The sequence below is a fragment of the Gasterosteus aculeatus genome, chromosome 14 (assembly GCF_964276395.1).
Source record: "Gasterosteus aculeatus chromosome 14, fGasAcu3.hap1.1, whole genome shotgun sequence".
NCBI lineage: Eukaryota > Metazoa > Chordata > Actinopteri > Perciformes > Gasterosteidae > Gasterosteus > Gasterosteus aculeatus.
Genome location: NC_135702.1, coordinates 11,554,389 through 11,696,246, shown reverse-complemented (window position 1 = coordinate 11,696,246; position 141,858 = coordinate 11,554,389). Strand labels below are relative to the sequence as shown.

Sequence of the window (141,858 nt, the reverse complement as noted above, 5' to 3'; positions counted from 1 at the left end):
GTGTGTGTGTGTGTGTGTGTGTGTGTGTGTGTGTGTGTGCGTGTTAACACAACCAGCAGGTGTACAGGATTTGTATACACAGTAAACTAGGGAGAGGAATCTCATTGAGTCAATTAAAAGTACCCGTTAAAGGTAATTGGGTTGGACTGATATCACGATACGGGACCTTGATTAAATATGAGACATCTCTGAAAAAGATAATGATATTAATATATTAGTTTCAGAGCTGCAGATAAAATAGGATTAGCATAACGGAGTTTAGATCAGTGAAGGTGGAGGATTAAACACAATAGATTAAGGGACACTGGTGACGAATACTGATTGCAAGTCAATATAAGGTATACATTCTCATTTTAATGGTAAACAATAGCTTAGCATTTTCCAACAGTGCAGCAGGTTTGTCTTTAAATTTAAATAAGTAAAAGACAGGAATAAAGTAGCGCATTAAAAGGATTATCACATAGCAACAAATACCAAAATATGCTGTTGTTTTGTATGTTTACTGAAGTAAACACATTTCTTTGTTCCGCCCACATCCTCCAACACCACCCAGCTGGAGTCCTGTTCACAGATAATTGTACTCATAACCTTTCCAAGACCCCCACCTTTAGTATACCAGATTAAAGGTGTACCACTACTAAAGTGTGTCAAGTGCTTTTCTTGCTACTCTGACCGACATTACGCTGCGAAGCAAACACGTGACCAAGAGGTCAGAAGTCAAGGTGCAACGTTAAGAGATTGTGATGTCTGAAGTGGATCCGTACTGCATGCGACCGTACTCCTACTTTCCAAAGACAGCTGCAAAAGGTTTTAGAAGCAAAAGACAGGCCGCCATCGGGGAATGTAGGTCCAACATTTTCCTTTTTTTTTAGTCTCCAACTTCTGAGGAAAATATCTTTCTTTTTCGTTTCCAAATGCTCCACTTCACACAGCTAGTATCTAACCGTGTCTGCCAGGCAGCAGGTTTTCGGTAGCTCCTGTCCAGGCTTTTCTTGGCTTAAGTCAAAATAACCAATAAGCTGAAGCTCAGTGAAACTCTGCAAAGCCGAGAAGAGAATCTGGAGATAATTCTCAGCAGGCAATGAGCGACCTCTTTGACATTGTCACTTTTTATTCACATTAGAATTTGGACTATTGTTACTGTCATTGATTAAAACTAGACTGTAAGCTCTGCTCTCTTTTTTCTTCTCCCAGAAGATATTGATTGAGTATCGGTATCGACCTTGATTTTAACGACGGCCTTTGGGACTTCATCAGAACGATGTGTTAGACAGCATGAAAAATGTCCTCTGGTCTGCTGGCGAGACCAAATGGCGCCCAGATGATCCAATATGTCATTTTATCTGACTGCAGCCACGGCAACCACCATGGCATCAATCCACATATTTTGCCTGTCAATATAAATGCAAATCACACAATGTGGAAGGCGGTGTGGATTATGACTTAGCAGTAGACTGCCTGTGTAAAATGATGCTCTGAAAGGTCAATGGCTCTTTAAATTCGGGCAATTGCCAGAACCGGAACAGAGAGCACGAGGCGATGAGCTGACTCGTCTGCACAATGAGCGGCGCTACAGCCGGGCCTTTTCCAGATGTTCAGAGCTGGGAGCGCTGCATCGGGGAGCAGCTGCATGATCTAATCGTTTACACAGAGGCAGACCTGCACACAGAAGTGTGGCCTTTTTTCATTGGATTCAATGTTCCTATAGCCTGGAATGGAAATGTAGTTTATTCTCCATATTGTTTTATCTTTAGCTTAACTTTCATAAAAGGCTCTTTATTTTATTCCTGCCATTAACATATGATGCTTCCTTACTTTGCGAAGTCAAGAGGAAGTCAGGAAGGGGAATAGTTTTTACGGGGCGGAAATGTACAGCAAAAAGCACATGACTTGAATGACCAATGACGGAAATAACCGCTGCATGTTTGCCAGAGGCCAGATTACATATCGCAAATGAATATTTCATAACACAACTGGCGTTTGGATGCAATCACACACACACACACACACACACACACACACACACACACAAATGTGCACAAATTACTTGATGGTTCTGATGTCTTGAGTTGTCTTTCACTTTCCATCAATCTTTATTTTCTTGATGTGGCTTTGGAAATTATTCATTTATACCGCAAACATCGAAAGAAACCACGGATCCAGCACTCACTCTGTCGCTTGCACCAGTGAACGGCAGCGTTCTCACTAAATAAAGGGATCGTAAGAAGGACCTTTATGTGCAAGAAGAGAATGTTGGCATTGGAGGATTTTGGAAATTCAAAGAAAACAACTAAAGCCTTGATTGACTGTGAAAACACTTTGCATTTGACGGTCTGTTAAGTATAGTCTCCTTATTCACATGTTTGTGTGCATATGAGTCACCTTCAGTAAATCATAATCACATTCTGAATTCTCAACAGATGAATGGAAGATATTAAGAGACATTTCTGATGTTTCACAACATTTCATCTGTAGGATGATATTGGTTTTACTTTTTTACTATTTACAAGACACTGTGCCACACACACACACACACACACACACAGACGTGTACACATGGAAACAGTCGCCTACATTTGGGACTTAATCTATTGGTTGGTGATCTCCAGACTCAAACAAACAGACCATTTAAATTTCAGCCCTTTCTCCACTTGAGTGATAATTACCCCCATTATTATATCGATGAAGTGGCCCCTGAAAAATCCCTTTAATGTTTTACCCTCTTTGAATGTTCCAACCACAACACCATTTTTTTGTTTTTGCTGCCTGAAGCTAAAAGCTCTTTTTATAGGTTGTAATGTGGCTGCTCATTTAACCCCCAAACGAACCAAAATGTCCCCGGGTCAAACTGCGCTGCAGGAACACTAAACTCCACCAGCTGCTTCTCTCTGCTTGTAAAATATTAATGTAACAGAGTCCCTGTCATCATGCCCCAGAAGCCCGAAAAGTTATTCCTCATATATTAGAGAAGTATGGATCTTGTTATTCATTCATGCAAGCTCTTCCTTTACTTCCCTTCCTTCCCCACAGAGGTTTCGGTGGCACGGCAGCCGCCCTCATTTGTTTTGCAAACGGATTCAGGGCCATCAGCAGCCAGGCCGATTAATTAGGCAATCATTCAGGAGCAGAGGGAGCTCGTCACAGCGAGGTCACTGCAAGAGGAGCCCATTATTCCCTTCTCCCACTGATGTCTATTTAGACCTCACTGCTACCCACATATTGTTAACAATGTACTGGGCCTTCAACGATTTTAGCGCAGGCCGTCTTCAAAAATGTTGAATTTCTTTCTTAATTATTTGGTAATCTCGGTTGCAGTTCAGCCACATTAAAGATTGTACCAGATTGCTACTTTTCGTAAAGTGCCTCAGTCAAAATTGACTGTCCGAACAGTAACACACGTTCTATGCGTTAACTGGTAACCGGTAACTTCAGCTCTATAAAATTCATGAAAAGAAACTGCCGGAGAATATGAATTTTTTAAAAGCCATCCAGTAATAGTTTGATATACTTTTCCTCCATGATGCTGGCAGACCTTTGCTATAGACTTGTACATTCAGACATTTCTCTATTTCACCCAAAAGCGATAAGGAATTTCCTTTGTCACGGCATCTCTGATCTTCCATCATACATGAACATGCTGCTCTCTTCTGGCTCACAATGGGAACTACAGTTCATAACAACAACAAAAACTATTAACAACAAACGTTTAATCTAAAAACAAAAATCTAAAACTGGCAAGAAACTGATGTAGACTTTTTACAATTTCCTGATGTTTTTCAAACTAAACAATTTATTCAAAATAATTCTTAGAGGCGGTCCATGTGATTTTGATTCAAGTTCTCTGGAATTAGCAGACATCGACAGGGCGTCCGCATTGCATGTTGCGCCTTGTCACTGACCACGGCCTCTTGTTTATTGCAGAGCACGACTCATATGTTATATTCTCTCTTGTGGTATTCACCAAGGCTCCATCTTCAGCCCACTGGTGTTCCATCAATGTTGGGCAGATTGGTTAAATGATGTCATTGTAATCAGTAACCCATCAAAAATGATTAATTGAAGAAACAATTACAGTTACTTGCTAAATATCTGTATTTAAAACTATCAAATTAAATAAGTAAATATATTCCTTCAAATGTTTTTTTTATTTTATTTCAAATGTAATTTAAATTCCTATTCAGGAAGGCCCCAACTTCAATCATGTGAAATATATCACTCAAAACTATATTCAAATAAATAAAGTTATGCCTCATCCGTCATTTGTTAACTTTAAAGTGGTAACGTGTCTTTTTTTTTCTCCTTATATCCTTTACTCGGGTCTCGGCAGCAGTTTAAGTCTCTCAACATGAACATGTCATTGACTATTCTGTCCGTTGAACGCATGAGCGTAACTCACAATTAATTCATTTCTTGCCACCCACCAAGCATGTAAAACATGTAAAAAAAAAAATCTACATCCCATTAATCTTCAAGTCAATCTCTGCACAAGCGGCTGTCTTTGAGCTAATGAAGCCTGGAACTCCCTCAATCACCTTGACTTTGACCCCCGGGTGCGGTATTTAGTTCAGTTTCGTTTTTTTACCCAATTAAAATGTATTCATTATTCATTAACCTTGAGGTGGTAACTCGCCTTTTTTTTATTTTTGACCTCCCCTCACGTAGACGGTTCCATCCTCCCTTTTCTCACGTCTCAGGAAACCAATTGTCAAATTTGTATCCGTGTATCAATCAAGTATCAAAAGACTTTAAGGAATTACATGATGTGATCCTCCCTGCAGACCTCTAAGTCTCCATGAATACAACCCTGCATCCTATCTATGATTATGCTTCCTGTCCAGAATATAGAGACAAGGCCATTAAAACCAGGGTCTCTGGATTGTAGAATGACCTTCCTAAGCAACAGAAATAATGAACTTGTATTGATTGACAGATGAGTAAGACTGAACAATATCATTATCAAGTGTAGGTGACTTTGAGGACATTGTAAGACCTAGTTTTGGGAGCACTGACATTCTCTCTGCACACTCTGAAAGGAATAGAGAGAGATGAAAAGACATGGTTTTGCTCATATGGAGGGACAATTATTGGAAATACCGTACAATGAAGATTTCTCTTGAATCACAATATTGTGTGTTTGTCAATAAAATATGTTCTGGGTAAAAGGTAAAGACAACTTCAGGGATCCTTTGTGTGTCTTTGTCAGGGGTGAAGGCCAAATCGCACCCATTTCACATTCTCAGCACATTTTTACAAGTTCTGTCTGACATTCCATCTGGACGTGACATGATCAGTTCACTTCCGTTGTGTTGGCCTCTTAATCAGTCAGCCACAGTTACAAACAACCCAACACGCTACTGCTATCAACAGGAAGCACACAACACAGGAAAGCATGCAGCACAAGAAGGCTACAGTTTGGGGTTGTACAGAGTGATGAGGACCGCAAACCTGCAAGCATGTAAGTAAACTCTGCCATGCAGTGTATATATATATTATTCAAAGACACTTTGTAATTTCGTATATATATATATATATATATATATATATATATATATATATATATATATATATATATATATATATATATATATATATATATATAGTATATACACATCAATTGCAGACTGTTAGGAAAAAAAAAATAATTTTACTGTACTTTACGCACACGGAACTAGGAAGCTATTCTTTCCAACATATTTCCTTATAGATTAGATGGTGTGTAATTGAAATATTAGAATATATACTTAAATGCAGATACAGATTTATTTTGGAGATATTACACTGATGGGTGAGGAAAGGAATGAATATTGATTAATTAATTAATATTAATACGTAAATCCTGCACACACTTTGCAGTGAATTACATTATAATCATGTAAAGGAATATTAGTGAATAAACGATTTTGAATACTATTAAGCGCAATAAGCTCATCAGTACTTTCAGTGGCTTTCTGATCCAACCAAAAGCCACTATTAGTTCTCAGAAACCTTTTGTAAAAAGACGGATGTGCAAAGGGGAATGCAGTCTGCAGTCTCCCCACTAGATGCCACTAAAGCCCACAAACAGACCGCCTCTTTTTTCTTTCTTTCTGTGTGTGACTCAGTCGTCACGTAGCCTCGCCTCCAGGCTCTTGTAATAAGTCACCTCCTGTCACTGGCAGCCACCCACTCCAGATCCACGCTCAGAGTGCACAGAGCTGCAGCTACGCAGGTGTCAGTAAAAAGAGACACGATGAGGGGCGGCCTGCAGGTTGTCATATCATGTAAGTAAACATATCTGATGCTTGATTCAGTGACTAGAACTAAACATCTGATTCCTCTTTCTATTTTTATGTACTAGACTTGGTTTGGTTTTGAGCAAGTCAGAATATGTGGAAGATCACTTCTGAAGTATTGAGATTATTTATTATTTAAGCAAAATTTGCTGCGAGAGGAGGAGGGAATGCAGACGTACCACTGCATTGTAAAAATGTCCCTCTTACTATTTGGTGCTTTGTAAACAGTTCTAAATCATTAAAAAGTCCCTCCGAATTTGATTTTTGTCATTGGTTTGAAAAAGACATTTAATACAACGCAGTTAAAATCACAAGCTGGCTCTCTATGTGAAGATATGAAACCTAGAGGGAGTCATGGAGCTCTTAGACCACAGGATGATGTTTCGAGTTGAATCAATTTCAGTCAGGAAATAATGCGGTTATTTATTTAGCAGTTTGTTGTGCCGTTCTCTCTAATCTTTCTTAAAGAAAGTGACAACTAGAGCATTAAGAAGACAGGGACACCTTGAATGCATGATACATGATCTTTGCCCAACTTACTTTTCATTGAAACACTTTGCCTCTCCTGCGAAGGAAGGACGTGGTTCTCTGATTCTCATGATTCTGCCATGACTTTTAACTGGCTTATTTGAGTTGAAAGTTGGTAAACTGTGGGTTAAAGTCCTAACTGGTGAAATACCCTAACAGGCTGTGAAGTGCTTAAGTGTAACGCATCACAAGAGACAGGAGTGAAACCCAAGCGCAGAGCGCAGCTTTATTGTGGAAGTACAGACAAGGGTTAGGCGTGGTCGAGTCCAGTAGGCGGGCAGAGGGTCGAAAGCCAGGAGAGCGGGGATAAACAGAGGCACCGTCAGGGGGTCAGGCGTGGTCGTATCCGGAGTACAGGCGGGTGGTCGAAAGCCGGGATTACGTGGAGTTAGACAGAAGTACCGTTGAGGATCAGGCAGGCAGGAACGAGGTCTGGGACAAACGAGAGGTCAATAACAGGCAAGAACAGGAGATCGAGAAAACGCTCGGAATGTGATGGAACATGCACAAGACTTCGCAAGGAGCTTTGGGGAGTCACAGGCTTAAGTACAGGGCTGGCTCTGATTAGTGACGAGCCCCAGGTGAGTCGGTGGGCTGATCCCAGATGGCACAAACCATTATGGCTCAAAACAGAGGGGTGACTGAGGTCCCGATCTTCGCACCTCAATATTCCGGGGACGGGGAGCGTCTGCCTGTGACATTAAGGCTGCCATTATTCAATATTATTCTAAATGGAAACAAATCCCTGAAAAAGACCAAAATCAACAATGTACGAGTCCATCATACAACACGTCATATTATAAGTACTTTCCTGACTTTTATCAATCAGCAAAAAAAAGGAGGAATAGTGCATTTGTTGTTCAGCAGTGGATTTATTAATAATTTAGTGGCCAAGTGAATGTTTACGTTTTTTGACAGTATGTTCAATTTGTGATAAGTGTTTTGTTATTATACTTTATTTAGTGCAGTTCATGGACAAACCTTTGTGGACATTGGAACATTGCACGTCTTTCTGATTAAAAGGGCTCTTTACGTGACCCAGGAATTCCCCTCCATGACGTCATCATGACATCTTCCATGACATAACATCATAGCGTTCTTTTTTATTCATCCAGTAAACCGACCGTAATGTGTAAATTATACAAAGTGGTGACTGTGATACCTACAATAATATCTGTCCTATGCATCTGCAGGTCTACTGTTCTGTGGTGCAGTGGCAGAGGTAACAGGATCACTACCAACAACGCCATTGAGGCCTACTACAACCTTAAGTTCATCAACTACACATCCGACAGTGTCAAACTCCCCCAGCACAACTCTGCCCCTCATGAATACAACTTCCATCCAAACTACCACCAGCACTCAGCCAACAAACGCCACAAATCCGACAATTTCATCAGTGACACAAACCACAGCCTTTTCATTGTCTTCCTCATCAATCACAACTGACATCCAGGACACCAGCAGCAGTCCCACCACCATCATCAGTACCAGTAGTAGTCCCACCACCAACATCAGTACCAGCAGCAGTCCCACCACCAACATCAGTACCAGCAGCAGTCCCACCACCATCATCAGTACCAGTAGTAGTCCCACCACCAACATCAGTACCAGCAGTAGTCCCATCACCAACATCAGTACCAGCAGCAGTCCCACCACCAACATCAGTACCAGCAGCAGTCCCACCACCAACATCAGTACCAGCAGCAGTCCCACCACCAACATCAGTACCAGCAGCAGTCCCACCACCAACATCAGTACCAGCAGCAGTTCCACCACCAACATCAGTCCCACCACCAATATCAGCACCAGTCTCCCCAGCACAGCACAAACTACCGGCTCCATCACCAACCAAGACAGTGGAACAACCAGCAGCAGCACCACCACTATCAGCACCAACGCTACCACCACCCCACTGGGACAAGGAGAACATAAGCCGGCTCTGAGTTCAGGTATGAAGCAACAAAAATGCTAATATTTGATATTCGAACACAAAGTAGGTAAGTCCCACCTACCGTGTTTTTACCATGTCGGATCGCTGTTACTGCCGTCTGTGGGCCCCACCCATGTCCGTTCCGATTTTCACAGGAATCAATCTGGTAGCTGTTTAGATATTTTAATTACAGCAGTATTTCATCTGGTAGCACAAGGGGAACATTTTTCATCAGGTAGATAAACAACATCATAAATATATTTTACCGAGAACTTTGACCATAATTCAACCTTTAGGGATCTTGAATAGATGTAGAATAATTCATGGCAATCCATTCAATGGTTACTGATGTTTCTGAGCACAAAAACCCCAGATGTGCTTTTCTGTGGCTCATTCTATGATTTCCAGGCTCTATACAAATGCTCTTTAACTTCTTGAACGTTGGCTGTTGTCAAAGAAATTACAAATATTTTTAACGTAAAACTTCATTATTAAAAGTGGAACTTGTGTTGCTGCACAGTAAAAGTATGCAGTAATTATGGAGCATCATAATTCAATAATTTTTGTATCTGAACATCTGATTATATTTATAACTGCTTGGAGCCTTTTTAGTTGGGCTCAAATGCCCAGGGTGCCTATCCATTTTTTATAATAGCATAGTCAAAACATATTGCCAGTAAACTCACTCATGTCATCTCACGCAAACACTTGTTCCTGATGTAAGAGGAACATAAAAGAGGCTGGTGCTTAAAGGGTTAGAACTGTGGGGAAAAAAAACAAAGAACAAACAAAGCAACGTGCCGCTGTAAACCAACAGAGGCCTTGAATCTGATCAACCTTCAAGCAATGTGCCGATTCGTCGTTAATATTTTAGCACCACACTTTACTCCCAGACTTCCTTGTTTAGTTTGGAGTGGAGTCTTCACTAGTTGAATGAGCTGAACAAAGGAAAAGGTCGCAAAACGTCATTTAATGTCATTCCGTCATTGCAGAGACACGTCTCAGGATGTCTTCATTCTTAATACTGTTATGGGTGTATGCTATTTTAACACAGTTTAATCAGTAACTCTTGAATCTGTTAATGCTGATCGGACTTTTATAGTGTGCCTGCAGGGAAGTGTTTTTGAGCTGTTTTTTTGCTAGGTGTCCAATTAAAAGTGTGAGGTCATCCGTGTCGCCCAGTGGCCAGAGATACTTAATATACTAAATGTGGAATTTGCAGTTACGTGTTTTAGCAAAACCAGAGGTCCCAAATTGAAAGTTTCCTTTTTATTTCCTATTACTGAGACAAGTTAGACAGTTGTCATGGTTTAGTGCCCACCCCCAGAGCACAGACCTGTCAGGGACTAGGAACTCCATTAAGAACGTTGTTCCTCCAACTAAATTGAAGGAAAAGTGCCAACGTTTTCTGTAAGAGTTACAGGACTTTGATATCCTGACTTTTTTTCTCCGGTGCCACAGTGAGGTTAACGTTTTTTCTTTTTTTTAAACAAAATTTCTCAACAACTATTGATGGTTTCCATTAAGTCTGGTGCAGATATCCGTGTTCCCTTCAGTATCAGATGGAATCAAATGATACCCGTAACTTGTTTTAATAAGAAAACTTCCCCGTCTACTACTTTTTTCATTACATTGGCACAATGCCAAATACCTGCCAAATTTTCCGAAATTCCCATCAGCCTCTGTTGTACTTTGTTTTGAGTGCTAATTGGCTAATGTTACCGTAGTTACACAACAAACATAAAGGTTCTACAATGTTAGAAAACAAGAAACTGAGCAGCTGGTTTCTACATGTGTAACTTATGGTTTCTCTAATCATTCTTTCTGTGCATTTTATTTTTTAATAGGAAATTGAGGGAGATGAGCTACTACGGTCTCTTGCCTGAACCATGGCAATCTCTGAACCAGAGATTTTGACAGTCAAAATCTCTGAACCAGAGATTTTGACAGCCATCGGAATTTATTTTCTGGGCGTCAGTGCCCGCAGCAATATGCTCGGCTAAGTTTACCGTCAGCGAGATTACTAATTGGTATTTTGGCTCAAAGGTCAGCGTGGTCCGCTCATAAATAACTTATCTCAAGGTCATGATATATTGTGTCAGGTGCAGGGTAGTCACACGTTGGACAGCCCGTACTGCATGAGTTAGACCAGTCGGGTAACGGTGAGGTGTGTTTGGATGATTTTTAAAGTCAGACCTTGTAAAAGTAAAGTAAAGTGTAAAGTTAGAAGCAACGTGTGAAGGTCCTTCAAACTGTTTTTACAGGACCAAAACATTTTTTTACAATCAATGGCTCTTATGATCCTTACTGTCTTTGTCTTTTTCTCTCCAGGAATCATCGCAGTGATTGTTTTTCTGTCCATAGCAACTGTTGTACCAGTTTCGGTTGGGATTTACTGCCACAAGAGCCGGTGAGTCCAGAGCCAAAACAAATCTGCTACTATTCCACTGACACATTTTTGTTAATGACATTTTGTGGGAATGTAAAAATGTCCCTACTTCCTCTCCATTCTAGACATAGATCCTACGGCCAACTTCTGGACAACAACGAGCGAAACATTTTGGACAACTTCCCCAACCCGGCGTATGACCATCGAACCGCGACTCCTTAAGTGACTGCTGAACGCGGACAGCCGTCATACAGCCATTACTGTGACCTGCAACCTGCTGCTTCGTGGTGCAGAAGCAAATCCAATGTTGCTATTGATCTTTGTTAAAGTGCCCTCATTTGTATTATTGCTGTAAGTCGAGTAAACATAGAAAGACAGGCATTTTGAAACAAAGGCTCTACACGGACTAAAAGGTTAAATCACAGTGGATACAAGCTTGTTCATCAGTCTGAGAAAGAGAAGATGGACATTTTTTTTTTCATACCATGGATTGTTCCTTAAGGGCAATTAAGAAACATCTTCCTTAATTAAACCGGGAAATGGTTTCTGTCTGAAAAACTTTCAGATATTAACCGGAATGTAGCCGACCAGAGTTCAAAGGTCAGACTGTACGCGTCAATAAATGTCCTGGTTAAACATATTCTCTTAGATTTAAGGACACGAAGAGTTACACATTTGCTTTAGGAGGCGCTAAAAAGGATGATGATGCCTGGCTATCATAGTTTGTATTGAGGATAGAGATAGGAATAATATATATATATATATATATATATATATATATATATATATATATATATATATATATATATATATATATATATATATTTATTAGGGGTGTAACGATTCATTTTTAACAACGATTCGATTCGAATCACGATTCATGGTTGCCGATTCGATTGAAATTTGAAATTTGAAAATTGGGATGATTGTGTCAAAGAGAAGCTCACATGTACATGATGACGATGAGAGGGATGTACACGTCGGTCTCCTGGTCTACCTTTGTGGTGGAGACTCAAACGTCTCAAAAACAAAGATATGGGATCATACCATTATGTTTTGTGCAGACATGCATGCATGGTGAGCGGAGGATTTCCTCCAGGGCGAAAATTGGATTGACATGTGTGGCTTTGAGGTAAATGTTTAATATTTTAAATATTTTTTATTGATTCTTTAGACTGGATCGTTTGCATTTTCAATTTACTTTTCTAAATCTTCTTCATCTAGAACCATTAGAACATTATAATGTATTAATGTTAATGCCCTATTTCCAGCAACTTGAGCTGTTCTTTGTGTTGAGTGCTAACTGCGTAACATTAGCATCCTAAATGCTAAATTAAGATGGATTGTCATGGTTAAAATTAGGTTAAAGCTGGTAACAGTTAGTTCATTTCAGCCTGTTAGCGTTGCAGCACATCCATGGGCTGAAGTTGAATTCTGTTTAGGCCCCACATGCCCCACTTTGTTTGTAGGGGAAATGAGATTTTTCTAAAAACATTTTTTATTTTTAAATATTCACGTCTATATAATTGTATTGTATTAACGTAATAATATGACGTACACATCGAAAGAAAACAAATAGGCTCTATGTTGAGTAATATAAAGAATTAAAAACTGATATTGTTTGCTTTGGACAAAATCAATGCTGAAACATGTCGACAAATGTCGAAAGTAAAAAGGGTGACAATCCAATCTCAAACCACTTTTTTAAGAAACAATGTACAAAACGTTCATGTTTCACATGTGAATGCCTGCTGTCAGCAATAGGAATTAAAGTACATACTTTGCAGCAGCAGTCAAACTGGTGGATGGACTAAGAACATTCTTCATACCAAAAACTGATTATTTACAAGAACATCTGCAGGTGGCAATTTCTTTATGCCTACATTTGTCCAATTGTATCTTGTGTACTTCAACCAAACACAAAGCAGAAGGGACTACACATTAAGTTAATACCCCAAAACACATGATAGCTTTTAAATGAGACAGACGCAGTGGTAGATAGCGTGATGTGACAACACAGCGTGTGCGACTGTCATTGATACTAAAGCTTCCTCTGAGGTCCTCAACGGGCCGTAGAACAATTATTAGTGGAAGCGGTAATAACAGGGCTGCCGTCACAGCCTTCCCACCAACTTGACAACTTCTATTCTTCCTCTTTCTCAAACGGTTTCCTATGACGTCCTCCCCTCCGGCCCACGCTGCTCTTCTCTTCTCCCGCTTCAAACCACAGAAGCTTTCACCTTCGGTTTTGTGAAACCCCCGTTTTTTTTTCTCCAACTCCGTTGATTCTAAAACAGTTCTTCCTAAACTCTTGCTCTGTCATTTAGTTGACCTATTAAAATAAGTTATGCAGGATGTCATTTGGCCTGCTAGAACTGCACTGCGCTGTGACTGGACATCCATTGACTGATTAACCTCGGCAGAGGAGGGGAACCACCAGTTAGGTTCTTTTATTTGCTAACTTGCGTTACAGTTTAACACTCCCTTAATGTTTCAATATCAGGTTAAAAATTCTGTGATCAGATACTTTGCTTTAAATTACAAGTACAAACACAATCGTGTCAAAATAAGTCTTTCGCATTCAGTCACACTCATTTACCTGAAGTATTACTGCATATTTTAAAACAGTTGTTTTAGGCCTTTTGTCCACTGAAGGTGTGTGTGTGTGTGTGTGTTTTTAAAATGATTTTTGGGCCATTACAAAAAGTAAAACAATATAAACCACAATGACTGCCCAGTTCTTTAACAGGGCGTCAGTATGTTCTGTTTCTGTTGCTGACAGGTTTTATTAGACACAGAGTCAAATTCTGTCATATACTGTGTATTGTATCTTCTTCCTGATTGATAACAAGAGAAGCAGGACAAGAGGAATAAGAACAAGGCACAAGCTGGCTGTGACACTCAATGAAAATACTGACGAGGACGTTGGAAGTGGAGTCAATAATCAGATGTTTCATTCTTCGGTTAATTCACTGCCCTCGTTACACAAAGGAAGAAGCGATACAGGAAGCAGCCTCTTCCTCTGTCGCTCCTCACCTGACCTGCATCGTAGTAAAATAGAGGCGCCTCACACAACATATGTGTGTGCCGTCAGGCAGCTCTGACGCAGTGGGGCTTTGAGCTTAAGAGATGATGTGACACGCTAACATGCTAACAATGACAATGCAAGCATGCTGCCTTTTAGCAGGCAGGATGTTTACCGTGTTTTACCATGTCGGTGAGGTGTGGTGGTATTGTAAAATAGGCAAATTGTCGAGCAATAAAATGTACAGCTGAGGCTTTTGCCAATAGAGGATTGAGGATATTTGGTCATAAGGCAACACCTGAATAATACACTTGAATTAGAAATCGTGTTATGTACAAAAAGGTTCTAGAAACTTGTACCAATTTTATTTGGAACCACACAGGAAGCATTTGTGAAAGGCAATATATTTTATCTCTGGTTGGATCCCTTTTAAAACACGTATACACACACACACACAAACACACACACACACACACACACACACACAGTATTTCTGCACACACGGGAAACGTCTACAAGAACAGAAACTTTTGTGGTTTCATTTACACGGAAGAACCGTTCATTTTTCTTTTTTTTTTACAATTTCACATGTCATTAGGTAAGATTTTAAGGTCGGATAAAAATAACACTGCCTGTCTGATAAGCTCCAAACCGAAGGAAGTATATAAGATACATGAGATGATTTTTAAGATGCAGTGAGAACATTTATATATATATATATATATATATATATATATATATAATGTCGATGGTGTTTGTGAACGTGCTGCTGCGCGGCTTCGGCCACCAGGTGGCGCCTTTGATCGGGTCTGAGGGGAAGAGCGGTCAGTCAAACACTAATCAGACGTAAAAAAAACAATTCCAGTAAGCCAACGTTAAAATTGGAATTGTGGCTTTTTAAAATACTCACTTAACCTCAGTTTTAAGGTGTGTAGCCGTTACTGAGTAAATTATTCTGTCATTGTTACATGAGAGGTCCAGGTTCCTCCCTTGATTTACATTTAAAGTATTTAACCAAGAACAGAATCTTTCCCTCAAGTCTTTTTTTTGCCTTTACGAGACCTGGACCACGCCCCGAGGCAGATTAGAAGAGATAAATAGTGAGACATTTAGTACGAGACTGCTTTCTGCTGTCTGCTAATCAATAATCTCTTTCCATTTACAAGGTTGTGTGCAAAATTAGAAAAAGCTCTTGAAGATTTCTCCTCTTATTTAGCACATCCTTTGACTTGTTTGTCTACAACAGCGATTCCCAAAGTGTGGGCCGCGAAGGTACTGCAGGTGGGCCGCGAGATGTCATTTACAATAAATAAAAAAAAAAGTTTTTAATTTTCAATTTTGAAAAGTTTGAAATTAATATAAAAATATTCATGCTGCGGCACATTAGTTATGTGAAACATTAATTGATGAAGTACATTCAATTTAAACGAACAGATTAATAAAACAATAAGGCTCTCGCTTGAAACGGCTGCTCTTGTCCGCCGGTCGTTGTCAAACGGGGCGCCCTCTTGTAGTATTAAAGTAAATATACCGCATTTTCCGCACTCCAAGGCGCACTTAAAAGCCTTTAATTTCCTCGAAGATTTTAAGCGTGGATGGCATCGATCGGACCCTGAAAGCACCGTCTCCACGCAATGTGCCGGTAATGATGGTAAATGATGGTTGTAGCTGGTTGTCATCTACGGTCCACTACGATTACCGAAGGGGGGCGTTTGTTTTTTGACAACGTTTTATCTCATAATTTCGACTTTCTATCCCCTTTCTTCAGTGCGGAAATGGGCTTCTATAGTTGTGTGAATGCATCACTCCAGCCAATCCAAAGACGGGGTTTGTAACCAATCAGGTGTAGAGACCATGGGGACTGGCTCCGCCCCCTTACTGTCAGAAAGAACAACAGCGAGCGCGTAGAAAACTCCTTCGAGCGCGAGCAGAGATTGACCTCGTGAACTTCGTAGCTTCGAAGCGAGCAAATATCTCGCACGAGACGGACTTTTGCTCATCGATTTGCGCTCTCGAATTTTGACAGTGAGCCAAAGACTGCAGTATCTTATGCGCCTTATTGTGCGGAAAACATTACGTGGTTGCTGACAATCAGCCACGGTATAATTCATTTTAACTTTAGTTAATCTAATGAAAGCAAGAACAAGATGTCTTCAAATAACAGGCAGCATTTGTGAAAACAGAATCTCAAAATGGGAGAGTGTGCGAGGGGGAGACATTTACTGTAAACTACAGTAAAACTACAACCTCACCTCAATTCTATAATTGTCAAGGTTTTCAGGGCCTCTTTTCCAAAAGCTATTGAGCCCGAGCAGAACTTTTCTGTGTTGGCCGTCCGACTTCCAGGAGATGTTCATACCGACGAGCACTGACCCGTGCTTATCCTGACTAGAGGCTTTGGTTGGATGACAGTAATAATTGAGCAGGTTTTCCCCTTGAATGACGCTTGATGAAGATTAATCAATGTGGTTAGAACGTCAGAGCGGTTTCCCGAGTGAGTACAAGATGTGTCTTGTGCTGCTGGTAAAAAACACAGTCATCTTTTGTCTCTCTTTGTATTTTTTAAGCCCAAAGTGTCGACCTCGTCTTGGCCCAATATGTAAAACGTATTGGGATTCACCCGCTGGGGGAAGCAGATGTCACTTCAAAATGTCGTAGCAATCCAACAAAACTGGCATCTCTAAAGCGATGCCGATAACTTGGCTTAAAAATAAATCCTAAATTCCCAGAAGCCTTGGGTTATTTAGTTTTGTCTGAACAACAGTCCAAAACCTCGGGTGAACGAGTCATTTGTGAGCGTTAAATGACTCACCCTGAGGTGCTCTCACGAGGAGACGAGAGGGGAATACGGAGATGGGCGGAGGTTTCAGAGTGATGAGATAACAAGGTGGTGCTGAACACACACATACACACACATCCACACACACAGGCAGGTCTGATCAAAGTGTGGCCACACTGTGACTCCACTGAAACATTCCACTGACTGCGCAACCTTCCATCAGCCGTTGGATCGTGTCTCCATCATCTCAATCAGACTTCTGTTTCCATTCGGCATTTCTCAGTTACAACAGAAATAATGAGGAAGCCGAACCCGACGTCGATGAAGACGAGACAATATCCCATGTGTGTGAACATTGTGGCACCTCGTTATGATATTACCTTTGAAGAAAGGCAGGAAAAGGGGGAGGTTGGATGAAGTCCTACCGGGTCTTTAGGTTGCTTAACTGTCATTAAACATTCAGGGAAGACTGTTTAAAGCAGGAATATAGTGTTGGATTAGGGATAGACATTATTTTGTACACACCTCAAAAGAGTCATAAAACATGACAAATAAAAATTCCGCTGATTCATGCATTCATTATGCAAGCACTCCATTCCAGCTTGCTGCCCAGTGTTGCTTAACCCCCCCCCGTCTGCCACAACCCGACCAAGCGCCGCCCTGGCAGCATATATATGAGCAGCTGCCAGTCTCACATGGAGGTCAGACATCGATCCACTCTGAGACAAGACAGCGATCACAGGTGCCGGTTTTATCTACGATTTTACAGAAGTAAGAAGGAAGCAGCTTTACGAGCCACTGGTGAGTTTATTTAGCTCTTTCCAATTCAAATTGAATTTGTATTTTCATTGTATTTCAATTTTGTTTCAATTTGCCTTTGCTTTATGAATTTGTGAGCAACTTCTCACGAACTATGTGAGTTTTTGCCTTTTGAGAAAATATGTTCTCAATGGATAGATTATTGGTTTATTATTACTTATTATGGGATAAATATGGGATTTATTATTATTCAACAGTGTGAATCTGGTTATGAAGCCTGTGACAGTGCCTTGCTCCTGGTTGTGTGTAAGTTAATGTGTTTTTGTTTGTGGCTTTCCTCCTATCGCTGACAGGAACCGGATTAGAGATGAAGGTTTTGACAACCGCCCTCCTCTTTGTTCTTTTGTCTACAATTGCATCCACTAAGCCGGTGAGCTAACCAGAAAGTTGAATCTCCCCTCCTCCTCCTCCTCCTCCTCCTCCTCCTCCTCCCTCACCGCTCTCTTTCTCATACTGACTGACTCGGATTCCTCACTGTGTTTTGCTGCAGTCAAACTGTAGTATTTTATCAAGATGAATATTCACAGACTGGTCTCTTTATATTGCAGTTAAGTGTTACATACTGAGACAATTCCCCTGCGTATGCTAGAGGACAAACAACATTCACATCCGGCCTTGCTTATACCATAAAGAACACGTGACCTCTGCAGAGCCATCACATATACATCCGTTTTCTACTGTTTTTATGCGTGGGCCTCAGAGTGTAATATCTCATTCATTGGACATTTACTCCACAGATTGGGCGGCGTCGACATCATGGTACCAACATTGCTGGCAAAGACTCGACATGGGGACGGCCGAGCCGGCATTGGTCATCGGAGTCTAATCAGTCCTCGGACTCTTCCTCGGAATCCAGCGAATCCTCAGAGAGTCGGTCTTCAGAGGAGTCTGCCGAGGTCACTACACCAGATGGGAGCACGTTCACTTCTGAACCAGACACAACGATTTCAGACGAGCCAACTGTGGATGCGTCAACGCCCCCGGCAGCAACACGGGCCACGGCCGTTCCCGGGACGTCACCAGGATGCGTGACTCTGGATTTTACCGAGGGCTTTACCACAAATGTTCCCGTCACAGAAAACCGAGGAGACAACTAACCAACCACGTCCCCGCTGCAGACGCATCGCTGCATCCCATCAACAAGTTGTTGCGTTTGCAGGGTGGCGACACAAGCGGGAGAAAATCCCACCTGCAACTATCGCTTATCACCATAGATGTTTCCTCATGAAAGGTCAACATAAGAGGCAGCGAGGCTAGTGTGAAAAAAGAGGGCTCGCTACTATAAGTCAAAATAGCTGCCTGATTCTGAAAAAGAATTGCTCAATTTAAGAAAAGTGTAGCGGTAACTTTACATTAACAAATCTGTGGCTCGGGCATGTTTACCGTAGAAAGGAGGTATGATACTTTGGGGCATTTACTTTTGGTGACCTTGTTACAACAAGCACATTTACATATTCAACAACAACAAAAACAGTTTCCCTTCTGCATGAAGCAGCCTGTATCTTTGTTGGCCTGGATCTACAGGATCTGCAAGAGTGTGTGTTTTATATAACAGTCATGTTTGTTTCTTCTTAAGGAAAATAAAGGAATCTAAATTACGTTATAAAATAAGTGTCATATTTTGTCAAATCATTAACTTTCCATCAGCAGATTTTATGTTTAGGTTATAATTTATGGTACTACGATTAAACATTCGCGAGGAGCTCGGAGTAGAGCCGCTGCTCCTTTGAGTCGAAAGGAGCCAGTTGAGGTGGTTTGGGCATCTGGTGAGGATGCCACCCGGGCGCTTCCCTAGGGAGGTGTTCCAGGCACGGCCAGCTGGGAAGAGGCCCCGGGGAAGACCCAGGACCAGGTGGAGAGATTATATCTCTGCACTGGCCTGCATGGGAACGCCTTGAGATCTCCCAGTCAGAGCTGGTAGATGTGGCCCGGGAAAGGGAAGCTTGGGGTCCCCTGCTGGAGCTGTTGCCCGCGCAACCCGACCCCGGATAAGCGGTTGAAGATGGATGGACGATTAAACATTGTTGATCTTAAAGTAGTGTAGACAGCTCAAGTTACTGCACTGATGGAAAGGATTCAGCTGATTGCAAGCTGCCACCAAATCCTCCACGCGGTCCCTTAAAGGCCACAACACAAGCAGTGACTGAAATAATCATGTGAAAGACAAATATGTCACCAGGGGGACATTGTGGTTTCTGTAAATTATTGGTTTGTTATACTTCAGCGTGGTTTGGTTTTGCATTTGCACATGCAGAAGGAGAAGCCACAGGAGAGCAGAAGCCACAGTGAAATCAAGCGAGAGGACGGCAAGACAGCGGACGAGCAGACGGGGTGCAAACGAAGAGAGGAACGAGACGGACTGGACACCTCACTCAGGAAAGGAACGGAACCAGAAACTAGAAGAAAGGGCAGGACGGATCAGCAGCAGTGGCTGGTCGAATTCTTAATCTTTTTTTAGCACTTTGTTCCAGCTGGACTTTTAATACAATTGTAGTTATTTATGGGTTTTTAGTTAATAATAAAATCCTCCTTTTAAACCACGCTTTTAAGTCTTGTGATCCATGCTGGTCTTCCTCTGGCGAAAAGGAACCTGTTTTTATGGAGACCTAGACTCCGCAACTAGACTCCGTACCTTTTTTTAAAAATGTATCTTATTTTTTATTAGATTTTAAGTCCCCCGCCTCACAGGGCTGACAAATACACCAGCAAGTCACTGCTCCAACCAACCTCAAATCATACTGCATACTTTTCACATGTCACATACTGTGTTAGCAAGTAACATTGACCATTGAGTCCTTAAGTTATTTCTAATTGCTCGAATGACTAAAACCTGCTCGGATCATTACATAACATCCTGTATGTTCCCTTAAGTCAAATATAGAAAGTAATAATACATCCATAACCCAAAAGCCAGCAGGGTGAGCAAAAGGCTCCTGGTAATGTCTTTTGAATGAAACAGCCTCATCTTGTGGGACAAGTGATTCATTACAGGCAACAGCCGACCTTGCAGACAGAATATAAAGCCCCTAAGAGACTCACTGTTTTCCACATTGTTCAGTCATTGGCAATATACCAGAGAACATATTAAATTAGGGATGTTTTACCCCGTATTGCAGCACTACACAAGCTAATTATAATATGCATTACTTTGAAAATACCCACTGAAAAAGACATCACAGAGTCAAATATGGAGAAAAAAAAACATCAAACACGTAATAAGAAGCAGTTGTTGTTGCTCCTCTCTCAACATCCTGACGTAATTAACTTTAAACAACATAATTACAATGATGTAAAAAAAAAATCTAAACCGTATTCTAAACCTGGGAACACATCAACTAACTAAATAACCCTTGAGAATCACTATTCCACATGCTGTGCTGAGCAGCATCGTTCCTCCTTCTTCACGTTCCAGATCTTATGAGGACCCTCAGAAACCAGTTGTGTTTGTTGGTCGTACACCGATCAACTTCACGGAGAGGTGAAAAGTCTTAAATGAAAAAAAACTCCTCTTTGTATTTAGTTATGGATCACAACATTTTAAAATGTGTTTCAAATCTAGTTCAGTGGCAGTGGACGTGCATGGTTTCGAGTTTGTGGAAGTCACTGACGGTGAGAGTGATGGGGTGGTTACACGACACACTGTGAAGCAACTCAATTTAGAAAAGTAATTATAATTCAAAATATATTTTCTATGAAACATGTAATTGACTGACACAGACGGCAGGAAGAGAAGTACAAACTGTATTTTCTGATACAGTTTGTAATTTTTCTTCCCGTAAAGTGTAACTTGTCAGTCCAGTAATGTGTAACGCATCCTCCACTTAACAGTTCAGACTTGTGACAGGAACATCAGTTTTTTACCTGTCTGATATTTGTCTGCAGTTTGAGGGCACAGACTGTACAAAGCCTGTAATCAGTCCCTCTGTGTCTACGTGTCTATACAGGGAGGACATCAACAAGTGAGAAGATACATGTTGTTTCTGCATAAATCCCTCTTGTGTGGCTGCTTGTTCTGAACATTCCTGCCTGTGGAGGACACTCGCACGTCAGGCCCATTGAGAAAATGTTTCACATGGGCAGATTTTTACATCAACTGTTACTCCATTTATATTGTGGGTTAAATATAAAAGGAACAGCTTTTTCGTGGTTTTAGAAGATGCTTATTGGTTTGTTGACTCATTATAGGCTGAGCTTTGTTGCTGAGGATGGTGTGTGTGTGTATTGTTGTCTGGGAGTGAGATGAGAAGGTTTATATCATTCTCCTGGAAGTTCGGACATGGGGTCAGGAGTAATTAGCATACGGATCGTAAACAAGGGGAAACAGATGTCATGGCTGCCTCCAGAAGGACAACTTGTTGTTTCAAAGGGAGGATGATGTTATTGTTCCCACGGCAACCAGCACAGACACACAGCACTGAGTCCCTCTACAACCTCATCTGTTAGTTTCACATTCCTGTTGATGTAAATGTTGAACTTTCTTGTATACAAAGGTTTGTGTGATACGTTGCAGGTTATTTCTCAATATTTTTGTAGATGGTGTTTTGGGTTAATAATATATCTTTTGTTGGGTAGAATAAGTATGTTTTCTCTTTATGAAGGAGGTTCAGTAACATTGTTAAGTTACTTATCAGAATCAAGGATGAAATAAATTGTCATTTTGCTTTAGTACTTTTATAGTTGATGAGTACAAACTGTTAGTTAGAACCGCCTGACAATGAGAGCTTTTACATATATTTTTTGGGACAGAGTAGCCCATCTCATTCAAGTCGTATCATGGTATCAACTATTAATTAATATTCATTAATGTGTCTTCTTCTTCTCCATGAGTAACACAGACATATGACACATATGACACAAAATCTTCCTCATCGGATCGTGTTGAAGCCAATCAGGTCTCTTTTGGTCGCCGGTCCCCTCTCTCTGAGTGTGATGAGGTATAGGGCAGAATCACGTTTTGGTGGATCCTGAAGGGGCCCCTTCCCGGACGTCCTCGGAGTCCCGACGGAGCTTCAAACGATCCCACTTCTGACACCAAAGTGGTGGAAGAATTTGCACAGACAATCATTTAGTAAGAAACAAAGGCTCTGAGTCAAGTATGTCTTTTCTTCGTTTATTTCCTTGCAAGGGAAAAAGGGTCACAACAGCTACGTGGTCAGTAGACTGTCAAGAACCTCCTTCTGCCCCCAACACATCGAGGCAGTTCTTATACCTAAGTTTAGATATCGGTGGCGTCAACAGAAACCTTTGACCATCTTGTTGAGTATCTACAGCCAGGGTACTGGGAACATCTTATCCATGTAAGACACGTCAGTTCTTTGACCGTGTCCTTGCTCTCCCAACATGCTAAAACAAAGGTGGTCATAGACATAACAAACACTTTGTTCAATCTCTACAGCTATGACGCTGGAAACATCTAATCCAAGTGGGAGACGTCAGTTCTTATGTCAGGGCCTTTGTGATCTAAGCACTTGCAACTAATAAACTGGTTATACAAACGAAGCATTTAAAAGGGTTACATATCATTTTCCCATTACACAATGACATTGATTGCCCTTACATAATCAAAATGATTACCTTTAGTCAACTTCAATTAGTTGTCTTGTATTGTGTTTTTTATGAGTATACATTGCTTTGTTGTCAGACTCCCGGTCTTTACATAAGACAAATGTTAACAGCCAGCATCTCTTTTTATGAAAAAGAACTTTATTCATATTTTAGAAACGGTACAATATGACACATTATAACAAACAACATGTAGTGTAGGAAGGTAGCTGTGCAAATGAACCGGATGTGTGTTTGTGTTTATACCCGACTGCACCCAGTGATGGAGTGTTTCTCTCCGTTTATCAATACCAACAGAATACTATAGCAAGCAGCGAAGCTAAGCCACACAGGCAGCAACTGTATGACACGGTTAAATGATATATGTGTATGCTTGAAATGTTTACAAGTATTTAAATAGGTGGAACATTCGGCTCTGGTCCTGTTAGGACAGAAACAATGTAGGTTTGCATGTTGCAGTTATTAGGTAATGGATTAATGCAGTGGCGTGCTAGTGTAGATATCAGGACTAGACTTTTTGTTCTTCTTTGTTGTTTTCCAGTATTGACGTTTAACCCTACAGTACCAGAGGGGAGAGGGGAAGGGACAAAGGTCACGAGGTCGGTCAACCCTCCAGGTTGCAGTCGTCAGTTTCAACATCCAACCACTTTCCCTTGCAGGGTCAAACATAGGATTCACCAGAGCAACCAGACCACAGGATGGAGTTATTGGTTTATTTAAATACAGCCCAGAAGGAAAAAGGTTTTCCTTTCCCAGAAAGATGCACAAATAATGAAAGAAATGTTGTGTGAACACATATATCAATAATCATTACGTTTGGCGGTCCCTGTCTGCCCCCCCCCTCACCCCTGCCCACCCTGTTGGAAGTGGCTCGAATGGAGAGATTTACACCTGGATGCAGCTTGTGCTCGTGATCAGACCACAGCCCACTCCAACTTCAGGCAAATATGATCTATTTGGCTGTGAGGACCGCTGGCGGGTCAGTGGCGGTGTCAAGTCCCGCCCCCTCCTCATCTGAATCACTCCCAGCGCTCTCATCTGATTCGCTGTCAGCGGTCTCCTCGTTGCTCTGGCTGCTCTCGGCCTCTGACTCTTGGCTGGTGCTTGCGCTGACGGCGCTTTCATTCTCCTCCTCCTCCGTAGCGCTGGAACTCTCGCTCGTGGCGGCGTCTCCGGTGGTCGTCTCCTCCTCCGGGAGGGACGCCTGACGGGGGCTGATGTCCAGGTCCTGAGAGGCGTCGAGGCCCTGGCTCTCCACCTCAGGGGTGCTGGTGTCCTCCTCCAGGAGGTCGTTGTGGACCTGAAGAGCCTGGAGGTGAGGCAGAGGAGGGATGGGAGGATTTGTTTTATCCAGAGGTGGAGGTTTACGCAATGCATTTTATAGTTGCATCTTGGTATATTCATGTATTTTTAAGCAGCAGCTCTGGTGACAATGTAAAAGTAGCACTGACTATAAGACAGTTAAGGACAACATTCTATAGCAGCTAAAGGTCAAATCGGATTTAATTTGGACTCCGAAGCTGTACCTTGTACACCTTCACCGACTTGTCCAGCTCATTGCCCTCCGTCATGTCGTAGGCCATCTTCTTTCCTGCGCCCATGTACTCGTAGGACTTGTAGGGAGAAGGGACCTTGTGGTAGGATTTGTCCTCCACGTAAACGATGGACTTGTGGTCGCTGGGGTAGGCGCCCAAGCTGTCCCCGCGGGCGGTGTCGGTGACGATGGTGGGCAGGATGGGCTCGTCAGTGAATTGGTCGCCTGCGACGGTCACGGGTTCCACCGTGGCGGGAGCCGGTGTGGAGGACTCGCCCGACTCTGAGCTTTCACTGGTGTCGTCCTCCTCGGTTTCCTGGAGACACGGAGGTGGGAGGTGAGCTGTCGGGGAGTTTTATATTGAATATGTGGTTGGGGGCTTTGAGCATCGAGGTCAGGCAGCGGCGTCAGAAATGATCCCCATGAAATTTCCTGTGGAAATTGCTGACATTGTCTTTTTTCAAAATATTCTCATAGATTACGTTTGCAACAAAAAGTCCGGAAATACCACAAGATTGTTTGCGATTGCTTAAGCAGTAACTGCTGCTGTTCCTGTCCATTGACAAAATTGGAAATATTACAGTGACAATTAAGACATTGCTATTCTGAAATAATTAGTAGTAAATATTTAAAGGCTATAGAAAGCATACAACAGTTTTGAGAAAAGTCTATTTTGTAAGTGTAATACAGTGTTATCTGTGTGTATTTCACTCACGCTCTCCTCTGTATCATCATCATCATCGCTATCTTCACTGTCCTGGTTGTCAGAGTCTGAATCTGGGGATGAAGTCGGGTCCGTGACTTCTTCTGCAGCTTCAGTTGCCGCCTGGTTAACGATTCGTGAAAAAACAGTCATAAACTACACCAGGGATGTAGTCCGCAAAAGACCCGGGATCTGATTATTTAACCATAAATAAAATGAAAATAAAATGGATTATTCATCTTCAAAACATCCTCCTGCTCTTTTTGTATGTGTGTTCAACAGTTCTCAAAAAAAATAGTTCCTACATTTCCCAAATGCAACTCAGGAGTCCAACACCTGCAGTATTTAACACGTCTTACTTTTAAAAATGTCCTCCAATCAGAGATAACTGATGACATCAGTAACCAGTAGAACAAAGCTATGAACGATAGATTGTTTTACCTGTGCAGGTTCTTGACGATACTGAGGAACCTCTGCCGCCTTTTGACTGAGGGGTTGATCTGCTGGTGGTTGATCCTGTGGACAAGACCAACATCATTCAGAGCGGTAGTCTCTCTCTCTCTCGTCTGTCTCTTTCTCTCTTTAGCTACTCACCACTTCTTCAGAGCTCTCTGAACTGCTGACAGAAACCTTTGTCGCCTAAAAAATAAAAATGATTTACAAAGTCCATTAAAAATACGCACAACAAACCAAAATCTTTGTCAAAATGTTTTTATGCTCCGGTCAAAATGTAATCCTTGAAGTTTTAACTGTGACACAACGTCAAAGGAGACAAACTCACCGGCCGGCAGAGGACTGTGGCGAAGAGCAGAACGAAAACCACGGCCACTTTCATCGTGTCACAGTTTGGTTTCTGGATGAGGAGACAAGCAGAGAGATTCAAGTCACACGATGAAACGATGAAGCACGATGATGCCGAGACATTAAAACGACATTGAAATACTCGTCCAGAGGCCATTTCACAGGGAACCCAATGGCACGTCAAACAGAAGAAAGGAGCTGCCAGCTTCCTCACTGAAGACTGCGTGGTCACGTGACCGTTAACAATCAGTGGCCCTTCCGGAGGCCTCGGTAGTTCACAGGAAATCATCAAGTTGTTAATTATAGACCTAAACGAGTGGTTGTGTGTCCCTGAAACTCTATTTCGACACAGTAAAACATTTTCTCTGTTATCAGAGCGGAAAAAAAAATCATGTAATTTTGGTGATTCGACTCTGAGACGGGATGTTTCTGGTCAGGGAGAAAATAACGGGTATGATCTAGAACGAGTGGTGTTTGGTTTGAGCGGATTTAAGAGCGTCAGGTCTAGAGTTAGAACAACCCGAGTCCATCTTACATTTCTATCAATAACTCTGAGGAAGGACTTGACTTCTGCACAGTAAAATGATCTTTTTTTAGGACTATTTTCAGCGGAGGGTTATTACACATTTGGTACGTTTGTGAGTACTTGCAGCACCAGGACGGTGCATGTGGGATTGATATACAGCCCATCCTGACCTTGCACATTAACGGAGCTCAGGCTTTACGTATGTCCAGCTTTAGGTGCAGAACACAATACTTGTTAGTGGGACCAGTTGATGGATTTGTTGGATTTGTCACCATAGAGTACTTTTTACCAAAGGGAAATAACGGCTAACTTTTTTTTGCATCCCTCTTTTTACTACGGGCATTGCATCATATTTATAGCAGCTTTAAAAAACAAATTTATTTTTCTGTGATCCCCTCCCTTACTGTGAGCTCTTCTCTTTCATATTTGCTGAGGGAGGAGCAGTCTGCATATATCTTTAATGGTAGCCTCTTCCTATACTGTGTAATTCGTCAGGGTATAACTGGGAAGCCACAGAGCAGCAGAAACATGACACATGGCCACGAGACTGTATGCGTGCGTGTATTTCTGTACATCTGGTTTTGAGACGGCCAATTCAAGTTTCAGACCTGGAGATTATGGGAACTCTGTCCGTGGCCAGTGGCCGCGCTGCACGGAGGGGAACTGGGTTCAGGGTACAGGTAAGAATCGGGTTTAGGTCAAGGGTGAGGGTGGTGGTTCAAGGAACCATCAAGTTCCTCATTTAAGGGAAACCTGCCTATTCCCTTTATTTCCAAGAGTTGTATGAGAATATTAATACCAGTGTTGCATCTGTATGCTACATTTACACACCCGTGTTCTGTGTGGTAAAACTACTTTTTGTGAATGGAGTTTGACCATTTTAAAGAAAGAGAACTATACTAGCTTCGGTTCCTCGTTGGAAAGGGCTTCGTACACTTTGAGACCCGATCACATGACCACCAGGATGCCACCAACCGTCACAAATCCTATTTTTAAAAGTAGACTGGCGGCTCTGATAAGAGGATGTCTACCACCCCTTTCTTCAGATCAAAACACTGTTGACTGTGCTGGTATTTAATCAGCACGTGTGCTCGTTGTCAGTGTATTTAGTCACGGTGGTTAGTCTGGGATGGACGTGGTCATGTGACACGACAATCCAGAGCTCAGTATCCCGCCGCCCACGGTTTCCCCTTCCTGCTTTGATCATCAGCTAATCGTTACCTCTGAGCAATCACAGGCGGACTCACACAGCTGTAAAGTCTAACTCATCATTAAATGTAATAAAGTGCAGTACTTTCATGGGGAACAACCAATATTCTTCTACAAGAATGATGTCAGTTTGGTTAGTAACCCTATTACAGAAAAAAACTCAAAATAAAGTTTCAGTTTGTTAGAAAACTCTTGTGCCTTGAACCTTTAGGACAATGTATTATTTTTATATTATTTATTTTGCTGTGTGCCGTTTTTAAAATAAGCTTTTTGGTTGAGTCTATTCACAGTGCTGGAAGAAGAGATGCATAGATGGTAAATGTGGAATATTAATCTTCAATCTTGCTTTCTGCAAAATGTTGCAACCTGGCTGCAGGGATTTACTCAAAAGTATACAACACTGATTCTGGGGGACCAGGTCTGCCTCAAAGACGGCGTCCCAGTTTGTTCCCAATGTGTTGGATTGAGTCAAGGTCGGTATCTATGGAGGTCACTCAGGTTCCTTCATCTATCTTCATCTATCGGGACATTATGTCTTCATCGAGCCGAACGTGGGTAAAGGGCCTGATCCAAACCAATGTTGCGGGGATTTGAGTGTCTAGTGCACACTATGATAAAAAAAATATTCTAAAATGCCAAAGACAAACTGCAAGTTTACTGAATGTTCAACTGAATAAACTCAAACTTCAAACCCAAATTCGCACTTAGCAAATACAATTTCGTGTGTATTTATTCTTACCTTGATGGCAGTGGGAGGAAGCCGACAGACGAGGTTGCTCTTCACTTTATCTCCTGGGTTTCCCTGGATGTTGCTTGCTGCTGTGTGTTGCTGATGCTGAAAGCGAGACTCCTGGTTGGCTTATAAACCCTCCAGCCTCAGGCTGCAGCCAATCAGCTCGCAGCTCGTGATGTCATGAGGTTAACCGCTCCGTGGTCCAACTCTACTCTCGCTCTCCCACTCTTCCTGTGGTGGTGTGGGGGCAAAGACACACACAGACACACACACAGACACACACGCAATACAAATACATGGATGAAGACGTGCAGACAGCACAGCCCAGACAGAAGTATGTGAATCTACTTTTTTATGCCTCCCTCCTTCACTCCCCTCTCTATTTGTGTGTGAAGTTAATTTAAGGACATGTAGTGACACGCTGCGGGAAAATAAAAGCAGCAAATAGTGTCGGTTGGTATGATAATGAATCAGCTTCCTCGCAGACAGAAACTCATCCGACTGAGGTCTCTCTGGATAATTGAGAATTTGCTTTGCGACATCAGTTTGTGTCTACATTATGTTTCACGTATTTGACCATGTGACCTTTTATATTTTTGTCTTTGTATATAAGCATAGGTGTGCAAATTATTAAAATACTTAGCTCACTCTTCCATTGACTTCTAATGTAACCCAAATGATTGATATCTTCAAGAGGCGGAGATGCATTCCCAGAATTCTCTTGTAAATTTGGATTTTATGGCTGCAGCGTTTTTAAGGATTTACAATGAGATTTGATGGGCTCATAAAAAGTGTCTGAGTCTGTCTGATGATATACACCGTGTACATTCACATTCATGCACTCACATACACACACAAACAGATGCAGAGGTGTTTGTAACGTAAATTCAGTAAAGGCAAATTCCTACATATTTTGAGATTCATGTCTTAGAAATAAAAACGGATGGACAAAAGAGACATGATGGGAGACTCTTTCTTTCCGGGGGTTCTGTCGCAAGTCCACCGTCTCCGTTCTCAACATGCAATGTGAACACATCTGTCTTATTCCGCCTCAACAAAACACAAAAAGCCCAAAATAATAAAATAAAAAAAACTTACTTTGAAAGCAGCTTTAAATCACTTTATGTTTAGAATCAGGAAATAACCATTAGCGCACTTTTTGAATCTGTACTCAGTGACTGGTGCTGCGCAGGTAACTTGGTTTCTCACACAGGCATTCGTAAGAAACCGTTGTTGGAAACTGCTAGAAGGAAGGCAATTTAAAGAAGTACTTGAATTGGACTAACAATTTGCCACGTTGGATTTTCTTATTGATATCGTGAAAATCCAGGTGGTGGTGCAGCAGTACCGACAAAAAGAAGACAAAATGCATTGTCGTAAAATGGGACAAATAAGTGTGTTTGAAGTTTGTCCTGCGCACCTACTTAAACAACACATGCTCTTAATATGAAAAGCGTCTCCCTTTTTGTGACAAAGTAAGACATGCACAAATGTGGGGTTGAGGACATACACGCAAACACATTTACACAACACACAGTGGACCCACTGTCGGCACCCTTAGGTCACCGGTTAACACACACTGACAGTCAGAATACAGTAGCACGGCGTGTCATCGCGCCGATGGGACAGACGGGTTGTCTCTGACAGCTTGATGTCTTCTGAGGCCTCACTGTCACAAACGTGCAATTACTCGACCGCTCAAATCAAAGCTTCCTTCTTCTACCGAGCTGCTGAGGTGTGTCACACATGAAACGTAGCCTTGAGCGTCCTGCACAATCTTGTTCAAACCCGGAGAACCGTCTCCGTCTGGGAATTGAAGGTTATAGATCATCTTAAAAATGTCTGTTGAAGAGTTGATGAGTATTTGTCCTCCCGATTACCTTGGGTCGTTGTATTAGGGCAACTGTCTGACTTCTCGCTGCTTTTGGGGAGATTTTTGACGGCAGTGTGCCGCTTAGCAGGTGAGTAGAGGGAACTGTGATGTGTCACTTTGTTATCATAAAATGAAAAATGAAGTAGAATATAGATGAAACCATTGACACCAAAACAGCCTTTGGAGAAAGAAAGAAGAAGAGTTTGCAACAGATTGGTTATACAAACAACAGATCTGTTTGTTGTCTCCGTAGGTGGACGCATGCAGTGTGTGTGTGTGTGTGTGTGTGTGTGTGTGTGTGTGTGTGTGTGAGTCATGTATCTGTCTCATTTGTGTATTTTTCTCAACACATTAGATGTAGTGTGAATTTGAACTGATGGGTCGTGGGCCTCTTGCTTGGTTTTTGTGCTGCGCCGAGGGGGTTAAGTGGGAGAGTAGGAATCTTGCATGTATGGATTCTTTGTTTGTTCACCTCAGTGTGCTCGTAACAGCTCAATTTGATTAGGAGGATAAAGCTGTAACAACCACACCTGCTCATCACCAACCCCTTTGGATTGAACCTCACATTTAGGCTTCTCAATGCCTCAAATAGAATCACTTTTAACTTGACAAAATGAAGTGAGTGCTGACCTCGTTGGTCATTTTCTGCTTGACGCTTCTCGTTAAAAGCACGCGAGGGGCCTCAGCGTCTCTGGTCGCCTCAGTGTGGAAACATTCCTCTTAACGGCGACCTCAGCAATCTGTTTGTTCAAGTAAATCTGTTATTGTGAAAATGAACGTATAGGAGAGTGTTAGTGGGTGCGGGGAGCGATCAGATGTGGTCTGAGGGCTGTAGGAGATGTAACAACTTGCTGTGGAGTTTAACAGATACACACACACACACACACTCAAAGACACAAATGACTAAAATGCATGCCGACACACGCAGAAGAACAAACACTCACACACACACACTCTCCAGGCTATAAATGTAGCGGCGTACTGTCTGGCAGTGACAGTGGAACAAGAAATTAACAAGAATAATGTGAACAACGCTTTAATAAGAACTTTCCATCTGTGTGTGTGTGTGTGTGTGTGTGTGTGTGTGTGTGTGTGTGTGTGTGTGTGTGTGTGTGTGTGTGTGTGTGTGTGTGTGTGTGTTTGCTTCTATGAGGACAATGCTAGAAAGAAAAGGCTTCAATGCTGACGTTTCAAAAAAAGCTTTTTTTTAATTCATAATAATTGTGGATGATGAAAATGCTTTTTGGACCATGATGAGATGTTGTCAGTTATTTAGAATAAAGAATAACAAATCTCATCATTCTCATTCTCATTCTTCTCTTCAAATCTCTCATTCTGCTCATAACCCAGCGACGTATGATATACTTTATGTAGTTATTTATTTTCAGTGTCTGCCACTAAAATGAACTAAAATTAAATAGAATTCCATCCTAACAGGAAACACTCAGTTAGACAACAGGAAGATTGTTGTTTGGTTTTGAATATTGTGGCGGTGGCATCACTAAAGTACACAAAGTTACGCGACAAAAACATAGTTGACTTGTTTCACGTTGGGAACAAACTGCAGTGAATGCTGGATTCAACCAGCCCTGGATGGAGGGAATATAACAGCAAAAAAACAGACGCAGAACAAAATTAGTTGATTCAACAAAAATGATTCACAACGCACGCGCATGTGATGTATCAGCTCTTCCAGCTTTCACAAAACAAATCGGAAAAAAACAACCTGTGAGCTATAACAATGGTGCAACCGGCCGTAGTTTGGATCTTTTCTGCCTGAATGCGGCATCTTCCATAAACATGAAACTGGAAAAGCCGCGGCTGTTGAGACAGGAAACAAATAGTTTGTGAAACAGGCTTCATGCGGCTGAGGTCGCCTATCTGCTGCTTACATCGTGCCGACCGTCTCACCTCTGCAACACTAACATTGAGCCCAGTGAGAATAACACACTTCATCTTGTTAAAAGCTCCTGAATAAAGAACCGTGTGCTCTCTGGAGGACCAAACCTGACACGCCAAGCCAAGATTTCTTTTGTGTTCCAAATGACATAAAAAACAAATCAATCAAGACAAGAATGTGGGAAATGAGGACAAGCAGTCAAACATGTTTTTGAAAAACAGAGAAATTAAATTGTTTTTTTCAGAGCTTTTTATCGCTTCCTGATGGGATTCTTTTACTGACCACAGGTTCATAAATCACAGACACCAAACGCATACACACACACACACGTACACACACAGGGCTGTCATATTTTTAGCTTCCACCCCCAGTTTCCACCATGACTTGGTGGACGTTGACTTCCTGTATCTGGTTTAGCAAGTGTCTCACTTCCTGGAACCAGCAGCAAGTTTCCATAGAATGACATGGCCTTCAATGTGTGTGTTTGTGTCTGTGTGTGTAGGTGTAGGTGTGTTTTATGGGCATGTGCATACACACACAAATAGTTTTTTTTAGGATGATGTGTGACACATGTCTTCACTAAGTCATTTGAAAATTTGTCATGAATCCTCGATGAACCCGATGTTTATTGTTCATTTTGTGTTGCTCTTATGGGTTTGAGGAGGATTGAAGTTGACATCTAAAAGCCAGGAAGGAATGTCTCCTCCCTGGAACATTTAGACTGATGCTAAAATCCAACACATGTTACACACTGCCAAAAAGAATAAATAAAAAGAATAAATAGATATAAATTGCAGAAAAACAGTTCTATTAAGCTTCCATTTTAATCTGTTTGCAAACCATGGATCAATTGTAGATGTGCACTGTGAACGTTAACAGACGACACATGAATACAATGACAGAAAAGACATTGCTTCAGAAAATATCAGCTAGTGCCGGTTAGAAGCTTTGCCGCAATGGCCGAGGTAGTGGAGGTTGTGGTTTGGTGAAGGATGGCGTACTGTTCTTTGGTTTGCCAGGCTGATTGTCATGTGGTGAAAACATGACTGCTGTTTAACGTGTTTTTGATCAGAGGTAAATTACAGGATTTACACAGGCAGATGGTTTGATCCCTGGGTCTCACTTGTACCCTGTAAACCTGGAGAGCAGAAATAAGAGTGACACTTCACAGTCGTACATGCATTCATTCACTGCTTCATCCGATGCATTTGTTTCTACTTTTGTCTTACCTTCTTTCTTCTTCGAAAACATGAAGCAAAACTGAAGTGAGGGTGCAATTTATACTCAAGGTTATTGTGTAAACCAAATGTAAAAGTTGGAAAGCCATTAAGGGAAATCTCCTTCTAGTATTACAGTTAGGATCCATTTTTTCTTTTTTTGTAATTCAGTTGTGTAACAGTTTTTAGTTTCATAATTCCGCTCCTGCTACTAAAACTAAACAATCTGAAAAGTTGTGCGTTCCAAAGTGGGGTGCATCTTCACATTGCAGCCACTTGTATAATTACAGACGGTCCTCTTTCTGCCACAGAGTGTCCTGCCAGTTTGGCCAACTGTGCAGCCTGTATATAGAGCTGTGCTGCTGTGTGTATGCTGCATGGAGAGACTCACTTTTCACAGGCTGAAATTGCGCCCGTTTGCGCCGGATCTGAGTGAGAGTAGAACAATAATACCACTCGTGTTTCACAACTCTGTCGGGCAGGAAAACCTCATTGTGGCGACGGTTATCGGAAGTCCAACAGCAAACGATGACTGAACAGGTCATTGGAGAGAGTCTCTTGAACAATTAAGAGGGGAAGTATAACGTTATAAATAAATACATATTGCCATGGAAACTTAAGTTAATCACATTATGAAAATAATTTTTGTATTGCAAGCAAAAGTTTATGTCTAAATATGCCGATGAGGCATTTTCTGCAAATTTGCTGTGTTTCCGGTAAAGAATCTGAATATTGGATTAAGTAAAACAAACATTGTTGAAATAATATGTTTTAACAACAACCATGAAATTGATAAATCAGGTAATGAGTGATTAAACCCCTCTGGAAGATTTGGTGCGTATAAGTTCTAAGTAAGTAAGAGAAAATTAATTCCTTAAAATTAGTTAGCACAAAAATACACAGTAATAAAATAATAAGTATTATATCAAACACAAATTTAAGACAAATAATTTAGTTGAGGAGTAAAATATTCATTTCTACAGCTCCAGTGGATAAAATGGTTGAAGGAATGTAGAAGGCAGAGGTTATTAGGTATACGTTGTCTGTGATTTTACACCAGGATCTGCGTCAGCTTTCATTCACAGAGACGAGGAACGGACGAGGATTATGGGTCTGAAATATACGTCCAGCTTCCTGTCTGTATGGAGCTACGGGTGGATCCCCGAAAACCTTTCTCAGACATTCCTCTTCTAATTATGCCTGAGGCAAAAGTGTGTTTCTGCATGTGTGTGTGGGTGGATGGGTGGAGGGTACTTGAACAAATAGCTTTCTAGGACTAATTTGAGTTTCTGAACCTTTACGATATGTTATATCGACCCAACATTTGGGTTTGTCATCACTTCGGGACAAACCGTGAAACTTTTCTAGGTTCGAGATGTTGCCGTTTCAGCTCTACTTTGTAAAACAACTCTGTTGTGTGTTAAAATTGCCAAACGGGCACAACTGGGGCTCTGTGTGGCCCAGGCTCTCTCTGGGGTAAATAATTTGTTTATATGTTGGAAATCCCTTCTTTTGGACTGAAGCTTTGAATGTTAGCGCTTTGAATGTCTGTCTTATTACGTAAAGTGTATATGTGCCCTTTATTTTAGTCTGCTATGTTCCTGTCCCGATCTATGGAGATACCTGGTCCTGTAAATCATTTTTGTTTGGGACAGAGATTTTTTATGTCATCCCTCTGCAGTCAATGTCTATCTGTGTTTGGGTCCTTAACTCAATGTCGTTTTACACGACGTAAAACTTCTCAAAAACTTCTCTGTACGATGTTAGCGCTGTTAGCATGTTAACGACACACAACTTTGTCAAACTTGTCACTCCAGATTCAAAGAATATACCTTTTTTTCAGAGTACAGCACATAAGTAACTTATCTCACAATGTTAATCATTAAAATGTTACGAGACTGGACAATTTAAGGTGGGTAGTGTGAATGCCATATGACATGCACAACATTAAGACATTATGTTGTCCATGAAAGAGCGAGGTGAGGCTTTAAACAGCTAACAGACAGTGGTTAAGAATATGGAACGAATATTGAGAACGCCTAAGTGGTCACATAATTCATTTTACACCCCACAAGTTAAGAGATTTAAAATAATTAAAAGAAAAGAAAAAGTTAAAATAAACAATTTCTATACATATATATATTAGGGCTGTCAAGATTAATGCATTAATCTATGCGATTAATGTGGCCTAATTTAATGCAACAAAATATTATAACGTAGTTAACGTTTGTTTGTTTACTTCCGGTTTACCTCCGGAAGTTGACCGCGGAAACGAAACGGCCACTAGCTGCAGTCAGTTACATCAAGATGGAGAGATCTTTTTGCATTGGAAGTAAAATAAACAGTGGTGCGACATACAGAACTATGCAGAGGAATTACTCCACGTGTCAAACAGAAGGGGGTGAGTAGCAAACGGACCACTTAAAACACTGCCATAGTAAGCTAGCTGCTAGGCTAAGCTAGCTGCTACGCTACTCAACATCTAACGTTACCCTGGGCGGCACACACTCTGCAGAGGACAACCACTGTGTCCCTAAAAGACCGTGGTTAGAAAACGTTCTGGCTAAATGTGGGGAGATTGTAGGCACTTCAAACACAGCCGTTAAATGATGCCTCCAAGATGATCAAATGTGTGGGGTTTTGTGTTTTAAAATAACATCAACAATTAAACAACAGTGTCTAAAATACACACTTTCTAAAGATCCAAGGAAATTACTCTTTTTTAAAAAAAAGATTTAGCCTTTAGAAGAAAAAAACATTAATTATGAGCAACATTGTAACTATATATAGATATATATAACAGCCTTATCGGTGCCTTGTATTTAGACCTAATTGTCATTTTTGCATGCAATGCCACGTTGCAATTGAACAGCATTAGCATTGATATCTGTACTGCAAACCTTGATATCTTGATTTTGGGGCTGCTCATTGCACACACCACCTCCCAATTCTTACTAAAGCTTGTGCAGCCTCAAGGTTTTGATGCAAATTGGCCAGGTTCAGCCATTATCGACAGGGCGGTGTGTGTTTGTGCCCACTTTTTGCATGAGAGCATGCTCGGGGGTTGTTGGGTTGAAAACATGGGTTTGGTTGAGAAAGACTCGTACTGCTCTGTGGAGACTAATGTGCTGGACAGCACTGATGCCAGAAAGTTCTTTGGCTGGTTATACTGCCAAAAAAACCCTGTTGCAGGAGAGTCCATGTGCCGGCTCATGTTCCCTGGTCATGTTGGCCGCTGTCTTGTTTTGGTGTGTTTTGGGGGTTTCTGCTCTCCAACAGTATTTAACAATCAGCTTGATAACATCAGTCATAAAATGTAAGAACCGGTGATTTTCTGAAGCCCCAAAACAATAGACAAACATTATTTTGTTAAAGCAGGTTATTGGCCCTCCTTAACTCGACAACCGTACCGCTTTGGTCAAATTACATTTTTTAATAACAAAATAATCGGTGAAACTTCATTCTAATACTTTAGTTCTAAATAACTAGACGCTTGATCAATTTACGTCTCTGAGACGATGTAGCGCTGCATAATAGCGCCATATATTTTTGGTTTAAAAGCAGCCTAGTTTCCCACAAGTGCATGTGTAGTCTGCACAATATCTGTGAGGGTGTGGATGCAGAAGCCTTGAATGGGGTATTTTTATCCTTGAAGATGGACCGCTGAGGTCTTGTTGTGGTCAGACTCTCCGATCGGACGAGACAGTGGCACACTGTAAAAAGCAGAGAGGAAAAGTTAAGTCTGTGGAGGAAAGCAGAAGAATGAAGGCTGTGACAGTGTTTAAATGGTTTTATCAAGTTTGTTTTTTCTTTGTGGTCATTAGCATTACATCATACCACATTAAACACCTAAAAAACTGAACCTCTGAAACAGCCAAAAACCCTTGGAAACAATGCTGAACACGAAGCCACAATTTAAATAATAAAGTACACGCAACTGTACTTTAAAACTGTACTTGCATGTCCACCAGTAAATGTGTTGAACGTGCATCTCAGTGACCTCGCTGCACCGAGGCCACGTAGCAAACAAAGCGTTATCAGCGCCACGGCCAACCCGCATGGTGTGATACTTCAGCCTTCGTTGTATTTATGAAACCTGCAGTTCATCGGGTAATCAGCGCCTTCCTCCGCCCACTATGCTGCACATTGCGAGCATTTAAACGCGCAATTGAAGTCTGCGCTTCCATCTCAGTGCGGCATGTTTGTACATACCTCACCATGCTTCTTTTTTTTTTTTGCACCATGCAAAACAAATAGTGGGCGCAAAAGTACATGAGGCCCTGAGTCTGCAGTTTGTTTCCTTTAGTTTAGACCAAGCAGGCCTCATGACATATACAGCCTCACTGCGGTGTCTCATACACTATCATTGTGGCAAACTTTACGTTGGCCACAGGTTCCTATCTATTGTTCTCCAAACCTAAAATATAGATTGTGGTGGCTACTGTTGGAAAAACCCTTCTTTGTGTTTTGGAAAATAATGCAATAAATTGAATAGACCTGAAACATGTTGAGTGTACAAGAGATTAAAGTACAATTACTCTCAGATGAATGAGGATTTACAAATAACTCATGTTCCTCTAAAAGATCTAAAACCGTTAGCATTCTCTCACCAAGCTAGACAGGACGAGGGCTACAAAGTGATTAACGTGTACGTGAACGTTTCCAAATGGTCGTTAGAATTAGATAAACTAACTCAGATTGTTGGTTGTATTTATCGCCCGAAGTTGGCTGAGACCCTGCGACCCTGTGTGCAGGATAAGCGGTTTGACAATGGATGGATGGATGGATGTTGGTCGTATCAAATAATACACCTGTGCCGAATCAAATAATATTCCGCCAATGGGCTTAGTGTTATAAAAGTTAGAATGGACATTGCATCACCCATTTCCATTGAAAATGGCAATTCTTGTATCATTTTAAGAAGTCGAGTGAGGAGTCATTTTTAACAGTTATTGTTGAATCGTTGTCGTTATTTGCAACCTCCATGTATATGTGTGCCTCGGTAAGTTTGCGTGAATATGAAGATATTTTAAACAGCAGCTCGGATTCAGTGGTTAAAAGTTCACCGCTTGTGGTAATACAAAATTACTTTTAAGTTTGTGTGCCAGTCTGTGTTTGTGTAGCCGTGTGGTCGGTGACAGATTCAGACAACAGACTCATCCGCTTTCGTGAGTCTCAGACCGAACAAATGCAAAAACACCCTAAATGTCTCATTTGTTTTTGTGGGCCTTGAGATATTTTTCTTTGTTGTGTGCGCACACAACAAAGAAAAATATCTCCAGGCAAGCTTTAAGTGCGTGTGCACGTGTTTATGTATGCGCATGTAGGTATGTGTGTTCTGAATATCCCATGCGTGTATTTAGGTCTGCTGTCACTAGTGCCATGAGACGTGACACAGTCTGCGTGGGTAGAATCTTCATATTTGTGTGTAAAAAAATAACGTGTAAACTGAGAAAGTGAATCTATTTTGAATTTAAAAATGAATTTTTAAAAAGTTAATTCCCAAACAATTATGAATATACATACATACATATCAAAACAATTGTAAACGTAACAAAATTCTTGCCCTAAAGAAGACATTTATTGCATTTTTTTTTTTTTTTTTAGGAACAAGTTTGTTTAGGTTAAAATGGTCCCAGTCAACAGATTGGTGTAATATTAAGATGGCTCCTGTGGTATTCGGCACTTAATACTTTGTAGAGTATACCATTTAACACCGTGGTCCCCAACCACCGGGCCGCAGACCGGTACCGGTCCGTGGGCCATTTGGTACCAGGCCGCACCGCAGAAAGAATATATTTTAGCGACTCTCGCTAATGAAGCTACAGACAATGGAGTCTTTTATGGCTTTTATTAATTGAACAGGCTACTGTGGGCCGTAGCCTATGCCGAACAACACCAGCACCTCAGACTCCACTCACGCTTCCGCGTTACCTCCTCCACCCGCCCCTAAACATCCCAACAACACGTCCCCATAGGTGGCACTAGGATGATTGGCGTAACCTTTACTGAACCTCTAAACATAGTAAATTGGGTCTTCGCTCACTGAACATGCCAGTCCATTACAATATATATTTTTTTCTTCTGAAAAATACTTTATTTTGAAAATTGACTGGATTCTCTCCTAATTATGTGCGCTCGTTCCTTTTGACATATTTTCCAAGCGTCATCAACCGTTTTTCTTCGCGTTTACAATTACCGTCTTAACGTGCACGCCAGTTTGGCTCATCAGCGAACAGAGAGCGACTCGCCTCGGTCCGCAAAATATTATCTGACATGAAAACGGTCCGTGAGGTAAATAAGGTTGAGGACCACTGATTTAAGATAAGTGTTGTTTTGTACAAACCTGACCCTCGACAACAACCGGTTCATGTGCCCATTTTAGTAAATCGTTACTTCTACAGCTGTATGGTATTGTTCATCTCCACTATGTGAACAGCACCACAGAACTAACCTATTGGTTTGTGGACTACGGGTTTGCAGCCTCAAGTTGGGAATTTTGTCTCTCAGCAGCCATTGATCTAGACATTTTTAGAAGTAAGGTAACTTATAAACATCTATACTATCAGGCATCTTTGCACTGTGCACTGACAGGAAACCCATGCATCTCATGGAGGCGCAGAAACCCACTGTGGGTCCTGCGTAGTTCATTGTGGCCTCGAGAATTTGTGTTGTGACCGCAGACGGCCTCCCTACAATTGTATGTGCATGCATCATCCTAAAATAATGCAGAAAGTGAAGGGGCCGTTGCCTTTGGACCTGTAAGTGACCTCACATAAACCTCATGTTTCCAGTTAGTTATGAGACCGCTCCAGCCAACTTCCTGTCCTGCTGAACGCCTTTCAGGTTGGTGAAAATATGTACGAATAACCGCGACACACCGAACAAACCAGCGGAAATATGACAGACTGTTACCTCAAGAAGAGGACAAGCCTCTGTGGGATTCAGTTTAGCACACTTTCCAATATATATATATACATAAATATATATATTCCAATATATATCAAATTGCACTTGCAATCTTCTATGGGGGTCCGCGGAGGTACTGCAGGGGGTCGCAAACTGAAGACTGAAAATAGTGTTCAATCATTACTGTTTTACCCATATAGGGTTGTGCAGAGGTTAGAGGAGCCACTATTTGTAAAGTACCTGAAGCGATTATCTAATTTAACATGCCTTATCAGCTAACTTGAAAATGATACGTGTATATTCACTAAGAACGAAAGTGTTTCATGCAGGTCAGAGTAGATGAAACCAACCCTCCGACTTACAGTAATGACCCACCTCTACTGTAAAGCCGGCTGTATTCGGAGAAAGCACCGTAAACCCCCTGACACCGCTGACTCCGCTGTAACCCCATCTACCCCGGACTGGTCTCTGTACTGTCCCCTGGTTTGGGAGGTTTATACATTTTCAGACCCGCTTCAAATGCATCATTGAGGTTGCTGCTTTGTCATTTACCACTAACCACCACAGTGCTGAACTGTGCCTGCGACGACGACCAGTAAGCACATTTCCACCAATGTGATAAGTGTGACGCCCACCAATGAGTTTTCACATATCTGTTAATGTATTGTGTATGCATGTGCAACCAGTGTGCAACCACAGTGAGCACACTTTCCCGTTATAGAAATGGCATTCACTATGTAGGTAGCCTGTAGCCGGCATTAAGCAGGGTGGAGCTTTACTTTGCTTACGACTCAAGTCTAATTTATAGCCTTGGCTTTATATTCCTAAAACTATGACGCACTAAAACCTAGTTTAAACATTGGCAGTAAACAAGGTTTTATTTTCCAGTTACTACACAACCCATACAAATACATTGTTGGTTTCTTTGAAGGTATTTTTCAGATGAGGTACAATATAACCATATATAACAATGTTTTTTTCATATGATGAATACATCTGGATTGCTGAGGTTCTGGGCGAGGTTAAACAATGAGGGGTGATGTTTCAAAAATTATTTTTCAACTGCAGCCCCTCTTTTTATTTTTCATAACATAATATTTACATGAAATACAATTTGTCTATATAATCTTTGCTCGATTAATAAGCTGCTTAATGAGCTGCTTCAATCATCAGGATCCATGGTGGAATCGAGCCTGGCATGACATCATTATTTTACTGACATAAAATATTGCTCTATTTCACTTTATTGTAAAGTCAGCGCTGTTGTACCTGCTATGATCCTATTAGAACAACGATGAGTTTTATCCTGTGATCAGATTGGACCCACATTGGTTTCCATGGTGATTCAACCTGCTTTCAAAGTGAGCCAGCTTTGTGATACAGTAAAACCCCCGTAAATACACTCCCTACAATATGTGCACACGTATTTAACATGGTCTTTTTGTGCATGTGTGAAGATGTTATTACATGTTTGCACACACACATGCGTCTCAGCTATAATTTCAGAAGTGTTTCAAGACACTTCCTCTACGTCTGAAACTAACACTAATGTGGCCCTCTGAGACTGCGGCCCTCATTGGACCAACTTGCAGTAATTACAGACCACCAGCCAGAGGACGTTGGCACTCCCAGTCGGAGGGACCAGCCAGGAGGCCCCGCTTGTGGGGGGAGGAAGTGACCTTACATGGGCAGTCTTCTGGATCTGTGGCCGGTGTCTCTCCCTGGTGCTTCCCTGGAGCTGCTGACCTACAATAACCTTCCTCTGTGGCTACGTGAACTGAAGGCTGAGGCAAAGGTGGGACTCTGTGGAAAAAGCTGTATTTATAAAACTGTGTATGAGGATACAACTGCCTTGGCTCTGCAAAAAATATGCACATATATGTCAGTCGATCTGTTTCATTATACAATGACTCCCTCCAGTGTTATCAAAATCTCTTAAGACAATCACAGATGACAAATGCTTTATACAACACCTATTAGTCATCAGACTCACAGTCTCAGAAGTAAGCCGAGGAGTATTCTCTGCATCTTTGGTGCACTGCAATGTCCACCAGAACAACTGACTTTGTTCATACGTTACTTTTAACCACGTATGTGTATACTGCAGAAATAACTGTGTCTGCCTTGAGTTGGACATGAAACAACAGGAAACTGTTGAGTTTGGGTCTATCGGTTACTGCTCTCGGACTGAGGTTGGGTTTAAAAAGGAAAATGCACTGCAATGTAGCGAGCTTTCGCATTTGTACTTGGCTGTAGAGTTTCACACTCTGGTTTTATGCGGATAATTAACTCCAGGTTTGATCGTGATGCAATAATCCATTCATGATGTAACATGTAAAGTCTCACTTGTATGACCACAGGAAGAAAATACACTCTGTCCATCACCCTGAGCTAAAGTTGGATTGTTTTTGAAGCCGGCCAAAACAGCTTGGCATCAGTGAACAAATTCACATTTTCCACTCCGATCTGAAACGGAGGGAATCCACAGTATGAGAAGGAGGGAGAATGAAGAGGGGGGGGGGGGTTCGATAGAAACAAGCAACGAACTAACGGAAAACAGAAAAACATGGAGAGAAGACTGTGCCGCCCACTCTATTTCCACGTCAGTTGTCAATGTTTCGGCTTGTTATCCATTAACTGGAAGTCCTGACACTTGTTTATGTGAGTGGGCCGTCAGCAGAGGTTTAGGTCAGACTCTGGGGGAAGAGTCTCCTCCCAAAAGTACTTCACTATAAAAACATGTTTTTAAAGATGTCACTTAATGTTTTACCCTGTTATTTTTTTTTACAAAATCAAAGGTAATTACAAATTTTTGAACGGAACCATTATGTGAGTAACTCTATTAGAGACTGCTGCTGAAATAACTTTCCCAGAAAACTCCATTTTACCTCGTTTGGTGGATGTGTGAATGTTTGCATGCAGGATAAAAACTGTTATGTTTGCATTAGTTTGCCAAGAGTTTATACAGTAATGTTACATTAATGTTACATTTATTAACAGAATAGATGATTAACATTACCTGCTAGCGTGGTAATATACATAACTTTGTCTTCCGACGATTATTCTGAAATCCCCAATGTTAGGGAAATGTCCCTTGGCACCCTGTAGGCTAATGTTGCACTCATGGATTGGGTGGGCTACGGTTTGGAACCGATGAGCCAGAGAGAATTTGTTGCCCTGAGAGTGTGTATTTTAAGAGCAATGGGCCTTTGTGACGTTTGTCCACCTACTGGAGTTACTAAATAATGTGCCATTGGAAAAGTTCATTTGTCGCACATAAAAATGTGCTAATCACTGCTCCGGATAGACGTGATGGAGATGCCGTTTCATCATAGAAGCATACAGAAAACTGGAAACGTTCGAACGTGATCAACCAAAACACACAAAAAAATGTAAAAGTACAATTTGCCTTCTAGTAAAATATATGAAATGAATTGTGTCACAGTTAAGGAAAAGATTATTTGGACAACTGAGTCAAATCATGGGCATTGTATATTTTGCATACTTATATATTATTCCACCAATAAGATTATCTGTTGAAGTAGTTTACATTGTATGTTTAAATGTTATGTCAGTTAGTTACATATCAGTACACTTCAAATTGTTATTTTCAATGTGTGTCTTGTACCAATATTGCATTCCTAATCCACGCACCAGCACCTCATGTAGGTGTCCAGCTTCTCCATGCAGAGGTCCCTTGGTGCAACCTGCAGGGGGGGGGCATGAGAGTTCTCCACAGACAGGGAGCTAAATATACACTGTGTGATGGCGGGTCTGAGTCTGGATCCGTGTGCGGTTTGGGTGGAGGCCACGCACATCTGCCACCTACTACTACTCTGTGTGCGGCATTCTGGTTATGCAACGAAGATGAAACGTCGCACTTTGCGCAGGTTGAGCGGAAGTTCATCCAGCGAATGTTTTGAAAGAGAAATAGCTTCTTTTCAAATTAACAAAAAAAAAGACTCAGCGTGTAAAATGTTCATTAGTGGAAACACTGTCTTTAGTTGGTGGCGTTTATGGGGTTACAGGGTTTTCCTTTTTATTTGAAGCTATACTGGCTCTTCGAAGCAACCAATTACTGATGGCTTTCCTGTTAGGCTTTGTTCCATTTCCTTAGTTTTATTAAGGCTTGTAAAGTCTGTTTTAAAGACAGACAGAGGTGTAACAAAAAAGCTTACTAACTTTGTGTGTTTCTTGGGTTACACAGAGTATACACACTAACTGTAAATGTAGCCATTTTCCAAGTGAATCATTTGAAGGAGCAGCATGTTATGAAGTTGTATGAAAGTATAAAATATATGTATATTTTACCACCAGATGGGGCTGTACTTGTTCTACTTTGACATCTGTATTTTCCGTTCAGCTTTTGTTCTTTTGGCCTTTTACCCAATTTGCCACCAGAGGGGAGCATCCTCCTCTCCACAGCTCCCATAGAGCTCCGTAAGCTGGTCAAACAAACAAGGAACGTTGTTACTCAGGATGGATTGTGTAAAAGAACGAGTTGGGATCCACCAGAAGGAACTAACTTCTCTTACTGTTCATGTTGGCGAAGTTAACATGACTTTCTTCAAGTGTAAAGTTCATGTGGTGCGAGCGTAATTCTTTTTACATATTGTAGATGGGGGGGTTCATGTCAGCCTAATGATGATAAGTGCTGTAGAAAGTGAAAGATTTCAGACCTTAGCGTGATCGATAGAAATCCTGTCCACCACTTTGATTTAGTTTATTTAGTCCTTTTTACCTCCTTACTGACCAATAACCATGTTGCTACTATTCTAAACCGTTCAAATTCATTTTAGAATAACAACAAGACTTCTTTACCAATGTTTAATGAGGCAAGAATCAACATTTGGATTTAAATTCCTGCCATTGTTATATTATTAACATATGTGACACACTGACAATCTTTGCTTAGTAGTAGAAAACTCAAGTAGCATTTAAGTTATTTAACATGTGTGTATTTATTACACTTTAAAAAACTCCAAAAAAGGGCTTAGGTCCTAAAGTGAAAAAGAATCCATTAGGCTGTGAGACTGCAAACACCTAAATGCACAGCCTGAATAAGAAATGATGCACACATCGCTGAGGGGGCCTAAATTTCAAAATGGTGAATTTTGCCCAAGGGGGTTAAGCGTGCAAAACACGTTTGGAAAGAGCGGTTTTAACATTTGACTTTGCAACTGACCAACAAAATGAATTCTGCCTGACTTGTGCTGAGGAAAGCCAGTGCATCTGTTCCTGACCTCGCACCTGTAGCCATGAATGACCAAAAGCGCCAAGTCACAAAATGGGTTTCCTCCGGAGGGTGGCTGGCGTCTCCCTTTCAGCTCATTCGTCACCTCCTGGCCCGGGAACGCCTCGGGATCCCCCAGTCATACGTGGTAGACGTGGCCCGGGTATAAGGGAAGGTTGGGGTCCCCTGCTGGAACCGTTGATCCCACGACCCGACCCCGGAAAAGGGGGTTAAAGATGAGATGCGATGAGGCCATGTCGCCTCCACGCTGGACGGCCCAGAGGGAGGAAGGAAGGAGGGAGGGAGGGAGGGATGGATGTTAAGTTGGCATCAGAAGCCTCACATGCAGAGAGTGACGACATCAGGGGCCTTTACTTACAGTAAAGCAGACAAACAGACAGACGGAATGGGTGAAGAGAGGCACCGAGGCAGAGGAGGGTGGTTAGGGGGGGGGGGGGGTGTTGGGGGACTTTCACAGAAACAGAAAGTGGCAGAAGCAGAAAAGACCGAGGGAAAGAGAGCTGGAAAAGCGAAGCACCCGCCAAACAACAGAGAGGAAGAGATGAGTCACAGAGTCAAGAGACGGAGCCGGCGAGTGAGAGTCGGCCGAGTTCACTAGTGCGGTTCGACGTGTTTCCTGTCAGCGGTAATAATAGCGCCGTGTGTTCCTCTCTGCGAGAAGCGTGGGAGGAGGGGCGACGGTGTGACGGCGTGGGACGGCCGCTTGTTGCTGTCACTGCAGGGGAAATGGCAACATCCCCTTATCAAACGCAGGGACACGCTGGCTGGCTGGCTGCTGCTGACACGCACGCCTTTATTTTTTACAGGCAGCTTCTTCGGAATCCCAGAATGCGCCGTTTGTTTTCTCCGAAACGCATCGCAAGTCAATTTAAAGGAGCAGTTCACCACATTGGTTGGGGTCAGTTATTGTAGCTGTCAGTAGTGGCATCAGAAGTTTAAAGGACTTGTGGGTTTATAATGTGTCTCCTTCGTTGTGAAGGCTGAAGAGGAGCTTCGCAATATGTAACAATAAAATAACCTTTCACAGTCGTTTCGTAGTTGGATGGAGGGACGGACCGATAAAGACATCATCGGTTCGGATGTGACACAGAAGACGTTTTTGCATATTCAACAGTTCTGTGGTTGTTTCGGTGCGGTGCGTCTCCTGTTGTGGAAACGCTCACATTCAACCACACAAAAATGCATAATTCAACTTGTTCTGCCACCTCCCACAGAAACGACCTTCAGACAAGTGTTGGCGCTAAATATACCTTTTTGAAATTTATAAATAAACACGTCTTAAACTGATGTAGGCGTCATCACTTGCAGCTGTGTGGAAATATAACTTTATTCATGCATCTCTGACTGCAGCAAAATGATGTGTACTGAAATAAGTTCTCTTTTTATTTTTCCAACTTAATTTAGTTTCACAGAATTACAGTTGTTTTAGCATGTTGAACGAGCAACAGGCAACATCTTGTGAATGACATTAGAGTGATTGACGTCTGACAAGCTCAGCATCATTATATACTTAATGATGTGCCGTGGAGGCACAGTGTATTTACTCACAGCGTTTGTTGTTGTGTTTTCTCTGGTGTGCGTACAGTAAATTGAGGTTCAGCAAATTGTGTTGACAGCTCGTCAAACTGATTCCGGCCCTTCAAGCAAACAGAGCTAAGGAGGATTTATCGTCAACAGGACTCTTTGGATTTAATGCAAATATTCAGGTACAAGTCATATTTGTTAGTCTATTCTTTAGTGTAATACCTCCTATTCACCTTACTTTCTTTATCAAATTGCTGCTACAACAAACACGTTTCTAAACCCCAGCAGTATGCTGGCATCGCACTTTTCTACAAACGCCAAATACTTCAAATGTAAAAGTGTTTTAACTGCTTGTGGAATTTTTGCTTTTTCACAAATTTATCATTCAATGAATTATTATGTTTTGGGTTGAAATTGTTCGGGCTGAAAACGATTGGCTGTTGCTGCAGTTTGCAGAGTGCGCTGAATGATAATCCAGCTCAGATCATCGTGCACTGCAAACGACATGGGAGGTCGTGGTTGAGGAGTTTCTGAACCCATCGGTTCTCATACCTGCAGTACCTCTACACACCACCCACATATAATACACCCACCCCCCCCTTTCTGTCCCCCAGAGCCCCGTCTTCACAAGAAAACTGCAACATGCAAATCAGGGATTGTATGATGACTCCCACACGGAAAAAGACGCATTATTTTATTATTGTTTTGTCGCATCGTAGAAGGCGTACTTTGACCACCAGCCATGCCTCCGATGGCAGGTGTGTGGTTGACATTGACCTCAATCCCTTGACAATCAATTTCAAAGCTCACAGTGGGAAAGTACCAAAGTTACTTCTTGCAACAGAGACAATGGCAGATTGTTTCTCTTTGTGTGTGTTATGTTAATCCAAACACAAAAAAAACAACACAAAAAATGCAAAAGTAACTTCTCTTTCTATTTACACTGTGAAAGCTTCACATTATTTTGGTTAACAAAGTGACATTGCCAGAAACATATGCACAGATTATACACACCATCAGACAATATAGTCACCTATAAATATAAGAGTGGGGCTTGATTTGTTTGGTGTTTATAGTGTTTGGATACGCGTGAATACAAAAGTAAGGCCACGTGTGCACTCGTGTCTCGCCTTCCCACAAGGAGGAGGAAACTAAATAAAACTGGGAGGCTTGTGGGCTGCAACAGTGAGCTTCATATGGTGGAGCAGACTGGCAGACGTCACTGCGGAGCCAAAAGGATTTTAATGAGCGGTGCGGTGCCACGTTCTATGTCGACTGTTTTCGGACGGGTTTGGTGAATTCTTTTTCTGAAGCCTTTTTTTTTTTCAAATCGACCAAACAAAAAAATAAAAACAGTTCCTTTTACACAGTCTGTCGGTCACGCTGGTACAAAGCCAACAAGATAAGCACAACCAGAACACATTTTGGACAGGGGACATTCTTGCTTCTAACACTTCTGCCCTGTGTTTGAAACAGCTGTGCTCAGCGTGCCGTATGGGTGTGTCCATGGTTTTCTCTAAAAGTCTCTGGCTTTCTGCTAAATCAAGCAGCCACATGAGCCGGCAGCTTGATCCGAGCACGTTTGCGTTCCCGCATGTTTGCTCATCCAAGCAAAGGTATTTAAATCTCTCGTTTTAGCTCTTTTTAGGATTTTGAGTGTGAGCGTGTGTGTGTGTGAGAGGGATGATGGAGGTGAATATGGCTCAACTTAATATTTTACGGGTTTATTTGGCGTCTGCGGAACGCCAGCTCGTCTCGTTGTTTGAAGCTTGTTTTTTTTTTTTTAGAAGATGGACGTTTATCTGATCTAATTTCTCCAAACCAGCACAAAGGCCGGACTGCACAGGCGCCGCGGTGGGCGTGAGTTCGGCTTCGTTCCCTGTACACTCTCGCACAGAGTGTGTGATTACGCCCCCCCTCTCTGACAAAGAAGTAAATATACTCTTCCTGTCAAATGACTTTCTGCAGTGACAAAGCGGAGCCTCTAAATACAACCGAAGGATGTGCGGTCTGAGTTTCACACAAACAGGCTGTTAACAATACAGGCGAGATCATTTGACCCACGGTTAAACTACAGGTTAACTATTGTGTGTGTGACATAACTGCTGATCAGACGTGAGAGCTACTGGTCCTTCTGCACTGGAAGGGGAAGTTGGCCATGATATTAGTGAAACATGATCCACGGACACACAACATGTTTTCACCGCTAAGTAGCGAAACGGGGAAAAGCTGGACCAGCGTAACACAATAAAGCGGTCGGTGCATCTGAGCAGTGCTGTTCAGCCATGTTTTTTTTATTATTATTCTGCTCAATGGGTTGGGTTTTTTTCTGTCTGCAGAGCGCTGCAGTCGGGTTATCTTGTGGTTGAAGGGAGGGTGTCACTACACTTCATACAGTGGCTCTGAAGCGCCAGGAAGTGAAGCGGGCAGAAGCCTGAAGCGGCGTTCTGCAGGGCTCAAACCACTGATGACACCGACGTACGAGGAACACAGCTGACGCAGCACTCCATGGGTGAGTTTAATTACACATTTTAACAAGCCTTTTTATTCTCAGTTTGAAAGGGTAGCGGCGTGGCTCTACAAGTTCTCTAGAGGACGTGCGAAGATGCTCTCTGCAAATATATACGTAATACGCTTTTCAGTCTGCAGTTCAGTTTCTTTTTGGTTTAATTCATGAATGCGTGGAGTAGAAATAGCGAATCGTTGAGGCTCGGTGGGTCAATCATTAACGTGGCTTAACCTCCCAGAACGGATGCCGTTAGCTAATGAGGCGGATCACAGCCTGGGATGTAGGGCTGGCAGAACACATTGTTTACTTTTTTGCGTTTCAGTAAGATAAGACAACCACTGCCTCCTCAATATGCCAAAATATGGCTGCTAGCCACTACTTAATGAGGTTTAGCTTTGACTTTGTAGCAATTTTGCCGGGTTCTGCTGGAGTTTCACTTGAAGCAGCTGCTCTGTTGCCATGCTGATCTAAGCTGGTAGGATGGTTTTAAAGTTCTGGTTTATATGGAGCCAAGCAGTGATGCGTGTTTTAGTGGGGCTCATTGTGTCGCTCTTATTTTCTTTCCTGTAGGCTACTTTTTATAATACAATTCAAAAAAGAGGGTGAAAATTACTTTTTTTACATTTGGGAACAGCTTATACTAAAATAAGTTTTGTCAAATTCTAACTACTTGTGCACTGTGTTGGGATGAGAATCATTAACGTCTCTTTTCAAAGACGTTGGATGTGGTTTTCACCTGGACAGTGCTCCACTCCACAATCTCTGTGGGGGGCGTTTAAGGCGGTAGGGAACATCGTCCCATCATTATGAACGGCCAAAAGATGTGAAGCATCTGGAAACACCAACTGCTTATGACCGAAAACCCACCTGCAGCTCGACACCCTCACGATGGTCAAATGCAATTAATGTCTGATTAGTTTTGTCTCTTTTATTGAGTTGGAGACCTTCAACAACGAGGGGAAAAAGAGAGAAGGTGGTAGAAGGAACTGAAAAAATTTAAAAAAAAGAGTAGCAGGGGAGGTGCAACAGAGAAGGAGGATTAAAAGGAAGACGAGAAAAAAGAAAAAAAAAGCGGAAACTGTGTCCAGTTCAGTGCCTGATGTACTTTTGCTCAAGGTTTTAAATAGAAAAAGGGTGTTGGGGCTTTTTGATCTGAACGATGATCGCTCTTGTTTACTCGAGATTAAAAAAAAGCTGTCCGATCACTTTTTTCAATTCAAGTATTAGACACTTCATCATAAATGCCACACACTGGGTGAAGCCTCTAAGGCACCTTAATCAATTTCCACCATCATTGCCCTCTTAAACACCATGACGCTTCAAAAGATTGACGTGACACTTTTTTTTTTCTTCTATTTTGTGTAGTTGGATCACACTAAAAAGTTGCATAACACTCTCTGTGCGTTCATGTTCCACCTTCAGTGCAGCGATTGTCATTCTATCGTTTTACTGAAACGCACAAACAACCTTGTAGAATCTGTAGAAAGTTGCTGAAAACAGAGGACTGCGTTTTAGCCTCTGTTGCAAGATGACCTGCTCTTTATTTGGCTTCAAAGTCTAACGTCTAACTTTAGCTGGGAGAGTGGTTAGACGCCTTGCAGTGAAAAGAAGACTTTGCGGCGCTGAGGCCCTCTCACATTGTGCAACGGTAAAATAAAGAGTTGTTATTACAGTTTGAGGAGAAAGAAAAGGTGCAAATTCCATCTCACGGACACACACAGTCAACACAAGACAAAACTGGGTCAATTATACATTTCAATTCAATTAAACAGCAAACTGGGCTACTGCTTTCTTCCCACTAGTCTTCCACCCCCTCTACTGCATTCCTAGATTCTGGGATGTTATTAAAAAAGGATGAGTGTGTACATAAGATGGTTGGATGCCTATAAGGCGAGGTAAATACGAGTGCATAGCACCTGTCATTTAAAGTGCTTTACATTAGACAGGCAACAAGAAAATATATACAAAAACACGAGACATTGTAAAAATATATTAACAAGGATAAAAATATCAAATATAAGGCTGGAGTCAACTAGCCTTGACCTGGAAGAAGTGATTGGACGTGATATTTACCTGTCCACCTACCTACCTGTGTCCGAGTAACCACAGCTCGTCACTACAGTCCCCAGCTGTTAACAGCTGCGTTCCCTGTTTTCACGCTTGATGGTTTGCGGGGGCGTTTTTACTGGTTTCATGACTTTGTGGCCTTTCAAAACAAACTTCCAAGTTAATAGAAAGTTTCAGTACTCGTTTCAGATTTCAGAAGTCTTTTCCTGCAGATGCGATATTTGTAACCATGTCAAAATAAGTGCGTATGTGTGTGTGGGTGCAACTGTGCAGGACTATCTGTATGATTCCAGTCTGAAGCAATGGAAAGTCCCCCCAGTCTCTTTCTCGGGTCCTCGGGTCCTGACTGGGCGTGTGTGACTGTGTGTGTAATAGTGTGGGTTGTCTCCGGCAGCTAATCACACAGTAGCTATGAGGAAACCGGAAAAAAAAGCTGCAGCCTGTCGACCAATCAGAAGTCCGGCCTCAAGGAGGAGGCAGCTTCAGGAAACCACTGGCACAGTATCAGGAGTTGAGACCTCCAACAGACTTCCTTCAGACATCCGACCAACTTCCGTCCAAGTTCCTGTCCCTCCACTAACTCCGTTCATGTTCACTTTCTTGCATTTAGCCGAATTCTTCATTAGTTGTTCCAAATCTCGCCGGTCGAATCCTCCTCAACTTGGATCTGCAACTCAATCCACTCTGTCCGCCGTTGCTCGCTTAAAAAGTATGGTGGCGAATTGCGTTGTGCTGCCGCCTTCATGTCCACCGACATGTCCGCTCCATCCTTGAGGAAGAACAAGTCATTTGTGCGGAACTCCAAGGGCAATGTCGGGATGTGTGTTCGAGAACAGCGGGATGTCGTGTAAGTTCAATTCCCTCTCACTTCTTGTCTCTGATGTACACGTGTTGTCACTTTGTGTTTGGCTTTGTTCTTAACTGCTAGTTTGGTGTCTTTCTGCATCTCAGATTCAGATTTACGGTATCAGGCCATTTTTTAAATGAATATAGGTATATGGAGGGCTTTGCTGGAGGTGTGCTTCATCTGTAGTGGTTTCATTTGTTAAAGTTTCTTCCCCTTTAGATAAGGTCAATACTGTCATTACCTGTTGATTGCAGTGTGAGTGAGATTTTCCTCAGTCAAGTTATCTTCTAATATTTTCACAGCTATTTTATACAATCCTAGTTCTATACTATACTATTTAATTATTTTGTGTTGTTGCCTTAAATTGTTCCCTTGATGGCAGCTTTTTCGCCATCGTAACACCTCTCGGCCTCCAGTGTTGAGAACCAGAGAAAGCTTTTAGGTGGTTTGCAATAGCGGCACGCTTTCACCGGATGTGAAACTTTGCTCAAAACCGTACTGAGCAATGTCCAACTCGAGCAGGCAGCAGAAACACCACATACAATATGTCATACTCGCAGTGTGAAGCCGGTGTGCAGACACACATACGCAGCGCATTCAAAAACTGAAATAAACGGTCGTGGATGAGAAAAGTACATTTTTTTGGTTCCAAAACCAACCCTCAAATGAAGGAGGGAGCCCGCTATATTATTATACACTGATACAGAATCCACTGCAGCAGAGCGGAGAGGCAAAAACACAAAAAGGGGAAGGTAAGCCAGCATTGAACCTGTGTACCTTGAGGTCATTATTCTGAATGACGCCCGATTACAACTGGCCACGCAGCTGCTCATATCCTCCTTTTGGACACGCCCGATATTAGTGAGCATGTTTTTGAATTGTCCAAATGTCATTCTGCCGCGTTAATTCCAAAAGGACCCGTTATTTGTAAGAGACCCGTTCAGATTCTTTCAAGTGGGGACAGGGGATCTTCACGTATACAATCCTCTGAAAGCTGAAAACCTGAGCACACATTTCAGATGAAGCTCAGTGGTTTGTTTATTATAGATCAGAACAGATCAGGAGGACGAAAAAGAAGAAATAGGACAAACAATGTGTTTTGGAAAATTCAGTAAAACGCCAGAACACAAGCATGAACCTGATTGAGCGCATGATATCTAGTTCAAAACCTCCAGGAAGAGAATTCAGGCCTGAATTGTGAGCGGCAGGTTAATTAAGAGAAAAGGATCCATCTATCCGCCTGTGAGGAGTTCAATGCTTTACTTCCTACAACAAAGGAAAAGATTTGGGCAAACTGTTGCCATCTGTTTGAGTCTCCCCCTAACCCTAACCCTAACCCACCCAGGTAAGTGCTCAACGTGCTGATGCTTCGATGGAGTTTGTCCATGCAGCACAGTTAGGTGACAACCAGTTTCTATCGATTTATGGTCCAAACCGGAATATCTAAACAAAGCCGTCGGGCCGCCGTCAGACACTAATCTCATCTCTCTGGTGTCTTTTTTCAGCTCAGGGACGCATACATTTAATTTCCCAGTGCAGATAAGACCGCAGGAAGGTTCTCCAATTATGCCAGTTTTTGTTTCGGCGAATCCTCGCCACAGTTTGTTTACAGGAAACGTGTTGTCATTCTCGGCCCTCGTGTCCGGGGAGAGAGCGGGTTTGCAGTCAGGGTCGAAATCTCAACGCTCTCTTCCTGCCGCTGATTCTCTCTTCTCTTTCTAATTTACTTTCTGAGTATTTTTTGTTATCTTTGTGGTTTTTAATTCATACAGGTGTTTTTATGTTTGTAGAGTCTGTGTGTCTGTGTGTCTGTGTGTCTGTGTGTGTGTGTGTGTGTGTGTGTGTGTGTGTGTGTGTGTGTGTGTGTGTGTGTGTGTGCGCGCGCACTGTGGCCATCATGGAAGTGTGCCAGTTACTGTCGAGTACAATTGCCATATTTGGACACAGGTAGTGATGCTACGTGGGGGGAGCCTCATCCATTCAGTCAAACGGCACCGGCAGCATACAAACTAGGTATTTGCAAATGAAGTCCAACAAGTCACAATTTCGGGGCATAACAAGAAAGAACCTATGGAGTCGCTTTGATTCTTCCAATATGTAGCCGGCAATGACAGGCATGAAACGTGTGCCCCTTTCATAATGTTACGAGAGTGTTGATCAACCTACATCGCCCACATCTTGTTTGATCAACTGTCTGACTCATACTTTACCTCCGACGACAACCGTCAATGTCCATCGTTTCAAATCTATAGATAATACCTTCTCAAACCAGGTATTCTGGATTTCTGGATTTGCTCACACGCTCCGTCACGGCCTCGTTAATCATCCGCCTGGATGAGAATTCAAAGGGAAAGCAAACACTTCAGAGTTCAGATGAACCCCCTTTTAAAGCTTCTAACTCCTTGGTTTTTATTTGTGTGCTCTACATGTGAGGCTGAACCAGCAGCGGAGGAACCGTTGTGGTCGGCCGTTGAGGGGGGGAGGCTTTGGGGGGGTTTGAACAGGAAGAAAATGCACACTCTGTACGGCGGTTTCTGTTTCCTGGACGGGAGTTTTTGGTGCATGCGCTGCAGCTCGGACAGCGGTTTCCTTGCGACCTTTTAGATCAGCTGGCGGTTGTGTGTTGTGCGTGCGTGCGTTGAGTCACAGAGGCAACATGGTGGCCCGATGAGCAGCTGTGGGCCTTGAGCACACACACTGAATCTGAATCTAATCACCTGAAACCGCAGGAATTGTCAGCCTTTGAAGCATCGTACACGCCTCCTGTAGTTGTCATATTTCTACAGTTTTTATGATGGACAATTTGCGGCGAAATGATGATGATGATTGAAATGAATGTTTTTGTTTTTTTATTTGAACAAAATGGGATTTTATTTTGTACTTGCGCCGTGCATTGTGTTAGTACAACATTGTTGAAGTGGAGAAAATGTCAGCGACAGATGCAGAAATACTGCGGTATGTTGGCTTACCAGTGAAGTGAAACATTTAACATGTTACTGCTATTTTGAAAGAAAAGGGATTTATATGGCGCAATGGGGTTCTCTGTGTTTGGCCCACTTTTCAGCCGATACAGATGTACACCCCTAAATTAAACCTGAACCTCCTAGACATCGTTTGATTTTAAATCTAATGTGTATATCCTGCAGTGTATATTCTGCAACTCAAACAGCGCACTGTATCTTTGTATCTAAATCTGCCATTTAACAGTAATACTGTACAGTGATGTCGATAATCGGGGGCTTTCCATCACACCGCTGTCCAAGCTTCTATTTCAGTTTTTGTGGTGAGTCAATCTATTCTAATGAATCCAAGAGAGCCTTTCTCATTCTCAGAAAGTGATTCCAGACATAGAAGTTGATTACACATGCTGGTCAAACACATCACTGACCCATTACATCTTTCCTAAGCTTCTTCTCGTCTCGTTATTACAATTAACCCGTAGTTGTCCTGGACGTCAGCTCCACAGCCCCACCACAGCGTTGAAAGCTCAAAACAACCCAGACGTTGTTCTCGGTTGTGTCCGTATCTGTGTGTCCAGGAAGGAAATGGGTTTGAATGGGTCTGGTATGTTCTTCCTGACAAACAGCTGCTCCCTGATTAGCATCTCCGGCTCAGGATGAAGCACAAAGCCATATTTGGTATTTTCTGGAATAAAGAAAAACATTTTTTAACTCTGTACATGGTAACAATATATTTATCCATCGTCAAACCGCTTATCCTGCACACAGGGTGAAAATAATAATATAATATAAGTTCATAACAACATTACAACAACACTGTTTAGTTTTTTTTATTGGGGGCTGGGGTTTAAAACAAAGACAAAATATGAGATATTTTATGAGATAAAAATCATAGTTTGGTATAATAGAAATAGTTTTACGAAAACGTTTACTTTTACAACAATGTCATTGTAAAATAATAATAGTATGCTGGACATTTTGCAACTACATTCTAAATTGAATGTTTTTTTTTTCCCTTTTCAATCGGAGACTCTGAGAACTATAGGCTGCAATTAAAATCCCCAAATGCGTCGGTGTCAATTTGAAGCACTGAAATGGATCAAAGCTTAAAATACAAAATCTGTAATTGCAATGTAAAGGACAAGAATGCCCACCAGTTGGTCCATTGAGGACAATGGGGTGTGTCCCCACCTTGAGCAGAAAAAAATATACTTTGTTTACATTTTACAAATAGTCAATATATGTGTATTTATGTTTTTTACACATGGATTATATACCTGGTAATATTTGTAAATTAAGATATCTTAATTTGCTTTTCCTGCACGTCCTCCTCTCCACTTGTACAGTACAGGTCATTTAGCAGACGCTTTTATCCAAAGCAACTTACATTACATTTTTAACCCATGGCTTTTTTACATTTTGCCCAGGGAGCAATTAGAGGTTATGTGTCTTGCTCAGGGACACTTTGACATGGAACATGGGGCAGTCAGGACTCTAACCACCAACCTTGTGCTTCCCAGCACACCCTCTCTACCTCCTGCGCCACGACGACCCCACTTGTCTGCATGTCTCAGCTGTCTCAGCTCAGGCCGGTCCCAAAGGCGGAGGGTCTAAGAAGCAGTTAGCCAATCACTGATGAAGTTAACGAATGACATTATCGTTTCAATGCCCTAAAATACATCGAGATTTGGGGCCAACCCTCCGCCGCCCTACGCTGCGCTCCCGTCAGGCCATTTAGCGACATGACGATGGCGAGCAGAATCCCTTTGACACGACCGAACCCTGACTACCCTAACTCGGTACATTCTCTGCTCAAAGAGGCGTTTGACAGAAGAACTTTCACGGAGAAACTAGAGGTGAAACAGCCGGACCTCACGATGAGACCACAGGCGTGTAACGGAAGCTCTACACCGGCATGTTTAGCTAGCTACATGCTAACATCGCTACCCAGTTGCGACGCACACAGGACTACTTTGGGGACAGACAACCAGGACGTGCATGAAAACGTGCACATTTTATCCAAAATAGTTCATTGTGTGAAGTTTCGTGGGGCTTTTGAGTTGGTTTTTCCTCAACACACTGATCGGGTGTTTCCCCAACAAACTAGGTGCTCCATATACACAAATATGTTCTAATAGATTTCATATAAATATATTTATATTCTAATATATTTATCCTTTAATATAATTGTTATATGATATTTATAATAGTAGTAGTAGAAGTAGTTATCATATTCTGTACTGAATTGTTTGAATAAAATGCCCTTATTATGTTAAACTGTTAAACTGCAAAGTAATACTGCATGTTTGATACCCTGTTTTGCATTGAATCATACTGGGAACTGATTGGCTGGCCCTACTAAAAAAAACCCCACCAGCCACCACTGATGAAACCGCTGCGAGCGGTTGACCTGTCAGCTGAACTGTAAACAGCGAGAGACACTGACAGCACAGTTGGAAAGTAACAGATAGCGTGTGGGCTGTAAGCGGTTGAAGTGCCAGTTGTCATGACGGCAGTGACAGCAGTTGAGATGTCATGAATGTGACCGGGACTTCTTCAGATATCGCTCCTTTGTTTTTCCGAGCAGATCTCTCTCCTCTGTTCATGGAAAGGTTGCCGAGACGTAGACTTTCAGGCCACTTCCTTTGGAAAGCATGAAGTTCCCAGAGTGCGGTCACGTTGCTTCAGTACGGGGAATCCTTTTATCATCGATAGGTTGCTGGGGGACTTCGACCTCCTCTGAACCAGGTGTATTCATGACTCTCGGCCTGCAGCAAAATCATCGCTGCACATCGCACAACAGGACTAAATTGTATACCTGCAACTTTAAAGTGTGTGGATGTGTGTGTGTGGGGGGAGGGGGGGTGTATTATCCGGGAGCAACCAACACGTAGCCTCTGTATATCTTCTTGAAGCCCTTGCACGCACGCACGCACGCACGCACACACACACACACACACACGTACACACAGCAGCTCTACCCGATTGACTTATGGTGTCTTTCTGTTCCTGTTCCCTCTCCCTGAACGCACTCCCATGGTTCGTATTTCTTTGAATTTCCAAAAGCTGACACAACATTGCTTGTTTTTTTGTGTTTGGTGTGCAAGACCGGTGACATCGCTTGTTTACTGGCCAGAGGAATATAAGCGATAAAGGATTTACTGAGAAACGCAGTTTGAAATGCTGACGTCTCCAGGTTGTTGTGCTTTTCCACACCAGGGGGAATTGCAAATTGTTGAAAGAGAGATTTCTCAGAATTCGAAACAGAAAGAGGATAATCTGTTCGTCGTCGTCAGTATGATGTCATCACCGTTACGACAGCTGACTTTGACATGAGAAATCCCTGGAGTGTGATCATCTCAGCGTGCACCTCAGCGAGTCAGCCTGCATGTCAAAGTGCTCCTCATACATGAAGGCAGACGTGTTCCAGCACACTGAGTAGCCAAACGACCTTCCCTGCAGGGTTTTATCTCCACAAAAGGGAGTGGAATTTGGCGAGAAATCCAGGCGAATGTGGAGTTCTTCATTCCGGGGTTTCACACACAAACACACACACACATGCACACGCACGCACACCACTCCCTCTCTTTTCCTCTGGGGTCAGTAGATGCCGTTGATAGACTGGAAGTAACTCATAAACACTTTCAAATTTACTTAAGATGTTTATTTTGACTGCTGCTCTTCCCCACAAACACACAAACAAACCGAAAGCTTTGAACACGTTTCCTGTCTGAGCTGAATGTGTGTGTGTGTGTGTGTGTGTGTGTGTGTGTGTGTGTGTGTGTGTGTGTAAATCTGTGTGACTATGTCAGTGCATTATGTCAGTTTGAGTGTGTTTATGTGCAAGGGTGGGTGAGACCGGCCGTGATGGAGAAAGCATCAGAGAGTGAAATGAAAAAGACAGCGTGAGCTGAGGAGGAAGGAAACCAGAACCCTGTCACTCCCTATTTTTGGATGTGGCAGAACAGCGAAGCCGGTGAGGGCAGAAAGAAAAAGGAGTGGGATTTGTCTTGTGTTGGACCCGCTCGGCGTTGGTGTCCACAGTCTGCTTGTTGAGGGCGAGCGCTGCCGTTCAGAGCAGGAGGCGCAACAGGAGGTAGGCAACGCCGGAGCAGGTCACTCCTGCACGTGACGCCGTGAGCGGCGACTTTCTGAAAAAGTGGCATTACTCCATGTAGGGAGTATTCCACTTTTTACATAATTTAAAGAATACTTTTATGTATTTTTTCCGACATGTATATAACTGTTCATAGCAACAGCTATTATTTTTACGGTATTATTGAAAAGCTTCTGCTGCAATTGAATGCACTCATCTTACATTTGATCAAATGATGTGAGGAAAACATATTAGTTAAGATGTTTGTGTTGTGCTGTGGGAGAGACGATGAGGGATCGGTCGCAGCAGCTGTGTCATTGAGAGAAGTTGCACAGATGTGTTGGTCTCGCCCGTCATTGGATCTGATCTCAGGTCCAGGACTTTTAGAACTGGATTTTTCTTTCCACTTCAACTTCAACTTCTTCAACTTTCTTTGCTGTCGTGCACGTCTTATCTATTCATATTGTACTGACGTCTGGACAACATCAAACGTGGCCAATTCCATCTGACGCGACAAAAGAATAAAATGCCCAATTGTTGTTTACTGGTGAACCAGCCGATTACCTCCACAAACACGTAGCCTGCTCCGACATCTTCCGATGACAGTAATATGAGAGTACTGTTGAAAGATAGGGAATCAATTGAGGTTTTCACTTCTTCTAATGAAGAGATTCATTGTTGTTTTAGGATTCAGCAGTAATAACGAGGGCCGCTCTCTTTTCCTCTCCGGCAGAACCATGTCGTCCCCAGAGATATCCTGGCCTGTGCCGATGCCGGCCATCGGGGCTCAGAACCTCCTCACCATGCCGGGAGGAGTTTCCACTTCGGGATACCTCCACAAGAAGGGAGGCAGCCAGTTCAGCCTCTTGAAATGTGAGTTCACAAACAACAACCAGGTCAGGCGTGGGCGCATAGCGGAATGCCCCGGAATCTTTCTCAACCCCAGATTATTAGAATGCACGTTTCCTGTCTTCCAGGGCCCCTGAGGTACATCATCATCCACAAGGGCTGCATGTACTACTTCAAGAGCAGTACCTCGCCTGCACCCCAGGGGGCGTTCTCGCTCAACGGCTACAACAGGTCAGTACCACCTGTGCAATATCTGTATACACGTCTCCAGTACATAATTACCCAAAATGTAATGAGCTTGGCTTAGGATGGAGCGCAATAACTTGCACGGAGAGTATCATGCGTTAGATTATGGGTCTATTTGCATTTTAAATGCAAAGAATTTGTACTTTTATTCAAAGCACTTTTACAAATGTGTCTTGAGCAAAACACATTTATCCTCCTGCACAGAGTGATGAGAGCAGCAGAGGAGACGACGTCCAGCAACGTGTTTCCCTTCAAGATCGTCCACTTCAGTAAAAAACACAGGACGTGGCTTTTCTCTGCAGCCAGCGAGGACGAGAGGAGGGTGAGAAAAACCGTGCCCGTGCTCATATACGTAATGACAGCTTGGGGGAATAGTTTTAAGCTATCTTAACTAATATCAACTTTTATCACTTGAATTATTTCAGTTTTTTGTGTGCTGACAAAAGTCACTCTCTGTCGTTTCATATGTTTGAACTCCTCACAATATGTATTGTGATTCTATTTACAGAAATGGATGCGATACCTGCGGAGGGAGATAGATCACTATAATGAGAGAAAAGAGTCCCACTTTCCAAGGTAATGGCACACTGCAGGCTCTGTGTCTCACACATTTTTGCATCATTTATTAGCCGTTCATTATAGTACGTCTCTGCTGAGGAAGCCTAATCTGGCAGGGATTTCTCAATATTTATCTTCCCTTATATTTTATAGCTAAAGCTATATAGCTTTAGTCTTTTTCTGTGACATGTGAACATGTGGCTAACTCCTAAACCAGCATTGTGAATAACACAATAAACATAAATCAAAGAGCTTCAATACAAACACAATTACTTTTGCGGGTGAAGTTGTGGTGGCAGTAATCATAATGTTGTGCGGTCAGCTAACTTGGTACCTTTGGTTTGTTGCCTCAGTGACTCCGATTCAGATGCAGAAAAGTTCTATGGAACGATTGAGACGCTCATGGATATAAAACACCACGTCGATAACGCAGAAGATGGTAAGACCGTCTAAATGGACTAAATGTAGTGGCACACGCGCATGTGTTTCATTACACTGACGTATTGGCTCTTTCCGTGTGTAGAATATGGAAACGATGACGAGGATGACGATGAGGATGACTATCTGGAGCCGGACAGCGACTCACCCACATCCACAGGTGATGCCAACAATTACACACACGCACGCACGCACACGCAACCACACACACACACACACACACACACCAACACACCACTTTAGCTTACTGGTATGTGTAGTGCCTGTTACAATAGAGGAAACGGCACAATGAACTTCAACTGAGGTCAACGGTCAGACCGGGACGCCCAGATCCCACCCGGTTTCTGTTGCTTATTATACAATTTGAATTTGAAGTTGAGGTAAAAGTCTGTTGTGCAGGTCCGTGTGCTCTCGGTATGCAGTGTCAACCATGTTACACAATAAACATCTAGAAAGACGAATCACAAACTGGAGAACCAGGCTGATTCATTTTATTTTTTATATCTTTAGGTCGACCCACGGCCCCGCCCCCGTCCTATCCCCCACCCCCAGTGCCGGTGTCATTTCACCAACGTCAAGACTCCAGTCCTGCTTACCAGAAAGGCGCTCCTCCTCCCGTCCCGCCACTACACAGAATCCCAACCAGCCCGCTCCCCAAAAAACCCCCGCCCGCTCACCCCCCTCCATCCTTTTTGAAGGAGCCATACAAAGGCGCGCCCCCTCCACCTCCCTTGGTCTCCCTCCCGCACAGGTCTGTGTCTCCCACCCCCCCGCCTCCTCCTCCCCCCAACGCCAAAAGATCCCCCCCGTGCAGGGTGACATCCGTCGGGGGACCCGGGAGTAACAAGAGAGACTGGAGGCCCCTGCCGGCCGTGTCGCTCCAAACCCCCGCCACTCTGCCCATCTGTGAGAAATTAGTGAACAGGATGGCGGTAAATGGTCCCACCCACTGCCCCCTCAGTCCTGGTGGGAGCCAATCAGTGGGCAACAACCACCACGGGGTCATGGGCAATCACCGCAGCAAGCCGAGCCCACCTCCTCATCCGTGTAACATTGGAGGGTCCTGCCTCAGACCTGCGGCGTCCGACTTCCTGTCCCCCAGCAAGACGCCCTCCAGTCACCCACCGCTGCACGGCCCCCCCGCGCTCTCTCCTCTGCTGAAACCTCACAAGAAGTCTGGGATACCCAAACCTCCTCCACCAACACTCAAACCCCCCCTGCCGGCAGACACGTGCAATCCGCCGGGAACCCCAATGAAGTGAGTTGGACTCGGAGGGGCTTAAACATTTACCGCTGAAATCAGCGCATTGATGTCAAAAGGTTGAAGCTGTCACACTAAGATGCTTTCACCCCCACCCAGAAGAGCATCTCCAGATGGCCAGAGCTTCCGTTCCCTGGGAGACGAGACGCCCACAGAGTCCAGGTGGAAGCAAGGCTCGAACAAGCGCGGCGGAGGGGAGGAGTCCGACGACGACGACTACGAGGACGTAAGAACGACCGAAGTGATGTCACAAGTGATATTGACCCGCAGACCGCTTCGCTCACTGCCATCGTAGATGTTGCACTTCTCTGACTCTCTGAATCCCAGATTGTCATTGAGATGAGGGAGCACAAAAACACTACTACTGATTTTCACCTTTAGAGAAATGCAAGACCAGATTAAGTCCCCGTGATTTTAGGCCTACAACAGAATAATGTGTATACCTACAACTCAAAAGTGTGTGTGTTTTCTGAGCAAATCTCAAGCTGATGTCGTGGGTCCGTTATATTCTGGGCTTTTTAATTCAACCCCATCAAACAATCTTATGTTAAAAAAACTCAACAGATGTTTACTTCTCCCCCAATATATAAACAGCCCTGCTTTTCCTGGTGGTTCCCACCGTGGTCCGCTTCCTCTTTAGGAGATCCTGTCCCAGCGGGTACGATGTAAAGAAACTGTTGCATTTGACGTTGTGTCCCCTGTGTCCCTGAGACACCCTAGATTTTTCTCCTCCATCCGGTTTCCCAGTGTAGACTTGTAACTTGAAAGGTAAACAGGACCAAACGATTTCCACAAATGTATTTGCCCAATTCACCCAAACACCATGTACATGTATGCAATATGAATGTAGTGGGGGGGGGGTTACTGTGTGCTGTCCATGAAAATGCGTTTTTTGCAGGAAATGAGCCATTACGTTTTAAAAATATATGAAACATATTATTTTCGTTTAGATGCCACAGGCACCGTAGAAGGGTTACGCCAACGCCAACGCTCCAATAAAGACATTGTGTTTAACCAGGTTTTTCCATCTGCAGGTGCTGCTGCCAGACTCTGTGTTCATTGATACCACTGACACCTGCTTTATAGAAAAGTAAGTCGGTTACACTTTACTTTTGTAATTTAGAAGTTAATGCTGAAACATTCCCTGCTAAAGTGCAGTATGGATGCTACATGGTTCAATCCTTCTAATCAGAGTTCATACCGATAATTCAAATATGAGACACAATACAGCCTATATATATATATATATATATATATATATATATTGTCTATATGACCTGTAACCTGAGCTGTTTGTACCCGCAGCATGTTCAGAGAGAGCGCTGTGCCTCCGCAGGACGGACTCTACTGCATCCGCAACTCCGTAACCAAAACAGCAAAGGTAAAAACCAATAATAAAAAGCAGCTGGGGCTTCATGAAAAAATACATAATGGGATAAGTTCCCAGCTATGGATTGGACTTGTAATTTGGAGAGTAGCACATGTAGCCACATGTGCATCTTATGTCATGTATTTAGAAAAGTCGAATGAAGGGAAAGGCAGCTGTGAGACTAAATGAGCGTTAAGATATTTGTGATGAGTCTGCAGGAGTCGGACCTTTTCAGTCCAACGTCTTATAGTCTACAAAAGGTCATTATATGTTGGCAGCAATGGGACGCTGTGATATATTATGTTTTAATAACTGTAGTCTGTGTTACTAATCCATTTCCAGTTCATTTAACTCAAAACATCCGGACTAATAAAACCCTTCTGGTGTGTTTCCCAGGTGCTGGTGGTGTGGGACGTCAGTATCGGCAAAGCCAGGAACTACCGGCTGTTTGAAGAGGTGAGCCCTGCTGCTACACTCGTACAACTCTAACCGTCTGTGTTCAGACGTCAGGCAGAACGTACCGTCCGCAGCATTAAAGGCTTCTGTGTCTTTGCCAGGAGGATCGTATATTTCTGGACAACGACATCCCCTTCACCTCTCTCTCAGCCGTGATGGAACACTACCACAAGCATCCCCTCCCGCACCACGGCTCGCTGCGGCTCCAGAAGCCCTACCAAAACATTCCGGGCCGCTGATCAGCGCTGTCGAGAGAGAGAGCGGAGAGCCTATCAGAACGGATCGCGCCTGTTCCCCGTTGCACAGCGCATAAAAGCGTCGATGTCAAACGGAAACCATGGTGACCTTTGGGTTGGTCCCGTTGAGCCCGCACGTAAGTGCCCAGGTCAAGTCCCTGCTTGTGTGACATGTATGAACCACCCAAAGCGAGAACCATCCCGGCACTCACGACAAAAATGTGGTTTTATTTACTTTTTTAAACAAAGGATAAACAGGTGGAATCAACCAAACAGCATAACTGTTACATTCAGATGACTGTGGTAGACGAGCATATATATCCATAAAAAAACGTATCAATGAACATACTGTATAAAAAGCTATACAAAACATTGATTGAATTGAAATTGGATTAATACCACCAAACAAACAAAGTTGCGTCAACAGAAATGCAGATGTTTGTAAAAGAAGGAAGCCTTGAACTTTAACTGTGGAACTCAATCAAGTCACAACCTTTCATTTTCCAAAGGACATTGGTCCTCGGGGGTTTGTCACGCGTGTGATCAAAGTGCATCTCGGAGTGGAGGGCTGATGTTGTAGTGAGCTGTTGAAGTATAAAGCCACTGGGTCCGTTGCCGCGCGTGTTAATGTGTCGTGCTCTGAAACACAGCTCTGCAGACAGCGTGGCGTTTTCATACGAGAGTCGACCACAGGGACGTTTGCTCATTGGATGTGTTACAAATACTGATACACCTGTTATTGAAGGATTTTAATAAATTTATCGCATTTCAAATTGAATTGAATTAAAGTTACATATTGCGGAGGATGCTTCCATTTTGTGAACTATTCCTACAGACAAGAATAATGCTCTGAACTGAATCCGACATCTTGTAAAGACCTAAAACTGACAAGTGCTTATGCCAACAACTGGACCTGTGTGGGACTGTTATGAGGGGACAGGAATGTCTTTATGTATTTCACAAAGCTAAAATAAGCCTGTTGTTACTGTTTAATTATTAGGCAACACATATTTATTTAGTGTACAGATCTCACGACCAACTGCAGGAATTGTAATTGCTATTTAAGCATCCCGGGGGATTGTAATGCTTTGATTTGTTGCACTTTTGTTGTGAAGTCCTTGGATAGTAGAACACTTTTCACCTACTAACAAGAAATGAAACCAAACTGTAAGTGGTGCTAATTGACGAATTGATCATGAAGAAATTCATTCTCAACTGCTAAAACTTTGACATTCTGAAAATTAGTACTGTACTGAAAAAGTACTGACTTTAATGCTATAAATTGCTATGTATTAATGTATGAATGCTGTAAGTACTGTATAAAATGTGTAAAAATGTAAATATGTTTTTCTACAGAAATATATGTTGAGAGTATAAAAGATTGCTCACAGCCTCCTGTTTTGTCTTTTTTTGGAAAAGACATTTGGGTAAGACATGGTTATACAACATATTCAGGAACTGTAGAATGCGAATATATGCGTTCTCCATGTAACTAAGTGTAACTTACTGAAATGCTAACTTAATATTAGAGGAAACCAACTTTAAATATTCATCAAAATGTCATACCGATGGTCGCTACGTGGCGTTAAGGCCACGCGGAGGGCACGGTCGGAAATGTCTGTTTGTCCACGGAATCTAAACCTTTGACATCACCTGTTGGCTGACTGTAGTCGGGTTATTGAATAATTTAAAGACAGTGAAGTGTAGTCCTACTGAATAGAATTATACGCGAGCCAGAGCTCGTGCTAGCTAGTGATCTGGTAAGAGTTCATCTTGGCAGTTATTAAGAAAGGAGAGAGAGAGAGAGAGATGGTATTTATACATGTAAAGAAAGACATCAGTTAATCCTGAGGTGTTTTAAAATCCTGTTAAGTGATGAATCCGAAGTTCAATGTACCGCAGTACGAAGTAGTAGGTCATAATGTGCTGGATGCTTCATCTGACAAGACACACTTTGTAAGGACGGCTGCTTGCATGCGGTCAACTGCTGTTTCTCGCCTCCCGGAGCAGATGCTAAATATCCAGATGTGCTCTGTGTCGCTGTCTGTGGTGCTGAAGAGGACATATGAGACCACAGAGAGAGCGCAGCACGTTTCCAAACTGATCACGACTGAAATGCATGACGGGATTAGCAGGCTAAATATAGTCCACCCGTGCACTAATTAGACCTTGTGTTTATATAAGCAACCGTGTATTTTTCACTTTTATTCCACCGATACTTTTCCGTTTTTATCCACTCATAATTAAATTAAACTATATATTTTAGTGTTGTAGTTCCAATTATTGTAATCATGATGTACAAGCCTAGGGCTCATTTTGGACACGATAAATAGGTCTGGTGTTGTATTAAGTCTCGGCAGAAGCTTCCTTCCCTTCTCTGCCACCGCCTCAAAGGGCTAAGCAGAGAAAACGAAAAACGTCTTCAGAAACCAGGGCCTAATCTAGGCGTGATTAAATATGTGCTTGCAGCCAGAGGTGAAAGCACCGCGCAGCTTCCCAGTGAGCAGAGGAGGAAGCTGTTTGGTCTGAAGAAGTATTGATATCTGTGGACTGTGTGCAGTTCTCTGCCATAAAAGTGGCGCTTCACTTCAAAATGAGAACAAAACTAAGCTGTTGGACCTTGTTTTAGTTTGTTTTTTTCCATTGTTTTATATTAAATTACTCTCTATTTCTTTACCAAATCAACCATGGAGCTGTAGTTAACAAGAAGGCTCAGTAGCGGTTGAACTCAGGAGCTGCTGGTCCTGTTCTACTCCGCCATCATCCAGTCTATTCTCCAATCTTCCATCACTGTGTGGTTTGGATCAGCCACTAACCAGGACAGGAGCAGGTCTGCAGAGAGAATCATTGGCTCTAGTCTTCCCTCCACCCTGGACCCCTACAGCACCAGGGTCAGGAAAGGGCAGCAAAGGTCACTGCAGACCTTCACACCCTGGACACGACCCATTCAGACTCCTCCGCTCCGGTAAGCGCTACAGAGCACTGTACGGCAAAACCACCACACAATAAAAGCTGTTTCTCCCCTCAGGCCTCCTTATCAACATTTAATCACTCATACTGCACCTCCATTTGTACTAAATATCAATTTCATTGTTGGATTGGTCGTATATGTTTAAGTTATGTTCTTATCTGGTTATATATATGAGTATTAGATTTGGTTTAAGCGTGCAGCATATGGGAGTTGCATCTCTGGAAACGGTGCAATAGAAAGACGTATTATGTGATTCTGTAAAGCAGGAACATTTTGTATCGTTGGCCTTTTGCTGTGGAATAAAAATACCTCTGAACATCAGCAGCAGGGAAACCAAACTCCTTTCCGTTGGCCTCCCTTGTGTTTGCAGCCAGAGGGACCAATCCGGAGGTAAGCAGAGTCTGGCTCAGGAAGTGACAGGGCTTCACCACACTCACTGGGAAGACACACACAGACACACACAAGCTCGAATACATGTCACCGTGAAATGTGATGCGACCCCAGCAATAGAAGGCCGGCCCTCCTGGCGCCCAGTCGGCCTTTATAGGGAACACGCGGCCCTCCAGAGCCCGGTGGGCCGAGAGGCAGGACACTGAGGGCACAAACGTGACAACATGAATATATAATTCCATATATTTGTATCTATTGTGCATAGTTGGTAAATGTTTATACCTGTTTTAGTTTTTGTGTTTTTATATATTTTTGGTTGATGATTCTGGTTACAGTTTAACGTGCATGTTGGAGAAAAGTTGTTAAAACGGAACCATCTGGTACTGTAAATGTTCCCCTTGGGTTGTGACAGGTGTTAAAATTAAACTCTATCACCTTCAATCCCGTCTCAACGTGGCGGCGCTGAGCCAACAGCGTTTACCTGAGGGGCAACATTACATCATCCCAAATGTTTACCGAAGATACTGGCGGTGTTTTCAGTGTCTGGCAGGACTTCAACTTCACAGATGTAATAAATCAGACCACTGGATTGGATTTCACTGCCAGTTATGACACGCGCGCTGTTTGTGATCTGAACGCGCCGTCCGGCGTCACTGAGTTATGCTATGTTTACTGATCCATAACTGCATAACAATGAGTCGACTGCATCACACTCGACTCATTGTTCCTTCAAATCTCTTATTCCTCCCAGCAGGTAGAGGTGTTTATCCTGCGAATAGAAGGGGTGGATTTAGATGTCTTCACTGTTCAGGCACCTGCCAGTTCCTTTGCAAATAAGGATTTTCCACAGTTGTATTTTGTAAGAGACTGGATTTCCGACCCTTAGATCTGTCATCGTTGTGTGAGTGTTAAAGTGTGTGTGTGTTTTTGGAGGTGACTGCATGAAAGAGGTACTGAGGCAGAGAGAGACGGAGAGTTCCTCACACAGCATTTTACAGTAGTTTTTGTGTGTTTTTTTTTCCAGTGGATGTATAAATCTGGGACAGAGTGCGCCTTGGGGTGCATCAGCCGTCACTGAAGACGAGGCTTAATCCTCTTATAAGGACTGATGGCAGCCGATGAAACCTGGCAGATCGCAACCCTCTGGAAAATTCAAAAGGCCTGGTGATCAAAATGGGGATGAATGGCATCAGACAGACAGAAGGGAAGAAATGCAAGAGCTGAGATTGGTTACGAGATGTATGCTCTTTGAAAAAGGAAACATCTGCTCTCACAAAATGATCGGTGATAAAACCAAAAACTAGGCATATGGTTCTTTTGAACGGTTGGGTGTATTTTAATTCACTAGTTGCCAAAATGATAACTTGATCTTCTTTAGTGTTGACTTAATGGTGATGATTCTTTTTACGTGCATTTCAACTCCATACGTGGGACAATCTCGCTGTGATTGTCTCATTTTCTTCTCCCGTTGTGAAGATGCTGCGTCCTCAGCATCTTCTCCAGCTACGCCAAACATCCCGAGTGGGAACGTAATGACCAAAAGTCCTGTTCTACAGCAAAGTCAGAGCATCTTGCACTTATTGTAAGTCGCTTTGGATAAAAGCATCAGCTAAATGACATGTAATGTAATCTTCCATGTCCTGTAATTAACACTTCTGGTCACAGTGGCCACTGTTCAGCAAAACATAAGGCTTATTAAAGGTTATGTTCAGAATTGTGGATATTTCAGACATAAATCATCAAATGTAAATCAGATCATCTCTGCTGTGCCATCACAGTACAGTATTTTCTTCACAACGAATTGCACCTTTCTGGCTGAGGGTGATGTCATTTAAATGTAAATATAGAAATGTAAAAAGTCCCTTTTTGGTAGAAGCAGTTTAATCACGCACGTTGCAGTTGGTCCTCCATAAAAGGACAAAGCAGTGTAATCTAAATGTCAGAATGAATGTAGGCCATTATTGACCTACATTCCCCTTTCTTTGATCTCCCAACCGGAATAGAGTCCACGTCCTCGTGGCGCGCGGGCAGCGACGGGTTAACAACGTTCCAGGACGGGAAAAAACAAAACAACAACCCACACTGTGACGGGCTCCGTGCGCCGCCACTAACAGCCCGGTTACCGGGGACGCTCGTCACCGTCGACTCTCGCCGACCAACGGATCCGCGCGTGAGGGGAGGCGACGGGAGCCCGGACGGCCCCCCCCCGCGGCGCGCGGGTGTAGAGCGAGATTAAAAGGAGGGGGGCGCGTGGTCTGCGCGTCGGACACCTCCCTTCAGTTCTCACCGCTCCTCCTCCGACACGGTCGTGTTTCTGTGCGCGCTGCGGATCTGGGGGGGAGGTTTTTTTTTTTTTGGTTTCTGCGTCTGCGGGCTCTGCGTCGCGTGGTCTTTTTTTTTTACGCGTGAAGCGAACCGGATCAGAAGGCGAAGCAGGCCGACGCCAGAACGCCGCCAGAGATGATCACGTCCGCGCCCGGGATCCTGCTGCTGCCGATGCTAATATGTCTGCAGCGCTGCATTGACGTCCACGGTGAGCCTCCGGTTCTGTGTGTGTGTGTGTGTGTGTGTGTGTGTTACTGTGTGTGCGGGGGGGAAACACGCGGTGTGTATCCGCTGTGCACCTGCCTCGGCTGTTCACTGAAGGAACGACCGGGCTCTGCTGCACCTTGGGCCGGTCAACCTTTCATCTCTTCCCCGCAAAGGACCACCACCACCCCCCCCCCCCCTTCCCCCAAAGAACGTCTCAGAACTGGGACACGTCCTGCTTTGTTTCGGTCTGTAATGTATTTATAATGAACGCGTTCGTCCTTGTGTTTTTTTGTGTGTCTTTGCTCTGTTAATGAAAGCGGGATTAAGAGGCCCGTGTGGTTTGTGTCGCCTGCTGTTCAGCCGATTGTCGCCACTCATTAATGGTCAATTATCCCTTTAACATTAGTTTATATGACCCCCCCCCCCCCCCCACTGGAAACACTGACACGAATTAACACATGCTTCTGCTACTGTTACGCGTGACTTGGTGTCTCACTCACTTCCCGTGTGTTTCTCTAATGTATTTATTTATTCACGAGTGGAAGCCGGGAGGAGGGAAGCGGGGAATACGGAGGGTTACGGTGGGCTGATTAAAGCGCCTTCCGGGGTTGGTTGACGGACCGGCCCTGTGTAGTGTAGCAACAGCTGAGCGCGCGGAGGGGGAGGAGCCACGCGCGCAATTACCTGCCGCAGGTGATTCCAATGAGGGCCTAATTAAGTGGCCGAGGTTAATGTAGTATTCCCACCTGGTGGTAATTGACGAGCAGTTTGCAGAAATACTTCCTCTGTGATTTGTGAAACTATGGAAAATGATTTGTTTAGTCTGTGTATATTTCTCTGCTTTTACAAATGACTTCGGTATTTTTCTAAATCAAATATCTCTTGAATTGCACACTGTTGGTGTATGTGAAAACTAACTCCTGCTGTGAGATTCACCTTGTGTTATAATTCTAATCCCCTGATAAATAACTAATTTGCGCAGCCCTTCAGAAATCCTGGCACGTCCTTACCCAGAAGCAGGAAAGTTTAAAATTCATGTTTTACTTGATCCATTTAGCGATTGACTGTTACAGGACCAAGTCGCATCCTCAACCTTTTTATTTTTATGAGATTTTAGTTTGCTCCCACTTGCCCATTTTTTTTTTTTTTCTTTGTCCACTCCATTAAGTTTGCAATACCAATATGTAGAGCCGTCTTCGCTATGCTTAGTTGCCACCCTTGTGGAGGTTCCTTTCTGGGCAAAAATGCATACCTGAACACGACATCGGCATCGTTTGATTAGTCCGCTCGAGGCTGATTTCAGCAGCGCTAGAAGTTGGCAGGCAGGCTAAATTATGAAGAAGCTCAGAGACTGAGAGCTGTGTTGGATTTCTTGTGTGTTGCAGATATTTTTGTGTCTCGGATTCCTACCTACTGTGAAAAATGGCCTTTTTAGAGAAAACTGAACAAATTGTGGCGCTAGTAACGTGAGCACTCTCACCATAGCAGACACCCACCATCTCCTTTTCATTCTCTGCTTCATACCGCTTAATTTGCGTGTGTGACACACACACACACACAGAGAGATATTGTGTCACCCTATTTGAGCAAGATGTAACACAAATTAGATAGTGGCAAGAGCAGCAGCAATGCTGGCCTGATTAAAATGTATGTATTTTTCCTCCTCTGGTTACTGTGATACATGCTAGACACAGATCCTCTGCTGTATGTTTGGGGGGGGGGGGGTTGCTTGGTTCTTGACGTGTGCGTAGTGGTGGACAGAGGGAGGAGGAGTAGACTGCAACGGTTACTGGGTAAAATTGCATTACCGTGACCTCCAGTGTGACTGCATTTCTATTGTGCACAGTGATCCACTATTTTGGAGACTGGTTCATTGCAGCCAAACCGCTCTTGAATCTATGGTTTCAAACCCCGGGGACTAATTATCATGTAAAATGATCTGTGGTTTTTAAATTCACACCATTCGTGGCTGTATCAAGCTAATTGGCGATTTAAATAGTGTGTGTACTCTGGTCACTGTCTGCAAGTATTTGAGTCAAGATGAAAGTGTATTTGAAAAGGTATTGATGCTAGCACTGTTTTGCCGACTTCAATTTAATGCTGAAGCCGTCACTTGGCAGGGTGCATTTACCCAGGCAACAAATCAATGGGTTTTTGTAGAGACACTGAGCTAGTGACCCCAGAGATTACGCCCTTAAAGAAACAACACACTGTAAAGTGTGTACGTGGCTTTACATGTGGCAGCTTGTTTAATCAATCTCCTGTTTCCATTACTTGTGCAAACTGCAGTTGTAACAGCCTGGACTTCTGGATATAGATTTCCCAGGGAAACTGGTAAGTGGAGGCGAATGACTCTCAAACCGCTGCTGAACATTAAACCGTCCCAACTTGGTCTGCAACATGATGTAACTGGTAAAAATCGGTGCGGAAAGGGGGGGAAAAATATGATGCCGTCCACTGCATAACTTTTCAAGAGCACGCTTGCTGATTTAGTCTTTAATGAGAATTCTACTGTAGGGGAACGGACATCTTTGAATGATCCAAATATAACATGCACAGGATGGATAGCTTGACCCCTTGTTAGATATCCCATCCAGATATTGTCGGGATCTCAGATAGCTATTGAGTCTTAAGTCCAGTGACTTAAAATGACACTTCATTTTTGAATATATCAATGAACTACAAAGGATGCTACTGGAATTGATTGTAGTGTTTTGCAAAGTCAATTTCTGGTTTACCAACGCTAAACTATAAAGTTTGAGTATAACATTTTGGATTATTTGGGTAAAAGCTTTGCTAAATGGCTGTGTTGTCAACATTTTGAGAACACACTAGTTGGCTGGAATTGACTCTACAAAACTAACTGAATATAACTACAGTTAGATCTGAAATGCCTGCTTTTGCACGTACGATTCTTCTGTTTTTAATACGCTGATTTGTTTTTGTTAACAGAACTGATGTCACTGGGTGCCCAAGGCTCTTTTCATGATAATCGCTCACTCAGCATTAAATTTGCGTGCGCAAGGAGCATTGGTTCCGCCTGATTAGAAGGGTCAGCACTTTCATGGTTGTAAAATATTTTTCATTTAATGACTCATGACTGTTTTGTGTCTGGCTTTTCTAATGACGCTCAAGCGAACAGTTAAACCACGTAGATCTGAGATGTAAATGATCACTTTCACTCCATAGATGTGCTGAGTACACGTTTAAGAGGCATAGATGCGTTTGAACCTAGAACCAGCATGCAAACCGTATTTGACAACCTGTTTCCTTTCCATAGGAAATGGCTTATTTTTAGTTATCCAGCTTTATTGGAGGATAAAGAATTTGAATGGTTCTCGAATTTACAAAATGTACCACTAAATCACTACTTGCTGTCTACTATCAGCCCAGGACCTGGATAAGTATGACTTGTCATAGAACCCTCAACAGTTGCTTGACAAGGCCCATATTCCATTAACAGTGGGATACGTGGACCAAAAACTGTTCGCTGGCCTCAACAAAGGAGGGAGATGCTCTCGACCGACAGGAACTAAAGTAAGATCCTTCCACTGATCCAGTGGCTGATGTAATGGGAAGTAAGGCAATGCTAAAGAGACTTTGGTGGTACGATGGGTTAGGTTGAATAGATTGGCACAGTAGGCCCTCATCCAGCCAGCCAATGTATACATGATGCACAAAGCGCCGCAGTGAACTAAAGCAATAAAACTGACGCTCACAATCTGCAGATGATGTCATGCCAAGGTTGAAAGTGTTATGAATGCCATTCATTCAGTGCCTACATTGTAATTTGGTTTTGGCTTTCACTTTTGCTGAGGATCTAGATGAGCAGTTGATATTTGTTGCAGTAATGGAACTCGTTGCATTTGTTTACTGGTCACAGGGTCCCAATGAACTTTCTGCAGGCTTTTGTTTCTGAGCTTTGGAAGGAATCAACTCGTTTATGTCCCTCTCCCGTCTTCTAACGTTTTTGGTTTTTAGGGGTTTATGTTCACATGTTTCCCACAATGAAACCGCTGTGATCCATAGAGCTTTGTGGTGATTGAAAGGTCGGCACACTGCTCCGTAAGTTGACCTTGGCGTACAGCTGGTGTGTTCTCGGTTGAATGGAAGGCTGCAGGCTGTTGGCACTGATGGCTGGAAGTCTACCGCCGCCTGTGCTGCAACATGATTCCCTTTTTTTTTTTTTTTTTTTTTGTAGCGGACGTACTGGCCAACGGTCCATAAATACTGTACGCCGTTTGTGATTCAAAGTGGCTGCAGCTACATAGTTAGTAGAAGCAAAGCTATTTGCTGCTGGCTCACTTCAACGCTCCTCCGGTTCAAATGGAATAAAGAATGTTTCATTTTTTAAGGGACTGTTGACCCACTTAAACAACCAGAATAAAACTTAGGAAATACATTTTGGGAGAAAACATGTTTGTTGTGTCTCCTTGCGCCAAAGACTATTTACAGGCACCATGTGATCTGTAGTTGACCTCTTCAGTGGAAGTGATTTAGCTGTATCTGAACTCGTGGGGTTTCTTTCATCGCCATGTGCTGGCTGACCCACCCGGACAGACTCTCAGTGAGGACTGAAACAATAGTCAAGGTCAGACAGTAATTTAGGGACAGCTGCACTACAAAAGCTACCTTGTTGAAAATATTGACTGTTTAGTTTCTACAGTAGTTCTGTTTTTGTGTGAACCAGACTGAGGATTTGAATGTCGATGCTCTTTGACTAATGATTTGAGATTGACAATAGTTTGGCTTGACTGTTTTTACTGTATTCCTTCAATCTTCTAACAAGGGACTCTTATGTCCATATTAGGTTTTTCGGTCTTTGAATGCCAGCTCACCTCAGTTTGATCTGTTCCACCGATGGATAAATAGTTTTTCACATTGTAATGTAGTATCTCACTGTAAGCCTTTCTTCAAATCTTCTCATACTTGATGTCAAGCCATTACTCTAGAATAGGAATTTGAGAATAGGAAATTGTCACGTATTGCAGGTTTCCCCGTTTCCTTCACCTCACATTTCTGCGTCCTTCACACGACAGTTGAGCAGATGTCGGCCTGAAGTCATTTTCAGGACACTGACTTTTAGCTCCCCACTAAAATATTGATGTCGCGTCATTTTCAATTGCAAATTCAATCACTGGGCGTGTTCATACATTGGCGGTGTGTTTCTAAGTGCTCAAACACAGTGAGGGGATGATTTTTTATTTCCCCCTCCTGTGAAATGTGTTTAGCGATGACCTGAGATGTTTCAGCCTGTGAGCATTGATTTACACAAGTGGAGGTGGATTGAAGTTATTTCACCAGTCATTTGTTATCGTGGTTATTGACTGAGTTGCTGCTAAATTGTCGACAAGGACTTTGTGGACAAATGGGGCCGCTGCCTCTGGATGGCTGAGAGCTGCTCGGCTTGGCAGCTAGTTCATTTAACACCCCAGTCATAGCAACAAGCAAATGGCAAACCAATTGTAAATGTATACATTTCACTGTACAAGCACTGGCGTTTTCCTCACAGCCCCTGTGTTTGTCTTCCACTGCAGGTACAAAGACCGAATGTGAGGCCAGCCAGTTTCAGTGTGGAAACGGTCGCTGCATCCCCTCCGTGTGGCAGTGTGACGGAGACGAGGACTGCACCGATGGCAGCGACGAGGACTCCTGTGGTGAGATCACACACACACGTTCCTTCATTACCGCCAACTCACTTTGTTTGGTGAGTGCTTCCTACATACTTGCTGCTGAAACTCTTATGTTTGAGCAGTTGGTTTAGTTCAATTTCTTGAACTGAATTTCTTCTGGATTTTTTGATGTAATACAAACTGAACACCAGCGTCACCTTTTTAAATTCAGATGGGGAGCAGTTTGTGCTTTTCTTTTTGCGGATCAGTCTCTATTGGGATTGTGCCGCACGTGGACTGGAAATGTACCGTAGTAACACAGTGGTCTTTTATTGATAAACCATCAGTTTCATTGAGCTTGTTTTCCTAAGTGAACAATGTGTCAATTAAGTTGGAAATGGTGTCTGACTTGTGTCTTTTAAACCCTAGACTGATTCATTGTTTAAACGCTGTAAAAGTGTCTGTATGGACTGGCAGATATAATCAAGCACAAAATGCATTCAGTCTGAGAACCCACCATGTTCACTCGGCCTCATCAGACTTCCCAGCATCCCCTGGGACAGAATGACCTGATGATGGGAAGGTAGCAGAGCTAAATATGGATACCAGAGGTGTGTGTGAGACTGCGTGTCCAATAGATTTCGGGTCTTTCTCTAGTTTCTTTGGTCTCATCTATGTGGGTCACATGAGAGTGAGGCAGAACAGGGAAGGAAATGAGTGAGGATAAAGGAAGGGGTGAGGTGGTGGGGGTCTGTAATCGCTCTGCAATACTAGAGGAAGGAAGGAATCCGAAGCAGAAGACTCCTGATCGCATGCAGTTTCCTTCAGGAACTAATTGGAAGTTTCCATATCAGTGCCTAAAGGTTAAAGTAGTTTCTCAAACAGCAGCAGCAATTTAAGTGATTAGTCATATATATTTAGTAAGGTGCAAGTTTACACTAAAGGGCTTTTCCAAATGACTGACGTGATGGACAGAATGTGTCCTCCTCCGCCTGTAATCACTTTCACCCAATTCTACTCAAGCGTTGCTGCGCCTGGTATTCGCTCAGCGGGAGATCAGAGATGCTCTGACTTTCAACAGACGTGTGAATGATGAGAATCCAAATGAATTCTGCTGCTCGCTACTGTTGTCAAGCAAAACCCCAGTTCGCCCGAGACACGGAGGTGCTGTTAGTGGGGAGGTTTCTTTGTCTTATCGATGACTTAAAACCTAGTTGGCCATTTAATGTGCAGGGCTGTAAACATTGTTTATTTGCCTGTAGTTAATTTAGATGAACAAAGAACTCTCGGCCTTTGATGTAAAACACAAAGCTGAGCATGACTGTTTAACGGACTGAGAATCTTTGTTTTTCTTTGAAGCGCTGTGACGGTGTTTACAAAGATGTGGTGATAAATTTTGGTGCAAACGATATTGTCAAGGGTGTGGGTTTTTTTCAGTGAACGTTCTGAGGATTCTTTTGAATGGAAATGTGGAGTTTCTGCTGCTCTTAATCGGATTGCAACAAGTTATAAACGTATGACCTTTCACCTTATGTGAGCCGCAGTATTAATATTCCTGAGGTGTGGCAAGTATTGCTTAGTCTTTTCCCCCTTTTTCTTATTCAGGATGTGTTTCTTTAATGTATTACAGAACATGCGTGTCTGCTCCTCTCTGTATGACTCATTTATTTTCTCTCCCATTCCAGTTGGAAAAACGTGCGACGAGGTGGACTTTGTGTGTCACAACGGCCAATGTGTCCCCAAGCGATGGCACTGCGACGGGGAGCCAGACTGCGAGGACGGGTCAGACGAGAGCGTAGAAATCTGCCGTGAGTCTCTGGTTCCCTCTTTTATGAACACCGACACAACTCTTGTTTCTGTCAGTTTATTGTGAGGCACCTTGGTTACCGCAGCAGGCGTCTTGTATCATGCTAGTTTCCTGTTGCTACATGTACCAATACTAGTTTACAAAGACAGACTTGGAAACTAAGATAAAAAAGAAAAAGAAGATAAAATTTCATTGATATGCATTTTATAACATTTGTTATTTAGATTACTCGAGTGACTGTGTACAAAGGACTGTGTTCATCTGATCCGATGTGTTGAGCGGAGCTGCTTTTTTTTTAAAGATTCTCAATACTATTACTGATATTAATTTTAAGCTTTTTGCATGAGGCCAAAAACTAGAGGACGTTTTCAGCTGATTTTACGTAGCTGTCACGCGGTTTTCTTTCCGTAGCAGGAATTCAGAGAGGCACTTGAAAGCGCTGAAGTCTGGATCCCCTGTGAGCCACGCTGTCAAGTATAAAAGTTGTTTTCCATGGAAATACGGAGAGCCGCTGAGCTTTACGTGGCGCGGCTGTGATGTGAGGTCTTGCTGGTGCGCTTGTTGGAATCAAAGCGGCGAGCAAGTTATTTTGTTTTTGAGGGAGCATCTCCTGTTTGCGCTGCTGTGAAGACAAATGGACTGTGGCATCTCCTCAGGTAGAGATAAACCTCAGAGGGAAGATAAAAGCTCTTCATCAAATGCATGTGAGCATATCTTGATATTAATGCTTTCTTGTATCGTCCTGAAACCTGAAGCATTTCTTTATTGTCTCAAGTCAACTAAAGGTACTGTAAGTAAGTACTAAATCTCATGATAAAACAAATACCAGTGAAGGAGATGGATGGAATGGGCTCTTTGCAGGGTTGATGAGATGATTGCAAAGTCATTTTTGTAATGAAAGCATCTGTTTTTAACGATGCAGTCTTTAGTGCAAACTATTTCAGGAGTGGTTCTTCTTCAGTGCTCAGGCTTCTTTGTACCAGTTCAACGTAACTCTAATTGATTTGATGACAATATACAACAAAATTAAAATGTTTATACAAATGAGCCATAGTATAAGACAATGTGTCAACTTTTGTCTGACACTGTATAGATGCCTTTAACTGACTTTTGATTTCACCAATGAGCAGGTTCTAGGAGATCAACTTTCTTTTTCAAATTTATTTTTAGGTCAAACATGAGCCTCTATACAACATTTTGGAGAAAATAAACTTATTTAGGCTAACATGTCATCCTTGATATTGCATTGCGGGTTTTGGATTCCATAAACAAATGCTAAAACTTAATAGCTCATTAAAATACCTGGACTCAATGATTTATTTGTCATTAACTAATGTGGTATGTTTTTTAATCCGAGGAGGTCTTGTGTTTATTTTTGGAGCAGCACCAGCAGGAGTTTAGCTTCCTGACATGCAATGAGACTTCACTTTGGAGATCAAATACAAAGCTAATCCAAGCGTTGTGAAGTGGAACCAGTGTCATTTGCTAAAGAGTGTGTGTGTGTGTGTGTGTGTGTGTGTGTCGCGGTTTTCAGAGCTGTTTTTCCCTGACGTGTGTCAACACAGCAGGTTGAGTGCACAAAGTTGAAAACGAGGCAAAAATAAATGCTTTCCCGACAAACAACCTTTTTAGTTGTCGCGAATCCCTCCTGCACTTTTAGATGGGATCTATTTGCAGTGCAGTTTGTCGACTTGTAAACAGTTATTCAAAGCCGTTTGCAGTGTCTGGTTGACTCACCTGGGTTTTACTGTGAGAAAGATACAATGAGTACTAGAATTAGTATCTGGTGGCTAAGCGGTATTAATGAATAAGATGACGAGTGTGCTCAAAGCCTTGCAGAGGAATTGGTATTCTCCTTGAACGCCTCTGATCAGTGAGACACTGCTGACTACCTAATTGGAGCCGTTTGTCTCATAAAAGTCCTCGGGGATGAGCTGATAAACCATACTACTTTTGATAAGGCTTTTATGAGTTCAACAATGGCAATATAAATGTGAGCAGTGACTTCTCCCAGCACTACAGAGTAAGATTTATTTACTCAATTTCCTGCAGTCTTTCCCAGCTGAAATTGTGCATCTCAATTTGTAAATGTAACTTAGAGCGTTTTACGTAACTGACATGGAATTATTATTACATTATTCTCATTAAGTTGCCTGCTGAGAATTTGATTGACTGACTGCTGTGGCCCTTTGCTTTCTCAAGAGTCCACTTTCTCACGTGGGTCTGTGCTCGTGTAGATTAAAGGGTAACTCGAGGTCATGTTTTTGTGTATTTTAAGAACGCGTGTAACTTCATGCAGTGGCGTACGTGCAGTTGAGCCCAGCTAATGTAGCCGTTATATTGCTCCACTGTTTGATCAGCTGCTACACATGACTTGGCAGCTGGGTTTGGAATCTGAAGCGCGCGTTGGGGGGGGGCAGCGTGTGCGTGTGTGGAGGACTCGTGGTCATGTGCACGTGTGTTGTGTTGCAGGATGACGTTGGCCTCCAGCTGTGTTCACTTAGCCGTTAATAGAAACTCAAGCTGCATGCAACCAACAAAGTCTAGTTTAAACCTGGACGGTCTTGTTTGCAAATTGTCCTTTTGACTTTTATATTTTGCTTACGGTATACTTTGAATAGGTTTTGCATTCCTTTCTGACTCCTCCTTTTTTTTTAAGGTTTGAGTCGGGAATTGACGTTGGTAGATCGAACAGCTGGCGTGAACTTCAGTGAGTCGTGACCTGCAAAGACGTCGTGCCGTCGTCACGTTCCACTCGGCCACAACGGTCGCTCGTATAATCCGTTTAATGATTTGTTCTTTGGCTGGAAAAGGACACGCACATAGACTTGATTAGTTTGCTTTTCACTAGAAAACCCAACTTTTTAGATTCAATGGCTTTGAGCAGGAGGAGTTTGAAAACAAAAGCCGCTTCGCAATCACGTTCCGTGACGAAATATGAAATTGTGTAAGGTAATCGTTGAGCAGGTGAAACCACTACATGTGTGACATTGAGCATGCACTTAAAACCGATCATGACCGTCTGATGCACAGAAGGTGGTCTGTGGTGTCGTACATTTACTTGGTTGTACACCGAACTACATCCTCATAGTAAATTATTCCTGCAGCTGTTGGAGCTACTTTTCTATTCACCTTCATGTAGTGCTCCATTGAGCTGCTCTCATCAGTGCGTCCTGTTATCTGTGCCTCGCTACTCGTTATCTCCCTGCAGTGTACCATCGCAGAGATGAGAAGCAACTTGGTCTGCAATTGGATGGAAACTGCATTGTGGGCTGAATATGTATGCAGAGATAAAGTGTTTGGTAACTAAGGCTTGAGTTTAACCTCCAGCTGACTTATCGTGAAGATTGAGTGTTTCCCTGTAATCTGTAAACTATGTCCTTTCGGACATTTTACTACCTTTACTGAAGAGAAACTACGGAGTTGTGTTAATGGAAACCTTGAGTGCTGTATTAACCCAAGTGAGGACTTAACGGACTCATCACTTTCTTTGTGATCGGTAACTCGTTGCTTATCACTAATCATCCGTCTGGGGGGAATCAAATCAAAGAACCGCTTTAGTTGGTCAAAACTCACGCTACATTTTTCAGCGTTTCATGTGAAACCCAGCCGGCTTTTCTATAAATGGATAAAACGTTGATGTACTCAACCAATCCCTCGTAGCAAATAGTCTTGCTCTAGTAGCCAATGCATTTCGTTTTGGTAAAGATTGACAAAATCAAACTTAATTTTGTTTCTTCTCCATGCAGACATGAGGACGTGTCGTGTGAACGAGTTCAGCTGCGGCGCCGGCTCCACTCAGTGCATCCCTGTCTTCTGGAAATGTGACGGCGAGAAGGACTGTGACAACGGCGAGGACGAGGTCAACTGTGGTAGGTAGACGAGCGCACACTGACTGCAGAGTCTCTATCGGCATGGAGAATAATTCTTTCCTTCGCGGCCCACATACTGTAGGTGTGCTAGCAGGGCACTGGGAGGCCAAGCTGAGCCTTCTGCCAGCGCCCGGCCTGCAGTTTAGAAGATAAATGTGTTTGGTTTAGTCCCTGTTTACCAGACAAACTGCTGTTAAATACCATGATGGTAATTGCAGTATGAAAGTTAAAGATTTCTCACTAAACGGCAAAGGTTATGCCACTTAGTTTATATCTTCTGGCTTTGCTTATCTAGAAAGAACTGTGATAAGGGCGGCCAGTGTCCTGTTATTTATACTTTGGCTTGTTTGTGCAGACCAGACATTTCTATTGGAAGACGAGCACTCGAAGGCAAAGACGTGTGGTGACCTACGATGTGGTCACATGTAAACACTGCAGCATAAATGCACAAAGCCTTTTGCACGGAGCTGTCCCTGGACAAACTAAAATAACTGTCTGACAAAACTGGACTGCAGCTTGTAGCAGGCGGGTAAATTGTCCATCTAATTTGTAAGTAAGGAGTAACATTTTTCCTGCACCTCCCTCCAGATGAGCAATAACATTTTCAAAAGGAGAAAATCACATTTTTAGAAAAGAAAAACGATCGCTATTTTACTTTAATTGATTACATAAGATTGCTGCTGATGCTGGAAAATATAAATCTCTTCAATGAATATGACGTAACATGTCACTGATTTGGTACAAGGAGTTTTGCTATAGTCTTAAACGCTACGTATATTTTAATACTACAGCAGGAGGAGATGATTGGCATCTTTGCTGCCTAAGGCGTTAATCAGTGTAATCCAGTTAAAATTATTTTATTTACCAGAAAGGTCGTACACACACACCAGCGTCTGATGCATAGAACGCACTTTTAATACTACAATACAATTGTGTGCTGAAGCCTTTCATTTCTCATCCCAAACAATAATAATCTGCTCCGACCATTCTTCAGTCTTTGGCCATCTGCAGGCTGGTAGTGTCCTGACATCTGCTAAACCCAATAAATTTATCTGATGCCAAATGGTGAACACTCTTCACTGCTTCGCCATCCAACCGAAGTACGCGTCGGATTACTCAACCTCTGAATTATGCATTAGAACCGCAGGCTTGTGTGCTGCTAGTTTGTGCAAACGCATGACGCGAAGCTTAAACAAACTCTTTTGGGTTCTTTTCAGGCTGTTTTGAAGTGATGTAATTGATGTTGCAACTGGAACTTATCATTTGCTTCACTTGTTTTGTGACTGACGATTCACAGCAACTAAGCAATTTTTTTTTTTTTTTTTTAAACAAATCTGGCGAAGTCGGGCGGACGCAGAACGACCCGTTGTGCTGCAAAGATTCAAATAAAAATTCTGATCAATGCAAGCCTCTGCCTTATACCTGTAGTGTTGTATTCTAGTACACATGATATCTAGAAAAGCTGTGCTATTGTATATTCAAGTTTTAAGCTGTATAAAAGATGATCCGTTACACCTACGACCAGACTGACGTTGAGCTTGTTGTGAATAAGCCCATTTCTCTTCTCGTCCCCTTTATCGGCCGCCAGGCAACGTCACCTGTGCTCCAAACGAGTTCACGTGCGCCAGCGGGCGCTGCATCTCCAGTAACTTTGTGTGCAACGGTGAGGACGACTGCGGCGACGGCTCGGACGAGGTGGCGTGCGCGCCGTCCTCCTGCGGCCCCAGTGAGTTCCAGTGTGGAAACTCCTCTTGCATCCCGGCCAGCTGGGTGTGTGACGACGACGTCGACTGCCAGGTGAGAGGACGTTTTTGTGGACCATTTAGACGGCAAAATTCTGCGGCGGCTGAACGGTGACGATCACTGATGCACAAGAGTTGCATGACAACAAGGGCCTCTAGTTTTTAACTTCTTCATCTCCTAGTCTCAAGTCTGCACTCAAGACTTCCGTGAGAGCAATGACTTAAGTGGATGTTTTTTCTGACTGTACAGTTTAAAGTTGAGACTCAAGCGGTCTCAGGAATTGACTGTAACTCATGGTACATTGCTGTCATTTGAATAGGATCCACACATACAAATGTATATTGCTTGAATAATACAAAGATTGACATTGTCAGACCTAATTGTTTTTTAAAATGCATAATCATAAAATCGAGTAAAAATGAATCGAATGAAAAATGTGTCCTTCCAGACTCTAAAGACTAGGATATGAAATATCATCTCGTTTTAATAAAATACTTGCGGCTGGCAGCACACAGACGCCCTCTGTATTAAACTAGTGTTCCATTATTGGCACACATACCGGTCCTGAAAGTTTAATCCTCACAGCAGTCTTGTTCAGTCAATTCTATCACGTTTTTGCACCCGTTAATTGGCTGTGTTATCACTGACCGCCTTGAAGGACAATTAAAAACCCACTGTACATTTTCACTGGTCAGTTTTGTTTATTGCTAAGACACATTGGCGGGGAAAACGCATTCAGCAATTGATTATGTTCTTTAAAATGACAACCTTTTTTAAAAGATTAAATCTGATCGTCTTTGTCCCCTGAAGGACCAGTCTGATGAGTCTCCGTCTCGTTGCGGCCGCCACCCGACGCCACCGGCCAAGTGTTCGTCCAGTGAGATGCAGTGCGGCTCAGGGGAGTGTATTCACAAGAAGTGGCGGTGTGATGGAGACCCTGACTGCAAGGACGGGAGCGACGAAGCCAACTGCCGTATGTGCAAATGTCCCATTTCACATCATAACCACTTGACTGTCACCACTGCAGAGTTAAGTTACTACTGAAAATAAGATACTGATGATGGCTAAGTGAATCGGTGATGGACGTCCACACAAAATAATGGATTAAATTCAGTCTCTCGTGTATTTGTACACTTACAATTTGCATTAAATGAAACGTGTAAAATGACATATCAGCCTTAAGGAAAAGTTCAGTATTGACGGGTTTGAATTGAAACTGAAGGTATTCAGCCGTTAAAAACCGAGTAAATCGAAAGTACAGCAAATAATTAATCAATTCATATTCAACTATATTTCTGTCTAGTGATCTATGTATAAGTACGGTGTAGACTGCAGAGCTGTCAGTGCCGTAGAACCCAGAGTTTGATATCCAGCCAGCGGTTAAGTGTGTGTGTGTGTGTGTGTGTGTGTATTATGCACCAGCTTCATGTGTAACCAAAGTGTACGTGTGTCCTTTGCAGCCGTACGCAGTTGTGGAGCGGATCAATTCCGATGTGATGATGCCAACTGCATCCTGGGCAGCAAACAGTGTAACGGCCTCCGAGACTGCGCCGATGGATCAGACGAAGTCAACTGCAAAAACAGTATGTGCCGTGTGTGTAGTGTGTGTGTGTGTGTGTGTGTGTGTGTGTGTGCGCGCGCAGCTTTACTTTCATTTGCACATCGTTGGGTAAAGAACATTTTTACTTTCACGCTCTGAGTTCAGTCAATCATTATTTTCCATTTGTTTTAAAATGGATGCATATGGAATGCTACTACTGGTATTTTACTGCTGGTATGGAGTTCATTCCAGACAACATAGCCACAAATGTGTGTGTGTGTGTGTGTGTGTGTGTGTGTGTGGCGCTCTTCTGAGCTACAGTCTAGTCTCTATCGGCATGCTGAGGAAATTAAAAGGCTTTGGAGAACTTGTCTCCACCCACTCTCACCTGCAGGGCAGAGTTGTTAAGAGTCTGTTAACTAACACGATGCAGAAACTCTAACGTTTCATAATCTGTTTTTCTTCTCTCGGCTGCGTTTCTTTTTTTACGTTCTCCCTCAGGCTGTCCTGAGGTTCAGAAGCAGAGTGAGTGTATCTTTAGTGCGCTGTAGATACCGTGCACACGTTTCTGCCTTTTGCAGTATGTGAAGACTAAAGAGAAAACCTCACAATCTACCTCTGCTTGCGCTCTGATACAAAAGCAGAGTTAAAAGGCTTTTTCAAACAATCCAATGCTTTTATTTTTGTGTGCTGATCCAGAAAGAAAAACTCTTAACTCGTTTCCTTGAGCTTGTTCTTGTTCCAGAAGCAGAAATCCTTTCTTTGAAAAACGCTCTTTAAAAGATACAAGTTTGTTGCACAGTCTCACTAAGGGCTGAACAATTACATGTTGGCGAAGCTCTAAACATAACCTATAAATGCAACCTACACCCTTTTTTTTTTTTTCACACATTCAAGGGTTGAAATATTCTGCTGACGTTCATGTGGAATTGACGTTTGGAGCTGACAACCCGACAGGGATTCCTATTTTGGAGAGTGCAGCTGATTGTGTGAGGGCGCGTTTGTTAGTCGGATGGGCTCAATACTGCATGTATGTCTTTTGTTGCATATGCAATAATGGATCTGTTGCTCAATTAGCGAAGTTTAGCATAAATTTTAGCTGCATCGGCGAATGTAGAAGTTTGAGAGATTACATTGGAAGCGCTTCATGTGATAACATTTTGAGGAAGGATTTCACATGTTGCATGAAAGCCGTTTCTCCCAGTAATGTGTAAGTCTTTGCATCTCTCCCCAGTGACCCAGTGTAACGGACCAGAGAAGTTCAAGTGTCGCAGCGGGGAGTGTATCGAGATGAGCAAAGTGTGCAACAAGGCCCGAGACTGTCCCGACTGGAGCGACGAACCCATCAAGGAATGCAGTGAGTAAAAAAAAGGCAAAGATGTAGTCAGAAACGTCAAATCTCTACTTCAGCATAATGTGGAAAATGTACACAATCTCCTCATATCTGATATTGAGCAACTTCAGTTTTTATGACTCGGGTCGATTACATTTTGGGTTGTCCTTGTGTCCGTCCCCTTAACGTGGTATGTGAGGAGCGCCCGTAGGGATTTTCTTCTACTTCCAATCTATTTGAACTGAAAGATAAACTGATCAGACTGACCTCATAGAACACTGTTTAAGTGGCACCAATGTCTGTCCACATGTCCCCATTTCATTCCATCAGACATGGATGTGAGCTGCTACTCTGAGGCACAACAACACAAGGTGGAAAATGCCGGTGGTTCATTCTTTTACCAACAGCCTCCGAATCAAGGGAGTAGGCACAACTTGTGCACAAAACAAGGTTTTTCCTTTCGTTTAGTATCGAAAAAAAAACCCAGATTTGCTTTGTGCATGCGCTGGAATAATTAGGAAAACGTCAGTGTGTTGACGGCTCCTGAAGACGTGTTGCCACAATGAAATAGTCTGGTTTTGTTGCATTGTGCAGAGAAGCCGTTCCTGCGCTTCCACAGCAAATCTTTGTTTGAAGACAAACCGTAGATTATTAAACTTTCCCAACAAAGTGGCAGAACACATGACTGATCGACGTGTTTGATTATTGTGATCTAATATAATGGAGTTTGTTCAACTAAAAAGTTCCTTGTTTGGGCTTTGAATAACCCAGTGTTCGACAAGTGACATTTGCTGATTAGTCAGGCTTGCAGCGCTGCTCTAAATGTCAGCAACATGAACTGGAAATGTTTAGAATCGTCTCCTCAGAATCCTGATTCTCTGCATTGGTTGTTCCACCAAAGAGACAACTTGCCTTTCAGTTGGTCCTAATGTCCTTTCTCATTGGGCATGAAAGTGTCCATACCTGGAAGTCTTGTTTGCTTTACTCTGATTTTGATATAAAGTTCAGCTAATCCTAACTAATAATACTTAAGAATTCTTTCATAAACGCAAGAAGTGAAGTGATAATGCGTTCCACTATCTGAATACCAAACTAAATCTAAATGGTACTGCAGTTCAATCACAGGAAATTAGTGATATATTATGTAAATTAACAATTTAATGAATCAAATGGCAAAATTATTTGATTTCTAAGTGAATTGTTGTCTGATGGTGATGTGTTGACTTTAAAATATTTGCACTGGCTGCTTTCTCTTCCTTGTTAAAGGAAATGGCCACCGACTAAAATTATGCATCTTGGTAGAGAATAAATGTAATTGTTCTGACTCTTATTGAGACATAAAATGTTAACTCTTTAACCCACACCTCATCCCTGTATTATCGCTCTCGTTACTTTCCAATCTGTTGCGCCCTGTCAGTCTCTCTCACTGTTAATGTGTATCTGACTGGACTGTTGAAGATGGTCCCCAGTTTGTGTTGAGTTTGTGTTGCTTGACAGTTTCCGCTGCAACTAAGCAGTTTCCTTCCTGCGCTTCAGATCACAACGAGTGTCTCCTGAACAACGGCGGCTGCTCTCACATCTGCAAAGACATGGCGATTGGTTTTGAGTGTGACTGCACACCTGGACTTCAGCTCATTGACCACAAGACCTGCGGCGGTAGGTGGTCTTTATGTGTATCTGGATATTTATGGGTAACTTTGCATTATTGTGACCTTACTGAAAGATTTGTTTGCATTATGAACAAAACATCAGCCGCCTGGTGCTGATTAAGTGGTTCACACTTTGCTTTTAAAATGAGTCTTTAGTGATCACAAGTGGAACTTGACGCATGTTTTGATTCTTTCGTTCAGTAGTTTATTCATTTGGTATGTTTACCTTTTGGCTTACTTGTGAACACAGTTTAGTGGGATTCAGAACACCACTCTCCTTAATTTTATATATTTACAAATGGTTGCTCACTGTGCTTTTGTTTCAAAGTGGCCATAAACCCCAATTATAATAAACGATCAAACTGATAAACATTATTCAAACCTAAGTTCTGGATGTTTTGAAAAGAAACTGGATTTGGGAGGCTGAAGCTACATTATATTTGTCTTGCTTAGAAATCCCATCCAACCGGCAGCGTCTGCTGTACTGAGGACTGGTTCTCACTTGCTTGTACATTGTTTTGCACTTCTGGCTTCACAAGGATTGTGGTTGCAATGTTTTTATGTTTGTTCTGAAGTACAAATCCTGTTGGCACTTGTCTGACCGTTTTGTTATTGAGCCAGTGTTTGCTTGAAGCATTGCTTTGGATATTGGGCATGTGCATCTCCCGTCTGGAATGATTCACACAATCTAATCCCAGGTATAGACTAATTAGTTAAACTCCCTCAAACGTGTATTTTCTACGGGGAGCAGCTTGTTGCTAAAGAGCGATGGTGGCAAGCAATCACCGTTGGCTCACAATTTCCTCCAATAAGCATCTCTGGCATGTTGTCCTCTACAAAGCCGCTGATCCTTCAGTCAATCCGGAGTAAACCCTGCATTGGTCGCCAGTCAATTGCAGGGCTGAAAAACACAATTCCCATCCACACACCTAGAGGCCATTTGGAGTCGGCGATCGAACCCCCAGAGCATTTCATTGGACTGTGAGGAAGCCGGAGAACCCACACTGAGAACATGCGCTCCTCACACAGAAAGGCCACTGTGCGGAGTAGAACCCAGCACTTCTTGATGTGAGGCAACCATGATAACACCACACCCCTGGGCCGCTTTAGTGTTCAATAGATCTTTCTCTGCATGAAAGCTGTGATGACCGAATGGGTCAATTTGAGCAGACCCGATAATTTGACATGTTGGACACCAGCTGTGTTCCCTCGGTTTTCTCCTTCATCCTCGTCTTCGGTTTCTCTCCGTGTGCAGACATCAATGAGTGTCTGAATCCCGGCATCTGCAGTCAGATCTGCATCAACCTGAAGGGCGGATACAAGTGCGAATGTCACAACGGCTACCAGATGGATCCGACAACCGGCGTCTGCAAAGCTGTCGGTGAGACAATTTCTGCCTGAAAGGACTATAAATTGCTTTTGGTTTGTCGCAGGCTTCAAAAAGATCCAAATTATATGGTACAAAAATATATTGATACGCCTTTTTATAATGGGTAATGGTAGGTAGACAAAACATAATGTGTCTTCGAACTGAAAGCGATTAAAACCTGGGCTGCTGTATTTCACAGATTTACATTTCTGTTAAAATGTGGATGAGTATTTGAGGGAGATCTGAATGAGCATCTTATCAAAAACGTACACTTGAGTAACGGAGGAAACGGCAAATTGTGTATTTAGTAGAAATATTCTTGTATATTGCTACCGGCTTCATACTCAAAGGAGTTAAGCTTGAGATAATAGTTCATATTCTAAAAACTGCTTTGAAAATATGGAAAAGTCAATGTGAGAAATTTGCAGAAATAAACCTCATATCTAGAGTGTATTTTTAAATGATGGAATGCATTTAAATGTCGTCAGAAAGATCTAGTAGTTCAGCCGCTGTAGATCTTCTCGCCTGGGGATCACATCTAAAAGTTGTGACTGTCTCCGTGAGAACGAGTTGCATCTTGAAGCCCGCTTGACCTTCTCAGTGGTTTTTATTTTATTTATTCATTTTTTTCCTTGATATTAAACTTCGACCTCATGTCCTCAGGGAAGGAACCCTGCCTGATCTTCACAAACCGCAGAGACATCCGCCGCCTGGGTCTCGAGAGGAAGGAGTACACTCAGATTGTGGAGCAGCAGAGGAACACCGTGGCTCTGGATGCAGACTTCAATCAGCAGATGATCTTCTGGGCCGACCTGGGCCAGAGGGCCGTATATAGGTAGAGCAAACACGCGCAGGTTTTACAGTTTAATATCTGTTTTCTAAGGCGGTAGACACCTGCTGGCCTGAGAGCAGTGAAACACAAAGGGTTACCGTATAGAAATATCCCAAATTATAGTACAGATGATCCCTCGTGGCTTTGCTAATCTCCAGACTCTTCATTTAGGATGTCAATGGTTTAATTTACCTTGTGACATGACACAACATATTTAAGATGGCTAATATGATCTTTGGTACACATCTCTATGGCTCCATGTGGATGAATTTGATCATTCTGTGACTTAATCAACGGCAATCAGGTCAATATTTTAATTCTCAAAATACCTGCAAAACTACTGATATTTCAATCAGCCTCAGCTGTGCTTGTACGGTTATCGCTAATTAGCAAATCTTACTGGTGACCGATGCATTAATCACATATCCTGAACTAGTTTAAAGTCCTGTTGGATACTTTTGAGGTGAGGCAGAAACTTTAGGAAATATTTCAGTGTAGTAATGTCTGTTTTCTTACAGCACTGTGCTGGACAAACGCGGGGACGTCGGCACCCACAATAAAGTGATTGACAACGTCCAGACTCCCGTTGGCATCGCCGTCGACTGGATCTATAAAAACGTCTACTGGTCTGATCTCGGCACCAAAACTATTTCTGTAGCCAACTTCAACGGAACCAAGCAGAAACTTCTGTTCAGCAAAGGCCTCAAAGAGCCGGCATCGATCGCTGTGGATCCGCTGTCCGGGTGGGTGGAAGGTCGCTGCGGGGTCAAAGCCTGTAATTTCAATGGCCACTGTAGATCTACAGCGCTGTTTGTTTGTACCGCAGGTTTCTATACTGGTCCGACTGGGGCGAGCCTGCTAAGATTGAAAAATCTGGTATGAACGGAGTGGACAGACAGGTTCTGGTGGCGACGGACATCCAGTGGCCCAATGGCATCACCCTGGGTAGGACCACGCTCAAAGTGTTTCCACACCAAAGCACACGTTTTATTCACTGCTGTTCCATCCAAGAACTGTTCCTTTTATCTTGTAGCTGCTTGTTCAGCTACTTTATATGACTTTCTTTGCAGTTGGACTGATACTAACATACACTAAACAGTCTTTAGTGTTTGACTTCAATCTGCCCCTCAAATTACTTCACATCCTTTGTTTCAACTGCACCTTCAATCTACTGCAGCGACTAAAATGAGGACAAACCTTAACTTTGTTTTTTAAATTGTACCATTCATCGCCACAACTCTCTGCGTAGCCATAGCAACGCCGACGTGTTCTTTAATCTTCAACTCCCTCGTCTCATTTCCTGTCAACGTACTTGTATTCAATGTCCATTTGGGCTTCACCCCTTGCATCACTGCTTTCTTTCCTTGAGTAATTATTCTGTCTCACACTCCCGGTCTTCCCATTTACAATCCTCCCTTCGGTTATCATTAAGTCTCAGTCTTGCCTCTTCTGATGTGTCGTTTTGTTTTAACGCTTTATCTTCCTCCCTAGATCTGATCAAAGGCCGGTTGTACTGGGTCGACTCAAAGCTTCACATGCTCTGTAGCGTCGACCTGAACGGAGACAACAGGAACAAAGTACTGCAGTCTCCAGAATACCTGGCGCATCCCTTCGCTCTCACTGTGTTTGAGGTAACATTGCCACAATGTAGTCTTTTTATTCACTTTATTTTTTTAAACTGATTAACAATTGAGTAGAATAAGAAGCGGCGTTACTGCGCACACACACACTGGCAGCCTCTATGAAACAGTAATGTTTTTTTTACTTGCCCAGTCGCTCTTTTCTGCAGCATAAATGTGCAGGCGTGTTGGTACAGCCACACAACCGCTGTGTTTCAATCAGCTTTTGCCCCATAAATACAACACTAATCATAGTCTGCATGTCCGTTGTCCTCTCAGCCATGTGTGGTGTGTTTCGGTGTCCTTCGTGATCTCTGCTTATGAACACGCATTCACTTTTCAGCGCGTCCTTAAGACGACATTCAGAATAGCTTAATTTGTGCTCTAGGAGAACACAGCGAGGTAAAGCATGCTCATCTTTGTGGCTCGCATCTTTAAACCTGGCTATTCATAGATCCCCCATCTTTTAAATCCCTCTGATGGATATGTGGCTGTATTGTCTCACCTCCACCCACTCATAGAAAATCGCTTCCTCGCTCAGAAATGTATTCACATGCGGGAAGATTCTTATGGTAGTGCACAATTTTAACCAAACCTTATACAGCGACTATTAAAACATTTCAATTTCCAGCTAATTAAAACTAACTTCTAACGAGTCAATTTTTTGAATATGATATGGATCGACTGTTCATGAATACAGTTACAGCCTTAGTATTTCCATCTGTATTATGTCGCACTGCTCAGTTTCCACGGCAACAATACCTTGGTTGGTCAAACCAATTGGTGTTGATGCGTATGAGCGATGGGAGATTGTTTAAGGTTTTTCTTAATTGGCCATTATGGTAAAATGTTGTTGTTGTTGTTTTTTGGCCCAGTTTCATAATTACTTCCATCGAGCAAGTTCCAGCTGAGTAGATTCTAGCGATCAATGGGAACATTGTATTTGTCTTCAGGATCGAGTCTTCTGGACAGATGGTGAAAATAAAGCCATTTACGGCGCAAACAAGTTCACAGGCTCTGACGTGGTGACGCTGGCCAGCAACCTGAATGACCCCCAGGACATCATCGTGTACCACGAGCTGATCCAGCTCTCGGGTAAGAACCTGGGGGCAGGGGAATGATCTGAGGGGGGGGGAACAGAGTGAATATTGAGTTGGAAGGTCTTAATCGACGTCCTGCAGGTGGCAACACCAGAGCACCCTGGCGTCGTCTTTTTTTTTTAAATCTGCTGCTGATTTAATGACGAGAAAGTGAATCAGAAATTTCTAATTGACCCACGGTACAGTAATCAGCCATTATTGACTACTAGCCACTGATCTATTATCGCCTAAACACCCTGATATTGTGACTTGCCATCACATATCGACCCATCCAGGCACTGGCTTCAAACAAATGACTTTTTTCTTGATTGCCTATTTTCTAACATATTCTTGCCCAAATAATCCAAGCTAATGTTCCTTTTTGTGCAGGCACGAACTGGTGTGCCGAGAAGGGTGAAAACGGAGGCTGTAGCTACATGTGTCTGCCTGCACCGCAAATCAACAAACACTCCCCCAAATACACCTGTGTGTGTCCAGAAGGTCAGGAGCTGGCTGCTGACGGCCACCGCTGCAGACCCGGTGAGTCACAGCCCACGCTGGTGAAATGATTTATCTATTTATGCAAGGTTTTCATCCGAATCGGGACCCACGGCGCTGCAACATTTGATTATTTCTTCTGGCATTTAGACTGGTTGCTATAATAACTGTTTAAATAGCCCATACTTTAAGGTTTCTAAGAATTGGCAATGATCCATTGAACAAATCTCTAATTTCCCTTTTGCTGGCTTTTTATATTTTACTTTATACAACTTTTTAAAATTTATTTAGGACTAACTAGCATTTTAAACCACCAGTTGCGCCATAGACCACGAGCTGCTCAACGTGCAATAACTACTGTGCATTCCGCTCTGCTTTGTCTTCCCTTTACTGTGCTGCTGGTCTCAAATATGCCTCTTAAAGAATCGATTTTAATAAACTCAAAGGGAGCATTCTCATCCCCAAAACACACAATGATTTGTGGGAAACTGAATTAATTGCGCCTCTTTGGTTTAAACTTGCTTTGATGCAACAAAAGACTTATTCTCACTTGCTCCCCTTTGTTTCTCAGCTGCTGAAGCGTGTGTGTGTGTGTGTTTCCTCTGCCAGTCGCGTCTTCTTTCTGTATCCATGTTAGCCGCTGACCCAGCTGTCTGTGTTCAGCTGTCATACCACGAATACAGAGTGCATCGCTGTCGACCCGGTGCTTGTCCACATCTCAGATGCAGCTTTTCAGTGTCCGAGTTCCCCTTTAGGTTGATGCTCATTGGGCTTTGTTCGGCACCGTCTTGTGGTTCTTTTAGTCTGAGCTGCCTTCAATTTCTTTGGTATGAGGGGGATGGGAGTACAAACCGCCGTGTGAATGGGGGCTAAACGCGTTGTTCAGAAACTCTTGCATGCATAACCAGGAAGCCTTTATCCTTATGGACCAGTCGGTTTACAGGGGCATCGATTAATGCATGAAGATTTACTTCTGTTGACATTGAATAACTTGATACAAGGTATTTATCAAAACACGTTGAGGTGAGAAGTGACAAATTACTATTTTTTACATCACTTCTTTCTCCTGATATACAACGGTTGCTGGGAAACCTTGCTCCCTCCCTAATCCACTCCTCCTCTCCGCCCTCCCAAAGATTAGCCTTTTCATAGTGAAGCAGCATCACATTGGAACCTGACAGCTGAATTCAGTGCACATGCTCTCCTAATTGGACTCAAACTGCAGAGACACCGGCGTATAACAAGTACTGGAACATCTCCTTGGAAACTCTGTTCCTCCTCAATGGGAGTCTGCCTGGTTATCCTCTTCACTTTTCCTCCAACACTTCTAAGAAGTCTCGGTCAAGAAACTCCCTGACACTTCTTACTTATTTAAAATAACAAGTACAACTTGTGGGCTTACTTTTAAGAAGCAGACTGTTTACTGAGAAACGAATGTTTCGTTGTTCTGAATTCTAAAGAGAAGCTTCATTTTGAAACACGCAATGGCATTTTCCTTAACACGATGCCAGTTGATTTAAGAATAAACTTGTTTTTCTTTTGTATTCTTGGACTGCCTGAGTTTCTAGCTTTTCTAAGCGGCGTCCCTGCTGGGTAAAGGGACACGAGTTCTAAAAGTGTGTGGAATTCCGTATGCTTCAGACTGGCTTTCCTCAGACGTTGCGTGGGCTTGTGCTAGAGTGTAAACACGAGTGAAGTAAAAAATGTTCATTGTATGTCTTTGACCACAGCGGCAGACGTATTTGCACGTTTTAAAACAAACACGAGTAGGGAACGCCTCACTCTCTGCACCAATCAGGATTTCCAGCTCCTTAGCCGTTGCCCTGGGCGCCATCGCTGGTCTGCATGAAGTCCCCTTTTAGCCTGACTCGCCTCCTCACGGGCTGGTTGGCAATCTGGAGCTGCCTCAAGGCTTTTTACTGCTGCTGGAATATCCGAATGTACCACTTTCTTCTTCTCTGCAGGAATAAAGATACTTGCAAGCTGTATGAAATGGTGCTGTGTGTGAGAGTGCATGCATTTAGCTCAAGGGTGTTTCTGAGCATGTTGATTCATGCAATCTCTGAAAAGGTGTCTCTTTGCCTTCTCCAGCTGTGTTTACACCTGTTTTTGAATGTGAGACTAGTGTGGGAAGGGTTAAAGAAGGGAACCTGTCACCGGCTCAATGTGCTCCACCTTGCTCCCCAGTTGGGCCGGAGCCAAAGTGCTCGGCGCGCTTTACTAGACCCCCAGCTGACATATTTATCCCGTTGGAGCTGAAGCGAATGGGAACTGTAGAGCATTGTGCAGTTGCAGCTTTGGCCGCCTCTAATCTTGTTAGCTGAAGAAAGTAAAGAGCAGTGCTGTTCACTTGAGAGGTTGAACCTGGAACCAGCGTGGAGGGATTGAAATGAGTCTTTAGAGGCAGCCGGGGAGGTTTTGTTTCCTTGCTTTTGTTCATTATTCTCAGTCTTTTTTTACACTAACTTTTCAAACCTGCACCATCCATTATTTGATCAGTTTTATTCTGCTTGTAATTTCTTTTCTAGGTTGTTTCCCCTCAATATTTGCTAGCTTAAGGTGCAGGACAACAAACAACTTCTGCTCTGCATTCATTTCTTTAAAGTTCTTACAATGTATAATAAAAAAGGCATATAATCTTAAATTGAAGAGGACGTGCTAATTTAGTATCTCTTACCTAACTATTGTCACCATTTGTTCCTGTAGAAAGAGGCTTTAGATTGTGCATTATTCTTACTGTAGGCTCATTCACTTCTCCGCAGGAGACCTAACGGCCTTGTGATTTCACAGTAAACACACTGATCAAGGCTGCATTGTTTGGCCTGTGAGGCTTTTATAGTTGCTGCAGAGGACGGAGACGCTGGGATCGATGCGGTTTAGACCTGCTAGATTCCTTCTGAATGTCGGCCTCTCTCTTTTATAGCTTTTGTTCACCTCCGGCTGGATTTAACTGACTACAGGAAAACCAGGACGCTCGTCACAACATGAAGCTCCTCCTGTGTGTGCATGTTGTCGATGGCGTTAGAAATGTAGGTCTTGTGTCTTCGCTCATTGAATGCTGCCTCCTCGCTGAACAGCGATGGATCCCGCGTTTATTTACTAGCTAGTCTCCTGAGATCTGGTCTAATTTGTGAGGTTTAAAAAAAATGGGGCAACTTCTGTAGCTTGTTCAGTTTTCAAATGCATGACTCTTGGCTCTCTGTGACAGAACATTCTACCAAAGGTCCCTCAAAGGATGATGGGAAAGCTCTGACGCACCCCCCTCCAGGTAAAACCGTCGGCTGCTGACTCTCTGAAGCATGTTGGGCTTTGTTTAAGAATTAAAACTCTCCTCCTTGCCTACCGTCGAATCAGGCGTTTTTCTGTTTGCTTATTAAACGGATAATCTGTCCTCTTCTGGCTGATGGTTGCTGAACATTTCTGTTTCTTATCACGCTGACAGTAAAGTTTACAGCTTTTAATATTCTGGCTTGAATGATTTTTCCTGTCTTGGGTTTCTGAAATGACTCCAGTCTGCTTTGTTGTTATGACGCACATTCATATATGTTGCAGTTCTTGATCAATTATTGAAGTCTTCTCAGACTGAATTTAACTTTTGTTTTTGAAGGTATTGTTCTATTCAAACTATCCTTCGGTCTGTTATTGCTGAATGTCTTCAGCCTCGTTTCTAACTTTGCATGCTTCTAACTGGCTGTACGTCGCAGCTGTGTGCTCTTGTTTCATAACCGTGTGTCCTTGTTGCTCAGCCTACATTTACCGGTTTTTGTTTTTCTGCAAAAATGTGCCATGAAAGGAGAATATGGCTTCATGTTGCTCACCTCAATGTGTTGTGGAAAGCCTTGACGCTGCTAACGTTTCAGACTAGTTTTAAAGTCTGATTTCTAGAATAAACCCTACTTCTCACTATGAAAAGAGCCGCTGGTAAATTACTCATGAAAAGGGCCCCTAATAAGCAACACAAGGTTCGCGGCGTCGTTGTTTGCTTCGGATTACAGCACTTATGACTTAAATTAGGTTAGTTTTACGTTGTTTTCCTTGTTGAAGCAAAGTTGGCGGTGAAATGTTTCTCCGCTCAGTCTCTTGGATGCATCTGCACGGTGTGTTGAGCATGTTTGTGAGTTGATGACGACATTCTGGATATTAATCCCCAGTCCAGCCTTAAACTCAGCGACTGTTTGTCTGCAAGGAGAGCACCACCTAGTGGCCAACGCTAGGAAGTACAAACCCCCACCAAGTTCCACCGTGGATATAAATTTAAATTACTGCACACACTCAGATTTGTATGTGAAGAGGAGCAAAATAAATTCTCTATTAGAACTGATGATCTTGTGCCTACATCTCAATGGTCAAAGACTCCATAGCCGCACTGGGTGACTGGTTCCTGTACGTGTGTGTGTGTGTGTGCGCACACACACACACACACACACTAAACAATGGTGCTTTATTTAACTTGGTCCCGCATGCACAGACTTGCTGCTGGAAATTCTCACTAGAAAAGCAAATGTGTGTTACTCCGCCCCATGCAATATTTTACCAAGGCTACAGGCCTTGTAGGTATGAGTTTTTTTCTTAGTGGCTTCAATTCTCTAACAAGGGAGGATAGAATTTGGACTGATAAAATGTTACTGGTTTGAGGCTCCACGTTGGACTTGTTGCCAATAGAAACCGAGGCAAAGCAGCTTCTTGGAACGCAGTAACATTTTGTAGTTTGCATGTTGATGACATCAGCCTCCACTTGGCAGGAAGAACGAGAGTTCACAAACTCCGTGTTTTATCTTTTGTCCTGGAGTCTTTCAGCCGAGCTGTTTGCAAGTCGTGTCACTCACTCGCCGCTGACAGCCAAACACCCTAAGGCTGCGTCCCGCTGACCATATCTGGTTCCGATGTTTGCTATATTCACTTAATATATATTATCACTCTTCTTGGTGGATACAAGAGTGATGGATCCCGACCATTGTCTCCCCTCAGATAGAAGTCCTTCCCTTGAGGCCTTTTTAGATCAGCACTTCTGTCCAACTTGTGACTAAACATTTGGTTTCTTTTTTGTCTCAGAGTCCAACGTGGGCACGTCGATCCAGGTGGACTCCACAGCCAGAGAGTCTGCTGCTGCCTGGGCCATACTGCCCGTCTGTGCGTACAAGCCCCACACACACACACACACACTTTCACCAACATGGGTACCATGTGTGATCTGTAAAAGCAGTTGTGTTAATTTAACTAGAGCCCCTTCAGCAAATCCATTTACCAGGCTCATCGCACACTCCTTAATGTGGGAACCACACACCCGCCTGTCAGCGCTGGAACTGTTGCAGAGTATCTGACGGCGCTTGTGTCCCTCTGGTTCTGCTCAGTGCTGCTGGCGATGGCGGCGGGCGGCGGCTACCTGATGTGGAGGAACTGGCAGCTGAGGAACCAGAAGAGCATGAACTTTGACAACCCAGTCTACCTGAAAACCACAGAAGAAGACCTCAACATTGACATCACCCGGCACGGCGCCAACGTGGGTCACACCTACCCTGCGGTGAGTGGCCGACCTTGTAGCGCATTGCGTCGTGTTTTAAAGACTCGTCGGTCCCATGTGCTGATCCCAAAAACGCTCAGTTGGAGCCGTACGCGCCGAAATCATGCCGCACGTTCTTCAGTGATGTAAGGAGCGCTTGTTTTGATAAGTAACATCGGTGGCCAGTTACACTAAACCATTTAAAATATTACCATATGGTTTTCCTTAGGATGTTTTAAGGGATTTTGATCTAGAATGGTTGCCGTTAGCTACCAAACTAGATATCCTAGTAGCTCCTTAGTCACTATTCTTTGAGCTTTTTAGGGAATTCATGCACTTTTTTTAAAAGTGAAATCTTTTGAACACAAGAAAATTACTGTAATAACGTTATTGGAGGATGACCAGATGCTTTATTTTTTTTAGGAATGGAAAAGCCAATGGCGCCTTTCCAGTAATTGTCAACATTCACACGGGTGCCGTGTGGATTTGTCATTACGCAGTTGAATCGGTTTAGTTTTGTGCGCTTTCAGAAGAACATTCCTTTCAGCGTTGTCTGTTTTTGTATTTTACTAACTGTTCAAGCCTTGAGTGAATAACTTTACTGCATACGTGTTGTACCATGAAAGCAACTAGTGTGACATTAGTCTAAACAAAGGAAAGGGCACCGTTTAAGAGGCTTCATGTAACACTCCCAGAGGAACTGGAGTTTAGGGGAATATGTTTTGACTAATTTAAGGCAGTATTTCCAACTGTAGTTTCAATCATGTTATAGCCCAGATGATTGAGACAGAATGTCAGTGACCTCTACTCCCACCCCCCCCTCTTGACCTAGTAATCCTTAGAGCATTGAGTGCACATGGATTACAGATGAATGTAAATCCAGACTGAGCGTAACATGGACTCGTTGTTTATGAAGCTGTAACAGCCAAGATGCGACCTGTTTGATTTAAAATGTAGAGGTGTTTTCACTTTGAACATGATTACATGTACAGACATTTGAATGAACCTTTCTCTCCTTTCCCTCTTTCTCCAGATCTCGATAGTGAGCACAGAGGACGATTTATCATGATCGTCTAGGATTATGATTAAAGGATTCTTTCTTTTTACGGCGACTCGTAGCGTTGGATGGCATCGCCTTGTTCCCATGCCGACGGTTGTCCGTTGCAGCAGCCCTTACACTCCGACCACATGCCTTCTGAAGTGCATTATGTCATTATCTGTGGAGAGGATGACTTGAGGAAATGTTATTTATAATGTGACTACTACAATGAATTACGTGGCCATAACTGTTAAAGGTGTTTTTTTGTTTGCAAATGTTGGGGTATTTGCTGTCAGTCTGCCCCCCCACCCCCCTCCAGTCTTCTCAAAGGAGTCATTCGCCATCTTTTCACGACCGTTGCGTGTAACCCGGTGCATTTGATCCTCACTGGGCGACAGACACACCCTGCGTCTAACGGATCGGCTCTGCTGGGCAGGAACGTGAAACGGGATCTGGGACGTCATCACACCTGACGTGTGAAAAGGGCCAGGAGTGGAAACTGTCCACTATTTATGTTTTTTGTCATGTATTTGGCAGTAATGTCATGGATATAATTGATCTACGTTTTGCACTCTTTCTTTCCAACAGTACTTCATGGAGTGCATTCTTACAAGCTTATTAGACAGTTTTTTTTATTATAATTATATTTATAGAAGCTGCGTAAGGATTGCCATGGTTACAGCATTTGTAAACGTGTATATATTGCCCACAATCCCTCAGATATGACCGTCAATCAGGACTCCTCAATGCACTTTGATCAAATGTTCCTTGTGTAAATAAGATTGTATACATTTGACTTTAATCAGTTTTTGTTTTTTTGCTATGTTGGGCCTCGTACCACGGTCTGAGTTGAGAGGTATTTAAACAAAAAAGCTTAAACTGAATTTGGTAAAAGGAACAGTATTTTGTATGTTTGTGCTGTTGCTGTGGACTTTTTCTAGCCTTGTACAGTGAGGGGAATACGATTGAAACTTCAAAGCTCTGTATCTGTGAAGAAACTAGTTTGACATTTGAAATTAAAACTTAATCTACAACGTTGTTAAACTTTTTTGTCTTCCTCATCCATGTGTTGAGTCTCTTTATGAAACACTGTGACATGCACCAGTTTTTAGGTTGAGTCTAATAAAGGAAAATATTGTTCAGAAATTAAGTGAGCTAAAATTTGTTCATTTTTAGAATTATCGCTTTATTTTTTTTCTTGGTAATGTCGCTTTGCAGATGTTCAAAGATGCTACACACCAGATTTTGGTGCATGATGCTGGACACCATGGATAAGCTGCAGTACAAGGTGTCTGGGGTATTTTAAATGTCCATGTTACATTCTCATTTAATGCGTTAAAGACAACTATTTAAAACCATCCAGAAAGCCGAACGAGCAATGCCGCTGTTATCAGCGGCGCTTATGTGACTGAAAGTTCCTCTGTGCGCGCAGTGGATCACAAAACATAAACCGTAAGGACTGCAGTTGAGATTAAAATGTACAGAGTGTGCAGGCCTCTTCCCTTTAGTGAGGGCTTTCTCATTTAGAACACAATGTGTTCCAACAAAACCCTCCCCGTTGCCACTGACCTGAAGAGCAACAGATTCTCCTGATGGAACCTTTTTCTTTTTTTCTTTTAACTTCAGTCGTAAATAGTTAAATTATTCTACGGGACTCCAACAAATCTATCAAATGAGCTGCACCAACAGTTTGTCAATAAGAACCTGCTGTCCGCACCGGCTGTTGTGCTCACTGGAGATTTAATTTAAATCTCTCTATTGTGCCACACAATAGATCACCTATGATGTAATAACTACTGCACATCAGGTACTTGCTGCTCTTCAAATGACAACTAGAAACACTTCAGAAGGCCTCAATAAAACCTATTGTCGTCCTTAATATCTTCACCATTACTCTGTTCGCTAATTGTTCTGCTTACGGCTTTGAGCAAAGCAGTTCACATGGCTGTAGACTTTTTTTTTTGTGTTCCTTTTGTTAAAGAAACCAAATGAAACCATCAGTTTGAGTCCGGGATGAGCAGACTAAATTATGACACGTGGGAGGAGAGCAGGAGGTCAAGAGATGGACGTAAGAGGATAAGCTCCCACATCATCTCAGTCGGCTGCATTAGAGGACCAGAATCCTTCCCTACCTTATTACTGTGTGTGTGTGTGTGTGTGTGTGTGTGTGTGTGTGTGTCAGCTGTACTGATGTTGACATTGTTTTTTTAGTGAACAGGCAAGGAAACGTTTAAACACTTAAGTCCTTCTCCACTGTCTTGTGTGTGTGTGTGTGTGTGTGTGTGTAAACTACCAGCGATGGACGTCTGAGATAGTGTCGAGGGTTGCGAGGACGTGTCTTCCAGCGGTTTGATTTGAGACCCGGGAGCGAGCGAGCCATGCTGACCCACATCCGAGCCCGGAGCAGGAGTTTGTTCCCGGGCTACAAGGCAGGAGGCCCGGATCAATCCGCCCAAGACGCGGCCGACTATCTGCACTTCACCAACGCCTTTGTTAAGCCATGGAACTCCATGCAGGTCAGACATTTCATTCCTTCAACGTAGAGGACGTCAGTCTGACTACAAAACGTGGAAACGCACGGCATAACGTAAATGATTTCTCAGTGGGGTGACTTGGTTTGGAGTTTTCAGGTTGGGATCAGGCCGCTAGTGGTTATGGGTAAGTCAGGAAATTAATGTAATTCAACATATCAATGTTATCGTTGGTTGATGTTGCAGAGCCAATCCCAAAAAAAAACTTAATCAGCAAATTCACATATTTGCAAAGACGTGAAAGCTTTACTTTTCGTGGTTCATTAACTATTTACATAATATGTAAAACAATTATTGAAAATGCTATAAAAAAATGTAATGTACGTTGATCATAGACTAGGTATTTAAATGTTTTTTCTTTATTAATGATCTTTATCCATAGGTCTCATATTATTATATTATTTGTACATAATATATATATGCATAAAATGAGTCATCCACTTTTCACATACATCTTAATCCCAGTTTCGCTGCTGTTTTCTGCTTGATTTGATACCTGTTTTATGTTGTCTAGTTCACCTTGTACACAATCTTGAAGTGCTTAATTCATCGTCGTGTTGTGTTGTTTGTGAAGGATCTGGGCAGAGACATCTACGACATGTATGCCGAGTACGAAAGCGAGGAGCTGGAGGACCAATTGCCCGTGTCTCCCTCCCGCCTGCTGCTCTCTCCGCAAAAACACTTCACTCTCAACATCAACGTGGGAGGAACGGTAACTTTTTAAAATGTTTTTATTGCAACTCGTTCACATTAGCGCGCTGCACATTCTCCACCAGGGGCCGCTGCTCCATCACTTTCACATCGGTTCTACGCCTGCTGACCAGCGCCACCTGTGGGAAAGTGATGCAACAGCACCCGCAGTTAAAGGCCTTTGGATGTTGATGCGTGGAAGTCGTCTCCGACAGGCTTAGAAACATATTGCTTAAGTTGTGCGCCCCCTGCTGGCAGTACGTGTTACAGCTGCAATTTTATTTGCATCGCTCCTACTTTTACGATGTAGCTATTCAGCGTCTTGGAGGTGAACGTCTGCTTTTGTAAATTCATTACACGTGTCGCTGATGGTCGAACTAAACCAGTAATAAACCAGTAAGACATTGTGCTCCAAGAGGTTCATTTCTATTGTAAATATGTCGTTGACCTTCATGAGGTCCCCGCTTACTCCCTCGTGTTTGCCTCTCCTCCAGGTGTACTACTTGCCCTACAGGTTAGCAGCCAAGTACCCCAAGACGCGCATCGGCCAGTTGGCCACGTACACGGACCACAGCAGGAAGCTGGACCTTTGTGACGACTACGTCGTCCAGAGCAATGAGTTCTTCTTTGACAGGGACCCAAAAGTCTTCCACAACATCTTCAACTTCTACAGGTTAAAAATGAAATGCGAGATGAGAGTAGAGGGGATTTTCCGTCTCCTTCATATGACTAATAATTCTGGGCTGCGTTCCCGTGTGTCTCTGTCCTCCCCATCAGGACCGGAGTGTTGTGCATTAAAGACGACTTGTGTCCCCACAACTTCCTAGAGGAGATAAACTACTGGGGAGTCCGAATCCGAAACAGCCAGCGCTGCTGCCGCATCTCCTTCGAAGAGAGGCAGGATGAGCTCAACGAGCAGCTGAAGATCCAGAGCGAGCTCATAGCAGAGGTTTTTCCTAAATGTGTTTCGGAAATAGGCTTGTGAGGGAGGATAGAAAACAATGAGAGTTGTATCCAGATTCCAGGTCTCTGAATTATTATTGATCTGAGGAAAGGCCGAAACCTCAGTTGAGGAACAACAGTGTTTGAAACATTATCATTGACCTCTAAAACCCTTTTGTCTTCAGATTGCTTAATTGAAAAATTTGATTAGAATAAAAAAAGACTAAAGGACGTTGCTGGAATTAATGAGGGTTCGTCGTAAAATGCCTCTTGGTATTTCACGATCCCCTTAGAATTAATATTATTCTATAAGTGTTTCAACAAACAAGTCTGATACTTAATTAAAACAAACATCCCAGTAATAAAGCAACAAAACAATAAGAATGATGCCCATCCAGCTTCAGTGGTGCAGCCGTTAATGCTTTTGTACCTGTGAGATTTTGTAAGTAATCTTCTGGCTGCCCTACATTACAAATCACTGCTCTGCTGCGGCGTCTCGACAGATGGAGAGCGGCGAGCAATCCTTTCCTTGGCACAGATACAGATTTAGACAGATGTTTCCATCGCAGAGGTCCCACTCTGATGCAGTTTGCCGTACCAGTTTCCATCCTGCTCCGTTCTCTCCGTCATAGTTTGTGATCCAGACATTTGGTCCGTCTGTCCTTCAAAAAGCGGAATTGTCCGTGATTGGCATTAGTAGTAAACTAATGTATTTATATCTTGACGTGTTTCTCCTGTTTGTTACTCTGAATGAGATGCATTTCTGCTGCGTGTGGTCCAGCTGGAGATGGAGGAGAACGAGGTGCTGTTTGATGGCTTGGCCTTCGGGCCGACCCGGAGGAACATCTGGAACATGATGGAGAACCCGTTCTCCTCCGTCACCGCCAAGGTGATGGCGGTCGCCTCCTCCATGTTCGTGCTGGTCTCGCTGGTCACCATGACGCTCAACACGGTGGAGGAGATGCAGTACAAGGTGGGTATTACAAGTACACCATGCCATTATACAACTAAATCAAAAGAAAATGTGTAAAAACATGGAGGATAATGATGATCTCTCTGAGTTCACTGGGCCGAATCAAGGCTTTTCAAATCCAACATCCACTAACTTTGTTTCACTCCTGCAGACGGCGTCGGGCGAGCTCAGCAGCCGGTTCTACGGCGAGAACGTGGAGTCGTTCTGCATCAGCTTCTTCACCCTGGAGTACCTGCTGCGCCTGGTTTCCACCCCCGAACTGAAGTGCTTCGCACGCAGCGTGCTGAACACCGTCGACCTGGTCGCCATCCTGCCGCACTACCTGCAGCTGATGCTGGAGTGCTTCGAGGACAAAGACATGCACCTGCACTCGGGGGACATCGAGGCCGTGTCACGTGTTGGAAAGGTAAGAGGTGGGGGTGACAGAGGGGGAGGCTGGGATGAGATGACTACAACGGTATGTCTTTTCTCCAGCTGGGTCAGGTTCTGAGGATCATGCGTCTGATGCGGATCTTCCGGATCTTGAAGCTGGCTCGTCACTCAACGGGCCTCCGAGCCTTCGGCTTCACGCTGAGACAGTGCTACCACCAGGTGCGTGCGTGCGTGCATGTGGATCTCCGATCCCCCCGAGTTGGTTGATGAGAAGGATCGCAACACGTTGATTAATTAAAGTCAAAAAGTTAACATTTATGTAGAAGAGAAAAAGATTACATGAGCAGGAGGTCGAACACACAAGTACGTATTTCAGCGTTCGGTGTAAATGGCGTCTCCGAGCAGTAAAAACGCTGAGTTTTTATACACATGTGAAGGACATCCTCAGTGGCAGGTACGAGAAGCTGCAAACCACGGTTAAGATGAGGGTAAGACACACACAGCAAGATCATCCTCAGTAGCAGGTGCAAATTATAATTAATTGACACAAAGTAGAAACGTGGATTTGAAAACTTTCGTACCAAATAACATATGAACCGAGGCCACGAACAAGTCCTTTGTATTGCTGCAAACTAACATTTTCTATCATGCTGCCCTTTGCACGTCCTCAAATTCGGACACTTGAGACACGGGTTCAGCACAAGACAATGTTATAACATATTTGACCATTACATGCATCGCACACAACCTGCGTCCCAGGGGCCCGACGGCCTCACGCTTGCTGACGGGGAAATGTATTTCGTTTGGGTTCAGGTGGGCTGTTTGCTGCTCTTCATCGCCATGGGCATCTTCATGTTCTCCGCCATGGTGTACACGGTGGAGCACGACGTGTACAACACCAACTTCACCTCCATGCCGCACGCGTGGTGGTGGGCCGCAGTGAGTGTGCACGCACACACACAGAAGTCGTTGTGGCTTCAACATCTACAGTGCAAATGTATCAATAAAAATGTTTCTTAGACATGAACTGTTGCCTGACACGAACTTCAGGAGCCTGTGAATTAGACAAGTACTATAGTAGATAATCTGACTGAGTAGCCTTGGGTTATATTAAGTATTTTCTGGTTGTGTCTCTTCAGGTGAGTATTTCCACAGTGGGCTACGGCGACGTCATCCCCGAGACCAGCCTGGGCCGCGTCTTCGCCTTCGCCTGCATCTCCTTCGGCGTCATCCTCAACGGGATGCCCATCTCCATCCTCTACAATAAGTTCTCCGACTACTACACCAAGCTCAAGTCCCACGAGTACGCCGCCGTCACCAAGGCCCGCGGGAAGATGCACTTCACCAAGAGGGCCGCCAAGAGGCTGGCCGAGTGCTACGAGGACGCCGCTCAGCCGAAGACATCCCGCCTGCAGCGCAGCAGGTCGTAGCTTCACAAAGTCTGCTGTGGTGGTTTGTCAGGGAGGCGATCAGGACAATACCTGTAACATTCTGTAGGTCGTTTCAACACGTGGACACCGCGCAGTCAGCGGTTTGTCCCCAACGCTCTGGAACTATTTTAATGTAAGGGGAGTGAATGAATCTGTGGGCTGTGGAGAAGATTGAAAAAAAAGATGTCTTTCCTGTCATACTTAAGCTATATAGTTATCCTTATATTCGTGTCAATCTATAATAAAGCTGTCGCACTGACCTCTACTCTTCCTCCGGCCAACAGGCGACAAAGCTCATAAGCCAGGACTCAAGAGCAAATATTGGACCGATTGCATCCCCGAGCAGAAGTGCTAATACCAAGTCCTCCGTTTCACAGGATTAATGGTTTTATGGGCTCTGCTATGATAAACAGCATGTTGATCTGGAGACGACGTGCGGCTGCCTTGCAAAGAGTTCCATTAGTCCTTGAATACCAGTTATGAGTTGGCTTAGCATGAAGACTGGAACAGGCAAGTTTTAGTCAAAATTTAATTCAGCATTTGATGCAATCACAGAACGGTACAAAAGAATTGAAATAACTGCCCAGGCCATTTCACTCACGGGGAAAACGTAGTTGTATTTAGTCATAGCAATGTTTTATTTGTTAAAATATTACGTTTCATTGAAGGAATTACACTGTATTGTTGCTGTCATACGAGGCATCACCTCCAATGTGTCATTACTCAAATGCCCGTCCATTTCTCCATCAGGGACAGACTTGGCGATGGTGCATCCACTTCGGGAAAATGTTCCCGTTTTCTGGGGAGAAAGACCCCCCTCCTGCACAGGAAATGGCGCCTTTTGACATAATAAGTCTGTTTGCCAATCAAAAAGTCTACTTGTTCAGATTCTCCAGCAGAATTTCAGCTCCTTTGTTGTTGCTGATGCTGCTCAGTTCCGATTTGATGGACGCCAGCGCCGCCTTCACTTCTGCGGCCACAGACTTGTCGTAGCTGTTCAGCATGCTGTGCACAGATAAACAGATATTAAAATGATGCATCCTTCAACCAGTGATTTTAATGTTTGAGTTTGGCCAGTGCAACGCTAAGCAGATAACTTCCTTTATTTGGTGGCACGTCCATGTTTAATCTTACCCTTTTCAACTGAAGGGATGGTGCAGAAAGGTTTGTTCAAATTATGGCATTAATGCTAGCAAGGCAGACTGATGGATGACAAAGGGCATTAAATTCTGATTTCTCAGTTAATGTACATTCACTAAAAGAGGCAATTCCTTGCCACGGACGATGGTTCTCCCCCTTAATGGCAGCTCTCCATGCAGATAGTTTGAGCTTTAACGCTCTTATGGTTCCGCATTAACCCAAAATGTAACAGTATTAACCGATGGGCTTGTAGTTTGGGTGAACTGATCCTTGATGTAACAGGTGTGTGTGTATGTGCGCTCACACTGACCTACAGAGCACCATGGCTCCTCTATTGACTCTGACCCAGGTCTTCAGAATGTCGGTTCCCACTGTGTCCAACAAGATCCTGCTGAACCGCTCTGAGACAAAGTGAGGGAGAGACGGACAGCGTTATGACTCCACTTGGATTTCTTTACATTATGGTGTATGTTGAAAACGTCACTGATGTTGGTTGATGCCCTCCAGTGGTGATTAAATCATTTCACACATCTCATTTGTGTGTGTGTGGCACACAAGCTCTTGAACAACACTTCCAGTGTCCATGATTCTAATTTTCCAACAGAAGTACATAGTTATTTCCTGCGAGTCTCTGTTTATTCTCACAGCATGCTAACAGAGCCCTGCTCATGACGACCACTAAACGTACCTTCCTTGCCGGCCTCAGCCAGAGTCATGTCCTGCTCTATGAGCCATTTCAGCACCAGGTGTCCAGCCGGATGCTCCGCCATGTGAAGCTGCAGCAGAAACCAAAACCCGGGAGTGAAGAACGGCTCTTTTTGTTGGATTACATTAGTGACACACACTGTACCTGTCCATCGACCCCTCCTGGTGCCAACTCGTGATTGGCCAGCTGAGCCACGGCCGTCATGGCGGGCCGCAGGTCGCCGCAGGCCGACGCCAGGATGTCACTAATGGGGACGCTGGAGGCCTTGTCCGTCACCATGGTCGCAGCATTGTCACGGAGATGCTCCAGCAGCGGGGGGGAGACGACTTCCAGCAGCTCCTTCCTCCGAACTTTCATGTCTTTTTTACTAATGAGAGGAAAACGGAGCGGACCTTAAATAAAAATCCCCCTCTGCTAAATGATCCATGTTCTTCCTTCAAGAAGCTTTCATTCAGCTCACTGTACATTTGGCTTGTTGGGAGATATTTGCCAATGAGAGGTCTTCTCTTAACTAGATGGCACGTGGTTTGATGTGCTCAAAGCGTCCAAAAATATGTAATTGCAAAACTCAACAGAATTTTTATTTTTTGGGGGGGCAAAACATCAGAGTATTGAGTCTATGAACACAAACGCTGTTACCTGTGGGCGTTTCCGTCTCCTTGCTGCAGCACCTTGATGATCTCGGGCAGCAGGTGGGCGGGGTCTCTGGGACTCAGCAAGTACAGCAAAACCTTCTTACCATATTTATTACCGATTACCTCATCCAGAGACGCCAGGATCTCCTGAACAGGTGAGACGAGAACTTTTCTCACACGGTGTTTGATTTTCTGAATCCTTGTGATTTCAATCACCAGGACCATCGGCGGGAATCAAAGGACAAATCAAGACTTACTGAGAGCACGGCCTGCTTGACAAGCTTGGTGTCGTCCACGCAGTCGAACATGGCGAGAAGAACCAGGTGACCGAATTCGCCCTGTGAGCGAAGGACATGCTGGATTCAGACCTTTCCTCTAAATAATTACCATTAAGTACTGAAAGCGTGTTTCTGTTATGAAGGAAAGGAGCAGCATTGAGAACTCACCGTGGCAAATTTCAACATGTAAGTCTTCATAGTTTTAATGATGACTTTTCTGTCCTGAAACACAAAATATGTATTACACCTTTGAAAGAACAAGTTTACAAATTATACAGTGATATTTTTCCCACAATGAATTGTGTTGATGGTTCTTTTGGATTTTTTTGACAGTTTGACGAAACATGGCAATTTTTTCAAACCGGAAAGTGAAGAAATATCTATTCAAGGCTTTCTGCAAAGAAATGCAGCAGAAAGAGACGGATGCAGAAAGCTGGATCCGTGCACGAGAATTTGGCCGCTAGAATACAGCTCAAAACATCCTGTCACACGTGGCCACTGCCAAGAAAGACATTTTCCTACACAGAAAGCAAAGCAATCATTTGCTTCAGTCATCTACATTTACCACCGACTAGAGATCCACATGGAGGTCGGCGTGTGTGTGTGTGTGTACACGCACCTTGGCTGTCCCGTGCCAGAAACAGTGCATTGCCACTCGTGCTCCATCGTGTGTGTGAGCCATGTAGACGACAGACTCTCTGATAGACTCAATCATTTCCTGCTCACATCCGAACAAACACAAATCAAAGAGAAGACACGTGTCAGCACTTCATGTATCCACATCATGTCATATTTGTCTTCAGACAAATTAAACCAGATGTATTTTTACGGCACACTTTAGCTTCTTTAAAGCATTACCAGATAAATGGCTTACTCCTGAAATATTTATATAATGCGACATGTCACAGGATGATAAAGAGCTTCTTACCGCTCTCGGTTTGTCGGGTGCAAACTGGAAGTAATCCAGGAAGACTTTGTGGACCAGTGAGTGTTTGATCACTTGTTCTCTGAAATACAACAACAAAGGTTGTAGCTGCATGAATAACAATTCTACACAGTGAAGCGAATGACATCTCATACAATAGTAGGGTTGGTACTGAGTGCCATATTGGTACCAGCTCCTATACGAACGCAGATTTTGGTGCCTGGGCCGAAGTTGTGAAGTTGTTTTCTTTCTTTATAGTTAAAAAATTTGACTTGGCAATAATAAAAAAAACTTTCATTTCATCAATTGTTGTCGTGTGTTTTTAAAAAAAATAAAAGTATCGGTTTAGCATCGGTAGTGGAAAAAACCTTAAAGAATACAATAACGATCATCCCGATACAATAGGGAATAATAAATAAATAAAAATAAAATTGTGTACAGTTTCTCAACACGTTTAACTTCTCCAAGAAATTAACAAAAACGTTGAACTTGATCAAAGCAGATTTGACATTTGTTTTCTCGCCTTACTTCTGAGCCATGGGCGTGAGGATCTGCTTCATGTCGTCGATGATGTTTTTCAGCTTGTCCGGGTTCGCCTCTGCGACTTTCTCGATGGTGTTGCATACAGAAGACTGGACGCACAGGCAGAGAAGCGTCCACAGCAATCGGTCAGTCAGCAGCATTTATTACACACACACACGTAACAGCAGCTGATCCAATACACAGTCATTAGGTAAAGTGTCTAAAAACGTGGTGTGTAATCTGGCTCAGGCGTATTTGTGCACGTACCCTGCAGACGGTGAAGGTGTTCCCGTACAGCCCCTCGGTGAGCATGAGTCTCTGCGCGAGGACGGCTTTGTCGTTGTAGGCGTACTCGATGACGGACGAGGCCACGGCGTGGCGAAGCATCTGCCGCACGTGACCTTTGAATGTTAGCATCACAAGCCCCACCAGCTCCTTGTTCCTGCGTAAATCACATCACACCTATATCGTTTAATTGGACCAAATCTTTGTCTGATTTGAACACAGACGTCTGCTGAACGCGAGAAGCAGCAGACAGCAATCCGAGCGGACTCACCCGTACATCAGCAGCTTTTTCACCACGTGTTTGCCGTACTTTGACTTACACAAATTGATGACATCATCTGTGGGAGACAACAAAGAACCCAGAATTTATGTTTGTCGATTGGCTGCTCCACACATACAGCGAAGGTAGAAAACTAGGAGTTGGACTGTATGTCAGCTATGGATCTTCCAGCCATCACATTCATGTCTCAGACGCTGCTTGACAGGAATAAAGCTAAACGATGTCGTTGCAGATAAAATCCCTCATGTTTGCCTCACTCCTTCCCAAAACCTGCAACCTCTCCTTAAACTATACCAGACACTTGAAATCTCCAGTTAAGAAACGTACAAAAGCACAATGACTGCAGCGGTCAGATTAATTCAACAGTAGTTTTAAACATGGAAATCACAGCCATGCAGATAGATACAACAACAACAACAACAACGGCGCAGTTAAAAGGGTAGCGGATGAAGAAGCGAAAGCTTGTATGTTCACCTTTGACCTCCTCAAACACCTCCTGTCTCTGCTCGTGGCTGCCGAACTGGATGAAACACTGCAGCACTCGCACAGAGTCATGAGCAAACGCCATCTGGAGGCAGGAGGGCACAGTCATCTACTACATTACAACATGGTGGGACTTTGTCAAATCTCAGCCGCTAACCAGATTAATCTAGTGTTATAATAACTGATGAATGAACCTATGTACGTACAAGTGCATCAATATAACATCTCAAAAAGGTTGGATTGACAGGGCCAAATATGCTACTAGAAGTTTTTGTTCCAATGACGGGGTTCCGCTGGGTTAGTGAGCACCAGTTCCGGAAGGAACGCACAAAATAGGTAATCTGCGGTGAACGGGTGAAGCACGAGAAAGACTCACCTCTTTGATCTTCCCGCGGACCAGCTCGTGAAGCTCAGTCATCAGTTTTTTCTTTAAATCGTTGTCGCACTTCTTCCTGTTGACCCACACACACACAATCATCCTCATCTTCATCAGTGAACATGCTTGTTTGATTCACTCAATACAAATGTCTTGCTGGATGTTGAGCCAACAAAAGTGGAACCGGGTTGAACCTCTTGTTTTCTTTGTTGCTACATCTCGACACAGTCCCAAAAGTGAGGAAGAATAAAAGTTTTAACCTCTGGTGAACTGCGTCCCCTGCTCTCCTTTCCCTTTTGACTTACATGTGGCTTTACAGGTTTACAGCTTTTGGCGCAGGAGGACACAATCGGACACCAACATTTTCCAACGTGGGTAAACTATATAATAACGGTGGAGGAAACACTGCTTTACAACACACATTGGCTGTTTCCACTGAACGTTCACTTTAAAAAAAGGAGCCTAAGGAAAGGCGAAGAGTTCAGGGTTTACTCTCACTTTCTGTGCGTGTGGCCTGTCGCAATATGCGATAAAATGACATATAATGACATAACGCTCTCTGAACTTACGTGCAGTAATTTGTGGTGCTGTGATATTCAATTCAATTAATTTTATTTTGTATAGCCCAAAATCGCAAATTTGCCTCAGAGGACTTTACAGTCTGTACACATACGACATCCTTTGTCCCAAAACCCTCACATCGGCACAGGAAAAACTCCCCCAAAAAAAGAAAAAATCCTTCAAAGAGGGACAAAAAAGGGAAGACACCTTAAGGAGAACGTCAGAGGAGGGATCCCACTCCCGGGATGGACGTATTCACTTTACATATAAGTGAACATCACCAACATTTAAGTTGATTGCGCTGCCTCCGTACCTTTTCCTTGTGGAAAGCGGAGGCGGGGCTTAGGCAGCGCGCAGACACCGACCCGTGAAGAGAACCAGTGATATAGAATATATTCTTTGTTCTTTGAAATAGCGTACTTTTATTACTATGCTATTATATTGTCATTATGTTATCAGTGGCATAAAATGGTCATAAAATTACAATAATATCGCAATAAATGTTGGTGCAATAATTGCACAGCCAAAATGTTATATCGTGCCAGCCCTCTGTGTGTGTGTGTGTGTGTGTACCTCCTGAGGTCCCCCCACACTTGTTTGCACTGACGGACAATCTGGAACATGTCCTTCTTCTCCGCCTCCTGTCTGGTATTCTTCAGATCCCTCTTAATCTGTAGCCTGTTCTTCTTGAGCTCCTCCTCAGTCATCTCCTTCTTCTTTGGATCAAACTCGCCTTTCTTCATCTTTTTGAACACCGGACCTGATGGAACACACACACACATGAAAATCCCGTAACATGATTTCACACGAGTTTAAATGTAGACACGACGGCAAAAGTGCCGGGCAGTTGAAAAAATCCTGTTGTTTATATCCCTTTTGTTTTGCCCGACTACTGACTGTATATTGCACGAATAAAATAGACTAGATCGGCTACAACAGCTTCATGCGCTGCTTTGATTATTTGCCGTTTAATGCCAAGGAAACGTTCCATGTTTACAGCACAGCTTGCTCGGAGCGTTCAATGTCGGTACTGTAAAACCTTTCAATCACTGAATGAAGCCTGACATATTTGGGACAAGAATCGCGACCTTAAATTGCTTGCACAAAACTCTTGATCAGCATTTGTTTATTGTTCCTGTTCATTTAAGTGCGCGCGAGCGAGAAGAGGCCATTAGTTTATTTATTTATTTTTGTGCAGGTAATATGTTGTTAAATAAGTTTAAACTTAAATAAATGATCTATAAAAGTAGTTATGTCTCGTCGTATTAATTTGTCCTGTTATTGACGTGTCTTTGTACTGTGGGAGGAAGCCGGAGTACCCGGAGAGAACCCTCCTGGGGATCAGGTTGATTGTGGACTTTAAATTGCCCGTAGGTGTGTGAATGTGAGTGTGAATGGTTGTATGTGTCTGTGTTGGCCCTGCGATTGGCTGGCAACCAATCCAGGGTGTACCCTGTCTCCCGCCTGAAGTTGGCTGGGATGGACTCCAGCCCCCCCGCGACCCTGTGTGCAGGATAAGCGGTTTGACGATGGATGGATTGACGTGTCTAATGCGCAACCGAATATAATATATATAATATATTTGAAAATCTTTCTTTTTTTTAAAGCGAATATTCAAACATCCTTTTTGAGCAATTTTGACAGTCCTATCTAGCAGCAATGAGATGTCAACAAATGCTTCCTCGTTGGGCAGGTTTTCTCACCTTCACCGTCTTCTTTATTTTTGGCTTTAAATGGCATTTTCCTCTTCTGTGGCCCCCCGTCAGCTTTGGAGAAAGGAAATTTGTGTTCTCTCTTGCCGCCGTCTCCGCCCTTTGGTCTTCCCTTTCTCTCCGTGTTGTTAAAGGGTTTGTAGGGCTTCTTACCACCCGGCTTGCCACCCAGTTTGGTCCCCATGGAGTCTGGACAGAAAGACACACGACGGTCACACACCTTGTTCAAAGTGTACATAGCTGGCTCATGTAAACTACAGCTTACCTTTGCCTTTCTGTGGAAACTTCTTTCCCTCTTTAGGAGAATAGATTTTTTTGGATTTAGCCTCCATCCTAGCGCACATCAGATATGGAGACACGGCCAATGAGCAGAAAGACAGACATAGAAGTAATTAGAAATCTGGGGCCCAAAAGACATTTCCAGAGGCAAAGTCCAGCATATTTTCGGGTGTATTTACTTAGAGGCTGGTAGTCTATCTCAGGTAAAAGTGTCTGCTGAAATTAAAACACACATTCCAAGATCAAGTACTGCAGTCTTTACTGAGTCAGGTATCTAACTTCAATATATGGCCAAAGCTGGTCTGCATTTCAGTATGCAAGAGTTTAAGGTTAATAAAAAGCCTATTTCTTACCAAGTAACTTAGGTGGAAAGTGGAAGATAGTTTGGCTACTTTGCAGAGGAAGATATTTCTTACAATATGAGGAAATGTAAAAACAAAAAGCCGACAGACAAAAACAAAGGACCTAAAGTTACTAAGGCTACGAACGTTAATCAACGTCAGCTAACGACCCAGGAACACTATGAAGATACTATGTTAGTCATTCCTATTCCGGTACGTAATCACGTTTTGCTGGTAATACGATGCCGTTAATTGTCATATTGTAACGTTAAATTAGTCGAACTTCATGAGGGTTAGTTTTAAATTGACAACACGTTACCGGATAATATTAGCGTTTAAGAGACTACTTTTTTCCCCCGAAGCAATAACCTGGTTTAACGTTGTAGAGTAATAAACAATGCGTTTGATATTAACATATTAATACTGTCAATAACGCCCTGCTGTGGTTTATATGTAACTGTAAGGCAAACTATAGAAAATATACATTATTTTACTCGTGTAGTTTACATTTCAGGCATATACACGCGACGTCTCACCTCAGTCCCATGCGTTCTCTGACCGGCACAGTTTACGGCACAAAAGCGTCCAATCATGCGACACCTTCATTGCCGTAAAGTGTAGGTTGTCGCAACGATGGAAGACACTTTCTTAAAGCGCTACAGTGTAATTGTCGACAAGACGTGGAACATTAACCCTTAACGTTAGCAATCTTTTGTCTTAAGGATACTGAAAGTATGATTTGACTTACTCTGGGGGGTTATCCCACGAAAAAACAGCTAAAAATGCATTAGCAATAAAAAGCCCCCTCCTAAAAAGTTTTAGAACTACATTAACCAGCAGGCGTAGTAGAATAGTGGCATTGATTGTTGCCCGGCAACGCCTCTAAACTAAAACGGACAGGCAGACATTAAACAAGTCAGTTTCACCTGAAACGTTTCAATGAATATTCGTTAGAAAATATATTTTTAGTTATTTGCTAACGCTGTGTGATAATTCGTTGTCACATTCAGGGCCGTTCGGTCAGATTTGGAGCGCATCCGTTGATTCAACGTTAACAGCGGAAATTATGGAGGAAAACACAACTTCTGTTGGTGAACCGGCAGAAAGCACAGATAATGTGTTGCAGGAAAACATTGAAGGTAACTTAAGGGGCTGTCCACTTGTTTTCCGAGGGCAAGATACCGTTTTATTATTTGCATTTAAAGCGTGTAAAACGTTTAACGTTAGTTAAATTGAGTGAAATGCTCCGCTTGTCAGTATTTACCCCAGCTGTCCAATCACAGATGACGAGGGGCGGGACAAATGACCTGTATGGTTGGTTTGTGATGTAGATAACTTGCTAAAGTCTTGTTTATTCGTATGAATACCTATTTTTGCTTTAAAATATGTAATTATTAAGGGTAAGATTAATATGATGGTGTCTGGAAGCTGTTGTCAATAGGGTCTATCAATAATGTTGTTCTACAAGTGGGGATGGAGTTTCTCCTCTTCAAATGTTTCCTCCTTCACAACCAACACCTAGTGAAGCAGCAGGAAGAAGCTGAAGAAGGATCAAAACAGCATCGCTCTGCAGACATGTACTATAAGTACGAGGAACTTCGCTCAAGACCGTACATCACACCTGACTCTGAAATCCCTGAAAACCTCCTGCACCTCTCGTATCCTTCTTCAATATCCAAAATCAGTTGTTTAATTGAAATCAGTTCATGTTACATTTCCTCTGACCTCCTTTCAACATGCTAAGAAAATAGCGGTGATACATTGTGATAAAAAAAATAAGTCTATTTCAATGTCCGACTCCTCGGGACATCTGATGTTTATCCTTGATGCATCCTGCATTCAGTCACTCGTTTGGCTATGACAGTGGGCGCAGGGGGAACCTGCAGCTCCTGGATGATAGAACTCTGATCTTCATAGCAGGCAACCTGCTCGTCCTGCTGGACGTTTCCACCAAGGAGCAGAGGTATCTCCGCTCCTGCAGTGGAGGAGGAATCGGCTCCATCACGGTAAGCTGCCAGACTAAATGATTCTGAGGCTCTACTCGTACTGTTGTGACTGTGCAGTATTTGCTGCAAGAGGAACATTCTCCGGTATCAACCTGCACGTTTTATCAGCAGAATTACAATACCACTATAAATCAAGCATTGCAATTTATCAAGCATTGCTAAGGAATCACTTTAGGCAAAATAAAGTTGGGGGTAACCTAAGATGGTAATTTCAAGTTAATTCATTGAGTTAATTACCTCATTTAATTAATCATTTTGCAAGAACACCTGTTTACACATACTGTATATGTATTAGACCGTTTTTGTTTACATGTTTGGTGAATGATATATGATATTGTGATACAATATTTGAAATGAGGTCACTGAGATTACAATGCAGTTAATAAAAAACTGAATTGTGTGTTATGCTGCATTATCATATATGTGTACAAAAAATGCATCACCAATTGTTGCTTACATTTCATTTCTGTGTGTGTGTGCATGTGAAGGCACACCCTAGCAAGGAGTACTTTGTTGTAGCCGAGAAGGGAAAGCAGCCTGACATCATAGTATATGAATACCCCTCGCTGCGACCGTTCTGCATCCTCAGAGGTATGTGGGACCCAGATGCATTGAGATATACTTTTTTGAAAAGGGATGTTCTATCGTTGATAGTCTCTCAACCTTCCGTGTGCGTAGGCGGAACAGAACGGGCGTACAGCTTTGTGGATTTTAACCCCGACGGGAGCCTGTTGGCCAGCGTGGGGGGCGCCCCAGACTACATGCTGACGCTCTGGGACTGGAGGAAGGAGAAGGTGCTGCTGAGCTGCAAGGCCGTTTCTCAGGAGGTCTACCGGGTCAGCTTCTCCCCCTACAACCCTGGAATGCTCACATCGTCGGGATCTGGACACATCAAGTAAAAGACACACGGTTTCCTCCTGAAACCCTGAATCAAATCAGAGGGTCATTTTCATTTTGCAATGTTTCTCTCCCTCTCCCAGATTCTGGCAAACAGCCAGCACATTTACCGGCCTTAAGTTGCAAGGGCTCATTGGACATTTTGGGAAAACTGCAGCGACTGATATCGAGGGCTTCGTGGAACTTCCTGATGGAAAGGTTTGTGAATTGTTTTTCACCTTTGGGGAAACGGGCTTCCAGGGAACAATAATGAATGGCAGTAGTTGGTTGGGCGGCACGGTGGTGTGCTGGTTAGCACTGTCGCCCCACAGCAAAACGGTCCGGGTTTCGACTCCACCCAGAGTCTGCATGTTCTCCCCGTGTCTGTGTGGGTTCCCTCCGGGTACTCCGGGTTCCTCCCACAGTCTAAAGACATGCTCTGGGGATCAGGTTGATTGGTGGCTCTGCATCATCCCTTCGGTTGACTGGCGACCGATTCAGGGTGTAGCCTGAATTTTTTAGGAGAAATAACATTAACTTCTGACCCTCGACGCTCTCCGTCTCCTCCTGTCAGGTGGTGTCCGGCTCAGACTGGGGCAACTTGCTGCTGTGGGATGGGAATGGAATCAAGGTGGAGATTTGCCGTAGGGAGGGGCGGAGCTGCCATGCTGGGACGGTCCAGCCATTCGCGCTGGAAGACGGGCAGTTGATGACAATGGGCTCTGATGGAGCGGTGCGGGTAAGATCCTCGCAATAACCCAACATGCTAAATTGAACATGTGACACAAGTACATGTGACTCCATCCATCCATCCATTTGGTCATAATTTCTTCATAAGTAATAGTTCTAGTCCTTTTTTAATCTAAATATCTTCTGATTTGTGTATTCTGTGGCTGGAAACATTGTGGTATTCAACTGCTGCTTTCTGTAGTGTTAAATCCATGAACACGTCAATCGCAACAATGTTAGGCCTTCCCCAACCGGTCTGTGTCTCTGAGCCCTTAGCCCCATTTTGAATAGTCGTTGTATTAGAATGAGTACATTGATTTGAGTTTTTGGCATTCCTAATGGACCTAATCGAGAAGGGCTGATGACCTAGATGGAGATTTTCGGTGATCTGTTTTCTGTGACCCCCCCCTGTGCCTCACGCAGGGTTGGGACTTTGAGAGCATCGACAGTGCGGACAGTAACAGCGACGGCAGCAGGTTTGAGCTGGAGCCCATGAACGAGATGGTGGTCGGACACAACGTGTGCCTCTCCTCTTTAGTCAGGAGCTCCCTGCCCGACTCCTTCGTCTGTTTTGCTCAGGTCAGAGGATGAAAGGTCAAAGGTCACTGATCAAAACCATTTGCAATACAGGATCTGGCCTTAACTTTCCAAACCTAATCCCTCCACTATCTGCTTTCATAGGATTCCAGAGGAGCAATCTGGAAACTGGATTTTTCGTTCACTTACACGGTGAGTTTTTTTTATAGAGAAATGATGTGGATGTTACACTTTGTTTATTGCAGCTTTGTATGAAGCAAATGTGAGGCCAGCTGGGGTTTGACTTCTGACACCTTTTCATACTATGAAGCTGAGCTGTGGTGATGGTAAGATGCCTCTTTTGCATGACACTTCACGTGATGCACGAGGGTTTGGAGGGATACGACTAGAAAGATATTCCGATTCAATTGTTAATTCAAAATGTGGTCAGAAACGTAATCCAAGTATTTATATTTTAAATTAACTGGACTTTTAACTGTCATTTTGCTTATTTCCTACGAAATTACTTTTCACCTTGGCAGTTCACCAAAAATAATCTTGAACTGCAAAATGTGCAAACCATCCTTCTTTGCATTAAATTTCACTGTACTGTGATAGTTTTCCCCTTTTATACCTTACATGTGAAAGTGAAAGCATTTTAATAAATAGATTGTGGTGTACTCGCGTTGAACTGTGTTTGCATGTTATTATTCAAAATGCATTTTGGCTTTTTTTGTACTTTAACGCTGTTCCTGTTACTCTCCGAGCCTGTTAGCAAACCTTATTGTGTCATCACATGTTATGATAAACTAGCAGGATGAATAAACACAGCGTCCTCTTTGTGCGCAGACTCCTGATCCAGAGTGCCTGTTTACCTTCCACGCCGGGGCGATCCAGGGCCTGGACGTGTCCAGGAAATCCCACCTGATGGCCACGACCGCTCTCGACCGTGAGTCCCACGCACTTCCACACCTGTACCCCTATTGTGCATGCTTGCAAATACACAGACACAAACATAAAGCCATGACACACAAGGGACTCGTTCTGCCTCTGCCGCTGATCTCCAGGTTCGGTCAAAGTGTTTGACTTCCTGGCCAAGAGAGAGCTGACCAGCAGTCGCTTCAACCAGGATGGAACTGCTCTCAGCTGGGCTCCGCCTTTGGTGAGTATGCCGAGGCGGAAAATATACTGAGAACTCACTGAAAACTGACCTTTGGGTCTCTGGCACTTTGTCTTTAGGTGAACGAGAGCGGAAGCTTACTGGTGGTGGGCTTTGAGGACGGGGTGGTCCGCTTACTGGAGCTGTACGACCCTCAAAGGCTGCACGTGGTCACCGGGCGCAGCCCCGATGCAGATGCCAAGCTGCGCCTCAAACAGGCCTTCAAACCCCACTATGGCCACGTGACTGCCATTGCATATGAGCGAAATGGAGAGATCTTAGCCACGGGGGTAAGAGATTTAAAAAGAAAAAAGAAAGGTTTTGAAATACATACAATACATTAAAACTTGGGCTTCAACACTCGCCTACTCTGGGAATGGACGGGTTATTTGAAAAGCTATTGGCAGCCTGGACTCAAGTAATATCTCAGGTGGTTGAGCTATATTTATATATTATATTTAGGGAGTCTGTGGTTAAATTCCTGGATGGCAGCATTGTGTGCTGCATGTCATACTCCTATACTCGCTTTCCCTGCGCTTTCTGTTCTCTCTACTGCGTCCATCCAATACAGACATACAGGGAGCAATACATTGTCTTTTACAATATGTTCTGTTTTCTTTGTGAGCAAAACGACGATTCAGTTCAGTTACTGTCATTAATTTCATGTCAAATGGCCATTTTGACAGAAGACACAGTCTTTACTTTGCAAGACCGAATGAAAAGAGAAGGATTAAATAACTTTCTTTGTTTTGTGTGACAAAAGAACAGAAATTCAGACTTTTGAATGGAAATACTTACTACTCATGTGAAATCGGATCCTGATGCAATGTGCACTTTCATGCATATCTCTGTAGATTCAGCCCCAGACACTGAAATCACCCATGACTTGTCTCACCTTTCCGTCCTCCCACCTCCGCCCTCCCCCTCAGAGCTCCGACAGCACTGTGTTCTTCTTCTCCGTCGGGGAGAAATACAACCCCATCGGCTTCGTCCACGTTCCCGGGCCGGTGCAGGCGCTGGAGTGGTCACCTCATTCCCACGTAAGTCTGGTATCCCGCCATCTGCTCCCAAATGTCTCCGTGAGGGGGAAAACGATATATTCAACCGATTTCTGTGCCCATTTTACCCAGAGTGAAAGCAGGCTGCTCATCCTGTGTCAGAGCGGTCATGTGGTCGAGGTTCACAGTCCTGATCCAGAGGCCCAGAGGCCAACGGAAACCTTCCAGCTGCCTGACCTGCCCAGCCTGTATTTCAGGTTCAGGAGTATCAAATCTCAAATCCAGGTCTGGGTTTTGTCCGTCTTAGATTTTGTTTGCAAACTATTAATTGTCCCTTTTCATTACTGTACTACGTAATAATTTATGTTTTGTTTGTAATCAACACTATTGGGTGTCCAAGTATAATATTTAATTCCCTTAATTCGCTAAATACAAACACTAGGTCAAGTCTCACTTTATCATTTGTGTGTTTGTACATGTCAGAGAGAGGAGACAATCGCACAGCTTCAAGAAATGAAGAAGAGGAAGAAGAAGGAGAGAGAAGAGAAGATGAAAGAATTAGATCAGGAGGAAAAAGAGAAGGAGGAGGAGGAAGAAGACTTGCCCGCTATCTACATCCCTAACCCTCCATGTCCTCTGTACTGTGGTTTCTACTCACAGCCAGGCCAGTTCTGGCTTTCCATGGTAGACCCCCCTCACCCCCCCACCGCCCTCCCACACACATACATACATGCCGCTGATCATATCCCTCACCGAACTGTTTTTTTTTATAAGTACTCATGAATCAGTAAGCTACAATCAACTGTTACTAAATTTGTGTGGCAAGAAAGTTTAAACAATAGCAGGCGTGCAATACTTCATCACAGAGACAACATCAGAAGACATTGCATTGATTTCTTCTGCAGGGTGGCTTCGACTCGGGTTTCCTGTATCACTGTAAGTTCTCTGAGAAACAGGACCAAGATCCGGACCAGCGGCAGGATGAGCCGTTTGACTTCCTGCCCGTTCACAACACAGACGATGACCCCATTCGCTCCGTCACCTTCAGGTAAACGGCGGAAAGCGAACAGATGCGTACTCGTTGTGTCAATGATTCCACGCTCAAACGAGTGAATTCATTGTGAAAATGAGGCAGCAGTTAAAGACCGAAACAAAACAGAGCTAAACAAGAGTGAATATTGGACTTAATCCACACAGTAAACCAAAAAAATGGCTGACCTGTATACAGTTTCCCTCCTGCTGTTTTGATTTGTAGCTCCAACGGGCAGCTGCTGCTGTGCGGCATGCACTCCGGCTTCATCAGGGTTTACCCTCTGCAACCTGGAGACACCGGCCTCACCTCCATGCAGGCCTACTGGGCTCTCAGTGTCCACGACAACCAGTACGGACACCTGCGGCACATCCGCTGTAGCTACGACGACCACTTTGTGCTGACGGCGGGAGAAGACGGCAACATCTTCTCCTTCAGCCTGCTGCCTCCGGAGGAGCTAGAGAAAGGCCTGCAGAGAAAGAGGGCCAGGGTTCCTTCTCCCAGGGTGCGCCCACGTTTTATGATTGGGTTACGCATTGGGGCTCTGTGGATAAACAAAGTCAGCGTGTCTTGTATTTACATATTATTCCAACAGGTGGGTCTAGAGAACGAGTCGTTAGCTCAGGACATCGAGGACCCAGCTGCCTACAGGTACTGGTTGGGGATCAATTTTCTTTGTCATATTATTCTAGTCTTTCTTTGTCTCTATTTATGAACCTGGTTCATACAGGAGAAAACTGTTGTCTCTTTAATTCATTACAAATCGCCATCTCATCTCTCGCACTCCGACTCTCCCCGGTCTCCCTCCAGCATTGAGACGGCAAAGCAGAAGCTGGAGAACGACCGTCTGCGCCGAGAGGCCGGGCTGAAGATGGCGGCAAAGCACAAGAAGCTGGCCGAGCTGCAGAAGAAGTTTAAACAGCTGCTGAACGATAACCAGAGTCTGCCGGAGCACGTTCGCCTGAAACCTGCGGTACAGACGCACACGCGGACCCACACTCACACATACACACACACACACACGGTTTGGCAGCTGATGCTTAGTCTTTAGTATAAAACTATAGGATTTACAATAGAGACTAACACATCAATGGTGCAAAAGCATCTGCCTGTCACTTCCGCATGAATACAATGAATGCAATGAAATTGTGTGTTCGCTCTGTAACTTGTGTGCGTGTAGGAGCTGCAGTTGGAGCGGCGTTTCAGTGAGCAGGCAGAGAGGGTCAAGGCCCAGCGGGTGAGGGAGGTCAGGAAGCAGATGGGCTGGGAGGAGGAGCGCTGCAGCATAGCGCTCAGCAAACTGCAGGACTGGTACTGACTAAACACACACACACAAATATGCAGAATTTATCAGATTATTACTGTTATATAATATGATATTAGCCCAAATGCAGCTAATAACATAGCTGATCATTATTGTCTCTTAATTGTTTGTATGATTTTTTTTTTCTTTTGTAAACTTTTTTTATGTTTGTATGTTTGTTAATAGTTAATAATGGAACAAAAGGGGACTTTTTAAACCATCAGCCCTTCTTTGAAATCCACAGAAACATTGAGCTGACATCCCAGGACCTTTATATTTCATTTAGATTTCACCCCTATAGGTAGAAATTTTTGTGTTTTTTTTCCCAGCTTCAAGGACTCTCTGGAGGCCAACATGGTCACCGTGGTCGCCTTCAACACCGACCATCGAGTCTCCACTTACCGCCTGCCGGCACGCGCAGAGGCTCCGTCCCAGCTCAGAGATCAGAGGAGACCCAGCTGCCTCAGCGGAGACAAAGCAGCTGGACCAGAATGCAGAAAATCAAGAGTCGAGCCTGCAAAAGACAGCAGCATATTAGAAAGTATGAACATATTTATGTCTTTGTCTTATGCAATTACGTTATCATCCTCAGTATCTTTCATTTGTTACATTGTTCAATTAAATGTTTTCTTTAATGTGATAAAGAAATCCCAGAAATGATAAACCTGTGATTGTAAATACGTCAATCAAATGATGCATCATTGATAGGATGTCAAGAAAATAGTTCTCTTCTTAGAAAGGCTTGACCTACCGCCTCTTGTGTGCCCTCCAGAGGAGGAGATGCTGCGCCGCCCGCAGTCTCGTCCAGCAGTGATAAAGCTAACGAATCGGCAGATCGAGAGGCTCCGAAAGGCTGCGGAGCGAGCTGAACAGGCCCGAGCCAAGATCGAGAAGAGAAAGCTGGAATGGGCCCAACTGTGAGTGTCAGGTCGAACGACGTCACCTCAGTCCTCGAGACTCATGTATTGGGCATGTTCATTTTTGCTTATGGCCATGGGCCCTCCTGTCCTTTTAAAAATCAATAAAAATGCATTGACAGATTAACCCGCTAGAGGGTGATGGTGTTACTACTGTTGGTGTCAGTTACGCAGAGAAGCCAAACAAGGACTGTGAGGATCCGCAGGACGTGCAGGCCATCCGTGAAGCCAAAGAGAACATTGGAGACCGAAAACTGAAGTCAGACAAAGACTTTACGGTGCCCAAACATCTGAGGATGAACGCTGAGAGGAAGAGAGCAGAGCTGATCGGCCTGGAGGAAAAGGTACAAACACGCACATACGTGCACCTGCATCATCATTAACAGGCTATTCAAACAAATCAGTTGATTGACGAACACTGGTAGCATAACAAATTACTTTGATGTCTCTTTGATGCCTCTAGATCTTTGAGAAGCAGACTGAGATGAACAGACGCATCGTGGCGTTGCGAGACTCCAAGGTTCATCTAGTGTCTCAGTTACACGCTCAGACTCAGCAGGTCCACAGTGTCCAGCAGCGTCTGCCGGCCCACCTCCACCGCCCCCCACCCGCCCTCCCCGCCATGCTTCCAGAGGAAACCCCAGAGAAGAGGCTGCAGTACAGCAACGTAACCCTAAAGCGATACAAGGCTCTCATGGAACAAAGGTTTTAGTACGATTGAAGACCATTTCCAGTCAGAAAAGAAAGAAAAACAACTTTCTTTACAGAATTCTATATACATATCATTTATTTATTTTTGAAATAAATGAAAGAATCTGAAAAGTAGAAATCAACCCAGATATTGCACCAACCAACTCATTTCCCAACAGGTTCCAGACCATTGAGCAGGAGGGAGCCACGCATTTACTGGAGCAGCTGGAGAACGAAATGGAAGCAGAGGAAGACGAGAGCGGGAAGGAAGGGACTCCCAGTACGTCTGGTTCATCTGGAACACTAGAAGAAGAAGAGATGGCGGAGGAGGAAGGCCCAGAGCTGAGCGAGCTGGAGGAGGAGCTCCGCAGGGAGGAGGAGATCACACTGCTGCACGAACAGGACTGTCTGCTGGAGCAGGTAGGTTTTTCATTACATAAAATCTGACTATATAGTACTGAACTAAACATCTCATGCTGACCGGATACCATTTTGGGGTATATATCTGTGGATGTATTTTTCTCATCAGATGCAGAGCTCGGTGTGTCAGTTTGACGCGGAGCTCATGCTGCTGCGTCACCAGAAGCTGCGTCTCAACTGGGAGCTGAAGATGGCCGACCTGCGTCAGCTGACCCTCTACCAGGAGCTGCTGTTCCTCAAAGACTTTGAGAGGAGAGAGGACGGCCTGCAGGAGATCCTCAACGGACGCATCAAGGAGGAGGGAAAGATCACGGTGGGAGAGAGTACTAACTAACTAACTACTTTTCAACTTTTAACTGATTATAAGTCACTAGTAAAGAATGGCACCATTGCAGCTGGGGAGTAAACAGCCTGTCCTGTGCCGCCATGAATAGATTCTCATTTTCGTTTTTGCCCCATCCTTCCCTGTCTCTCCTCTCAGTCTGAACTGGAGGAGCTCCATGAACAGCTGCACCAGAAGCAGAAAGACATAGCGAAGCTGCAAGAGAGAGAGACGGGTCTGATTGCTGTGTTACATTCCATGCTGGGCAAAGACAACCAGTTTGAAGAGTTCCTGACCAAAATATTCAAGAAGAAGATCAAACGTGTGAAGAAGAAGCAGCAGACAGGAAGTGACGGTGAGAGGAACTAACACACGATTGATTATATGACGCTTTCTGTGTGTATGTGTGTATCAGTGTGCCCTTTGTCATCCAATTGTGTGTCTGCAGAGGAAGAGGAGGACAGCGACGAAGACGATGACTGGGACGATGATGATGGCTCCGATCATGACAACGACTCAGATGTGGAAGGATCTGCTCTGGACGACAGTGTTTGCCCTCAAGGTCACTGTTGCGGTGGAGAGAAATATTCAAACACACCATTTTTACACAATAAATAGTGTAAATTATTTCCAGTATTTCCCGACTAAAAGAGAAAGTGAACTCTGTAATCAGGGCGGCATTGGGATCCCAACGCGGCACAAGCCTTTTCTCACTTTACAGGGAACCAGCTCCCTGGCTCAACATAAGCCAACACTAAAATAGCCAGGCTTCAATAAAAGTTCCACCAGGAACGTGGTCACCCCAAACAGACCCAAATAAGTACGTGCCAAAGAAGCACCCTGAGCTAAAAACACTGAATGTTGTTTTGACTTGGCCACACTAGATACGAGACATTTTGTGTGGTGTGTTTGAAGCTAAACAAAACTTGAGCTTCAACTATAAGTTTGAATGTGTGTGTGTGTGTGTGTGTCTCAGGCTGCGAGCTCGAGTTGTTTGAGAACACACTGCAGCTGCGTGAGCGTCGGCTGGACCTGGAGGAACTTCTGGCAGAGGAGAAGAAGAGTGCTGAAGCTCTGAAGAAGGAGTGCGACACCCTCTCGAAGAAGGTCATACTGACTTTCATCTTCCTCTCTACTCATCTCATTTGTCACCTTTACCTTGTGCTCTTTGTATCAGCGCAGATACTTTTCTGTGTGTTTTTTAATAGTACAAAAATAATCAATCCCCGAAAACCCTGTGGGGGATGAACAACTGAAATAAATGAAATAAGGCTTCTTATTAACGCATATCATCCACATGGGATTGTTAAATGCAACCATGAGAAATAGGAGTCTGCAAAACAAAACAGAGGAACACGAAGATGTTTTACAAAGAAACCCAAATCCCTGCCATTTATATATATTTTTTAAAGGCACAGTTTAGATGGATGTCTTCTTTAGATTAAGTTATTTTGATCAAGCTGTTTGAATGTGTGAACAAGTACCGAGGAGCACTCCAAACATCCACAGAGAGACGAGCTGCCCCACCACTTGGAGGCAGTAGAGACAGCAAATAACAATATGATATCCCCATGTATGTTGTCTTACACTAGCTTTAAATATTTATCATATATCCCACCAATTGAAAGATCTGGTGGTGAATCTGCCTCCTGTCCTTAAACAGGTTAAATTGGATTTACTTATATTGCGCCTCTTCGGAATTCTTGGTTGGGCATGAAAGCCATTTGAATAAATATACTTTTGTATCCCAAACAAAACAATTAAAACCATTAAAAAAAGGCAAAAGAAAAGTACATTTAAATAATTTAAAAATGGAACAAAAGTTGCAGTGCAGTTAATAAAATAAACATTAAAAAGCATCCACTCTGGTTCAATTAAAGACAGCAGCATAGAATTATATCAAAATTTCTCTGATATAATAGATGTCGTTAAATGAGATTGGAGAAATTTACCACTACCCGTGTTAAATGGGGGGTCTACTATTACCAACCTTTCAATACTATCATTGGTCTATACAGTTGAAAATCAGAATAGGTGGCACAAAACCAATATGGTGAATTGCAAGGTTGTGAATCATTATCAAGTTCACCTTGAGTTTTCTTCAAGGACATTAGTCAAACATCAGGCACAAGGGACATCTTTATAAGTAACATGGACTAAAGTAAAGAAAGTATTTTCCACAAACAGGAGACACTTTTGTGATGCATCAATTGTTAATAACCCAAACTGTATTCCTTCTTGTGCTAATTGTGGTTTTAATAGAATTCAGATGTTAAAGGATCTCGATGAAGGTAATAATATGGAATCGTTCAAATTGGGGAAGAAAACTGGCTCCTTAATTCACCCCAATATAAGAAAGACAACTTCATATAGTACTACAGGTCTGACAATCTTACAACAGTGGCTAGACAGAACCAAACCGTCCAAGTTGGCTTTATGTCATTCTACAACTCGTGTGGTTGGGGGCAACATTTCTAGATTGCATTTAATCCCCCAAAAATATGCCATGGTAAATTGTACTTTCAGTTAAAAGGACCAAAAGATGCAAACTTTAGTTTAGTATTTGTTGTCTTTGCTCGGCTCTGCAGGAGAAATTGATGAAGACCAGTCGGAAGGCGGCTGAGAACGATTTGGAGTTAATCAACAGGGAGAAGCAGCAGAAAATGAACGAACTGGAAGTGGTGGTTCCGCTCAGACTGCACCAGGTATACAGCGCTAAACTGTGCAGGCTCACTGGTGACAAAACAACTGATTGAAGACACAGACAAAAGTTCTACCCAACATGTTTTTAAGGGCATTTTTGCTTGAGCTAAAGCTCATCCTGCAACCCCACAGCGCTATCTTTATTTTCAAGATTAGTCTGTTAATTCATTGAACGATAAATATACAAAAGAGGCATTGTCTTAATTTTCATAAATTTCCATATGAGGAATCTGATGAAGCCAAGGTTTGAAATTGAAATGTCATCTTTTTGACACGTGGGAGCAAAATATTTTTGCACAGGGAATTGTCTCTTTTGCTTTGTTAGAAATCCTTGTTCAACTTAACTTGTGACATTTTGTTGTTTTCACTTTATCATCTCATGCCGTTACTCCATCTGTCTACTAGATTAAGTTTGTGTTAAACGGCTCGGTGCCATCGGACCTGAGCCCGGCGCTTGTGGTGGATGTGATGGAGATCAGCAGGCTGCAGGAGCGCATCAAGCAGCTGCAGGCGGAGAAGAGTCAGCAGAGAGATCTGTACTGTGAGGCGCGCAAGCATCACGTCAAGCTCATCCATGACCGCAGGGACGTGAACGCCGAAATCCAGGGTGGGCGTCCCAGCAGACCAACACCTCGGGTCGAACCTGAAAACTCTTATTATGTGTTTCGGGTTACATACCGGTGAAATTCCGAATGCACTTAAGTTGTTAACTGGCAATGTAATCTCTGTGTTGTAGTGCTGGAGGAGCGGTGCAACCAGCTGATGATGTTGAAGTTCGGGAGGCTGGTGGATCTGGAGGCTCTCCAGACGCTGTCGGGAAACAGGGCGCTGGAACAGCTCAAGCAGGAGAAACTCATCCGAGAAGCTGGATACGCAAAGGAAATAAGACAGTGGGATGTACGCTGACTTGGAACTACATGGAAATGAAAAGCTTGACTGGAAGTGTGTTTGTTGATCTTTTTCTGGTCTTGTGTGTTTATATTCAGATGAAGGTGGAAGAGGCACAGGAAGCTCTGATGGAGGTCACCAGGTGTAACACAGAGCTTCTCTTCTGCAAGACCAACCTCCTGGACAAGAAAAAGCAACTGGAGCAAAACATTGATGCCAGACAGAAGAAATTGGTGATTTATGTGTGATTTAGAAATGATTTCATATGTAATATTGATCAAAACCGGGAACTACGATGTAATACAGTAGATTTTAACTTTACAGTGACCTTGCTTATACTTCCACGTCCGGAGAGCCTTGAACGAGGCTTTGTGTTTTTGGGGTTTCCGTCCTTCCGGCCGTAGACACATTTCAACTCTAATGAAAGTGAAAGTGGACTCGAGGATGAAATGAGGATGAACATGTTTAACAGGAGACATTTCCTGCCAGCGATCACACCCATTGTTTAGAACATGAGGTATCATATTTTATCCCCTTCATTTAAATCCCTTTAAGCGCAGCTGGTGAATATAGTGCCGCATTCAGTAGCTCGTACACTAGATACCCAAAGATGCTGGAAGAGCCACTAATGGCTGAGTATGAAAGTATGCAGCTGCTTATGTGTTGCTATTATATTAGGTGATCATTTTTTGACATATTTGAGAGTATGTTAGTTAGTTTAGGTCAGTGGTTCTCAAACGTCTTCTGTCAAGGCCCCCTTTGAGGATATAGAGACAGTTTTCATGTGCCTGTCCATCTGTATACTTCCTGTTTTATAATAATTATCTGTTTTGTGTATCCAGGACAGAACGTTTGAGGATAGCAGGAGACGTGTGGACAAGGAGGATATTCGGAAGCTCCAGGTGCTGGTGAGAAGCCAATCCCAGCAGGCCGAAGCCCTCAGGAGAGAGATTGTCCTCCTGTCCCGTCAAGGAGGCCACGTCCTGCCCCCAGGCCGGGCCCCGCTGCCCCCTCTCGCCCGCTTGCCCACCCTCAAAGGGCCCACCCACACTGGCTTCCAGTCCCGTGAGGGAGGCCACCTCATCCCGCCCGTCCAGGCCCCGCTGCCCCCGCTTACCCCCTTGTCCACGACACCCACACCAGCAGACGAGGATCAGGGCGTCCTTCCAAACAGTGAAAAGTAGAAAAGTCCCCCAGGCGACAGCGAGCCAATAAACATGGACAAAGCACGCCGTCACTGTAAAGCAAGAGAACTGCTCAATAATCGCCCTGTCTTATTGTCAATTATTGCTATTCTTTTATTCGATTAAAACGTACTTCAGTTGGGCGACTGCTAAACCGTTTGCCCTGCTGGTCACCCTTGAATCGTCTGAAGAGTCTTTATGCATTTCAGGGCAGTTGAGTATATCCAGTAAAATCTCATCCCATATTTAGAGATCCTTTGGAAACTAAAAGCTACACATTTCTTAATTTCTTCCGAACACAATATCCAGTTAGAACACACAACTGCTAGTACCTTTCACATCCATGTTTGGGACAGTGCTGGAGCCCTGACTTTCGTGCGTAAAGTACGCACATGAGCGATTATTTCTCCATGGACACGTAATCCCTCACTACAACCACTCCTTTGCATGTTTTCCATATTCATCATTGCAACATTCCTGAGGCCAAATGTTGTTGTGAAATATATCTCGACAAATACTTCCAGTTTCGCTTAACATCACAATCAGGCAGTAAACTGTGCTGTAGTTCTTGCCTTGAATTATATATACAAACCTTATATCTGCCCATATGATCCCTCTTTGGGGTCTTTTTGGCAGTTCACTCAATGATTCTCCCTACAGATGGACGGCATTCCATCTGTAGGGAGATGATCTCATATTTTATTTGTTTATTGGTCGCGTTATTGGCTTTTACATCATATTGTACAACAGCGTTGACATACCATGTTAAAGTTTAAACCAGTTGACAGATGGGGACTGCCTATCCTCCAAACTGGCCAACTTACCCATGCCTATTGTAGGATTTTAGGATCACACAGGAGCAAAATGAGAATAGTTGCCAGGGCACCCAGCAGACAGCAATTCATTTCAAAGAAAAGAAAGACATGTAACCATTTCTACCACTGACTTTTCATCCCGACAAATACTTCCAGTTTCACTTAACATCATAAAACATTCATGCAGTAAACTATGTTGCAAGTCTTGTCTGTAATTATTGAACGTTGACTAAAGTGGAAGAACAAACCCAAGGTAATCCTGACCCCTCCTCTTTCTGAAGACATCTTAAAACCGCTCCACGTTCCCTCTCAGCATTTTGATATTTACACACTCACCAGCACTGAGAGGGGAAATGGCACAGCAAGGATATCGATGTGTTGCCGGACCTGAGAACGTGGAATGTGATTTCTGCAATGGGAGAAAAACGGAAAGCTTTCAAATCCTGTCTGTCTGAGTTCTCCTACTGTCAGGACCACGTCCAGCCCCTCTACCATTATTACATTTCAGGTCATTTAGCTGACGCTTTTATCCAAAGCGACTTTCATTACATTTGTAACCCATGGCTTTTTACATTTCGCCCAGGGAGCAATTAGGGGTTAGGTGTCTTGCTCAGGGACACTTTGACATGGGACATGGAGCAGTCGGGAACCGAACTGCCAACCTTGCAGGTTCCCAACGCTCCCGCTCTACCCCTGCACCACCATCACCCCCATGGTTAAACACATGGTTATGTCGCGCAAACTTTACTTCAATACCTACAGAAAAAAAATTGCAGCAAGTGTGTACATTCTTCTCAATTCATTATGGCAGCTATCGGAAAATGTATTTGGATCCACAACACCTGGGAAACAAGACAAAGCTTTGAGAGATTTCTTCCCCCACGCACACAGACAATCATAGATATATACAAATACCAACATAACTAGATAAGCATAGATACTCTACATCAGGGGTGCCATGGATTTTTATGAAATGACGCCACGTCACGCATGTGCGGTCTACCGCGAGAGATGAGCGAAACTTATGCCAATGCTAATTAGTGATCCCTGCTTACTAACGGACGCATTTCATTTAATTCCAAAGCAACCCAGGCTGACTCCAGCCAGGTAACGACCAAGAATGTGTGGGATCTGCACTGTGCACTGTGAGGCGTGCAAGCATCACGTCAATCCATGGCCGCCGAAATCCAGGGTGGGCGTCCCCACAGGCCGACACCTCGGGTCTAACCTGGAAACTAGTGATGTGCGGATCGATACTGAAACATCGATACTTCCGATACCAGCTCTGTATGCTCTAAAATCGATTTTTAAATGGAAATATTGATACTTTTGATACTTCAGTAATTTGTGGTAATGTATATCATTAACAGCAATTTGGTGGAAAGTAACTAAACTATTCAGGTCTTGTCTAAATGACACGCCGCTGGTAGAGACTACTTTTTCTTCCGCCTGGGTAAGTGCCCAATACGTAAACGCAGTGGCATGCTGACGCTGCTGCTCGCTCTCTCAGACAGAGAATGGCTGAAGTCATGTGTGGAGCTACCAGTGATGTGCTCATTGAAGTACGTCGGTACTCAGAAGAAAAAGTGATTCCCAGAGACAGGGATGCACTGGTTTGGTGGAAAGAACGTGCTCAAACCTTTCCAGCCCTGAGCAAACTAGCAGTGAGATACCTGGGAATTACTGCCACTTCGGTACCAGCAGAGAGTCTTTTCAAAGGCAGGAGAGGTTCTAAGCAAAAAACGGAACAGACTTAAGGGGAAGACAGTAAACATGCTGTTGTTCCTTAACAAAAACTTGTGAATGATGGAAAGTGTCAATGTTGGATGCTTTTGTTGAAGTGTTTTCCTGTTAGCATGTTCATGTAATGTGAATTAAGATGCAAACTTTCATTTTTATAGTGGTTCTCGTTTTTGTTTATTATTCTGATAATTATTCTAATGGTTTTATTATTTTACTTATGATCTTTTTTTAGTGATGGAAACACCTTTTTCAAACACTCTTGTTTTTCCGTTGTTGTAATAGCTCGGCTATATTGTGAATGAGGCCGCTACCTTTTTAGTTTAAAGTTTAAAATAACTAACTAAATAAGTGACTATGATGTCTTGTATTCTTAGGCTATGTATTTAAAATACACTACTTTTTTTAGCTCTACCATGCACAAAGTATCGGTATTGGATCAGTATCACCGATACCAGCCTGAATTTTACTCAGTATCGGATCGGAAAGGAAATCTGTGGTATCGAACATCACTACTGGAAACTCTTATGTGGTCGGATTACATACCGGAGAAATTCAAAATGCACCTGCGTGAGCCCTGACTTTTGATATCACAAGCTCAAAGGAAGTAAAGTACGCACATGAGCAATTATTTCTCCGTGGACACGTAATCCCTCATTACAACCACTCCTTTGTATGTTTTCCATATTCATCATTGCAACATTCCTGAGGCCAAATGTTGTTGTGAAATATATCTCGACAAATACTTCCAGTTTCGCTTAACATCACATTCAGGCAGTAAACTGTGCTGTAGTTCTTGCCTTGAATTATATATACAAACCTTATATCTGCCCATATGATCCCTCTTTGGGGTCTATTTGGCAGTTCACTCAATGATTCTCCCTACAGATGGACGGCATTCCATCTGTAGGGAGATGATCTCATATTTTATTTGTTTATTGGTCGCGTTATTGGCTTTTACATCATATTGTACAACAGCGTTGACATACCATGTTAAAGTTTAAACCAGTTGACAGATGGGGACTGCCTATCCTCCAAACTGGCCAACTTACCCATGCCTTTTAGGATTTTAGGATCACACAGGAGCAAAATGAGAATAGTTGCCAGGCCACCCAGCAGACAGCAATTAATTTCAAAGAAAAGAAAGACATGTAACCAGTTCTACCACTGACTTTTCATCCCGACAAATACTTCCAGTTTCACTTAACATCATAAAACATTCATGCAGTAAACTATGTTGCAAGTCTTGTCTGTAATTATTGAACGTTGACTAAAGTGGAAGAACACACCCAAGGTAATCCTGACCCCTCCTCTTTCTGAAGACATCTTAAAACCGCTTCCCTCAGCATTTTGATATTTACACACTCACCAGCACTGAGAGGGGAAATGGCACAGCAAGGATATCGATGTGTTGCCGGACCTGAGAACGTAGAATGTGATTTCTGCAATGGGAGAAAACGGAAAGCTTTCAAATCCTGTCTGCAGTGTGAGTTCTCCTACTGTGAGGACCACATCCAGCCTCACTACGAAGGGCCCTTGAAGAAACACAGACTGGTGGAAGCTTCAAAGCGCCATGAAAACATCTGTAGTCAACACAATGAGGAGAAAAACATCTTCTGCTGCACTGATCAGCAGTGTATCTGTTTGAGCTGCTTTACGACTGAACACAAAGGCCACAGCATAGTGTCTGTCTCAAAAGAAGTGCCCAAGAAGAAGGAAGAGCTAAAAAAAAGACGACAAGAAATCAACCAGAGAATCCAGAGTCAAGAGAAAGATGTGTTTGCTCTTCAGCAGAAGATGGACGCCCTCAATCGCTCTGCTGATAAAGCAGTGGAGGACAGTGAGAAGATGTCTACTGAGCTGATTACACTTATGGAGAAAAGGAGCTCTGGTGTAACGCGCAAGATCAAATTTCAGCAGGGAATTGAAGTGAGTTGGGCCGAAGAGCTTCAGGAGAAGCTGCAGCTGGAGATCGCTGATCTGAGGAAGAACAAAATTGATTTGGAGAAGCTGTCAGCCGAAGACGATCCGACCCAGTTTCTGCACAAGTACGCCTTGCTGACACCGCTCCCAAAATCCACCACCGTGCCAATCTTCAACACGGGCCCTTTGCAATACTTTGAGGAAGTGACTGCTTCTGTTTCTGCGGCCAGAGACACACTACAAACCAGCTGTACCAAGGAGTGGACCAAGATCTCAAGGCGTGTGGCCGAGGTGAATGTTTTACCACTACCAGAACCCAAGACGAGAGCTGAATTCTTGCAGTATGCAAAATCTTTCAAACTGGATCAAAACACGGCGAGCATGGAGATGTCGTTATCGGAAGGGAACAGGAAAGCCACATGTACAAAAGATCAACAGCCGTATGGTGCTCACGCAGACAGATTCATGGGGAGGTCTCAGGCTCTGTGTAAAACAGGCCTGTCTGGGCGTCATTACTGGGAAGTGGAGTGGAGTGGCTTAGGAGTTTCAGTAGCAGTTGCATACAGGGACATCGCCAGAACAGGAGCTTGCAGTGTATTTGGTGAGAATGACAGGTCTTGGGCATTAGAGGTTTTGGACCAAGAACATATTATAACTTATAATTTCAAGCACAACCGCAACAGAAAGAAAAAGTCATTTGCAAAGCCCTGCGCCTCCAAAGTAGGGGTGTTCCTGGACCACAAGAAAGGGATTCTGTCCTTTTACGAGGTCTCTGACACTATCACTTTCCTTTTCAGAGAACAGACCAGATTCAGTCAGCCACTCTATGCTGGACTTGGTGTTTATTATTATGGATCAACAGCCAAGTTTTGTGACACAATGTAGTACACAATGATTTAACTGAAGTTTCCCCAGGAAACAACGGCAGTTTAGATCAGCCAAGAGAGAGAGAGCTTTTACAAATTAGATACAGCTCCTTTAGTAATGCAACCAAGCCGATATTCAACCATGTGGTGTCCTGTGTGCTCTATATCTGCACTGTTGCTGTAACGCTTTATGTTTTGTCGGTGATTTGGAGCTTAAATAAGCAGGGTGTCATTTTTTTTATTATTGTGGGTTTTTTGGTACAGACAAAGGACTGTTTTGTTCATTAATCTGATTCATCACTGAATTATTTTACTACACAGTGCTGACATACGAAGCATACTGTTTTGTGTATAAAGTGAATACATAGCTTGAAAGATGGACCTCTAACCCTAACCCTTTTTGTCCCACTTGGACAAGCATGGAGTTTACTATTTACAGTACTTAGTTACTGGGGCCTTTGCACTCGCTTATTTTCTTTTGTATTTTCTTTTTAATCTTATTGTCTTTTTTGATTATTATCATGATAATGATTTTCTCTTTTTTTGTTACCATGTATCTTGTTCACTTTGCTGCCACGATCCTGTAAATTTCCCCATTGTGGGACAAATAAAGGAATATCTTATCTTAACAACACAAGTCTTGATTCAACCTGATTTAACAGTCTCGGTAAAAATACATGTATCAAAAGCCTATGACGTAACACATGGTTTTGCAGCACAAACTTTACTTTAATACCTACAGAAAAAATTTGAATGAACATGGTTCAAGTGTGTACATTCTTCTCAATTCATTTTGGTAGCTGTCGGAAAATGTATTTGGATCCACACCTGGGAAAGAAAGACAAAGCTTTGAGAGATTTCTCAAACCGCCACCATCTACTGGAAAAGTGTGGACACCTCTGCTCGACAGCCATCGATATTGTGCCTCCCTCTAAAACACACAGTTGCCCTCCCATTTTCTGCACACGCTAATGACCCTGCCACGGTGTCGCCATCTAGGAGAACAGCCTCCACAAAGATTTCCTCCAACAGCTCCACGCTGAGCTGTGTATCTTGAAAAATGTTTTTAAAAATTGAATATATCAGTAATGGTTTGAAATGATTCCTTCACAAAGGTGTTTGACTTTATTATATTTTACTTCAAAAAACTAAAGTCAACTAAATGTAAACTTTTGATATATGTATTTATAAATAATTCTTTTCTAATTATTATTCTAATTCAATTACTTAATATATTCTTGTTTATTGTATGAACTGTGTGTGTACATTGATACCACATGTAACCGGACTCAAATTAGTACGTGTGCACATACTGGGGAAATAAAACACGTTCTGATCTTAATTCTGAGTGACAAGTTAACAGAGTTGGTCCATTAACGCTCCCTCCTGGCAGGAAAAGGACACTGCCGCTGAAGACTCAATCGATGTCGGAAAATGTGGTAGTATTAGTCATATTTAAAACACAGGTTTTAATCAGATGGAAAAGGGAAAAACACTCCGATAAATCCTATTGTATGTTAGTGGAAAATGGTTAAGTAAGACTATCATAAGGTTCATGAGTACTACATGCAATCACTGAGATTGACATGCTGTTCATATGATGAAAACATGCCACGGACAGACTGACATGCTGTTCATATGATGAAAACATGCCTCGGACAGACTGACATGCCGTTCATATGATGAAAACATGCCTCGGACAGACGGATATGCTGTTCATATGATGAAAACATGCCACGGACAGACTGACATGCCGTTCATATGATGAAAACATGCCTCGGACAGACGGATATGCTGTTCATATGATGAAAACATGCCACGGACAGACTGACATGCTGTTCATATGATGAAAACATGCCTCGGACAGACTGACATGCCGTTCATATGATGAAAACATGCCTCGGACAGACGGATATGCTGTTCATATGATGAAAACATGCCACGGACAGACTGACATGACGTTCATATGATGAAAACATGCCTCGGACAGACGGATATGCTGTTCATATGATGAAAACATGCCACGGACAGACTGACATGCCGTTCATATGATGAAAACATGCCTCGGACAGACGGATATGCTGTTCATATGATGAAAACATGCCACGGACAGACTGACATGCCGTTCATATGATGAAAACATGCCTCGGACAGACGGATATGCAGTTCATATGATGAAAACATGCCACGGACAGACTGACATGCCGTTCATATGATGAAAACATGCCTCGGACAGACGGATATGCTGTTCATATGATGAAAACATGCCACGGACAGACTGACATGCCGTTCATATGATGAAAACATGCCTCGGACAGACGGATATGCAGTTCATATGATGAAAACATGCCACGGACAGACTGACATGCCGTTCATATGATGAAAACATGCCTCGGACAGACGGATATGCTGTTCATATGATGAAAACATGCCTCGGACAGACGGATATGCTGTTCATATGATGAAAACATGCCACGGACAGACTGACATGCTGTTCATATGATGAAAACATGCCTCGGACAGACGGATATGCTGTTCATATGATGAAAACATGCCACGGACAGACTGACATGCTGTTCATGTGATGAAAACATGCCTCGGACAGACGGATATGCTGTTCATATGATGAAAACATGCCACGGACAGACTGACATGCCGTTCATATGATGAAAACATGCCTCGGACAGACGGATATGCTGTTCATATGATGAAAACATGCCACGGACAGACTGACATGCCGTTCATATGATGAAAACATGCCTCGGACAGACGGATATGCAGTTCATATGATGAAAACATGCCACGGACAGACTGACATGCCGTTCATATGATGAAAACATGCCTCGGACAGACGGATATGCTGTTCATATGATGAAAACATGCCACGGACAGACTGACATGCCGTTCATATGATGAAAACATGCCTCGGACAGACGGATATGCAGTTCATATGATGAAAACATGCCACGGACAGACTGACATGCCGTTCATATGATGAAAACATGCCTCGGACAGACGGATATGCTGTTCATATGATGAAAACATGCCTCGGACAGACGGATATGCTGTTCATATGATGAAAACATGCCACGGACAGACTGACATGCTGTTCATATGATGAAAACATGCCTCGGACAGACGGATATGCTGTTCATATGATGAAAACATGCCTCGGACAGACTGACATGCCGTTCATATGATGAAAACATGCCTCGGACAGACTGACATGCCGTTCATATGATGAAAACATGCCTCGGACAGACTGACATGCCGCTCATTAAACGGAACATTCCTTCGACAGACAACAACAGGGAGGGACATATGCGCTGACTGTGCATGCTATAGAACTCAAAATAATGAAAATGAGAACCCATTGATTGATTAGTCAGACTGCCTGCGATAGGTTATCAAAATATTGGCCAAATGACCCTTTTTATGCTAACGTTAATGAATCCCGTAGTAGTCTTCATTTCTAAAGGCTCACATTGAGACATCCATCACTTGACGTAAGACGCTGTGCTAGTTTTGTTGTGCTAATTACAAAGCATACAAGCACAGCAGCTGTGGGGACTTGAGCTGAAACAATGAGTTCATTCATTGATTAGTTGATTTTATAGAACAAAAATTTGGTATTTAACAGTTCTCAAATTAATTTTTCAAGCAAAATTGTGGGAAATAATCTGGTTCCAGCCTCTTAAATATTAGCATTTCAAGAGTTTACATCGTTTAATGATTGTAAATTGAGGACCTTATGACAAAGGAAGGTATTTTCAGGGATACTTTAACAAATAATTAATCAAGGGAGTGAGAAAATATTTGGCAGTTTATTAGTCAGTGAAAATAAACGTTATTTGCGGCCGCACAGTTGTAAGACAATTTCCCTAAATGTTATGTCACAAAGTAGAGATTCAGAGCATTTCTAAACAAAAACAAGCAGTCCAGACTACCGTGCAACCCTTTTGTAATTTGAAAGTATTTGATTCCTCCTCATATTACGGACATTTTCCGGTTGCAATAAAACAAGCACAAACAGGTGGCTGACAGACAGTCCTCCCGGCTCACACAGCAGCCAGCTCCAGCAGCAGCCTCTCCTTCTCCTGCCGCAGCTCCACGATGCTCTGCTTGTTCTGCTCCAGCCGGTCCTCCAGCCACTGCAGCAGCGGCCCGCTCACCGCGGACATCTGGCTGCAGAGGTTCTTGGTGAACACCGAGCCGTTGTGGATCTTGGTGACGGGGTCCAGGTGCGCCAGGCTGTGGATCTTGCGGTAGGTGTCCTGCTCCTCCTGGCACAGGATCCGCGGCAGCTCCACGGCCGACTCCAGGCACACCTTGCCGATGGCTTCGCGCGGCACGACGTGCACGGGGATCTCGACGCGCTCGTACTCGGAGCCCTTCTGCGCATTCACGGACTGGAAGCAGGTGTAAAGCACCCGGCCCGTCTTGGTGTTCTTGTCCTCTATGAAGCAGGAGAAGATGAGGCCCACGAAGCACTGGTCCAGCATCTGGTACATCGCCTGTGTCCTCACGTCGACGTGGGAGGGCCAC

General features: G+C 43.2%; 9 protein-coding genes and 2 long non-coding RNA genes across 25 annotated transcripts in view; 7 read left to right on the top strand and 4 right to left on the bottom strand.

The window, feature by feature from the left end:
• The first annotated feature begins 5,375 nt into the window (after positions 1–5,375).
• On the top strand, positions 5,376–12,920 carry LOC120832201 (uncharacterized). Of its 3 annotated transcripts, none has more exons than XM_040198302.2 (5): positions 5,376–5,455; positions 6,102–6,260; positions 7,994–8,752; positions 11,065–11,143; positions 11,248–12,920. In XM_040198302.2, the coding sequence occupies exons 2-5, from the start codon at positions 6,230–6,232 to the stop codon at positions 11,342–11,344; spliced, it is 966 nt and encodes a 321-aa protein (XP_040054236.2). In that variant the 5' UTR covers positions 5,376–5,455; positions 6,102–6,229; the 3' UTR covers positions 11,345–12,920. The 3 variants fall into 3 exon arrangements, with proteins under 3 accessions (XP_040054236.2, XP_040054237.2, XP_040054235.2); XM_040198301.2 differs by having other exon boundaries at positions 5,411–5,455; positions 6,159–6,260; XM_040198303.2 differs by lacking the exon at positions 6,102–6,260 and having other exon boundaries at positions 5,377–5,455.
• On the bottom strand, positions 7,002–7,500 carry LOC120834585 (uncharacterized). The gene is made up of 2 exons (XR_005714481.2): positions 7,463–7,500; positions 7,002–7,232 (listed from the first exon to the last, which is right to left on the bottom strand). It is a non-coding gene; the product is annotated as an uncharacterized LOC120834585 (long non-coding RNA).
• A 4,668-nt stretch (positions 12,921–17,588) lies between the features above and the next one.
• Positions 17,589–19,349, top strand: LOC120831475 (uncharacterized). Its single transcript, XR_005714067.2, has 3 exons — positions 17,589–17,727; positions 18,039–18,115; positions 18,483–19,349. It is a non-coding gene; the product is annotated as an uncharacterized LOC120831475 (long non-coding RNA).
• A 4,079-nt stretch (positions 19,350–23,428) lies between these two features.
• Positions 23,429–28,957, bottom strand: spp1 (secreted phosphoprotein 1). Its single transcript, XM_040198510.2, has 7 exons — positions 28,820–28,957; positions 26,326–26,397; positions 26,139–26,183; positions 25,986–26,060; positions 25,557–25,667; positions 24,834–25,157; positions 23,429–24,616 (listed from the first exon to the last, which is right to left on the bottom strand). Exons 2-7 carry the CDS (start codon positions 26,377–26,379, stop codon positions 24,260–24,262), a joined length of 966 nt encoding a protein of 321 aa, XP_040054444.2. The 5' UTR covers positions 26,380–26,397; positions 28,820–28,957; the 3' UTR covers positions 23,429–24,259.
• A 13,063-nt stretch (positions 28,958–42,020) lies between these two features.
• On the top strand, positions 42,021–66,772 carry sh3bp2 (SH3-domain binding protein 2). Of its 11 annotated transcripts, none has more exons than XM_040197955.2 (15): positions 48,675–49,106; positions 49,316–49,422; positions 49,830–50,002; positions 60,703–60,842; positions 60,947–61,049; positions 61,269–61,386; positions 61,573–61,640; positions 61,976–62,061; positions 62,146–62,220; positions 62,571–63,318; positions 63,421–63,547; positions 64,356–64,411; positions 64,627–64,702; positions 65,087–65,146; positions 65,248–66,772. In XM_040197955.2, exons 4-15 carry the CDS (start codon positions 60,707–60,709, stop codon positions 65,383–65,385), a joined length of 1,791 nt encoding a protein of 596 aa, XP_040053889.2. In that variant the 5' UTR covers positions 48,675–49,106; positions 49,316–49,422; positions 49,830–50,002; positions 60,703–60,706; the 3' UTR covers positions 65,386–66,772. The 11 variants fall into 11 exon arrangements, with proteins under 11 accessions (XP_077944603.1, XP_040053891.2, XP_040053889.2 ...); XM_078088476.1 differs by having other exon boundaries at positions 48,969–49,106; positions 49,278–49,422; positions 63,424–63,547; XM_040197954.2 differs by having other exon boundaries at positions 48,969–49,106; positions 49,278–49,422.
• A 3,863-nt stretch (positions 66,773–70,635) lies between these two features.
• vldlr (very low density lipoprotein receptor) lies at positions 70,636–101,811 on the top strand. Of its 2 annotated transcripts, XM_040197116.2 has the most exons (20): positions 70,796–71,276; positions 76,813–76,932; positions 78,573–78,695; positions 82,444–82,566; positions 84,155–84,363; positions 85,120–85,282; positions 85,770–85,892; positions 87,084–87,206; positions 88,719–88,838; positions 90,087–90,212; positions 90,864–91,035; positions 91,551–91,775; positions 91,859–91,977; positions 92,524–92,663; positions 93,605–93,746; positions 94,121–94,270; positions 97,437–97,496; positions 99,281–99,358; positions 99,580–99,749; positions 100,762–101,811. In XM_040197116.2, the coding sequence occupies exons 1-20, from the start codon at positions 71,204–71,206 to the stop codon at positions 100,795–100,797; spliced, it is 2,595 nt and encodes an 864-aa protein (XP_040053050.2). In that variant the 5' UTR covers positions 70,796–71,203; the 3' UTR covers positions 100,798–101,811. The 2 variants fall into 2 exon arrangements, with proteins under 2 accessions (XP_040053051.2, XP_040053050.2); XM_040197117.2 differs by lacking the exon at positions 97,437–97,496 and having other exon boundaries at positions 70,636–71,276.
• A 1,042-nt stretch (positions 101,812–102,853) lies between these two features.
• kcnv2a (potassium channel, subfamily V, member 2a) lies at positions 102,854–108,712 on the top strand. The gene is made up of 9 exons (XM_040197121.2): positions 102,854–103,283; positions 103,873–104,010; positions 104,483–104,661; positions 104,766–104,937; positions 105,712–105,903; positions 106,055–106,309; positions 106,378–106,494; positions 107,089–107,214; positions 107,415–108,712. The coding sequence occupies exons 1-9, from the start codon at positions 103,146–103,148 to the stop codon at positions 107,703–107,705; spliced, it is 1,608 nt and encodes a 535-aa protein (XP_040053055.1). The 5' UTR covers positions 102,854–103,145; the 3' UTR covers positions 107,706–108,712.
• Positions 108,221–117,507, bottom strand: pum3 (pumilio RNA-binding family member 3). 2 transcript variants are annotated; one of them, XM_040197120.2, is made up of 18 exons: positions 116,765–117,507; positions 115,874–115,941; positions 115,600–115,797; positions 114,470–114,656; positions 113,336–113,411; positions 112,951–113,044; positions 112,468–112,534; positions 112,179–112,353; positions 111,918–112,021; positions 111,393–111,471; positions 111,084–111,182; positions 110,633–110,686; positions 110,444–110,524; positions 110,191–110,333; positions 109,696–109,918; positions 109,534–109,621; positions 109,156–109,246; positions 108,221–108,710 (listed from the first exon to the last, which is right to left on the bottom strand). In XM_040197120.2, the coding sequence occupies exons 1-18, from the start codon at positions 116,773–116,775 to the stop codon at positions 108,581–108,583; spliced, it is 1,968 nt and encodes a 655-aa protein (XP_040053054.1). In that variant the 5' UTR covers positions 116,776–117,507; the 3' UTR covers positions 108,221–108,580. The 2 variants fall into 2 exon arrangements, with proteins under 2 accessions (XP_040053054.1, XP_040053052.2); XM_040197118.2 differs by having other exon boundaries at positions 116,736–116,910.
• cfap44 (cilia and flagella associated protein 44) lies at positions 116,901–132,150 on the top strand. Its single transcript, XM_040197115.2, has 35 exons — positions 116,901–117,143; positions 117,239–117,367; positions 117,751–117,886; positions 118,072–118,234; positions 118,723–118,825; positions 118,913–119,129; positions 119,215–119,329; positions 119,685–119,849; positions 120,263–120,418; positions 120,521–120,568; positions 121,205–121,304; positions 121,423–121,517; positions 121,595–121,804; positions 122,444–122,554; positions 122,645–122,797; positions 122,996–123,196; positions 123,418–123,560; positions 123,768–124,047; positions 124,138–124,193; positions 124,353–124,515; positions 124,723–124,853; positions 125,175–125,386; positions 125,618–125,762; positions 125,929–126,106; positions 126,226–126,467; positions 126,632–126,872; positions 126,982–127,185; positions 127,354–127,549; positions 127,643–127,756; positions 128,171–128,301; positions 129,783–129,899; positions 130,303–130,504; positions 130,634–130,794; positions 130,884–131,018; positions 131,628–132,150. Exons 2-35 carry the CDS (start codon positions 117,295–117,297, stop codon positions 131,967–131,969), a joined length of 5,439 nt encoding a protein of 1,812 aa, XP_040053049.2. The 5' UTR covers positions 116,901–117,143; positions 117,239–117,294; the 3' UTR covers positions 131,970–132,150.
• A 3,714-nt stretch (positions 132,151–135,864) lies between these two features.
• On the top strand, positions 135,865–137,950 carry LOC120832090 (tripartite motif-containing protein 16). Its single transcript, XM_040198128.2, has one exon. It carries the CDS (start codon positions 135,911–135,913, stop codon positions 137,330–137,332), a length of 1,422 nt encoding a protein of 473 aa, XP_040054062.2. The 5' UTR covers positions 135,865–135,910; the 3' UTR covers positions 137,333–137,950.
• A 3,168-nt stretch (positions 137,951–141,118) lies between these two features.
• The window catches only part of brcc3 (BRCA1/BRCA2-containing complex, subunit 3), a 2,105-nt gene continuing 1,365 nt past the window's right edge, over positions 141,119–141,858 (bottom strand). The window contains exon 2 of the mRNA XM_040198129.2: positions 141,119–141,858. This exon is cut by the window's right edge and continues 449 nt beyond it. Within this exon, the coding sequence (XP_040054063.1) occupies positions 141,372–141,858 (487 nt within the window). The 3' untranslated portion in view covers positions 141,119–141,371.

Excerpts from the sequence above, each read along its gene's own strand:
- LOC120832201 (XM_040198301.2), top strand. The coding sequence starts at position 5,431 with ATGAGGACCGCAAACCTGCAAGCAT. Across the intron at positions 5,456-6,158 it reads GACCGCAAACCTGCAAGCAT|CCACCCACTCCAGATCCACG; the intron begins GTAAGTAAACTC and ends TGTCACTGGCAG. Across the intron at positions 11,144-11,247 it reads ATTTACTGCCACAAGAGCCG|ACATAGATCCTACGGCCAAC; the intron begins GTGAGTCCAGAG and ends TCTCCATTCTAG.
- spp1 (XM_040198510.2), bottom strand. The coding sequence starts at position 26,379 with ATGAAAGTGGCCGTGGTTTTCGTTCTGCTCTTCGCCACAGTCCTCTGC. Across the intron at positions 26,184-26,325 it reads CCACAGTCCTCTGCCGGCCG|GCGACAAAGGTTTCTGTCAG; the intron begins GTGAGTTTGTCT and ends TTTATTTTTTAG. Across the intron at positions 24,617-24,833 it reads AGTCGGTGAAGGTGTACAAG|GCTCTTCAGGTCCACAACGA; the intron begins GTACAGCTTCGG and ends CCTCACCTCCAG.
- sh3bp2 (XM_040197952.2), top strand. The coding sequence starts at position 52,810 with ATGTCCACCGACATGTCCGCTCCATCCTTGAGGAAGAACAAGTCATTT. Across the intron at positions 63,319-63,420 it reads CCGCCGGGAACCCCAATGAA|AAGAGCATCTCCAGATGGCC; the intron begins GTGAGTTGGACT and ends ACCCCCACCCAG. Across the intron at positions 64,703-65,086 it reads CCGTAACCAAAACAGCAAAG|GTGCTGGTGGTGTGGGACGT; the intron begins GTAAAAACCAAT and ends TGTGTTTCCCAG.
- vldlr (XM_040197116.2), top strand. The coding sequence starts at position 71,204 with ATGATCACGTCCGCGCCCGGGATCCTGCTGCTGCCGATGCTAATATGT. Across the intron at positions 88,839-90,086 it reads TGACCACAAGACCTGCGGCG|ACATCAATGAGTGTCTGAAT; the intron begins GTAGGTGGTCTT and ends CTCCGTGTGCAG. Across the intron at positions 91,776-91,858 it reads GCTGTGGATCCGCTGTCCGG|GTTTCTATACTGGTCCGACT; the intron begins GTGGGTGGAAGG and ends TTTGTACCGCAG.
- kcnv2a (XM_040197121.2), top strand. The coding sequence starts at position 103,146 with ATGCTGACCCACATCCGAGCCCGGAGCAGGAGTTTGTTCCCGGGCTAC. Across the intron at positions 104,011-104,482 it reads ACATCAACGTGGGAGGAACG|GTGTACTACTTGCCCTACAG; the intron begins GTAACTTTTTAA and ends CCTCTCCTCCAG. Across the intron at positions 104,662-104,765 it reads AACATCTTCAACTTCTACAG|GACCGGAGTGTTGTGCATTA; the intron begins GTTAAAAATGAA and ends CCTCCCCATCAG.
- pum3 (XM_040197118.2), bottom strand. The coding sequence starts at position 116,821 with ATGATTGGACGCTTTTGTGCCGTAAACTGTGCCGGTCAGAGAACGCAT. Across the intron at positions 115,798-115,873 it reads GTTTCCACAGAAAGGCAAAG|ACTCCATGGGGACCAAACTG; the intron begins GTAAGCTGTAGT and ends CTTTCTGTCCAG. Across the intron at positions 109,247-109,533 it reads GGCTGAGGCCGGCAAGGAAG|AGCGGTTCAGCAGGATCTTG; the intron begins GTACGTTTAGTG and ends ACTTTGTCTCAG.
- cfap44 (XM_040197115.2), top strand. The coding sequence starts at position 117,295 with ATGGAGGAAAACACAACTTCTGTTGGTGAACCGGCAGAAAGCACAGAT. Across the intron at positions 119,130-119,214 it reads TCGGGATCTGGACACATCAA|ATTCTGGCAAACAGCCAGCA; the intron begins GTAAAAGACACA and ends TCCCTCTCCCAG. Across the intron at positions 121,805-122,443 it reads GAGAGATCTTAGCCACGGGG|AGCTCCGACAGCACTGTGTT; the intron begins GTAAGAGATTTA and ends CCTCCCCCTCAG.
- LOC120832090 (XM_040198128.2), top strand. The coding sequence starts at position 135,911 with ATGGCACAGCAAGGATATCGATGTGTTGCCGGACCTGAGAACGTAGAA.